The sequence below is a fragment of the Orcinus orca genome, chromosome 3 (assembly GCF_937001465.1).
Source record: "Orcinus orca chromosome 3, mOrcOrc1.1, whole genome shotgun sequence".
Taxonomy (NCBI): domain Eukaryota; kingdom Metazoa; phylum Chordata; class Mammalia; order Artiodactyla; family Delphinidae; genus Orcinus; species Orcinus orca.
This window is the reverse complement of record NC_064561.1, coordinates 58966638-59102589: the sequence shown is the minus strand read 5'-3', so window position 1 is coordinate 59102589 and position 135952 is coordinate 58966638. Positions and strand designations below refer to the sequence as shown.

The window sequence follows — 135952 nt, the reverse complement described above, 5'->3', positions numbered from 1 at the left end:
TCAACCGTCATTTCCTCGGATCAGAACGTGTCTCTAGTCACAGACTCCTGACCAAGGGCATCATTTTAAAAGGACATAGAGTTGGGTTGTGTTACCCTGCCGCCATTACTGTACACATGGGGAATCGGAGTCCCAGAGAGGGGAAGAAAAGTGTTCCAGGTCACACAGGTAGAGCCTGACTCTGCCCAGAGCTCCTTCCATCCTGCCCTCTGTCTACACCCTTTTCCTCCTGGGCCTCACCCCAGGTTCCTGTTCATGGGTGGAAAGAGGTTGGGATTTCATGCCAACCACGGTAACCTATCTTGCACTCATTTCTCGGTCTTGTCCCAGTGGGGACTGCCCAGCGGAGCATCTGGCTGGACCACACAGAGGGAGAAGGGTTCTCAGATGAGCTCCAGGCAATGTGCTGGGGGCCGTGAGAGCCTCCCAAGAGAGGGGGCCTGGTCCAGCTTGGTGGCAATGGAGTCACAGGGGAATACGGGGGACTCCAAAGACCACAGGGTCAGGCCTTCCTGCCCAAAGATTCCATTAGTCTTTACAACTTCCCTCCAGGCATTTGCCTTGGCCATTCACCTCTAAAGCCTTGGCCCAACTTCTCGGACCAGGTCAGTGGGGGAGAACAAGGAGGCATTTCAACTCCCAGTACCCAAAATAGATAGTCTGGGAGTCAGGAGACCCAGCTGTGCACTTCTTGTGTGGCCTTGGGTAGTTACCATGGCCTAGCTGAGCCTCAGTTTCCCCATCTGTTCATAACACGGGTGGACTCTCTGTGCTGGAGGGCCCTTGGGATGCTTTGTCTGCAAGTGTCTTAGAGTTGGACTCTAGCTAGGGAGAGGAGGCTGGTGGACCCCAGGGCAAGGGGACAGCTGGGGGCCAGAGATGCAGCACAGAGGGGAGGGGGCGGCCGCTGGTGGCTCCCCTGGGAAGCTGGCGGCTGCCGGTTTCCGGCCAGCCCAGGCATCCGGTTGGCCCATCTGGAATCACTTAGCCCCTACCACCATTAACCCTTGGCAGGCACCAGGACTGTTATGCCTCCTCATAGCTGAGATGGGGTTGGGGGATGCAGAACCCCATGGAACACCACAGGGCACTCACTGAGGGCTGGACAGTTGAGGAAGAAGGGTCATGATTGACAGGGCAGGCTCTGGAGCCGGAGACAGAGCTGGTTTCAAATCCCGGCTTCTGCAGTTCCAAGCTACATGATCTCGGGCAAGGCACTTAAACTTCTCAGCCTCGGTTTCCTCCTCTGAAAAATGAAGATAATTCAAGGAATGACTCGAAAGACTGCTGTGATTTGTAATGCACGCCTCAAGGGCTAAGTACAGTGCCTGAAGTGTTCTTGAAATAGTGTGTCTCCCTCATTCCAGCTGCAGCCCACCACTGTGTACCCCTAGGCTGAGCTCTCCGCTTGCTGGGCCTCAGTTTCCCCCGTGTACTCTGAAGGAGTGGGCAGTGGGCAGTGCAGTGCCGTCACGCCGGGGTGGTCAGCGTGGCCCCCAGCCCCACTGGAGACAGGATGAGCCACGAGCAGCCTCCCACCTGCCCAGATGCTGGGAGCCTGGTCCAGCCTCCGACAATCCTGTCTTGGGAGAGGCTAGGTTGAGAGTGGGTGGGTGGAGCGTGGAGCGTGGGGAGCACTGCCTGAGGTGAAGTGGAATGGGGTACAGAGGGAGAGAGGAGCCGCAGGCCTTGGGGTTCAGCACGTCCCCTCCCCACTGCACAGTGTCATGCTCGGGGATTAAGAACCTGGGCTCTGATATGGGTAGTTCCAATCCAACTCTGCCACTTCCTAGCTGTGTGACCCTAGACGAATTACATGATCTGAGCTCAAAGAGCCTCAGTGTTTTGAGCTGTAAAAGGGGGCTGTTGAGAGGCCTGAATAACACCTGCACCGAAGGTGTTTTGTTCCAGGACTAGGGCAGAGTGAGAAAGCTCCACAGGAGGTGCCTGATTCTCAGGTGTCGCTGGGAGCTGCTGCCGCAGAAGTCCACCATCAGGGGTGGAGGGAAGCTGGTCCCACCGCTGCTTGTACAGTCAGGACGCCTGAGGCCCAGTGATGGAAAGTGACTGTGATATGAGACCAGGACGGACACCCAGGTTCCGGTCTAGACTCTCAGGCCCATGTTCTTCTCTGAAGGAGGGAACTGGGCTGAACTGAACCCCCTCCTCAGCCCCCCAACCCACGCTGCTTAGAGCCGGAAGCCAGAGCTCTCCGTGGGGTGGGGGAGGGGGCCCGGAAAGGGCGCCTGAGTGGGAGAATTCCCAGTAGGCCAGCTCAGTGCTCACTCAGGCAGCACCAGCAGCCACCACATCTGGCTCTCCCACGCTCCCGGCGCCGCCCCCCCGCAGGCTCCCCCGGCCTGGGGTGAGGATGCAGCACACATGTTGCAGGCATTGGCACAGTCATCTTGGATGTCAGGGCCTGAGGAGTCCTAAGAGCGACAGGCATGGAAACTGAGGCCCAGAGAGCAGAGAGGACTCGCCTGAGGTTAGCAGAGACAGAAGGGGCCTGGAATGCAGGACTCCTGACCCCCAGCACCGTGTCTTTCCTCCCTGCACACCCTGAGCTGGTAGGTCCCTGTACCTACAGGTGGGGGAGTGAAAAGAGGCACACAGTGGAAACTGCCCCTTCCCCTCCTGGACACTCAGCACAGTGGCTGGCTGGTGGGGCAGAGGGACCGGTGGCGGCTTCAGGCCACACTCCCAACCTAGATTCCTAGAACCGCTTATGCTGGCCCAGGCTGTCACCACCAAGGCCTAACAAGGGCTTCAAGACCCTGCCCGCCTCAGCCTCTCCCCAGCCTCCAGCTGGCATTGGTCTCACTGCCCCAGGGAACAAGAGTGTGTCCTTCTGGTGCACAGATGGCTCAAGGATCATCAGAACCCCAGGGCCCTCAGAGGCCACATATCTCCCCCTCACTGGCTAAACTGGGCCTCAGAGAAGGCCAGAACCCTCTTGAGGGCACACAGCGGGTCTGGAATGGGGCCCCTGACTCCCAGGCCCTTCTGTTTCTCCCACCGCTTATCCATGCAATTCAAGTTAACTGAACACCTGCCATGTGCCCTGCCCTCATAGAGCTCATAAGCAAACACCAAGGAAACCACAAATTAATATAAAAATTGTGACAAATGTGATAAAAGAGTCAGAATAACAGGCTGGGTAGGTGGGGTTCTTGTTTAGGTAGATTAAGGCTCCTCTGGGGAAGACATATTTCAACTGAGATCTGAGGTTAAGAGGCCACCTACAATGCAGGGGCAGGAACAGTGTTCTGGACAGGAGGAACAGCATGCGCAAAAGCTTGGAGGCCGGAAAGAGCCTGGTGTGTTTGAACAGGAAGGAAAGAATGGTTGAGGCACAGAGAGGAGACGTGGTGGGGAATAGGCTGCAGAGGCAGTAAGGGGCCTTGTGGGCCCGACAGGAGTCTGGCTTTTGTCCTGAGGGTCAGGAGGGGCCAGTGTGGGATTTTAAACAGGGCACCGATGAGATCATGGTGGTACGCTGTGGAGGACTGGCTAACAGGGGCAAGAGGCGAGGCAAGGCAGGGGGCTAGTAGGGAGGCTACGGTAGTCGACTGTGGGCTGACCGCCCCCACCCTGACTCTCTCCATCCCAGAGGCTGCGGGAACGCGTTCAACTGGGAGTTGGGATTTCTGGGCCATGCTTGACCACTGACTCACAGTGTGACCTTCCTGTCCCGGCCTCTGTATCTCCTCTGGACAATGGGTCAGACACAGTGCTCCTTCAGATGTGCACATTCTGCCCCTGGGTCTCTGGCTCTAACGTCCTTTCCGCTCCCTAAGTGGCTGTGTACTGAGGGACTGCCCCCCGCAGGCCACGCCTCTGTTTCTTCACTGGGAGGGGGAGGGGAATCAGCACATCTTGCGTCAAGATTGAGACTAGGCAGCCAGTGAGCCTTCCAGTAGTACCTCAAAGGGACAGCAGGTGGCGCCCCAGCCTCTGAAGGGGGCAGGAGGAGGAGAGGACCGTAATGGGAGGGGAGAGGGGAGGGGGGAGGGGCTCCCAGCAGCTCCAGCACTCACCCGTGAGCCTCACAGCTGCCCCTTGAAGGTGGGCAGAGATCACCCATCCTCACTTCCACCTCAGGAACAGCTCAGAGAGGGAGAGTTCCTTGCCCAAGGTCACAGAGTGAGGTCGAAGCCTGGCTGGGAATGGGGGGGCAGTCTAGGTAAGCCTAATGCTGGCCGTGGTGCCCACCAGCTTCTCTTAAGCAAATCACTTCCAACAGGAAGCTAAGCCCAGAGCCTCTTTCTTTCAGGGCCATAAACCTGATTTAAAAACCAAGTTATCACCAAGATCTTTATGAGGCCATCGTCTCTGAGCCCCACCCCAGAAGGCCCTGGTTGGGTGTGTGAGAGCAGCCCAGAGGGAGGACTTCCAGAGGGAAGAGGGGCCCACCCGGGGAGCCAGAGGGAAGGAGGGCTCCAATAAACGGCCGCTCCCAGAGATAAGGGGCTGTCAGAGAGGAAGAGGCTGCAACACAGTCAAGGAAGGGCTTCTCCACCCACACTTGGTCACAGCGCCACAGCTGGACGGCTGTCCAAAGCAACAAGTCCCCAGTGGGCACCTGGGGACACTGAGGCCCAGGGAGGCAAGGACTCAAGGTCACATGGCGAGTCAGAGGCCAAGGTGGGGGAAGACCTGCGATTTCAGACGCCTAGCTTGAAATTTTTAAACAAGGTTACAGTGTCCTCAGAGGTGTCACATGAGGGGTAGTTCAGGTCTCTGACTGAGGGGTCCATCTAAAGGTGAGGGTGAGGGGGGAGCTGAGGCTCTTTTGCCTGAGGAAGCTAAAGGACGAAGAGGAATCAGGTATTTGTTTAAGAAAAACCCTGGGGTGAGGGGAGAGGCACATCCAGGCTCACTATCCTTCCAGGTGGCTCAGCTGGAGAGGAAAGAAAAACTTCCATACAGGCCACTCACCGGCTGTGTGGCCTCAGGCAGGTAACTTCACTTCTCTGAGCTCTAGCAGCTTCACCTGCAAAACAGGGATAACAATGACCCGACCTCACCTAGCTGAGGATGAAATGAGATTAACACATGCAAACAACTTGGCATGATGCCTGGCACTTAGTAAATGCTCAATAAATAATGGTGCTCTTGTTATTATTTCAGCACAGGTAAAAGGGCAAACCCTGCAATCTCAGAGAGATGCAGTGAAAGGGCGCCGAGCTGGACATCAGAAGACCTGGGTCTGATTCCAGTACAGAACTGACCTGCTGTGGGAACTTGGAAAAAAATCCTTTCTTTCTTGAGGCTTCTGGCCCTCAGTTTCCCTACCTGTAAAATGAGTGGGTTGACTCTCTAAGGGTCTTGTATGATCAGGATGCTACGAAATGTATGATAGCCTTGCACTCCTACACTACATGGACCAGGGGTGCCGTTTGGAGGATCAGCAGGGCTGGCTGAGGACCCCTTGGGCGCTCTGGCTGGGCAGCGAGAAAGGCCAGTGGGGTCAGGACACCTAGCTTCTGTGCCCAGCTCTGTGCCTCTGTGACCTTGGCCAGGCACCTAGACCTCTCTGTGCTTCCTGCTTCCTTTCCTCATCCAGCAAATGGGGCCAGTTTGTCCCACCTTTCCCAGTACCCAAGGCTCAGGAAAGAGCAGGCCCAAGGTGGGGTGGGGGTGGGTGGAGGCCGGCCCCAGGAGGTGTCTGTGGAGCGGCAGGCGCCTCCTGCCTCCACCCTGGGAGAGGACAGCACTGAGGGTACCACGGAGCAGCTGGGATGGGCCCCCAGGCCTTAGGCCTCCCTAACTCTGCTCTCTCCCTGGCTAGGGAAAGAGTCCCTGCTTTGCCTGGAAAGTCCCCCATCCCTCAGCCACCACCCAAGCTCTGGACACTGTCTTCATCACTCCTGGACCCCTGCCCAGCTTCCTTGCAGCTTTCAGGCTTCCCACCTCTCCTCTGGCTCATCCTCCACACACCAGCCACAGCCCCCTTCCCACCACGCAAAACCCTTGATAACAACCTCCCATACCCCTCATCAGGTCTGTCCTGCCAGGCCTTGCTCTGTCTCTCTCCACACTCCTCTCCTGCCCCCGTCTTGTGCGCCCCCCATCACTAAACTCCAAATTGGTCTTTCAGTTCTGGAGGACCACGTGTCCCCTCCAGCCTCAACCCCTCTGTTCACACTGTCCCTCTGCCCACAGTGTCCCTCCCTGCTCCCCAGGGCCTTGATTCATATGTCACTTCCTCTTGCAAGACGTCCATGTCTCCTCCCTTTGGGAAAACTCTCCGGATTCCCGGCCCTCACCGAGATGTAATTTTGCCCCTATTTGTGATCATTTGATTCGTACCTGCTTCTCCCCCTTCCCCTTCTGTAAGCACCCCAAGTGCAGAGCCTCGCTCAGTACCTGACACAGGGTCAGCACAAAGGAGGAATGTTAATACACGTTTGTCAAACATATGAACACATGAACAAATGAATTCCTATACCTAGTCCCAAACTTTAAGCCTTCCATCTAGGTCTGATGTAGCATATTCTTGGAATCAGGGGGCACCTAGAGGGCCCCAACTTTCTCACTCCCTGGGATAGGCATCCTTTCAGCAGCATCCCTGACTGGGGACCTCCAGCAGTCACCTGCATACCTTCTGTGATGGTGAGCTCACTCTCTCTTTCACGACCGCCCTCTAGAGAGCACTTCACTATGGGTGGGTTGGAATCCATTTCTGTGCCTGCAGCTTTCTCTCTCAGGTCTTAGGTCTGCCCTGTCCCCTGCCCCAAACTCAGACCTTCAAGTCACTCTCCAGGTCCTTTCTTCCTCCATTCTGAGCAGTCCTGGTTACATCAACTCAGAGAGTAGAGCCCAGTTCTCTTGGGTCTCTCCTCCCTTCTCTGTATACTTCCCAGTTTCTCACTGACCCCTTGAAAAATTGGGTCCTGGGCAGAGCCCAGCACTCCAGAGGACTTGCTGAGCAAACTTTCACCAACACATCCACTTCCTGACCTTCCCTGCTAAGGCAGTCATGAGCTCATTCACGTCAGCCACAACCCAGGCAGCCCTCTTTCCCTCCTCCCATGAACAACCTTCATTTTGCTGCATAAACTCGGATATAACCCCTTTCCTTTCGGGGTCTTACTGCTTCCATCTGTGCAATGAAAAGAGTTCCTCCAAGCAGGAAGGGGCACCCTGGGCAAAATGTCCCTCACTCTGCTATAGTAGCTGTCAGAGCTGCAGAAGAACAAGATTCTGACCAAGACCAGCTTCATGGGTGAGTCAGCTGTGCAGTCACACAGGGCCCAGTGTTTAGAAGGGCCCCATGCTTGGTTGAATGCTCTACCGGTTGCCATCTTGAAATTTATAATAATTTTTGAAGGGATCTCACGTTGTCATTTTGCATTTGGCCCTGTAAATTGTGTCCTGATCCTGACACATCTGTCTAGCCCTGAGATGATGCTGACCTGCCCTAGCCAAGGTGGTGACCCAAGGGACGGACAGCTTAAATAGATAAGACCCTGATTCTGCCCAACTTCTGGGGGCCACATGTCCCTGAACATTTAGGGGGCTCCCAGGAAACGCTGGAGGATCAAATCCCATAGGGGGCTTCTGTGCAGCTCCTTGGCCCTGAACCTCCTGTGGGGAGGGAACGCATCTCCCACAGGCCTTCTGATCCAAAGCCCTGTCCTTCATGAATCCTTCCCCAAATCCCTCTACTATGCTCGCCACTCCCGGTTCACTGATGGTCTCTCAACTATTTAACACCCCCCAACCCCAGTAGCTGTGAAATGTTTGGCAGTCTTTAATTGGGCAAGGTGCGGGGAGATGCATGATACATTTAAAATACAAGAGCGCCCCAACGATAATAGATAGATCAGGGCTTTCGGATAAGCCAGCTATTAAAAAGACATCTTTGAATCAAATGAAACACTTTGAATATGAACTGGGTATTAGATAATACCCAGGACTTTGTGTTAATTTTTTTGGAATTTTATTTATTTTTTTATAGAACAGTTTCTTATTAGTTATCTGTTTTATACCTATTAGTGTATACATGTCAATCCCAATCTTCCAATTCATCACACCAACACCAACACCACTTTCCCCCCTTGGTGTCCATACATCTGTTCTCTACTTCCGTGTCTCTATTTCTGCCCTGCAAACCGGTTCATCTGTACCATTTTTCTAGGTTCCACATATATGCGTTAATATACGATATTTGCTTTTCTCTTTCTGACTTAACTTCACTCCATATGACAGTCTCTAGATCCAGGAATCTGTGTTAATTTTGTTAGGTGTGATAATGGCATATTATGTAAGAAAATGTCCATGTGTTTTAGAGATGCATGCTGAAGTAAGTAGGGGTAAAATGACATGATGTTTGAAATTTCTTTTTAAATACTTTAGCAAAAAAAAAGGGAAGCGAGTCAGTTAAATAAGTGGCAAAATCTTGATAACGGTTGAAACTGGTGATGGGTATATAGTGATTCACTCTACAATTCTACTTTTGTGTATGTTTGAAACATCTCATTAAAATAAAGGTGGGAGTGAGGGCGCGGGTAGGGGGGTTGCCAAGAGAATTGTGAGAAGTTCGCTAGAATGTCTCTAAAAGAATGTCGCTATGCCACCTCTCTAAGAACTTTCTCTAGAGAGCCAACTCAGGTGAACTCCCCAATTGTTTGCAGACTCGTGTATGTGCATATGTGCATTTTCCCCCCGGGGAAAAAACATCCACAGCTTTCATGAGACACTCAGAGGGGTCGTGACCCCTCCTCTCCCCCCTGCCCCCGCAAAAGATTAAGGACCCGCTACCTTAAAGACGGGAACCCGGTTTGAAGTCAGCGTTTCCTCCTCTTCACCTCCAACTGGTCCCTGCGGACTGCGCCACAGGCCCGGTGTGGCTGCGTGACGCTGGCCTGGCGCCCCTGAACCCCACGGATCCCTTCTCTCCACCTGTAAAAGGGGGTTGCGGGGCGGTCGAGGTGTTCGGGCGGTTAGGCTGGGGCCTCGCAGGAGACTCCCACACCTAGCGATGCCTCGATGCTCGCTCAGGATGCGCCCTCCGCGCCCCCCACCCCCCTTGGCCCCGGCGTCCACCTCCCGCTTGGGGCGGCAATTTGTCTCCTTTTGAACCCCCCGCCCCCGACGGGTTTCCCCCTTTGATTCGCGGCCTGGAGTCTCCCCCCGCTTTGAAATGCAAACCCGCCTCGGCTGGGGCCGTGGCGGCCCGGAGCTATAAAAGGCCTGGGTGGGGCGGCGGCGGCAGGGCTGGGAGTTCAGGTGAGCAGTTGCTCGTCGGGGCGGCCGGCTGCGGCGGCTCCAGGGCCCAGCATGCGCGGGGGGCCCCGCGGCCACCATGTACGTGGGCTATGTGCTGGACAAGGAATCCCCCGTGTACCCCGGCCCCGCCAGGCCCGCCAGTCTCGGCCTGGGCCCGCAAGCCTACGGTCCCCCGCCGCCTCCGCAGTACCCCGACTTCACCGGCTACTCTCACGTGGAGCCGGGCCCCGTGCCCCCTGCGGCCTGGAGCACGCCCTTCTCTGCGCCCAAGGACGAATGGGCCGCCGCCTACAGTCCGGGCCCCGCGGCCTCCACCGCCAGCCCGGCCCCGCTGGCATTCGGGCCCCCTCCGGACTTTAGCGCGGTGCCCGCGCCCCCGGGGCCTGGGCCGGGTCTCCTGGCGCAGCCCCTCAGCGGCCCAGGCGCACCGTCCTCGCCCGGAGCGCAAAGGCGGACGCCCTACGAGTGGATGCGGCGCAGCGTGGCGGCCGGAGGCGGCGGTGGCAGCGGTAAGCACCCCTCCCTCACCCTGCGCCTCTGGACGGTTCCCCTGGGCGCCGGCAGGTGCTAGAGCGAGGCCCCGGCCGCCCCCTGTCTGACCTCTGCCCCGGCCCTGCTTGGGTTCCAGAGTGTGCCCGCCACCCCCGACTCTGTCCCTGCGGGCTGTTCTCTCAGCTTCCCCCTTCTGAATCCTGGAGCCTTGGGAAGCACACGCTGTCTTTCCCTGTAGACAGGGAGACTGAGACCCCAGCCATGAAGAACGATGCCTTGTGGTTGCGTGGCAAGGCCGGAACTAGACACAGGTCCCCAGACCTTTATCCCAGGGTAAACTTTTAGCAACACTGGCCCTGGTGGTCATCTGTTTCATGCACCCCTATCCCAGCCCCAAAGAGGGGCTGCAAACCCCCAAAGGACATGCACCGATTATGTGAACACCCGTAAGTCACTTTCCTTTCCAGGTCTCAGTCCCCCATCCATACAACGAAGAGATCGGTGGGTCATATCATTTGGACTAAAAAAGAGCCCTCTTTGGTTAGATTGGTGGTGGTGAAGGGTCCCTACCTTACCATCCCAGGGCCCGCCCTGAACTCTTGACCCTGGGGGAGGGGAAAGTAGGAGCAGTTGGGAAGGTGGCTACTGTTTGGCTCCTGAGCCTGTGAACCTTCTGCCCCCAGGCAGGCCTCTTGGATCCACCCTCTTCAAAGGCAGGGGAGGGGGCAGGACAAAGGCTCAGCTTTAATGAGGGGCGGCCTGACCTCCTTCATAGGTCCCCCCTTTGTCATGTAACAGGCTGGGCCTTGGCTCGGTAGTGACTCCTGTCGGCCAGAAAGTGAACATGATACCCATTGTCCCGACTGCGTCCGGCCTGTCCTGACAAAGGCCACCTGGCCTTAGGGGCGGGAAGTTGGCCTGCCCACCCTTTGATGTCCAGCCCCTCCTCCCTTTCCCCCAGCTGGGAGCGAGCCTAGGACATCCCCCACCTCCTCTCTCTCTTCACCTCCATGTCCCCACACACTCCCAGCAGATGCTGGGGAGGGCTGATCAGCAGCTACGGGTTTGGCTGTATTTGTACCACCTCCTTGGGAGTCCCAGGGACACAGAACCTCCTGTCTGCCTCCGGAGGCCTCAGAGGACTGGGGTTTCTGTCCCAGCTGTGCCACTTGTCTCTGGCCTTGGCTAAATAATAACAGCTAATGTTTATGGAACACTTACTAACGGAGCGAGCACTGACCTGATATCTTTTAATTCTTATAACTTTATCATAGGTGCTATTATCACCCCCGTCTTCAAGAGGAAGAAACTATGGCATAGAGAGGTTACAGAGTTGCGCAAGTATAGTTATACCTACATGAGCAGTAAATGGTGGGGCTGGGATATGACCAAGCCTGTGCTCTACTCCTCTGAACAGCGTCTCTTAAACCAGCCATCTTTTCTGAGTGTCAGTTTCACCATCCCATGAGAGGGAAGGGTCTTGTACCTTTGTTTGAGTTACAAAAGGACCCCTTTGTGAAATCTGATGGGAAGTATAAATGTTCTCCCTAGAAAAACAAAGTGTTTCCTAATCAGGCAAACAATTTCAGGGGTTCTAAAGGCCCCCAGAAGCTTTACCCATAAACCTCGGTTGAGAATTTTCATTAGATTATATGAGAGGAAGTGTCTGGGGCCACTGACCCTCAGGGTCCTGCAGTTCTGTGTCTGTTCCCTGAAGAAGGAAGCCCACTTTTCCTGCTCCTTTATTCTGGTTGTTACTTCCTGCTGATCAGGCGACTTTGGAGATGGATGGGGAGGTTCCCCAGGGGCGGGGACTTGGAGAGAGGCCAGCACTATGTGAGGGGGAGAGAGTGGGTCAGTGGGTGGGGGTCAGAGGACTGGCAGGAACCCTGGGGAGCTTCCAGGCTGTGTGATGTCAGGCAAGTCACGTCCCTCTGGGCACTGGAGCTGCCGAACTCAGTTCACCTCTGGTCTCGGAAGTCATTTGGAAACACTTGTCCCTGGGCACATAGGGGGCCTAGGAGTAACTCTGCCCAAAGGCAAAAGTCCTTTCCACCTTCACTCCCAGAAACTAAAATGAAGGGCCAAGGGAAGTTTGGGAGCTCCGGAGGAAAGCGGCCACCCCAGGAGCCAGGTGAGAGCCGTTCTGCCTTTTCGAAGGTAGAAGCTGCTACCTGTCCACTCAGGCAGCATCTGACTCTGACTCTGGAGGTGGGGTCAGAATTGGGGTGGGGTTACAGACCCTCCGTGAGAGAGAGGCCAAGCCCCTCTCCTCTTTGGCCTCAGTTTCTCCTTCTGGGCAATGAAGATACAGGGTCTCTGGGGGTGTTTCCCGGGTAAGGCTGTTGTCTGGGACAGCAGAGGGAAGGTCAGTGCATGCCATCTCCCCAGATGTTGCTGGTCACCTGTTCTTATTGGACCCTTCTTGCCCCTTCTTCCCTCTTCTGTGCCTCTAGCATTCTAGAATATCTGAACTGGACAGTTAGAGAACAGACATACAGATGGGAAACTGAAGCCTGGAGGTTTTAAGGCATGTTCCAGGTTCACACAAGTGGAGGCAGGGCTGGGATATATGTTGGATGAGTGAGTTTAAAATTTTCCAGTGGCTTCCCATTATATTTAGGGCAAAATCTACACTCCTTCCTGAGGTCTACAAAGCTGTATGTGCTACTGCAGGCAGGTCTTGTACACATACTGTTCCCTCTCCCTGGAAAACTCTTTCCCCAGACTCTTTGCAGGCTCTTTCTCACCATTCAGGTCTTAGCTTAATGGCCACCTCCTCAGAGAGGTCCTCCATGATGTTCCAAAGTAGGCAACCCCCACCAATACCCATTGATCATCTTTGCCATGTTTCCTTCAGAGCACTAACTTACTTATTTGTGAGTTTGTGTGTTGTCTATTCCCGCACCCACTGACAAGGTAAACTCCTATGAAGTCCAGAACCATGTCTGTTTGACCCATGGCTACATTCCAGGCACCCAGCTCAGTGTGTGGCATTTAGTAGGTGCTCAATACGTTTTGTTGAATGAATGAACAGGGCAAGTGTGAGGAACAGTAAGACAGCTCTGGGAGAAGAGGGGAGAGATGAGATCTCAACCTGGAGATGGGACCCATGACTGTCCAGCCGAGCAGCTCATGCCAGTGGTGGAAGCCTGGTTGCCCCCTTCTCCCTACTCCATGGATGGGACAGTACTCCATCCTCACCTGGGGAATTGGCGTTGCTGAGGCTGGGACTAAGATGCCAGCTTTCCCTAAGGAGGGGGCAGGGAAGATGTGGGAGAGGCTGTTATGTTGTCCATTAACCAGTTCTGAGTGATGACTTTCACTTGACTGAGGCCAGGATAGGAAATGACTACAAGGGGCTCTATTTTTTTTTTTTTTTTCTGTCTTCCCCGTTTGCATCTATAAATATCAGCATTTTCCTTAGGAAGGTTCTAAATTATCCTTCTGCTGAAGGCTCAGCCTCCAATTCCTTGTGAATAGTTTTTCACAGGTTAATGGCCCATTGGGGTGGCTGAGGTCTCATACAAGTCGGGAGATGTCCGCTCAGATGATGAGACTCTTGCAGCAGGGTTTAGATCTTGGTCCATCCCCATCAGCTTTCAGATAGAGAAACTGAGGCCCGTGGAGGGGATGAACCCTCCTCTCCCCACCACATCCTAGACCCTCTCCCTTGGCCCATTGCCACAGTCACCAACCTGGCCTCTCACCTTCAGCCTCTCTCCGATGCCCTAGCCGCCCTCTAAACCATGGCTTCCCACTGCCATGGAATTGCCACTTCATTTTATGCCGTTTCATTGCTGTAAAATCCAGGTCCATTTCAGAGCCCTCTTGAGAACTGGCCCCAACCCACTCTTGAAGCCACTCTCCCGTTAGTTTGCCGAGATACAGAAATGCTTACCTGGGACAGTTAAGAGTCCGGCTTGGGAGCCTCAGGCCTGGGATTGCATTTCTGTCAGAAGCTGCATTAGCCACAGGCGAGTTAATTTGGATCATTTCTCTGAGTCTCAGCTTCTTCCACTGTAACATTAATAAGATTACACCTTGAAGCAATGGTGCCAGTAGAGCATAGCCCTGACCCTGGCATATAGTAGGTGCTCAGTGCACTGGTGCCTGGGACCATCTCTACCAGTCCTTAGCAGGTGCACGCGAGCACACACCTCGCACTCCCTGCCTCTCTATTATGGGTCCCTTGACCTGAACTGCCCTCCCTTCCCTCTCCTACCTGTTTACCAGGTCAAATGCTGCGTTTTCTCCAAGGCCACCTCCTCTAGGAAGCCCTCCTTGGTTCCCTCCCCTACACACACTGTACCAGGCCCTTGTTTTGAACAACATTTATCACTGACTGTCTTGTTGATCCCTGCCATCTACCATCTGTTATCCCCTCAAGGAGCAGTGCTAATCAGTCCTGTCCTTCTCACCATACCTTGCACATTGTAGGAGCTCACAATAAAGCTAATAACTGTGGCATCAGCTGAGTATTTACCATGTGCCAGGCACTGTGCCAAGAAGTTTGCATGGATGATCTCAGTTACGTCTCATAACAACTCTAAGAGGTGTGAGGAGCTATTATTAGCTTCATTTTACAGATAAAGTTAATGAAGCTCAGAGAGGGTGAGGTGGCTTGCCCAAGCTCACACAGCTGGGATGCTGCTGCACAGGGTTCAAACCTAGACTCTACGGCCTAATGAGCATCTATCAAATAAAGCAACGCACTCAGAATGGGAGCCCAAGACCCCTCCCCATGTGCATTCCCGTCTAGGTGGGGAAAAGGAGGCCAGTCAGAGACGAGCTATAAGAGGCTGGAGGGGGAGGATGGGCACAGCAGGTGCCGGGCTGTTTAAAACTGGTTCTCAAGGCAGAAACTCCATTTGACACCTCATCTCTCAGATGTACCTGGGAAGCGGGGAGTGACCCAGTTAGAAGGTGGCAGAAGGCTTTTTTCGGTTGGGTGTTCCCCCACACGCACACTTAGGCACGTATTGCTGCAGAGAGCTTGGGGAGCTGTTCTGAAGGTCCAAAACAGCTTTGTTAGCAGCAAGCCTGGCTTGTCAATGAGGAATTATCTTAATGAGATGACCCCTCAAGGTTCTGTCCTGGAGCTCTTGGGATTTGGACACATTTACATCTGGAGTCAGGTCCGGCACCCTGTTCACATGCTAAGCCCTCCCCCCCTGCCATACTTGCCCATCAACCTTATAGGGATGTGCCACATAGATCCCTCAGCATCACCAGAGAGAGGGAGCAGGCGTTGGTGAAAGCCGAGACTGACACTCCAGGCTCAACCCCCTCTGATGTCTTCCCATTTCTCTCGAAGTCAAATCCAAACCCCTCACCCCAGGGCTCAAAGCCCTGCTAGCCTCTCCAGGCTCATCACATGCCTCTTTCATTCAGTCACGTAGGCAGGCAGGCGGTAATAGTCTCTGAGTCTCTCTTCTGTGCCAAACATTCTGCTAGGTGTTAGAGATTCCTGCCAGAACAAGCAGACAGGGTCCCTCACAGAGCTGGTCCTCTGTTGCTGCTCTCTGCCTCAGGGCATTTGCACATGCTGTTCTGTCTTCCTGGGATATTGTTCCCCATTGGTGACATGGAAACCTCCTGCTCAACCATCATATCTTGGCTTAAATGTCACCTCCTCCAGGAGGTGACATTTACCTGCCCCAAGCTAAATAAAGTAGGTTCCCTCCCCCACCGCCTCCCGCCACCTAATCTAGCTCTCAGCTCCATTGCTTTCCTTCACACTAATCACAGTTCGTAATTATTTCATTTGTTTGTTTTTAATCTACCCCCCCACCCATGAAAAACAGGAATGAACTGTTTAACAAATAAGTACCGAGCAACTCCCACAGTAATAATAAAATGAACTAGCATCTATTGAGTACTCGCTATTTTTTCAAGTGCAGGTATTTTCGACCCCAGAACAGCACATTTCTCCATTAGATTAGTGACGTTGACTAAGGCTGTGGGAGCAGTGGAGCTGGACAGAAGGATGTCCTTTAGAGGTTGAGCCACCAGCTGATGGATTGGATGTGGGAAGCGGGGGAAGGGCCACCTAGGCTTTTGGCCTGAGTGGCCTGAGGATGGGGGCCATTTACTGCGAGAAGACCAGGAAGCGGTAGGTCTGTGTTAGGTTTAACAAGGATTCATCAAGCACTCGCTGTGTGTGTCTGGCACTGTTGTGGAACCAAATGAGCAAGGTGGCATGGTCTCTACCCTCGCAGAGCATTCAGGGAGCCAGGAACCAAGGGGAGGGGATTTGCCAAGGTTCCTCAATGAGCTAGAAAAGGGCTGGAGTCCAGAGCCCCGTCCTGCACCTCCGCCCCAAATGTGACTCTTCACGTCCCACGCCTGTGGATGATTAGTCAGGAACTTCAACTCCAGACCAGAGGAGGATGGCCAGGGTAGGGCAGAGGCCTGGGAACTCCACCAGGAAACAGCTGGTGGCCTCAAGTTGTTCAACCCGGAAGAAGATGTGAAGGGATGCAGTTGCTGCTTGCAACTCTTAGAAGGGCTGTTCTAGGCCAAGGGTGCCCCTTATTTCTGGTGCCCCTTGTGGAAAATCCTGGGAAGAATATAGATGGGTGACGGATGCAAGAACAGGCTGCTTTGTAGATAGTCCAAGCAGTCTGGTTACGTATGCTGTGCGGGTGTGAGCATCTGGCCCTGGCTGGGAGTTTGGTCCAGCCGTGTTGTCCAACAGAACTTTCTATAGCTCTATATCTATGCTGTTCAGTGTGCTAGCCACTAGCTACACGTGTCTATTGAGCCCTTGCTATATGGTTAGTGTGACTAAAGAGCTGAATTTTTAATTCCATTTAATTAATTTTAATTTAAATAGCCACACGTGGCTAGTAGCTGTCATACAGGACAGTGCAGGAAAATCCCTCTCGAGAGTTTCTAGAATGTAATCCATTCCAGATGGGCTCCTTATTCTCCACTGAGGAATCTCTCTTGCCTCTTTTGTCTCTGCAGTCATCATCTTCTCCTTCTTCTTCCTCCTCCTCTTCCTTTTTCTTCATCATTGTCACAGATAGCTTTTATTACTAACTACCTTGTTAAGGAAATGATCACATCTCATCTCCACAGCTACCATGTCTAAAGGAGGCATTCCTGTCCTCATTTGACAGATGAGTAAACTGGGATTCAGAGAGGTTCAGTGACTTGCCTGGGTTCCCACTGCTGGCACCTGGCCTGACTGGGTTAGAACCACTGCGTCTATCTGACTCTGAAGTTTCTGTCCTCTTCACTGCTTCTCGTAGCCAAGTCAGATCGTGGACCTTCTTGAGAAGACAGGAGAGGGGTAGAGGCCTGGGAGGAGGAGGGGGCGGTGCTGACTGAGTGCTGTGACTAGGAAGGAGGGTGACAGTGGGGTGGAGAAACTTGCCTAAGGCTACAGGGCCCGAGTGTGGCTGGCCTGCCTATCCTCCTCTCATCGCACCCCTGCCCCCATGCCAGCCTCGCCCCTGCTCCAGGAATGAGCAGGGGTGAATGAGGAACTGTGCTAGAGCAGCCTGGGACTGGCAAACCAGCCAGAACAAGGACCAGTCATGGGCCCAGTAGAGAGCCTCATTGCCCAGGGAGGATATCCGTCCACCATTGAACTGGGTGGGTCAGGGCTGCTGCAGCAGAAGTCCCACCCACTGGTAGTACAGTTGAGGAAATGGGTCCAAGCTGAACATCACATGTCCGGCTGGTGGCCTGGCCAGACCTCCCCACCCCTAGGCCTATGTTCTTTGCCCTGCGGCTCCCCATCAGGCAGCATTCCTACCTCTCCCAAGGGATCCCTCCCACATGCACTTGTGCAAATAGCTCAGTTTTCCTTGTCGTGTCCATAGCTCTTTGCCCTTTGCAAACTGCTTTCACACCCATTCTGTTCCCTGAGGGAAGGAAAGCCCAGAGAAATGCAATCACTTGTCGAGTCCTTTAGCTAAGGATGCAGACCTGGGCCCAGGTCCTTAAGGGAGGACTCAGAGCTACACAGAAGTTCAGAATCTACAGGGCCCTTGGAGCTGACACCAAACCTTCTTCTGATGCACAGGAGAAACTGAGGCCCAGAGAGGAGAAGGGACTTATTTAAGGCCACACAGATGGCACAGAACTGGGAGCTGGTGGTTCAGAATCCCCTCTGGTAGGCTCGTTAAAGATGGCAGGGAGACCAGGATGCAATAGATCTGAGAGCTTGGGAATATGTATTTTTAACAAGCATCTATGCATGCATATGTGCATTCCTTTGTGTGTGTGTGTGTGTGTGTGTGTGTGTGTGTGTGTGTGTGTGTGTCGGTCGGGGTTGTGGGGATTTTGATTTACAGCCAGTGGGGCTGGACCACACAGAGAGGGGTCGTGGATCTGTGTTCCAAGCCCTAGGGCCAGAGCTGGCAGTGTCATCCCTCAGGGCCACAAACCCAGCAGGAAGAGGTCAAAGGAAATGCTGACCCAGAGGCCACTCAATTTTCCTGGAGCCACCTAACCCGCCCTGGGGGCAGAGGCTGAACTCTGGTCCAGGATAGATGGGGAGGCCCCACTGCAGACCGCCAGGCTCCTGCCCTCTATCCTCCAGCTGGGCAGGCCCAGTTTCTAGACTCTCAGACAGGGAAATCAGTCTTAGACTTCTTTCAGCAATAATAACAAATATAATCAGAGCATCAACAAACATTGGCAACTTCGTGTTTCCAAGTTGGAAGGGACCTTATAAATAAACAGTCTCATCCAACACACAGCCCATTGCTCAGATCCGTTTCCCAGGATCCCTGTCCTGTGGTTATCCCACCATGGAAATGAATAAGATCTACCTTGCCCTGTGTACCTACTGTGTGCCAGGTACTGTGCCAGGCATCATTTATCCATCCATCTCAAGTGATCCCCTGTACACCCGAGGGTTGGAGATCATTATGGGAGACCTTACACTGGGCCATAGGTTCTAATGCTGTTTCTGAGTCTAGACAGACCTGGGCTAAATCCCACCTTCCAGATGTGCAGACCTTGCTGAAAATCAGTTTTCTCATCTGTAAACTAGGGATAACAGTCGCACAGCTTCGTAGGTTGTTGAGAGATGGATGCAAAGTGCCTGACACATGGACATATTGACCATTATTAGAATAATAATTAGCCCCATTTCATAGATACAGAATTTGAGGCTCAGAGAGGTGAGGTGTCCTAGATCACCCAGCCATTGAGAAGCTGCCTGGCGCAGCCCTGGAGGTCTACTTGCCCAAACAACCACATGTCAGGGTCACCTGGAGAGCTATTCAAGTATCAAATCCCAGAGGCCCACTTCAGTCCCATTGAGTCTGAACTTCTGGGCCAGAATCTGTGCTTTTAAAAAGCTTCCCAGGCAATTCTGAGGCTACTGGTCAGGTATTTAGAACCATCAGCCTGGCGCTTCCCAGGACCTCTGCTGTGCGTGCTTTAGGGATGGGAAGTTTGCTACCTCCATGGCAGCCTGAGCATATGGACGGGCCATTCCTCACAACCCACAGCCAGAGCAGAGAGAAAGCCTCTCATCTGCACAGTTATCCAAGGCTCTTCTCTCCCCATGCTTCACCCCTAAGAGCTGCTAGGGGGGCTCCCACCCTCCCTCCCACCTACTCGCACTGGCATCTGGCCCAGAGGGTTATTCATTAGGTGGCTGGGAGTGGCCTGGCTCCCATCAGACACCTGTTACAGGAGCCCGGACTTCCCTCTTAGGCCCAGTGTCCCAAGGGCCTGTAAATCATTCATCCTGGGCGCTCTCCCTGCCCCACCACTGTCACGCACCTCCCTGCCCCCTCTCTCCTGGGTCCCCAGGGTGGCACAGGTGTTCGCAGGAGGGGAAAGGAGGTTTGCTCATGGCAGTGGGGAGTTCTGGCCCAGAGCTGGGACTGGAGCCCAGGGCTCCTGACTGTCATTAAAAATACAAATTCACATCCGCACATGGTAAAAATTTAAACATCCCAAAGACTCCCTCCTACCTATGGCTCCCCAGCCTCTAGTCCCCTCTCCAAGGCACGCCAACCCCCATTACTGGTTTCTTGTGTATTCTTTCAGAAAGAACTTGGGCCACAAACATGTTTGAATGTGTGTGTGTGTGTGTGTGTGTGTGTGTATTCCATTTTTATACAAAAATAGCAACATACTATTTACAACATTTTACCTTTTTTTAAACTTAACAATATATTTTTAGAAATTGCTCCATATTGGCACCTACAGAGCTTTAGAATTTCTTTTTAGTGACTGTGTAGTGCTCCTCTCCATGGATGTACCATCTCTTATCTTATTAACCAGTCCTGACTCATAGACATGTACATTGCCCTTAGTTCTGTGCTATTTGAAACAGCTACCTCTTTGGGCATTTTTCTGTGGGATTGATCCCTAGAAGTGGGATTAATGAGTCAAAGGGCATGTGCATGTTAAATGAGGCTGAGATCACCAAGTTGGGCCCCAAGGAGGATGTTCCCATTATCACCTTCTGGACGGCAGGTGGGACTCCCTGGACCACACAGTGCGATATCAAACATTTTGGTTTTGGGCAGAGCCATTTTCTTAGCAATAAAATTGTGTGCTTTGAGCAACTCCACCAGATGGAAGTGGCCGATGTGTTCCTGAGCCCACCAGCCCTTCTCTTGGGTCCAGGGAAGGGGTGACAGGGCCTGTAGGCTGGGTCTTCACTGGTAGCCTTGCTAGAGTCTGCAACTATGCAGAGAGGAGTAACTATGCAGCTGGAGTCCCATCTCTCATCTAATTCCCTCCATCCCCCGACCCAAAAGAGCCTGGCTGGAGGTCAGGAAACCTGAGCCCAGGTTTGTACCACCACCAGAAAGGATGGCCCTCCGCAAGTGCCCTTTTCTGAGCCTCAATTTCTCCCAACTATGAAACGGGTGCAGTGGGTCCCCATTTGCTCGTCAGGAAGGATGGGACCGAGGGTTGGGTGCCTGAAGGAAGGGGGGGGTGTCTTTATAATCTCTCAGGCTGAGGTTTGGGTGGGCAGGGAGCCTCCTCCCCCTACCTCAGGCTGTGAATCTTCTAGGCATTTTCAACCTGTGGACCATCCAGCCCCAGCCCAGGGCTTTCAGGAATCTGCCCTCACCATGGTCTGAACCCACTCTTCCCAGAATTACAAGTAGATGGGTGGTCTGTTGTTTGAGCTTCTGCTGCCAATGCTTAGAGGGCCCTATAGCAGTCTCTGTGGACCCTGAATCTGGTGGGGTGAGGAGCTGTGCACTAGAGCAGGAGGGAGACCTGCAGGCCTGGTGAAATGGCCTTGGGCAAGTCCACAGCACCCTGGGGCTTCAATGACCCTGACTGTACGGGGAGGTTGGACTAGAAGGACTCACAAGGCCTCTCTTATTTGGACCTCTGGACGCTGTATAACCATCCTGAACGTCAGTCTCTTCATCTATAAAGTGGGAGGAGACTAAACTCCCATGACCCCTTCTGGCTTCAGCCCAGTGAACCCAGTGGGGCTGTGGGTTCAGAGCTCTGCTGGGTTTCAGTGGTGGTGCATTAGGCAGAACAGTTTTTGAGCCGGCGTTGAATTTTCTAGGTCAAGGAGGGGCCCCATCTGGAGCCAAGGCCTCGGCAGCCACCCCCTTGTCCCTTTCCTGGGCTAGGCCTGGCCAAGGGCCGAGGCTGTCCTGTGCTGCGTCGGGCAGTGGGCTGAGGTCAGTGGTTGTGGAAGAGTCCAGTGTGGTTCTGCTGCTCTGGCAGGAAGCCCAGGGAAAAGAGCCGAGAAACATGTGCTGTCTCCTGTTCTCCACAACCCCTTTGGCTCTGAGGAGCCCAGCACTAGCCTGCCAAGCTGTGTGGGCCGGACCGGCACTGGTGGGGGGGGGGGGTGGTTAGCGCAGGGGTGCCGAGGAGCGGGCAGGCCCAGAGCTGGGGCCAGGGAGGTGAAGGCCAGGTTGCTGCGGGGGCCCTTGGCTGAAGTGGGATGGGTTCGATGGTCATGCAGACCTGCCATGCCCTGGTGGGACACATGGGTGGGTCTAAAAAGTGCTTGCGCCTGCCTCCTGTTTATAGCCGCAGGCTCAGCTTCTTACAAGGAAACTGGTGTTGAGTCCGGCCCCCACAGCAGCCCAGGCCAAGCATGACTCTTAATATTCTCTCCAGACGGACCTCTGATCCCAGCCCGAAAGAGATCCCTGACATTAACCCAGTCGGTCCTCAAATCCACTTCCGGGCCCCAGGCTGAGCCTCGTGTGGAAGTCAAGCCAACCCTGCCTGGGTTATGGCAGGTCTCCCCACACGTCCCCCTTCTCACCAATCTGTTCTCCATGCAACAGCCAGAGTAATCTTAAATCCTCCATCAGACCTCTTGTCTCCTCTGCTCAGAAGCCTGCAATGGCTCCTGTCCCAGACGGACTAAAACCCAGAGTCCCTCCCGGGGATCGTAGGCCCAGCTCGACCTGTCCGCTCCCTTGGCTCACGGCACCCCGGGCGCACCAGCCTCCTCACTGTTCCTTACTCTTCATGCGGCAGGCATGCGCCCCATCAGGGCCTTTGCACCTACTGTTCCCTCCGCCTGGGAACTTCTTCCCCAGACAGCTGCATTGCTCTTTCCCTCACCTCCTTTAGATCTTTGCTTAAGTTCCCCTTCAAGGTAAGGCCTTCATGGACCACTGTATTTAAAATCACAGCCTCACTCCTCCCTCAATTCCCAGTCCTTCTTTGTCTCTGAAATACTTATCATCAATCAACATATCAACTAATTTCCATATTTATTTTATTTTTGCCCATCTCCCTCCACTAGAACCTAAGCTTCACGAGGGCAGGGACTTTTTGTTTTGCTCACTGCTGCACCCAGCACTTGGCCACAGCAGGAACTCAGTAAATATTTGTGGGCTGATCTGAGTACTCCTGCTCTGTGCCTGGGCACAGGCTGGAGTGTAGATGGCTCCGGGCAGAGCGGTCCCCAGCCCCTGGTGCAGCCCCAGCTCAGGGCTTGGAGCCTAGAACCAGGGCCTTCTGAGGAGCCTGACAGGTCCTGGGGAGCCACCGGCAGCCCCAGTCCTTTCTGTTTGATTGTGCGGCCACCAACCACCAGGCACTTGACAGGAATTGAGGAGCAGATACCCCAGGGCGGTTCCTGCAAGCTTCCTGCTTCGGCCTCCGGCTGTGGCGGCCCTTCCTGCTCTCCTTGCGCACAGGAGAGAGGAGCAGCTGACGTCTCGTTATCTCAAGCTACCCTTGCTGCCAGGTGTTCCTTCCTCCAAGTCTCTAGTGCTCAGACCTGCGGTCTGAGGAGCCCCAAATTGGAACCACCTGGGAGCTTGTGAAAATGGAGACTCCACGCCAAGGCTTTCTACTTCACGTTCTCGGTGACACGCCGGAAGCTGTGTTTTTCACAAGCTCCCCGCATGTCTGTTCTGCAGCCACACCTGGGAACTGTTGCACGAAAGCGGGTGGGCCTGGCAGTCAGAGTAGGGCTCTGGGTCAGGAGACTTGGGCTGAAACCCCCAACTCCACCCGCTGCTTGCTGGGTAACCCTGGGCAAGTTGCTTCCCCTCTCTGAGCCTTAGGGCCCCCCAGATGGGCATGAGAACAGTGCTTGCCTCCTAGGTCGAGAGTCTCGAAGCCTGAGCCTGGGAGAATGACTGTTACTCCCTCAAGGTCCTTCTTCAGCGGCCCTGGATTGTTCTTCCCCCAGGAGCCCTGCCTTGGCCTTTTGCAAGCTCCCCTCCCCACTCACCTCTCCTCCTGGCACCTCTGCTTCTTAGGTAAGACCCGGACCAAGGACAAATACCGCGTGGTCTACACCGACCACCAGCGCCTGGAGCTGGAGAAGGAATTCCACTACAGCCGTTACATCACCATACGGCGGAAGTCAGAGCTGGCCGCCAATCTGGGACTCACTGAACGTCAGGTGTGTGGGGCTCCCACCTCAGCCACAGGAGCAGTCCCGGGAGTCTGGCCTCCAGGCTGCCAGGCAGATTATGGAGCTCAGTCGAGGGAGGAGAACAGAGAGGTTGTCTCCCAGCCATGGTCATACAACACAATAGAAACTGAGCTACTGCCAATCCCCCGGCCAATTAAACCCAATATCCCTGACCACCAAAAGGAGCATGGGGGCCTGATTAGCTATAGGCTACAGCGGGCTTTGATCAGTGCTGTTTAAATCCAGAGGAGGGAACGGTCACAGGGAGAACAGGGAAGGCTTCCTGGAGGAGGGGTGTTAGAGCATGGCTTTGGAAGATGGAGAGGAAGAGGGTTACAGAGGAAGTTGTCTTAAGAGTAGGGGAGCAAGTTCCAGAGGGGGAGAACGTGTTCAGGGTCCATGAACAGTTGGGGTAGCCGGAGCAAGTGGGAAGCCCCAAGCACCACATCGAAAAACAAGAGCTCCACTGCCCTTCCTCTTGTTCTGACATTCGGTCTCCCCACCGCCCACCCCATCTCTCTTCTCTGACCCCACAGGTAAAGATCTGGTTCCAAAACCGGCGGGCAAAGGAGCGCAAAGTGAACAAGAAGAAGCAACAGCAGCAGCCTTCACAGCCACCCCCGCCCGCCCACGATGTCACCGCCACTCCAGCTGGGCCACCTCTGGGGGGCCTGTGCCCCAGCTCCGCCAGCCTCCTGGGCACCTCCTCCCCAATGCCTGTCAAGGAGGAGTACCTACCGTAGCCCCCCGACCAGCCTTGTGGGCTGGGGGCCTTGAGGACTCAGGGGCTAGGAATGTGGCTCCTGTGGGGGCCCAGGAGGCCTAGTCTGAGTCCCAAGCCCTGCCACTGACCTGCTGAGTAACCTTGGACCAACCACCCACGCAGCCCCTGCGTCCCCTGGGCCCATCTGTGCAGCGAGCCTGCTGGATGAGGACCTTTTCCAGCTCTGGTGATCTAGGCCTCAGGCGGACAAGGGAGCCTGGGGTGGGAGGTCTTAATCCCCAGGGGGCTAGGTGAGGGGGCCACCCAGCTCCTCCTCCAGAGGGTCAAAGGTGGGAGGCTGCTGTAGGGACTAGACTCCTGGAGAAAGGAGATGGAACCGAGAGAAGATGGAAGGCTTGCAGACCGTGACCTGAGGCGGGGAGGGGGGAGGGTGTCAGCTCACACCTGCCTGTTCCTGCAGCCTCACCTCTACCTGCCCCCCCACCCCCCGCCCTGGCGTAACATGCACCAAACCCTCTCCAGGCTGGATGCAAAGCGCAAAGCCCACAGGATTGGGCCTGAGCAAGAGGTTCTGGGCTACAGAGCCATATTCCCTCACTCAGATTCTCAGTGGAGATCCCAGGTTGTGGGGAAGGCCTCTGAACGGGGACAGAGGGGCAGAGTCCATCCTGCCGAGTCTCTACCACCCCACCAGGCTGTCCCTCAGGGCCCAGCAAGGAGCCCCCAGAGAACTTTCTCTGGACCAAGCAGACTCACAGCTGGGCAAGGGGCTGCCCAGAGAGTGGAATCTCTTGAATGCAGCTTCAAGAATAAAATTTTTTTTCTCTTTTTAAAAATGTATGAAAATCATTATACATAGCATGAAAGGAAAATGTTAAAGGAGTGTAAATCATCCTTGCCCTTGTCAGCAACTGCATAGTCTCTCCTAGTCTCTGTAGGCCTACCACAAGGTCACCTTTAAAATACTTCTGAAAGATCAAAACAGGACCTCATTAGAGTAAGGCTATGAGACTGTTGAATTTTAAGTCCATTTTGTAAGCAGAATCATCAGATTCAATATTTCAGTCTTTTGAATTTTTCAAATACTTTCAACTCAGGGTTTTCTTTCAACAGATGACATTCGTTGGGCACCCCGTATGCCAGGCATGGCTGGGCCCAGGGAATGTACAGTCCTTGCCACCCAGAAGTTCCCAGTCTGATCTATGCTCTAGGTATCAGGGTAGCAGAGCATCCAGGGAGTCCAGAGCGAGCTCCCAGCTTATCCTGGAGGGTCTGGAAGGCTTCCTGGAGGAGGTGATTTTAAACTGAGGCCTACCCAAAGGACTAGTAGGTGCTGTCAGGCCAAGAAGGAGGAATAGTAAAAAAAGATTAAGAGGAATGTGAACTTGAAGTACACTTTTTTAAAACTCCTGAGAAAAGCTGCTATTTTGAACTCCCTTCCAGAGGTGGGCAGGAGTCTGCGCCCTGGGGCCTTCACTCCCTAGAGGGCTCTGGTGCCAGCTGCCTGCCCCTCTGTTTACTGTTCTGGGAGGTGGCCTAGCCATAAAAAGTGTATGCAGCCTGCCTGCCTGCCCTTTGCTCCTGGGGCACATGACCACAATGCACGAGGTGGATCCAGTCCCCACGTGAGCCCCTGAAGAGCAGAGGCACTTCTCTCTCCTCCTCCTGCTGTTGGCCTGGGAGACATCATGGCTTCACTGAGGATGGTGGACATCTAAGGCATGGGAACCAGGTGGTACCAGGGGAGAGGACCAGGGTTCCAGGAGCAGAGGAAGAGGGTTGGTGGCAGGGTGGCTAGCGGTGAGTGAATATAGGCTTCTGATCGTCAAAAGCGTTTGCTGTGTGACCCTGGGGTAATTGCTTCCCCCCTCTGAGCCTCATTTCCCCATCTGTAAGACTGGGGAGCTTGTTTACCAAGAAGAGATGACTCTGGTCAAATCAGTTTGAGAAGTCCTGCAGACTCAACCCTTCTGGGAGAGTCACACTGGTGCCTTAACACATCAAAGGCTCTGACAAGTCCCACAGCAAAGAAAACCCTTGAATTTTCTTTTATCCAGCATTCCCCATGCTTCACTACCCAGGAGCCCGCTACCAGCACCTACCAGCACCCCAGTGAACACCGCTCTGGAGTGTGGGAACGCTGTGGGCTGGAGGGCCACACTTCAGCTGTGACTCGGTCAGTGTTTAGTAGCAGATTTTGTTGTCACATGGCCTGGATTCCAGCTTGACTACTTCCAAGCTGTGAGACTTCAGGCAAGTTACTTAGCTTCTCTGAGCCTCAGCCTCCCCATTTGTCAAATGGAAATAAAATACTCTAAGCTATCTAAGCTATCTCAGAATTATGTTTCGCACAGGGCCCGGCACACAGTAAGTTCTGGGTTTTAGCCACCTGCTCCCTGGGCTGCTCCATCCCAGTGTGATGCTGGCAGGCCTGACTGATGTTCTAACTACCCCCACCCCCAGTGCTGAGGACAGATGGTGGCTGGGAAGATCTGAGGCAGGACAAGGCCGCCCCCAGCCACAGGGAGACCTCTGCCTGGTTGGAGGTCAGTCGCCAGGCCAAGCAGGCTGGGTGAGCTGCAGTTGCTGTCTACGTGGGCGGTCAGGGCCTTGGGTGGGCCCCACAGGTTGGACTGGCCATCACCTGTCAACTGGTGTTTGAGCTCCGTGGAAAAGGAAACTTTTATCTAAGACAACTTCCAAGCAGTGTCTTGAGCTGCGGTGTGAAGTAATGCATTCCCTGCCACCCAGAGAGTTCCACCAGAGGCAGGGGTGTTGTAATGGCTCAGGGAAAAGGACCCGTTACGTCCTGTCAGACCCGGCGGCCATCCCAGTGCTAAGAGGTGTTCCAGCTTCCCTATCAGGAATGGCCGATGCTGCTTCTGCTTTGCATATAGTGATTTTATGCTTCCCCCCTGCTGGGTGGCAGGCCCTGAGCTGATGCTAGAGATGGGGGATGGAAGGTGGGAGGGGGGCATCCAGGCAAAAATATCTGGCCTGGCCTGGCTGTGAAGGCCCAGGGCCTGGTCGTGACCTCTAGCAAATCAGAAACGTGTGCGTCAGCGCTACGTTTCTATAGACCCCTGACACCATATTGAGAATCTGAGTTTTGTGGATAAGACTCCCAACACGGACCGCCAAGAGACTGGTGTGGGCTGAGTGGAGAGGGCCACAGCTCAAGACTAGGGAAGGCGTCAGGGTTGGGAGTAGAGTGGCCTCACAGAGGAGGTCTCCAGCAAGGAAAGCAGCCTGGCCCAGGGTGGATGAGATGCCCAGCCAGTGGGACACAGAAGCTGGGAGCAGAGCAGGTGTAGGACAGGGCGGCTTGGGAGGGCAAGCCTGTCCCCGCACGGCTGCTCCAGAACCGCTTTCTCACCAGATGGATTAGCGGTCTGGATCCTCATCTTTCACAGTCGCCACGCTGGTGTAACAAAACACATGCTCTTCGGCGATAAAGTTGGAACGTTTAAGCAAATTAAAAATGTTCATTTATATGCATTTAAAAATATCTCCCTATATAATAAAAGGAAGTACATTTTCATCTCACATTTTCTTTAAATCAGCACGCATCCCCATTCTTCTGGTTTGTTGTGAGACCAAGAGAAATAGAGAGGGAGGGGAGAGGGAAAGGGAAATCGATTATTTACTAGGTTTGAATTCCTAACTAGTTATTTTGCCAAGTGGTACCCAAACTTCCTCTGGGATTTTTGTATGATCATAAAACTGGGGTTTCAGAGGGTAGACTGACTCATGTGGACAATGTGTTCTAAAAAATGGTGGGGGGTTGTTTATTGTATGAAGTATAGAGTTTTCCAACAAGTGCTGTGGTGATGGGGGAGGGGATGGCAGAAGGTGTGATATGGAGGGCAGGGCCTAGGTGGGGTCAGACTCCTAGATTCCAGGCGTCACCCTGCCTCTACTTCACAGGGTGATTTTCCAAGTCCTGCCTCCTCTGGGCCTCAGTTTCCCCTTCTGAAAGGCATGGACCTAGACCCATTTGTATTCAGAGCCCCAGTGACTGCTGCTGATGTTCAGTGGTCACCCCATGACGTGTCTGAGAAAGGCTAAAGTCCCAGCCCTGCTCCCTTCCCTTTGCCTAGGGTTGGCTCCCTCCAGGGCTGGATCTCGGGGAGCAGGTGCTGCTGGGAAGAGGCCACAAGGAGGCTAGTCTTCCAGGGCTCCTGAGCCAATGCCTCACCTCTACTCCCTGTTCCCATGGTTCTCTCTTCCTTCCTTAGCATCTAATGAAACCCACAAGCCAACGAGAGGGAGTGGTTCAGCACAGCTGCCTGTAAGAAGTGTGGTGACACGCCCTCGGGGAGAGGAGAGGTGGGTCCTGCCTGGGCCTCTTAGTTTTTGCCTCTCCCCAGGCACGGCCCTGAGGCCCTCCTCACTTTATCTCCAAAGTTCAGAGATTCAGTGATTTGTGACCTTGGGCACACAACTTCACTCCTTCAAGACAGTTTCCTTAGGTACAAAATGGGGATGCACAAACTTGTCTTTCCAGGCTGCTGGAAAGAGCTAAAACTTAGATACTGGATATGAGCTCATCTAATGCACACAGTAGGGCTCAATGAACGCCCCTTCCGTTTACATTCATGGCCAAGGGGCTCCTTCCTCCTGGGTCTGGAGAGTCCCTGCCTGCCCTGTGAGGCCAGGCTTAAAGGAAGGAGCAGCTAGGTGGGACCTGGGGAGGAGAGGTGGGCCTGGGACCCAGCCAGGCCCTTTATCCAAGCCTGTGCTCTGATTTAGAGCCTTCCTGCCTCCTGCTCCAGGGATGGGAGGGGCAGCAGACACTTAATCACATTCTCCCCAAAGGCCTCCCCATGTTGGCTGCTGGTAGGGCAATGCTATGAGTGTCTGAACTGGGACACTTCTGAGAGTGAAAGGAGCATGATTTGTAATGTATATGCTGGGCCCACTAGCAAATACTCGTTCAGTTCCACAAACCAACGCATATGATCACTCTAGCTAATAATTTCCCATCCTAGCTGCGGGCTCACTGTACCCTTACAACACTCTGGCCCCAACTGGCGGATGGCCCACTTTACAGACAGGAAACCGTTAATATTCCCAAGGTCATACTGCGGGTGGACAGGATCTAAGTCACAAACCATCACAACCATACAGTGGCACTTGCCCTGTCCCTCCTCCTCACCCCAAATTCCCTGTTTCACTTTCATCCCAAGGAAACAGGCCTGTTCGGCACCACTGCTGGCCCGGAAGGTCCATGAGCCTGACTCTGTCACTAGTGTCACTCGCTAGCTCTGTGACCTTGAGTGAGTGACTCAACCTCTCTGTGCTTTGGTTTCCTCTTCTGTAAAACAGGGATAATAACATCTTCTCCAGGTCACTGTGTTGAGAAAAATAAGACCTAGCCCAGGATCCACACTTTAGGTGCTCAGTAAGTATTGGTAGATTGGATGATTTAATAAATATCTGACTATCGGCTGTTCATTTGTTGGCAAGAGTGGACAACACACAGTGGGTCCATAAATGTTAACTGAGCTCTTATGATGTGCCAGGCTCTGTGCTAAATGTTTTCTATGCACAATCTTCCTGGATTCCTCACATCCTTATAAGGGAGGTAAGATTCTTGTCCCCACTTTCTAGACAGAGAATGGCAGCACAGGGAGTTTAAGTAACGTGGGCAGGGTCACAGAACAAAGAAGAGGTACAGAGATGCTGGAACCCAAGGCAGGGCTGTTACTGTCCATGTGCATGGCCTGCCTCCCTCATTGCCCAGCTAGGGAAAGGGAGGCCCAGAGAGGGCAGGTTACTTGCCCAAGGTCACGCAGGGGACGGTGGCGGAGGCCTGGAGACCTCTGAGGGTTTCCGTTGCGGACCCCCCTCCCCACGCGCTCGGGCCCCTCCAATCGGCAGCTCTGCGTGCAGGGGCGCGCATCCCCCTGCTGTCAGTCAGTCAGCCCGTCTGTCTACGCGGACGCAGCGGTGCACCCCTCCCCAGCCTAGGGCGCTGCGCAGGGAGAGGCAGCGCCCGGCAGCCCACGGACGGCAGCGCCTGCGCCCGCGGCTCCCCAGCCGGTGCGCGGGAGTCGCGGAGGACAGGGCGCGGCAGCCGGCCGGCGGCGAGATCTCTTGCTCCCTCGCTCGCTCTCTGCGCTCAGGAAAAGCCCAGCCGGGAAGCCCCAGAGACCCGCCCTCCAAGATGAAGAAGCTCCCGGGAGCTCACCTCAGCAAGGTAGGGCACGAGGGCAGGGGCGCACCTGAGGGAGGGGTGCGGAGGCCCGCCCCCTCTCGAGCCCCCTGGGAGGGTGGGAGAGGGCACCTGCAACCGGCTCAGGGCTCCGGAGGAGGCCGGCAGAGCTGGATTGCAGGGAGGGGAGGGGTCACAGCCTGCACGGGGTGGAGAGTGGCCTTCCCCTTCTGGGGATCCGGATGCAGTGTGATGGGGCCTGGGGTTCACTGGGCCAGGTCCTGCGAACAGGTGTCTCAAGCCACAGGAGGCACGAGGTAGGGGTGCTGGGGCCAGGCACCCGCCCCTCCCCAGTACCCGGGTCCATTTCCCCCAGGGGCTGATTTGGGGGGGTGGGAGATGTTAGAATAGCTGAGACAGCCTTGAGCAGGACTGGTCCGGGGTGGGGGCTTGGAGCAGGTCCTCACCTGTGCACTCTGTGCTGAAGCAGCCTCCGTGAGCCAGCAGCTGCGCCCTGGTTTCCTACCAGTGCTCCTGCCCTGCAGTGCCCACCTCCTGCTTCCTCCCCACCCCCTTCATTCTCCTGGCAGCTTTGGCTTCCCTGATAAGACCCCAGGCTGCCCCTCAGCAGGGCAAGAGGGAGGCAAAGACAAGCAGGGAGGAAATGGGAGACCCAAGGGCTGTGGAGGTGGGGTGGAAGCTGGCATGAGAGAGAAAGCCAAGTCTACGTGTTCCTGGAGCCCTGGGCCCAGACCTCAGCCCCGCCCCACCTTGTCCTGTGGGATTGGACCTGCCAGCCAAGTCACATGTATGTGGGGAGGGAGAGTCTCAGGGGAAGTTTTCTAGCTTTTGGCTTGAGAGTACCAGTCTTAGCCAAGGAGTCAGAACGCCTGGGTACTGTTTCTACAGATGCCGCTTACCCTGTGACTTGGGGCAAGTCTGTGTTCTAGCCTGGACCATCAGTGGTCCATCCCCAGCGTGCGGCACCAAAGCAGGCCCCACAGTCCTGGGGGGTGGATACTGCGAACTCCCAGCTGCTGGTGTGGTGGACGGTCCCCTCTCCCCCAAGACCCACCGCCACCATACACTCGTTCAAGCTCTCTGCCCTTGGGCAGCTGAGCGTGGAACCACTGCGATAAGTGGGTCCTTTTTGTTTCCTGACATAAGTGACTTGCTGGGGTCATTTGTGGGTCTTTTGGGCCTTCTTGAGTCCAGCCCCTGTTCTTTTCCATCCTACTCTCTCCTCCTTCCTCTCTCTTCTCACAAGAGCCCCCGCCCCTCACTGGCACAGGGCTACTCATTATGTAAATAGCCATGTTGTATGAAGCCTGATCTCAAGTAATCCTCCAACAATCCTGGTCCTAAGTCTTATTATCCCCAATTTATAGACAAGGAAACTGAGGGGTGCAGGTTACTGCTTTCCTGAAGGTGGGCTGAGCCACCTAGGGCCAGCAGGGTAGGGGTGGGACCCCTGGCCTCAGTGTCCCCTCCCTTGGTCTCCAGGAGAAGGGGGTCGGGGAGTGAGGGAGTGCCAGCTATGGCAGCGTTATTCAGAGATGAGCACGGGACTGAGGGTCAGGGGTCTGAGTCCTGGCTTTGCTCTGCCCTTAACTTGCTGTTTGACCTTGGGCTCGCCCCTTCTCCTCTGAAACTCACTTTCCTGATCTGCACAATAATGAAGTCAGACTCCAGATTCCTACTGTCTCTCTCATCCTGAAGGAGGTATGAAAGCCTTGGCTTGGGAAGTCGTACCTCTCTCAGCCCCAACACTGCTGGTGACCTACCTCTGTTGGCCCCTAAAAGAGGGGGTGTGGTCTGGCAAACTCAGATGTGTGTGCCTGTGTGACTCTGGGTGGAGAGTGGGGGGATCAGGGGTGGGAGCCTCACACCCAGGCAGAAGTGTGAAGCAACTCATCCAGCTCCCAGCCCTACCCCGCTGATCTTGTTGCTTTTCTCGGTCTCTCAGTTAGTTCTGTCCTCTCTGTGCCAGCCTCCTGGGATTTACCGCGTGGTGGGGTTGGAGGCTCCACGTGGGCTTTGGACTGGCTCAGCTTTGGAGGACCCCATCCCCTGTTCCTGCAGGAGCAGGCTTCCCTCCGATTGGGGGAGGAGGGGACGGAAGAGCTGGCAGCATCCTGCTCTTGGAACTCTTGTCACCATGGAAACAGAGAGCCAGGACTGCTCTGTGAACGTAGAAAGGGCAGCAACTTCTCAGGAGGGATCAGAGGAACCTCATTATCAGGGCCTCCTGCCAGCTGGCCTGAGGTGGGGGGGTCACAGGGTGACAGGTCTGCCTCCTCACCCAATACTAGGGGCCAGTGTCAACTGGCTGCTACCCCGTCCCTCTTGGAGTTCACCTGGGAGGGAGTGGTTCCAGAGGGCTGATGCTCACGCAGCTGGAGAGGAAGACTTGGGGAAAGGGGCACCCGAGGGAAGGGGTGGGTTTCATACAGATCGAGGAGCTGCTGCTATCCTCACCCCAGCATGTTTGAGGTCACAGCTAAAGAACCACCAGCAACATAATTGTTTCAACCCCTGGAGCCCAGTTACTTGAAAAGCAGCTTTTTCATGCTCTTCATCATTGTCAACATCACCCATAATCATGCCAGGCTGCCCCCATCACCACTGCCCCTCTGGCCAATAGCCAGCCTCAGGCGGGATCACCACCATGGCTGTCACTATCACTGAGAGCCCAATGCCGTTACCACATTTCTGCCACCTGAGCCCGTTGCCCTAACCGTGTCATTGCAGCCAGGCACCTCCAGTCCTGTGACACTCGGACTCTCCTTTCACCATCCTCATCCCAGCAAGGTTTCCTCTGTCACCTGATTTGTGTGTAGACACCTACTTGAGCTGGTGCCAGGAAGGGCAATTTTAGGGGATAAAGCAAATTGGGTAGTAGCTATTTGCTGAGTCCCTGTGCTGGGATCTGATCTGGTCCTCGACCACTGTGGTGAAGTCTCCTTGATGAATCTTGCCTCACAGATCATCAGAGCCAGAAGACTATTAGCTAAAGATTATCTAGACTTGTATTTCTGCCAAGTATATCCTGACATGCTAGCACCTTGAGACCCTTTTCTTGAGTAGAATTGGAGAATACTGTCTGTTCTAGTCTCTACTTGGAGAGCCACAGTGCATATTGGTCCATTAAAGGATCTGACAAGTCCTGCAGCAAAGCAACCTGTTTTACCTTGTGATAACCCAGCTTTCCCCAAACTTTTAAATTCAAGAATCCTTTGTTCCACCCAACATCTACAAACATTTCAAGTGATGTGTTTTTGGAATTAGTGATCTATCCAATCCCCTCAGTGTCCATATGGGGAAACCAAGGCTCAAAAGAGTCTTTCCTAAAGTTGCACAGTGAATTGGCATAGACCTGGGATGAGAATCGTGGTCTCCTGACGCCCAGTCCAGTGGAATCACTGTTTCCCCACGGTTGTTCCTCAGCAGGAAGCAGGAGGGTCCTTTCTCCTCTCTGAAAACCATGAACATTATTTGATAATGGGCCTTCTTTGCAGCTCCGTCCTCCTCTGCTATGGGGCATGGCTTTCAGAGGCAAGCAGAAAAGGTGTAGCTGCCCCTTTCTCCTGCCCCATTCCTGGAGTCACTTCTGGGAACTGCTGTCTGAATTTTAGATAGTCATCCTGGTAACGTTGGGCTTCCTTCCTGGCCCTAAGCCTGGACAGCTCATGGACACACTAACTCATCTCTCGGGCCAGGGTTCCAAGCACCTGGAGGAAGGCCTCTGTCGCCCAGCCCCAGCCTGAAGGGGAGAATGCCCAGTGGGCTTCCCTGCCCTCCTTAAATCACAGGAGGGGACTTTAGGGACAGCTGGTTGCCATTCCCCTCTGTGCGTGCATCCTTCCTCCAGAGACAGGGGCTGAGGCAGACTGGGGCTTCAGTAGCTTCTTCCTGCTTGTGAGCTAAAATTCACAGTCCTCAGTAGGCCTTCTTGAGCCACACAGCATAAATCTAAGCCCAGGGCAGCCCACATTCTCTCCATGCCCCGTCCTTTCTATGCTAAGGGGCCCCAATTCTTCCTCTTGTCCTCCTGTAACTGCCTTTCCTGAATACACTCCAATCTAGTCAGCTGCACATGCTCCAAACTGCCACTGTCTTTCTTAAAATATGGTGCCCAGAATGGAGTAGCAGAACCCCAGCACTGGGTGGTTGAAGACCTGGGCTCCAGCATCAGGAAGCTCTGGGCCGGAAACCTAGTTCTCCCACTAGCCAGCCTTGCAAAAACTGTGGGTGTGTCATCATACCTCTTTGAGCCTCAGTTTCCCTCAGATGAGTACTTAGCTCATAGAGTTGTTCTGAGAATGAAATCAGGTAATGTGAGTGAAATGTTTAGTGCAGCGAGTGCGTGGTAAGTGCTCACATATGGTGACTGTTATTAAGATCGTCATCGTCGTCGTCATCAAAATAGGACCATCCCTTCATTGGACCCCTGTGTTAGCCAAACTAAGATCAAGGTGGCTTTCTTAGTGCCTGAGCCACCCTGCTAGTCTCAAAAGTCCGTAGTCCCCCGAAACCCCAAGGAGCTCCTGCCTACTAACCTGTCAGCCCAGGTGAGAGCGGTTGATTATCTGAACCAATAGAGTTCTTGGCACTTAGCCCTGTTTGATTCCATATTCTTATTTTGGGGGTTCCAGTTCAACCTGGCCTCACCTTCTCCCTCACCCCTTTGGTCTCTCTTACTGGCAGCCCATCACCCCAGACCTGCTGATGACCCCCAGTGACCAGGGCAATGTAGACCTGGACGTGGACTTTGCCGCAGACCGGGGGAACTGGACAGGCAAGCTGGACTTCCTGCTGTCCTGCATCGGCTACTGTGTAGGCCTGGGGAACGTCTGGCGTTTCCCCTATCGAGCCTACACCAACGGAGGAGGTATGGGCCTGATGCCTGCATGAGGGGCATCTAGTCCGATGGGCCAAGGCTCAGGGTGGAGTGAGGTGTTAAGTGGCCTTGGCCACTGTCTCCTATGTGACCTTGGGCTGAATTAGTTGAAAGCGGTGACCTGGGGCTGGAAGGGGGAGCTCACCCTGCCGTGTCCCTTTTCCTCTCCCAGTCCCCTCCTTCCTGTCTCATCCCCAGCATGGATACACACTCGGTTCTCTTGACAAGCCCTGGCGCTTCCTGGGCCGTGAGTGATGGGCAGAGGGGGCTGCCTCTACTTGGTGAGGAAGGGCTGTGTGTGCCTGGCAGTGATCACTGTGCTCTGTCTTCTCCTCGACACTCCTCTCCCACCTCACCCCCTCCGGAACCTCGCTCCTTCGATCAGTCATTCCTGCTCTTGAATCCTCGATCTAGCCTCCTCTCTTGTTCCTTCCATTCACGCTGCAAACCCAGCATCTCTTTCATCTTAAACAAATTCTCTGTCCCTGCCTCTCCATCAAGTGGCTGTTCTAAGTCTCATTAACAATAGCTGGGGTTAGCACTCACCCTCCGCCAGGCCCCAGGCTCAGTGCTCTCCAGGCCTGTCTCATTTAACCCTGATGACAACCACCTGGGTGGGCACCGTCTTGATGAGGCCGCGGTGCTTGGAGAGGCCAAGTTCCTTGCCCAAGGTCACACGATGGGGATCCAACATTCCACCCCAGGGCTATCGTCTCCAGAGCCAATGTGCTCCCACCAGCACTGTGTCTCCTCCCAACTCTACCAAACTCCTTAAAGAAGCGCATATTGGCAGAGCGACAGAAATCCAAGTAGAACTAGATGAAGCAAGGACGAGATGCACTGGGATGACTGGGAAGTGTGGGACGAGTGCCGACCTCCAAAGCTCCAGGAACTCAGGGATGTCCATAGTTGTCTCTGTCCTCCCTCTCCCTGGTTCTGATGCTTCTTCCCTCTCTGTGTGCTGACCTCCTTTTTCCCTGGACCAGGCTTCCTCCTTACAGGTGGGTCGGGGGTGGCCACAGACAGCTCTGGAATGACTTCCTTCCCAGCACTGCTCTCTCTGAATGAATCTATATAGAATTGCAGGGAAGGTATCTAATTGGCCTGCCTTGGGATATGTGCCCAGGAAGGGGTGGGCAGGGGTTGGCTGGTGTAACTGGCAGCACTTCCAGAGCCATATGGTGGTGGGCAGTCCTGTAAAGGAGCTGGCTGCTGACATGAGAAGAAAAGGGGAAGGGATGCTGGGCACACGGGACCGCAGGAGGCAGCCACAAGCCTCGGAGGTGGCGCTGGGGAGAGGGGAGGGGCAGTAGACTGGAGCCTTGTTCTGCAGGGCATCGATTTCTGTACTGAGGGGTTTGTACTTCCTCTGGCGGGGAAGGCACTTATTCATTCACTCATTTGTTCATTCATTCACTCAATGTCTGCTCTGAGCCCAGTCCTGGCCTGGGCGCTGGGGCTACAGAGGTGAGTAAATACCGCCCCCCCGCCCCCCCCCCACCCCGACCCCTTGGCCCTCAGTGATCTCCTAGCATAAGAGAAGACAGTCTTGTAGTGCCCAGCCCTAATCCACGTGAGAAGTGGTGGTGTCTGCCAGTCAGGGGAGGGGTGGGGCGGGGCTAGAGCTGGGCTTTAGGGGAGCCCAGCCCCAGACCCTCCCCACCCTCCCTTCTCCTCCTCGCAGGCGCCTTCCTTGTGCCCTACTTCCTCATGCTGGCCATCTGCGGCATCCCCCTCTTCTTCCTTGAGCTCTCTCTGGGCCAGTTCTCCAGCCTGGGACCCCTGGCTGTCTGGAAAATCAGCCCCCTCTTCAAAGGTGAGGCTTCAGTGGGGTGCTCTGAGCCTGAGGGAGGCGGGGAGGTTCCCGCCACAACCTGTAGGCAGAGAGGGAGGTGAAACCCAGAAAGGGGACGGCTTCCTCGGCCTGAAGGCCGCCCGCTCCCCCGCCCAGGTGCCGGCGCGGCCATGCTGCTCATCGTGGGCCTGGTGGCCATCTACTACAACATGATCATCGCCTACGTCCTCTTCTACCTCTTCGCCTCCCTCACCAGCAACCTGCCCTGGGAGCACTGTGGCAACTGGTGGAACACGGACCTCTGCCTCGAGCACAGAGGCTCCAAGGACGGCAACGGGGCCCTGCCCCTCAACCTCACCAGCACCGTCAGCCCCAGCGAGGAGTACTGGAGGTCAGGCCCCCGCCGGCCCAGCAACGGTCAGGGAGGGACAGAAGGCATCAGTGTGCCCGTGTCCCCAAGGGGCTCAGCATATGCACCTCAGAGGCCAAGCTCAGGTGCTCGTGTTAGGTGGACTCTGGGTTCTAATCCCAGCTCTTCACCTGGCCAGCTGTGTGACCGTGAACAGTTTCTTTTGCTTTATCTTGGAAGTGGGTGTGCTAATAGTATTGGAAGGTTACTGTGAGGATTCAAGGAAAGAAAGCTTATAAATTGTGCTGCCCAGCCTGGTGGACTGTGAGTGCCCAGTAAGTGCTAGCTGATGGCAATGACGCCGACGGTAACAGTACTCGTCAACTTTTGCAGCCTCAGTTTCCTCCTCTGCTCAAGGGGGTAATAAGAGTCCCTGCTTCATAGGATGGTATCAGTCAGTCACTCGCTCATTCGTTCTTTCAGTCTGTATTTATTGAGTACCGACTGTACTAGTGGGTAAGGCACTTAGCAGAGGCCATGATCCTACAGGACCATCTCAGGTTAGTCTAACAGGAGAAAGACGACTGTAGGAGAGAGTAAGGGGTTGCTATGCGAATTATGCAGGTAATGCAGGTAAAACCCTTAACACAGTGCCCGGCACATTGCAAGCCCCTGTGAATGGTGGGTATCAAAAGGGCATCGCTGCCCATTCGCCTGTCCCAAAGTCCCACTTTATAGCTGAGAAAACAAGGCCCAGAGGCTTGCTCAGTACTTACTGGCAGAGGCAGTACTGGAACCAAGGCCTCCTGATCCCTGATCTTGTTCTGGAACATTCCAGAGTAGCCTTGTTCCTAGGTAGGGACCATTGGTTAACCAGAGGACACGGACCAGATACCCCCAACCCTTTACCTAGTAGCAAAAGGCTACTCTTAGGAATCTTCCCCCAAATGAGCCGCATGTCTTGAAATGTTTTAATCTCCAACCCACACATATTACATGGTCCATCCGTTTATCCATTTAAAGTCCATCCAAAGTGTCTGCACCTGCTGGGGAGTATGTCTGACCAGTGGGGAAGGGCTTGGGTCTGCAGCTAAAAGCCAAAGAACATGACATGGTCACTGGCAGCGGTCAGGGGTCTCCATGGCAACGCCACGGCCCACTGCATCAGTTGCGGGGAGCAGGCAGGAAGCCGATTGGCACTCTCACAGGGCTGAAGGGAGCTGAGTGAGTGGAGGGACTTTACAGAGGGGATCCACATGGAAAGGTGAGGCACCAGCAAGAGGGACAGCCGTACCACCCCTGAGGCAAGGAGGCAGTGTTACCGGAACCAGGGAAAATTTGAAGCCTTGGAAGAAGGGCTGCCCAACAAAAGCTGTGCTATAGAAGAAGGCAGTCACAGCCAGACCCTCTGATGGTGTGCGTGCATGTATGCGTGTACGTGTGTACACATGTGTGTGCAAATACCCCAACCCATCATCCAGTCTCCTGCTGTTGCCTCCCATTAGCCAGACCCAGATGGAAATGGAAGAGGAAAGCAGCCTGCGTGATGGGGTCTGTAGAGGCCCACCTCGTGGCTGCTGAGCTGGTCAGAGAAGGATGGAGAGGAATCAAATAGAAAAAAGCCAGGATAGTCTCGCAGGCCGGCCACAGCTTTACTCCGTGTCTGTGGAATGTGGTAGGGTCACCAGAGGACATTCAGACCTTGTCTCCCACAGCCGCTACGTCCTCCACATCCAAGGCAGCCGGGGCATCGGAAGTCCTGGGCAGATCCGCTGGAACCTCTGCCTTTGCCTGCTGCTTGCCTGGGTCGTCGTGTTCCTCTGTATCCTCAAGGGTGTGAAGTCCTCAGGCAAGGTGAAGCGGGGAGGCCCCGGAGGCTTGAGAGGCTGGGAAGGGTGAGGTCTTCCTGAGGAGGCAGGGTGTGGACTGAGCCTGAGAGGATGGATGGACTTCAACTGGGAAGAGGGGGAGGGAGAGTGCATTGAGACTGGGGGAGGGAGGCACTGCCTGAAGAAAGATGTGGGGGTGAGCCTGGATGGTGGCTAGGCTGGCTCGCTAGACTAGAAACACGCCAAGAGCGGGACCTATCTGTTATTCAAGCTTCTTTCCTAACCTAGTGCTTGGCGCTTTGAAGAACCTCAGCAAGTGTTCATTGAGTGCTTGGAGGGTGGGTATGAGTGACGGCTCTTTGAAATGCAAGCACTAGAACACCCAGTTGTCACACTCAATTGGAAAGTCTAGAGGGTCTGCTTCAGGCATGGCTGGATCTAGAGGTTCAGTTGGAGTTATCAGGAATGTCGTTCTCTTGGTGTCTCAGCAGTACTTTCCTCCAGATTGGCTTCCTTCTCAGGCTACGTTTTTCATGAGGTTGCCCCTAGCAGCTCTAGGCTTACATCTTACCTGCTTAGTATTCTCCCTTGTCCCAAGTTTCAAAAATCCTAGAACTGAGTCTCACTGGATACATAGGTCTGATACCCATCCCTGAACCAGTCACCGTGGGCAGAAGGGTGGAGTGTTCAGCTTGGCTGGGGCTGGGAATGGAGTCAGCGCCAGGTGGGAAAGTCAGGCGACTGGTATCTGAAGAAGGCCAGCTAGATGCTGGGAAGACAAAGCCGCAGATGCCCGTTTTAGGTAATAAAGGGAAGGAAGGACCATAAAGCTGTTTCAGAAGGACTTGGAAACCTTCTGAGCGGTTTAATCAATCATTTATAAATTAGAACTTGTCCCTCTGCAAAGGGCTGGGAGACGTTGTCCACGAGGAAGAGAACCACTAAAAGAAAGATTAGAAAGAGTGTAGAGACCGTTAGAAAGCCAGGAGAGGTCATCGTGGTGCAAGCCGAGGCAGCGAGGGGCTGGAGACTTGATAGTGTTTGCTGAGGGCAAGGCTGGAGGTTTGGGAACAGGCACAGACGGGGCAGAGGGGAGTTTGGGCATGTCCAGCGTCTGATGACCACGCAGGCTGGGTTTGCAGGGGGCCTGGATCAGGGTGCAGTGGAGCTAGAGAGAGTGGACGGTTGGGAACAGCCTTGGAAAGCAGTGATGTGTGGAGGGAGTGAGGGACTGCTCCCAGCTTAGGCTGCATAGGTGAGTTAGTAAGATGGGGATTTATTTATTTATTTATTTTGCGGTACGTGGGCCTCTCACTGCTGTGGCCTCTCCCATTGCGGAGCACAAGCTCTGGACACGCAGGCTCAGTGGCCATGGCTCACGGGCCCAGCCGCTCCGCGGCATGTGGGATCTTCCCGGACCGGGGCACGAACCCGTGTCCCCTGCATCGGCAGGCGGACTCTCAACCACTGCGCCACCAGGGAAGCCCAGATGGGGATTTCTGAGAGGAGCAAAGGAGAGAGAAGGTCAACCCCCTTACTGTCTCTCAGGTGGTGTATTTCACGGCCACGTTCCCCTACCTCATCCTGCTCATGCTGCTGGTCCGTGGAGTCACCCTCCCAGGGGCCTGGAAGGGCATCCAGTTCTATCTCACCCCTCAGTTCCACCACCTGTTGTCTTCCAAGGTGAGGCCCTCAAAGCCTGCGTGCAGAGGGAAGAGTCAGGCTGGGGAGAGGAAAGAGGGCTCCCTGGGAAAAGAGGGGGTGGGGGGAAGAATCTTCCACATGGGGAGCCCCGTGTACCAGGCGCTGTGCTTGGCACTTTCCTTGATTATTATTCACAATCCTATGCAGTAGGCATTATTCTCTCATTTTACAGATGAAGAAGCTGAGGCGCAAAAGTGTTGGTGATACGCTTAAGGTCACACGACTAGGGAGTGGCAGAGTTAGGATTTCCACCCTGATCTGTCTGACTCCAAACCCCAAGGAGGGCACTGTAATAATAATAGAAACAGCAACGGTCCTGACACCTAACGTTTCTTATGTGTTGGATGACTGTGCCTGACCCTGCTCTAGCACTTTGCATGTACGTAGTTACAGAATCCTTACCACCACCCTACGAGGGAGGTCCTGTTCCTATCCCCTCAGCACAGACGAGGGCCCTGAGGCCTGGAGAGGTGATGTGGCCTGGCCAGGTTACACAGATAAAAAATGGTAGAGCTGGGATTCCAATTCAGGTCCCTCCAACTCTAGGGAGGAAGTAAAGGGGTTCCAGGGGCTTATTGTCAGTAGGCATCTACTGAAAATTTACACGAGGCACTACTTCCTTCAAAACCGGACCAAGCTTAGAGAGTATCTCCTAGATCCTGGATGGGGAAACTGAGGCCCAGAGAGGGGAAGGGATTTGCCCAGGTCCTGCAGTGTAAGTGTTGGAGCAGGGCTTACTTCCTGCCGGTGTCACTCGTGAGCCAGGCTCTTCACCACAGCATCCCTGGACCTGTCGACTGGCTCTTGCCTCACCTCCTTCCTCCTCTGGACACCCTGGTGTGCCAGCCCCTTCTCTCTGCCCTCCATCTGCATCCTTTCCTGCCACAGGTGTGGATCGAAGCTGCTCTTCAGATCTTCTACTCCCTGGGTGTGGGCTTCGGGGGGCTCCTCACCTTTGCGTCCTACAACACGTTTCACCAGAACATCTATAGGTCAGGGCTGCCTCCCAGATCCCAGGGGCTGGAGTGGGGAGGAGAGTGGCTGGCTGGGGAGGGCCTCGTGGGTGAAGGCGTGGCCCGCTCACCCTGGCCTGTGCCTGGACTTCTCCCGGCAGAGACACCTTCATCGTCACCCTGGGCAACGCCATCACCAGCATCCTGGCTGGCTTTGCCATCTTCTCCGTGCTGGGCTACATGTCTCAGGAGCTGGGTGTGCCTGTGGACCAAGTAGCCAAAGCAGGTGAGCAGGCTGCCCAGCCCTGGTGGGTGGAGGGTGTGTCGGGGACAGCTGGGCTGGGCAAGTTAACATACATGTGGCCCAGCAAGGTTGTGGATGGGTATGTTGTGTGCGTGTGCGTGCACACGAATGAATGTGTCTTAGCTGCTCTCTGGGTGTCCTAGAGCAAAGGGATGAATGTATAAATGAGTATGTGTCAACCTGTGTCTGGAGATAAGTGACTTTCTGTAGGAGATTGTCTTGTTTTGCCGCATCTTAGGAACTTGCCTTGCTTGTCCAGATGAGTCACAACCTGCGTGCAGATGGCTGTGCAAGTTAACTGAGGCTTTGAATGATGTGAATCAGTGTCTTGTGCCAATGGGAGTGTCTGGGTATGTGTGTTCATGGAACTGTTTGTGCAAATGATTGTGTACATAAGTGTATTCAAATGAGATTTTCTATTTGGTCTTGTGTTTTCTCGTGTACTCATTATTAATTCATTTATTTTATCAACCTGTGTTTATGGAGCACTGACAGTGTGCTGGCCTGTATCCTAAAAATTAAGAAAGCGTTGGAAATGTGCAGTGAGTGTACGTCTCTGGGTCTGGCTGAACCAAGTGTGCCCAAGTGGGTGTGAGCGACCATGTGCGTCTGAGTACGTATGTGGGACCCCCGCATTCCCCAGACTGCTGACGCCGTGTGCCCTTGGCCCAGGCCCTGGCCTGGCCTTTGTCGTCTATCCACAGGCCATGACCATGCTGCCTCTATCGCCTTTCTGGTCCTTCCTCTTCTTCTTCATGCTGCTGACTCTTGGCTTGGACAGCCAGGTGAGCTGCTCCACGCCAGTGGGTGCACCTTGTGGTGTGTGTGTGTGTCTCCGTGCGTGTGTATGTGTGTGTGATGTGTGTATCTCTATGTGTGTCTGTGTGAGATGCATGACTGTGTATGTCTTCATGTATTGTGTCTGTGTGTATGGCATGTGTGTGACGTGGATCTGTGTGATGTGTCTGTGTATATCTATGTGTGTACCTGTGTGTGTATGTGCGGCGTGTGTGTATCTGTGCCTGTGAGATGTGTATCTGTGTGTGTTTGTATGTGTGTGGGGGGGAAAGAACTCTGACCCCCCCCCCATTCTCCCCCCCCAGTTTGCCTTCCTGGAGACCATTGTGACAGCTGTTACAGATGAGTTCCCGTATTACCTGCGGCCCAAGAAGGCTGTGTTCTCAGGGCTCATCTGTGTGGCCATGTACCTGATGGGGCTGGTCCTCACCACGGATGTGAGTGGCACTGCGGGGTGGGCGGGCAGCTGGTGGGCAAGGCTGGGGCAGACACCTGCGGCACTGTCTGCGGCCAGGCCAAGCACTCCCTGAACTACCTGCTTCTTCCTCCTTGGGAGGAACCTGGTCCACCCCAGGCCCTCTCTCCCAGGGGCAGCTTGGCCTGTGACCCAGAGTCCTGACTTTGGAGTCTGAAAGACCTGGGTTCAAGCCTCGCTCCTGCATTTGCTAAGCGACCTCAGGACAAGTGGTTTCACCCCCCTGAGGCTGTTTTCCCGCTGATAAAATGGGGTCTACATCTAGGCTTGCTGTGAGACTCAAATCAGATGATGTGTATAAAGGGCTCGGGAGGCAGACAGCAGTCACGCTGTCATCGTCTTGCCCTCCCCGCCGGTCTGGCTGCTTCCTGCTCACTTCCTGCCTGGGGAAGGGGTGGCATCAGGGAGAGAGGCTGGGATAAGGGACCCCAGAGCTGCGACTTGTGTTCCAGGGGGGCATGTACTGGCTGGTCCTTCTGGACGACTACAGCGCCAGCTTCGGGCTAATGGTGGCGGTGATCACCACGTGCCTCGCTGTCACCCGGGTGTATGGTGAGAGGGGCCATGGGAGGTGGAGTCAGGCTCCCCACCGTGGGAGAGCGGGAGTCTACCCTGGAGCCCCCCTGCACTGGGTTCCTGGTCCCGAGGGCCAGGGTTTCCGGTGGGGGCAGCTGGAATGGAGGAGGGGCTGCTGGCGCTTGTGGGGCTGCGGGTGGGACCACGCTCTTCCCTCCCCTGTGCAGGCATCCAGAGGTTCTGCCGGGATATCCACATGATGCTGGGCTTCAAGCCGGGCCTCTACTTCAGGGCCTGCTGGCTGTTCCTGTCCCCGGCCACGCTCCTGGTAACCGGGGGTGGGAGGGAGGGCTGCTGGCTGGGGACTCAGGGCTGAGAGCAGGGCCCCTCTGGGCGTTCAGTCTGGTAGGACTGCCCTGGCCCACAGTGGGCCTCTGTCAGGGCTGAGAGGTGGGGCGGGCACCGGGATCCTGGTCTACTCCCCTCCCCCTTGATGCCCCCAGCTTTTGTAGCTGTGCTGAGGCTGGTCCTGCGTTTGGTTGGCAAAATGAGCGGGGCTTTCTCAGGCCTCAGAGCCTTAAGGCTGGGGTCAGAGCAGCTCAGGGGTAGGCCGTCTCAGGAGTTAGGGCGCCTCAGAGCTGGGCTGTCTCAGGTCTTGGCGTTGGGTCAGCTTGGGGCAGGGCTGTCTGAGGACTTGCAAAGGCTCCAAAGATGGACCATCTAGGTTCTGGTACAGCTTAGGACTGGGCTGTCTCAGAAACTGGGTGGTTCTGGGCTGAGCTATCTCAGGCTTTAAGGTAGCTCAGACCTGGGCTATCCCAAGCCCTGGGCCATGCCCGAGGCCCACGTTGATGCTGGGAGCCCCCCACCTGCAGGCCCTGCTGGTGTATAGCATCGTCAAGTACCAGCCCTCAGAATATGGTAGCTACCGCTTCCCAGCCTGGGCGGAGCTGCTGGGCATCCTGATGGGCCTGCTGTCCTGCCTCATGATCCCAGCCGGCATGCTGGTGGCTGTGCTTCGAGAGGAGGGCTCGCTCTGGGAGGTGAGTCTGCCCCACCCCTGCCTGCTCCCAGCCCCCTGACCTGTGGCCCTGCCCTGGGCCCAACCTCCAGAAGAGAAAACGTCTGCTCCAACACCTTTTCCAGAGCCTGCAGGATTCTTTTAACCGGGAAGAGCATTTTTTTCTAACCAGTAGCCTGGGCTATGAATCAGCTCAGATCTGCTTGGTCTGTGGCAGGCTCTGGGGCCAGAGTCCTATCCTGTGGCCCCTCCCACCACCTGGGGCCCCTGGCAAGGGAGGGGCACAGACCACGGATACTGGCCACTGCCCACGTGTCTTGGGGGAACCTGAAAGGGCAAGGGTCTTATCCAAGGTCCATGGTGAGTTGGGCAGGGGTCAGGACTTGAACTCAGGTTGCTAGCTTCCCTGTGGAACTCAGGGTCAGAGGCAACATTGAAGGACCCCAGGGGTGGGCTGTCACCCTCCTCCGGTGACGGGGAGCCCTGCCCATGGCCAGGGCTTTGTGGAGAGACCCAGAAAGCATACAGAGTGCAAGCTGTTTGGTATGGGATTCTGCAGGCTCGGAAGAGGGGAATAGGGACCCTTTGTGGGCCAGTGGACATGCTGGGTTGCTGTGCAGCTGCTGGAGATCCCGCCCCTCTCTGAGCCTCAGGTGCCCTCTGCACACTGAGCCCTCCACTTCTTTTTTTTTAAATTTTTTAATCTAATTTTATTTATTTTTTATAGAGCAGGTTCTTATTAGTTATCTATTTTATACCTATTAGCGTATATACGTCAATCCCAATCTCCCAATTCATCCCACTACCACCACCCCCCGCCCCCCACTTTCCCTCCTTGGTGTCCATACATTTGTTCTCTACATCCGTGTCTGAGCCCTCCACTTCTGAGGCCGTGGGTGTGGAGTCCTCTGGTGGCAAGAGGCTGTCATAGTGAGTGGAGCTGAGTGAGCCTGCCAGGGCCCAGAGACAGCCTTGGGACACACACACACACCATCAGAGGTGTGCTGGAGCCACTAGTACTGCTTCATGAGAGCTAATTGTTAAATATTCAGGAATACGCTGACCCAGTTGTTAAACCATTGAGAGCTTGAAATTGACAAGTGTGGGGATAATTACAACAGTGAGATTGGCTACAAATCAGGGCTCCTGTGCCCCTCCACCCCTCCCCAGCCTGCTAACCAGCTCACTACTGCCCACCCCCCTACCTCATATACCTCCACTGTTCCTTGGCTGTCCCTTGCCCCATCTTCCAGCTTCTGGAGGGAGGCTCAGAGCCCTTCCCTGGCAGAAGTGGGCTGTGGTCACACTGCGCAGATCACAGGGGAGTCCTGGAGTCCAGCCACTGCTCTGCCTCCAACTGCTGTATGACTTTGAGGCAAACCCCTTTCCTTTTCTGAACGTCAGGAGCCCCACCTGTGCTGCTAAAGGAAAATTGTCTCCTTGTTGAGAGCCAGGGTGTCTGCGAAGGGAAGGAGGAGGGCTCCAGCTCCCAGGAAGCTCATGGTTCCCAAGCCTTGCTTTGCCTCCCTCCTGTCCTGCCCACAGCGAGGCGGAGGGGACAGGTTGTTGGGGGATCGGAGAGCCCCACAGAGAAGTCATTGCCCCGCTCAGGGGTGCCACCTTCAGAGACCAAGCTTCCCAGCACTGACCCACTAGGATCGGAATCCTGGGTCTGCCACTTGCCAGCTTTGTGACCCTAAGCAAGTGAACGCACCTCTCTGAACCTTGCTTTCTCAGTCCTTAAAATTAGGACAGTGATCCTTACCTGTCAGGGGAGATACCGTGATCACAAAGGTGGTTCTGCAGTGCACGGCTCATCCATTGCACTCCGGATGTGCTGATCCCTGCGATTTCCCCAAACGTGGGAAACTCGACTGCAGAATTTGTAGCAGTGGGGGACTGCGTTTGTGCTTTCCCCTAAAAAAATAAAAAATAAAAAATAAGTATAGTGATAACTGCCCATACGGTTGCTGTGAGAAGAAAAAAAGCTCATCAATGAAGTCAGTACTGTGACAGGCAGAAAAGCAGGGTATTTTTAAAGTTCAGGATGGGGTCAAGACTGCCTGGGTTCAAATGCCACACCACCGCTTCCCACCGGTGTGACCTTGGCCAACTTAACTAATGTCTCTGAACCGTACTTCCAGACAGTATCTGTGGGCGGGGGGGGGGGGGGGCTGGAGGTAATAATAATACTCCTCTCATAGGGATAGTGTGAGGATTAAATAAGCCCATACTCAGCACAGAGCTGGGACCCGGTGAGTGCTCAGTTCTAAGCTGGGGGCTCCTCACCTCAAAATCAGGGGTGATTTTGCCCTCAGGGGACCCTTGGCAATGTCTGGAGACATTTTTGATTGTCCTGAGAGGGTGGGATTGGAGGGGGAATGCTACTGGCATCTAGAGGTCAGGGATCCTGCTACACAGGGTTCAATGTGCAGAACAGCTCCTAGGCCACGATGTCAGTGGTGCTCTCAGGTGGAGAAACCTTGGTTTAGGCACTAGTGTGCAGCTGGAAACAAATCTAAGTCCTTAAACTCAGGGAGCTTGTATTTTAATGCGGGAGACGGACAATAAACAAACAAACACATGAAGGCAGTGGTAAGTGCAATACTTAAAAACAAAACCAAACCTAACAAAGCCAGAGTACAGGAACAGAGAGTGATGGAGGACGGTATTCTGGCCAGGGTGACCAGGGGAGACCTCTCTGAGGAGGTGACAGAGACCTGACGAAATCGCCAAGGTGATTGGTTTAGATGTCTAAGGGGAGAGCATTCCAGGCAGAAGGACAGTCAGTGCAAAGGCCCTGAGGCAGGAGGGGCCGGCACGTTTGAGGTCAGCGAGACTGGATCAGAGGAGGTGGAGAGAGAGTGGCGGGAACCAAGATCACGAAGGTAGACAGGGGTCAGGACGTGGCGGCCATGAGAGCACTTTGGATTTCATTCCAAGTGAGATGACAAGCCTTTGGCAGGTTCCTGAGTGGTGGGGTAACGTTACTGTCAATGCATTTTAATGGGCATCACTGTGCTTTGCGTATAGAGCTGTGCTAGGCCCCACGCTAAGGGCATGGCACACATTATCTCCCTTGGAATCTACACCCAGTAGGCTCCACTTAATGTTGGTTGTCTCCCTTCATTGAAGAGTCTGGGGCTCTTCTCCCCGACAGGGCAGGCAGAGGGCTTTGGGAATCTGGTCTGAGGAAGACAGAACCCTAGAATGTCCAGGCTTAGTCATCACCTTAGCTCCCTCCTTCCATGGAAACTGGAGCTTGGAGAGGGAAAGGTCAGACATCTGAGTCAGACTGACCATGGCCACTCTGTCTCCATCTTCCCAGTGCATGGCTCTCTCCCCAAAGCTCCCAGCTCTTCAGGACTCAGCATTTAGGGGAGGGACCCAGAGTGGACTCCCGGACTGCCTGCCATGTAACCAGAACAACAGCCACCATTTACTGGGCCTTACTCTGTTCCCAGCACCCTGCTCAGCAGTGCCTTCCTAACCACCCTTTGAAGGCATCATGTTTCCCAAGTTACAGATGCTGGAAGCAGAGCTTAAATTCCATGCCCAAAGGCCACCCAACTTGTGAGTGGCAGAATCCTCCCCAGGCATGTGACTCACTCCCTTGGGGAGCGGCAGTGCCCCCGCCCTTTCCCCGGGTTGTTGCACAGACTAATCCAGGTGACGTGGTAAGTGTTTTGCCGGTGACCCTGGAAGCAGTCCCTGAGCCCTGGTTCTCAGCCCTGTGGTTGCTCTGCTGCAGCGGCTCCAGCAGGCCAGCCGGCCAGCCCTAGATTGGGGCCCGTCACTGGAGGAGAACCGGACAGGCATGTACGTGGCCACGCTGGCCGGGAGCCAGTCCCCCAAGCCACTGATGGTGCACATGCGCAAGTACGGGGGCATCACCAGCTTCGAGAACACAGCCATCGAGGTGGACCGAGAGATTGCAGAGGAGGAGGAATCCATGATGTGAGATGGGAAGCAGGCAGACAGGAGGCCCTGCCGGCTCCCAAGGGTTGCCACACACCCTCTGGGGTTCTGAGAGGCCTGAGGCTGCGGGAGGTTGCCATGGTGATGCCGGTCCCCAGAGCGAGTCCCTTTTTGTGGCCTCTGCCTCTCCTAAAACCTCTGTCTACTCCCAACGCACACGCACACGCACACGCAAACGCACACGCACACACTCAAAGCTGAAAATGAGCCAGCTCAGCCCTTACTTCACAGATGGACAGACTGAGGCCCAAGGTCACACGACAGAAGGGACTGGACCCCAGGCCTCCTGACTGGCCAGCTCCCTTTCTCATGTGGCAGCTGGGACCACCCTCTCATCTCTGTTCAGGGCCCAGTCCCTTCTCTTCTCTTGGGGAGCCTGCCCCATACACTTCAACGAATCAGATTCTTGAGCTGGGCAAGGACACTCAGGTTGTCTCGAGGCCCACGAGGCCCCGGGCATCAAGGGTTATCAAGTCAAGTGGGAGAAAGATCCCTGTGGGTTCACGTGTGCAGGCCAGGTTTCCTGAAGGAGGTGGGACCTGAGGGCCCTGGAGGATGGGCAAGTTTGGAGAGAGAGAGAGGAAGAGGACGGCAGGGTGAGGAGGGCCTCTGGCCAAGGCGTTGATCCAGCCAAGGTGTGGGGGTCAGAATATAGCCCCCTTCTCCTCCCCTGGGGCCAGGAGGTGGCCTAGGGAGAGACCAAGGGTGAGGGAGCGAGGAGAGCGGGAGAGTGGTGGGAGAAGCAGGTGTGACCGGCTTACAACAGGATTCAAGTGGGAATGCAGATTGTTGGAGAGGGTGAGCCAGGGACGCGGGCGGGCAGGGGATTTGCAGGATCATGTGCTTTCGATAGAATATCCTTCTGGCTCAGCGTGCAAGGTGGAATAGAGGGGATGGGGTAGAGGCGGGAAGCCTGCAGAGGAGGGACCAGAGGGGCTAGTGCCTGAGCTTGGGTATTAGGAGGGTGGAGGGAGGGAAAGAAGGAGGACCCCAGAGCTTCCCTCTCTGCACCCCATGCCCTCTAGTGTGGGGAGCCCTGGGCATGATTAGAACCGGGGAAGGGAGGGAGGTGCCTGACCTGCACTGTGGAGGTGGGAACGAGGGGCCCCTCTCTTCCCTTCTCCCTTGTCCTGGCGGCCCTCACTGTTTCCTCTAGCTCCAGGCACTGCTGGGGAATGGGCCTTGGCTGTGGACGACCAGGCCACTAAGAGCCTTGGGAGGTGGTCCACACATATGGCTGTCTGGTCCCAGTGCTGCCGACTCTGCCTCAGCACACGGGTCCCTGGGCACGGACACCCGAGTGGAGGCAGAGAGCAGAGGGCGGGCGGCACCCCAGGCCTGTAGCCAGAGACCTTGGCATCTTCAATCCCCAGGCTTGGGAGGGGCTGCCCTGGGGTCCCTCCTTCCCTGAGAGATGAGGGTGGGGTGAGAAAACGCCTGATCAGGTCCCTTGCACATGGCATCCTCCAGTGGGCAGGGTGGCCTGGTGCATCTGTGCCAACCCCTGTGCCCTCTCTGCTGGTGTTTCCCCAACCCATCTGTGTTCTGTTAATAAACACCAATGAAGTCATCTTCCTTACCCTGTCTCCTTACTGCTGAGAGCCACGAGGTGGACAGCACAGAACTTTCTGGTTCCCATCAGACAGAGAAGGGAACTGAGGCTCAGCTGCCTCCTTTCCTGGCCCACCTGGCTTCTGACCCTAGCTTTGCCATTTCTCCGTGGCAGTGGTCGGTGGGTGGGGCTTAGGAAGGATGATGAAGATGAGGAAGGCCCTTAAAGACCACCTAGTCTCCCATTATACATACGGACAAACCGAGGCCCACCGAGGGGAAGAGACCTGCTCAAGGTTACCCAGCAGAGACAGGCAAGAGCTGGGGACAAACCAGGGCCTGTCAGCCATCTCCTTTCCCTGGCCAGCTGCCCTCCTTCCCTCCCCAGCTCTTTCCCAGCCTTACCTGCAGTTGCAGCTGGAGCTCCAAGAGTAGAATTGGGAGGAGCCACGACTTTCCCAGGCCGGAAGAATTTCCTGGTTCTACCCACCCCCACCTGGCAGGACCTTGCCAATATAAAAGGGCCCCAGTGCCTTTCAAATGCGAGGCCCAGGTGTTTGCAAAGGCTTTGAATGCGGGTGGAGAGGAAGGGCTGCTGCATACTTCGGATATTAATAAATTTCCCCTAACAAAGGGCCAGGGCCCCCTCCTGCCCCCTCTTTGTTTGGGGCTCTGGGTGGGGGAAGAGAGATGGGTTTGCTAATTTGCAGAGGATGCAGGAATGGCCTTCACAGTTCACAATGCTTCTTCTCACACCCTGGGGGCGGGCTCCAGCCTTGCTCACAAAGCCCCTGGCGCTCGGCCCTCTCAGCACCCCCACAGCCACCTCTGGCCCGGAAGGAGGCGCTCTCCGGGCTTGCTCCAGGACGGAGCCTGAGCTCTAGGACTGAGCGTGGCTCGTGAGTACTCCTCACCCAGCCCCTTGGCTGTAGCCCTGCATCTTGGAAGTCAGGAGTGGAGGGTCCTAGGCGTCTAGGCTTTTCTTTTCCCAGATTCCCGAGTCTGCAGTTGGAGGATTCTAGGCATCTACGGACTCCACCAGCCTCAGCTCCTCCAGCCTCACCTCCCTTGCCCTGCTTTCCTCCTGCCTCCGCTCTTCCTGGTCACCGCCCTGCCGCTGCGGTTCCTGGACTATCCTCCCTGGCCCAGTCTTCCAGTCTGTCCTGCTTTTCCCATTTCCGCTGCTCCAACAGCCTTTCCAGCTGCCCCAGGCTTCTGCTTCCTCTGCTGCCCATGCCATCTCCCTACTGCTCCCGTCCTGATCTCCATATTGACTTCAGATCTCCCTGCCTCATACCAGATGCCAGCCAGGCCCCGATCGCAGTGGGAGCTGGTTAAGGACCAGGGACCCACAGCTGGAGGCATCCCTGACAGCACAGTACACATCGGACAGGAGACATCAGCCCTGTCTGGAGTAGAAGCCCAGCCTGGAATCCTAGAATGTCCCAGCAGGTGCCAAACCCAAGTGCCTACCGGGCCAGGCAGGGAACCCCGGCGAGCAAAGCTGTGGGTGTAAGTGGGAGAGTAAGTGGCATCTGACCCTTAGTGACTATTGGAGAGACAAGAGGGCCTGGTGGGGACTGTGATGAACTGGAGAAGAAGGTATGATGCCTCTCTTAAGGGGGAGCTACCTCAGAAGTGTGGGCCCAGGTCTCCAGATAGCCTGGCTTTTTAAGAGAAGAGGGAAATCTGGATTTTCATGAGACATTTCCCATTTTTAAATGTGGGAAACTGATTCAGAACGTGTAAAAGAGCACAGCTCAGTTAGGGCCTCCTGTCAGCCTCTCAGTGCACGCCGACAGCTCAGCAGAATTAGGGCCTTAGCAGTCGGAGAGGCAGGTCTTGCCTGGGGATCCACGGTGAGAGTGGCCTAGAGCTGAAGCCAGGCCCAGGGCTCCCCACCCCTGCTCAGTGCTCTGCTTCCTGTCTTCGCTAATCTCTGTGTCCATGGACCCCTGACCCTGGGAGGCTGATGGGGGGCCCCGGGAGGCAGTGGATGTGCCTGGCTGGGGTGTGGTGGAGGGGTGACCTGGGGCCCTCCATTCCTGTTCTGGGAGTCATCAGAGACCGAGAGGCACTGAGATGGGGCCGTGGACCATCTGCCGTGACTTCCAGCCTATGATCTGTGAGAGCAAATGGGGGTGGGGGTGGGGCAGAGGAGAGAGAGGCCACACCATTAGGGCAGCCATATTCCCAAGGTCAAGTTAGGGTCAACAGATAACACCGGGGGTCCGCTGGTTATCTTGCTGTTTGGTCCTCAGTAGGCCCTGCCCCCTCCACCACCCCCGCCAAGTTCATCTCTGCATGGTTCCCTGAATAGGCCCAGGTTCCCTGACCCAGTGCCTTCTCCATCTACCCATTGGAATCCTGTCCATCCTTTCAGGTCCCACCTCCATACAGTCTTTATCACCCCCAGGTATGGACTCCTGGGGTCTTCAGGGGGGCTGGCTCAGCCCTACATCTGGTGAGCCCTGCCCAGCCCAGCCTGCACAGAGCGCTCACGGTGTTCTGAGACAACCCACTTAATTTCCGTGCAGTTAAGACCCTTACATCACGCTCTTTGGACCCCAGAGTACTTGGGGCAGCAGTAGGGCACCATGGGGGGGGCGGGTGTGCTTCTCAGCCACACAGACCTGGGGTCGTTCCCTGCTCTGCCCCTCCTGGCTGTGTGGCCTTGGGGACCCACAGTGCCAGTTCACAGCTTTGCACGATGGATGCAGCATCAATCTAAAAGCAGTTTCTTGGTGGCTCTGGGGACAGCGAGCGAAGAGTTAAGACAGTCCCAGCCCCTCCGAATTCCACGTGACCCGGGTTGCAGAGCCTCCGGGTCTGCGGTGGACACCGTTCTCCAGACTCATTTTTTGCTAATGGCTCATGGAAAGTTTGGCTCCTTGAGCTCCAGACCACTCCCTCTGGGGCCTGAGGCCTCGCTGACGCTGGTCTTGCCCTGGAAGGGCATCCAGAGCCGCCTCCCACCCGCGGAGTCTTGGTCAGCACCCCTACAGCACGTCTGCCTGACTTCCTGCTGCCTGACCTTCTCCCCCAGGACTGAGCAGCAGCCCGCCCCCTCTGGCCACATGGAGGCCTCCTCCCGGCACCCCCATCCAGGATCACTTTTCATTTGGGGGAATTTTCCCACTAAAGCCCACAGCATCTGTGAGCTGTATCCCTCCGAGTATTGGAGTGGGTAGCAGCCCAGGAGGACTCGGACATCCGCTGGTCAGAGCCCAATCTCGACTCCATTGCTCACTGGCTGTGTGACCAGCTGAATCTACTGCCCTTCTCTGAACCCAGGTGTCCTCAGATGTCAAATGGGGAGAATAACTTTCCCCTGGCAGGGGATCAAATAAGGTAATATAGCTGCTTGATGCCTATTAAAAAAAAAAAAAAAGATCAGAATGCTTAACCTAAAACGTGGCATGTAGAAATTCTCTCCGGGTGTCATGGTTCTCAAGAGCCTGCTCTCCCTTGCACAAATAAAGAAACAGGCCTAGCTCGCTCCTTCAACCAACCAACCTGGGGGAAGGAGGGCGGGGGTGGTGTGCTTGGAGCCAGAGACAGGCCAAGACGGAGCCCATGGCTTGCACCTTCCAGCTCCATGGCAAGTGCCTTGGAGGCTAGACCAGCGTCCCCATCAGTAAGATGAATGGGTTGGACAGGAAACATGTTGTGCCCCACAGAGGTGGCTGGAGGGAGAGCTGTGGGCAGAGGGGAGCTCTGTGCCCCTGCCTGCTCAATTCAGGCTTTTGCCAGTGACCGTGCGGTGGAGAGCTACAGGGGGAGCACCACCTCTCTGGAGCCAGATTCGGGCTTGTCCCCTCTTGCAGGATGGAGTTGTGAGTAGGAGCCCTGATGGTTTCTGCAGTGAGCTAGGATGCCCTGCCTGCCACCCCAGTCAGAGGCGGAGGATGTGGTGTGGGGCTGGGGGGAGTGGGGCAGGAATAAAATCCTCCGGGCCAAAAGCCTTGCTTTGACCTTGATTCTGCTGAGCGGGTTCAGGGTCTCAGAGTTTGGGGGCTTGGGGTGACGGGAGCCAGAGCCAGGGGAGGGGCCGATGGTCAATATTGATCTAGCTGAGTCAGGGGAGCAGGATGGGGAAGCGGGAAGGCTGGGGTGGGGCCTGCCGATAACTGGATCTTCCAGCTGCCAGTGTGACTGTGGGAACCGGGGAAGGGGGTGCTCAGCACAGAATTCCCAAACTGGGTTCTTGCTAAGACTACAGCCGCCTGGAGCCCTGCCCAGTCCAGCGTTTCCTAATCCCTGCGGGTGGAGCCTGAAGTATCTGTATTTTTAGCAAACTTCCCGGGTGATTCTGAGCAGCCAGCCGAGTTCCCATATATATTTGGGGCCCACGGGTTCACCCCTGTTGCTGTAATGATGAGGAAACTGAGGTCCAGAGAGGGAAAGTAACACGCCCAAGGTCACACCGGGAGAGAATGATGATAATCCCCTCCTTTTTCTTGCTGGACGAGATAGTCCACTTCTAGATAACTCCATTCACCATCTGCTGTGGCCCAAGGCCCTGGAAGGGATGGCCGCCCAGAGGGAAGTGGCCTCTGAGACCTTTGCGGGGCCCAGGTGGAGAAGGGAGGGTGGGGCTCATCCCAGGAGGAAGGACAAGGAGGGCGTCCATTTCCACAGGACTGGACCTGCCCCACCTTGCCCTCTGCAAACACTCCCAGCACCTGCTGGGGGATGTTCCCTAGAAGGTATACTATGGTCCTGGTCTGGGAAAGGCCATTTCCATTGCTGGGGACCCACCCATGCCCTGGAAAGGCACACCTCCAGCACGGTAGGTTCGGGGCCCTCTCGGCCTTCTGACACCTCTGACCCCCTTCTCCCCGCTACCTGACCCACTGTTCTGGGCTCTCAGCCTGGCTCTTGCCTGCATTCTTCCGCCACATCTCAATCTGCCGATCATCCCCTCAAATCCCCTCCAGAACCCCCAGTCACTGCCACGCCCCTCCTACTCTTTCTTCTAGAGCTCCCACAACCTTCACACCAGGGCCAGCCCTCATCCCAGCCCACCCTGAATGCCGGTTCTCACTTTCTGGGGTGGCATCAGGGATTCCTGGGGACAGGAGACAAGCTAGCTCATCTCTGGGTCCCCCTCAGAGCCCAGCCTGTCTGCCGCATGCCCTAGCAGTTGTTCAGAGTGGTTCCTATTCCGAGTCTCACCTCCCTCCCTCCCTGGGCCATTTTGGGCAAGTGCTGCCTTCACTTTCTGCACCACCGCGTCCCCTTGTTCGTGGAATGAAGAAAATAGTAGTGCCCAGCAGGGGGGTGAACTGAGGGTTGTGAGAGCACATATAAAGGAGGTCAGGTGTGCACACATTCCAGCAGCACACATTTGTCAGGGGTCTACCCCGGGGCAAGGATGATGATACCTGCTGCGTGCATCCTGAGCGTGGACCAAGCGCTGACCGCCTTCAAGGAGCACACGTTACGTAGACACTTGCTCAGGTGACTTCAAACCAGCATGCTCTGGCGAGGTGGGTAGAGGAGGTCGCGGAGCTCATGGAGGGACCTAACACAGTGCATGCTGGGAAGGAGGCGGGGCCTTCCCGGAGAAGGTACCGCAGCTGTGTCCTGAAGGGTGCGGAGGCATTGCTATGCACCGAGCAAGGAATAAGAGGGAAACCAGCCCTCTGCAGTGAGTTCTGGCGTAAATGGGCAGTGAACAGGTGGAGACTACAGGTGTAGACCACTAAGAGATGAGGCAGCAGGTGGAAGGGATAGGGGTCAAAGAGATGGGGTTCCTGAGAATCCCAGCCACTGTTTGCTGGCCATCCACAGATGGAGAAACACAGACCAGGGGCCTGGAGAGAACAGAGCTCTGCGTGTTTGAGTCCCGGCTCTCTGTCTTGCAAGAAGCCTCTTTGCCTCTGAGCCTCATTTTCTTCATCTTCAAAATAGGGCTGTTGTAACTGGGACAAGAGGTGTGAAAGCACTTTGTGAACTGTAAAGGATCATGCCTCTGTAGATAATAATAGTGCTTTAAGTGGAGCTGGTACTTTGCGAGGTAAAGGATACTTCCTGAGGTCTACTGGAAGCTCCCAGAGCTTCGCAGGCACACAGAGCCCCGGACCTCCTGTAACCTGCTCCTAGGCTGCCACCTGCCGGCAAGTGCCTGCAATGGCAGCCCAAGCTCTCAAGTCCTTCCTGCTGCCCAGGCGGGAGATCCAAGGCGCCTGAAGGCTCAGGTCCAAGCAGTCCTGGCGCTGCCGTGCCAGGCTCCAGGGCAAGAGTGCAAATGAAAGCCTTAGATCCCCCTGCGGCCCTCTTCCTTGTGCTTTTCAGCCTTACTGCCAAGGTCCTCACGTGTGTGAGGGGCACATGCCCCATAGACACGCCCCCCTGGCCGCCTCACAGGCCAGCAGGCAGGACAGACCCAGAAAGCAGCTGGCGTGGGAATTCTGGAGCCCAGACACCCGTAGCGTGGTCTAGAGAGGACCATAGGCTCCAAAAGTCACAACCCCCCAATCTTGTGGAATCAGGCCTCTTAGGTAGGCGGGGGCATGGCTTACAGTGAGCAACTCATCTGTTTTGCCTGGGACTTCGGGTTTCGCACTGAAAATTCCATGTCAGCAAACGGGATGGTTGGTCACCCTGTAATGGCCTGAGGGGGCCAAAGCCTCTGCATCACCACCCTGGCCCAGCCTGAGCAGCTTGGGCTCAGGGAACCACACTGGCCTCTAATGCAGCAGTGGCCTCCCTTCTTCCAGTAAAGCCAGCCCACCACCCCTCGCAACAGCCCCAGCACAGGTGAAACTGCCCCCGACACTAGTTTCACAGATAGTTTGTGGGTAAAGAGACCCTTCCTCCCCCTCTGACATTCTCCAAACCCCTCTCCAGGGGCTCTGAGGCCTGGGGGCTTGCCTGTGAGGTTGGGCGGGAGGAAAAGGAATGGGTGGGGAGGGACTTCTTCTGGAACAACCTCCTCATTATACAAGGAAACCAAGGCCCAGAGGAGAAGAGCCTGGCCCCAGGCTCCCCGAGGGAGACTCTGCTGTTGGCCACTGGAGGCAACTCACGCCTACCCATTGCTCTTGTTAAGGGCACTCCACGTGCCTGAGAGGGAGCCAACCCCATCCCAGGCTCTAAGGCTGGGGCACGTGGTCCAGGCATAATCCCACAGTGATTGGCTCAGACTTAAGCACGTGACCACGTTAGTCCAATCAGAATGAAGACCTGGGCCTTCATTTTGCAAATGCCAAGAACTAGAACCGGAAACTGACAAACTCTCCCAGTGCCCTGCTTGACCAAGACAGAGACAGCCAGTGCACAGAAGTTTGTAGCTATTTATTGCACTGAAAACACCAAGAATAAAACAGACACCCCTTCTTCCCCCCAACCCCACAATAGCAGAAAGTTTGAGCAGTGGTCATTCAAGTTCACAGCCACATATTTTAAAAAAGGAAGAACGGAAACAAAACCCCAAACAAATAGTAACAAAGAAACCAGCACAGGGAGTCTGGCAAATACATCCCCAAAAAGGTCTCCCTTTGACGGGAGACAGGAGGCCAGGGGTCAGGATCAGCGCTTGCTGGGCGCACGCGCGGGAGAATGCTTTCCCGTTAACGTGTTTGCATGCTGGAGCCTAGGACTTGTCTTCGGTGTGGATTTTTTGCATCTGCAGGACGTTTGACTGTCCGGTGGGGTTGGGCTCTGGGCCGCGCTTTGTCTGCCAGTCTCCCCTTTGGGATCACACCGGTGCCCTGTGGTCCACACCGGCTGGCTGCGCACCCACAGGCTTGGCCTTCGCAGTGGGGCCATCTTGGCCTGGGGTAGGGACCGGCCTCCACTTCTCTGGCACCCAGAGAGGGGCACAGTGGACAGGAGGTGCGTCAGCAGATGAAAGGCAGGACATTGGTGTCCTCCAGCTCAGCTCCCTCTGGTGGGGAACCGAGGGGAGAGAGGGGAAAGGACTTTCCCAAGGTCACACAGCAAGTCTGGTCAGAGCTGGGAATGGAATTCTAATCACCCCCAAACTGTGGCTCTTTCCCCCGCAGTCCCCTGCTGATTAGCAGAGGACAGGCACCAAAGAGGGGGATGAGGGGCAGGCGGGGGAGGGAGGAGGGACTGGCCAGGCCCAGAAAAGAACAGGAGTCCAGCCAGTGACTCACACTGTCAATTCTCATGGGCGTATTGGGCTTCACCTCACCATCCTGTTTGATCCCGCATCAGCCCTGCCACATAGGCTGGGCGGGAATATTTAACGCCTTTAACAGAGGGGGAAACTGAGGCTGAAGGAAGGACCAGACTTTGCCTTGGTAATGGCAGCAACCGCTCACCTTTGGCTTGGGGATGGCTGTGGGAGCTGGCAGACAGCAAGGGAGGCAGGCGGTTTGGCTGCTGGAGCGCTGGGCTCATTGGGCCTTACTGGGAAGCCTTCTGGACCTGGGGCAGGCCAAATGCCCGCCCGGGCCTTGGCAGCAGGGTCGCTGCCAAGGACAGAGTCCAGTGATCGACCAGTTTGGAGACCAGGAGGGCTGGGCAGCCTCTCTCCTGGCCTACGGCCCCCACCCAGCCTGCCTCACCTGTCCCGAGGGCAGGAACTCTTGAGAATGGGCCCAGTGGACAGCTCATGATAGGGGAAAACTCAGAAAGTCCTGGGTCACATCCCCACCAGTCCGGCTCCACTCAACACCCAGGATTCCCCAGAGGTTTGGGGGAATCAGAGACTCCCCCAAATCTTTGGGGATGTGGCTCTTCCTCCCCTAAAATCCTCCAGAGGGGAAAGTATCTCATCCTGGCAAAACACGGCCACACAGAGGCCAAAAGCACAGAGAGGCAGCAACATAATTCCGAGTTGGACACTGAGAATACAACCTCTATTTTTTTTTTGTCCAAAACATGTAGGTTGGTTTTGCTGAGTGTTTTTTCTTCTTTTCTTTTTTTTTTTTCAACATACTTACTGCATATAAAGTCATGCAAAGAAAAACAGTGCAGACAGTAGATCCTGGTGGAGGTACCAAGGCATTCCACATCAGAGTCAATCCCAAGGGAAGAGGGAAAGAGAAAGGAAGAAAGAGATGCAAACCCACAGCTGCAGGAGGAGGTGTGAAGAGGAGAAATCCCAGCGCTCTTTTTGGACCCGCATGAAGACACATGCTCGTGAACCCCCCAGAGCTGGGTGGGGGGCGCTGAGGGGGGGTGTGCAGACGTGGGGGATGAAATCCTGGGAAGCACGGTAGTAAGGACCCCAGTTTGGGAGGCAAGCAAGGTAAAGTCCAGGTACTGCCACCCTGACAGCTTCCCCCACTCTCTCTGCCCTGATTTGCTGTTTCTAACACCTGATGCTTCTCCAGTCCGCAAGGGAAGCTGGGGACTGAAATGTCAGAGAGATCCTTCCCCCGGGGGCTGAGTCCATCTCAGCCCCAGATAACCACAAGTGACAAAGTCCATCTCAGCGATGACCAAAAAAAAAAAAAAAAGACCAAGAACAGAAAAAAATACCCCTCAGCCCTCTTCCCACCTCCCTTCCCAACCCAGACCTTCTCACCAATTTGAGAGGTCTAGTTATTACATAAATATCCATTAACGCAAAATCCATTTACGAAACACACAGAAGTTTGGCTATAAAAAGGCATGCGGTCCAAGTAGAAGTGATACCTAAACGCTGTTTTCTTTCGCCCCCCAAAAGCAATCAGATTCTCTCCCTTGGATGTGATGAAGCTGGAATTCTCCGGGCCTGATGGAAGGGTGGAATGCGCCGTTAGTGTTGGAAGTAAATGTCAGCAGGAGGAGGAAGGAAAGAAGTGGGGGCACCCTGAGAGGATTGCGCTCCCCACACTGAGGGAGGAGGGTCGGCTGGAGAGCAGGAGAGCAGGACAGGATGGGAGAAGAGTTAGGAAGGCAGTTTGAGGCGGGAGGCTCCTGGCATCTGCTCCTCTCTCCCCCTCTCCCCCGGGGGAGGTTGGCTCGGGGGACTGGGCGTTCTTCTGCCCTTCCCTAGAGGAGCCCAGGAGAGGAGAGCTCAGGGAGAGGATCTGGAGGATGCCACACTCCTCCCAGCTCCGCCCCTCCTCCCCAGCCCCTGGATGAATACACAGCTGGGCACTGTGGCTTCCGGCCAAGGCAAGACCAGGCCAATGACAGCTGAGGGGGGAGGGGGGTCCTCGGGTCCAGCACCCAGGGCACGTGGGCCTGAGGAAGCCCTGCCCTGGCAGGGGACGGGTGGTGACGGGGAGATGTCGCCATTTGCTCTGAAGTCATGATGGCTTTTGTGAACAGGCAGGTTTTCTTGACACAGGTATGAAGGTGACGGTGATGGTGGTGGTGATGGGATGATGTGATTGGGGGAATTCCAGCTAAATCCAAGTGGGAGAACCAGCAGCCACGTTCCACGGACGAACGGTGGATCTCTGCTGTACAGTGCCCCCAGCCTGGTCCTTCAGCTGTAAGACATGGTATGTGTGGTGCGTAACGTGGGTGCTTCCGAGGGCACCCAGCCTGCCCACCTCCTTGGGTGGAGTTCAAGCTGCCTCCTGTGGGTCCCCCCAGCTCTTCCCCCTCACCCCCTGGGGCCTCCAGGCCTGATCGCCTCCCTGTGGTCTTCCCAGCCGCCGGGTTCCCCAATGTGTACCGTCTCCAGACAGGCACCACCCCGTTCCTTTAGATTATCCTGAATAACAGATGGCAGGAAGGAGGGGCTCTTACTGGGGCAGGACGGAGGGCGCCCCAGATCTGTGGAAGTGGATGATCTGCCATTTGCCATCCCGGCGGTGCCAGACGCGGGTCTCTTCCGACTGGGCCGTGCGGGGGATGCCGCCCGCATCCAGGTACTGCGTGATGCGGATGTAGGCGATGCAGGCCGCCTCGTCACCCATCAGGTGAATGTGGGGATTCAGGATGGTGGTGTGCACAGGCTTGCTGTTCCGGGACCACACTGCAGGCGGGGATGGGAGGGGGCAGAGGGGTCGCACCTGGGGGCCTCCTGCCTCGCTTCCTTCACTTCCCCAATTCTCAGCAACCCTCTCGGCAGAGGCACCTCTGCCTGCCTCGCTTCCCGAAGAGTGGGGCTCTGTGACAGGGCTCAGCTCCCTGGGAGTCAAGCTCATATCCCAGCTGAGATACAGTGGACTTCAAAACAAGCTGAATTCTTCAAATGCAGGGGAATGGAATTTTCAAATCATAGTGTCTCAGACACGCAGGTGAATGGGGAACCAGGTGAGCTTACACCAGAGTCTCAACCCAGATCCCTGTAGAGGCCAGGAGAGTACATGAACAAGGAGGCTGAACTGGATATAAGATGCTAAATGACAACGGACCCTTCGTCTCTGGGCCGGGGGGACAATAGGGAGTGGTGGAGACTGTGGTGAATAGGGCACCATGTCCCTTCTATGGAGGTGCCCTGCACACAGCTTCCCTGGTGTTTGCTATGTAAGTGGGACCCGTGTTGCCACACCTGATTTTTCAAGAGAATCTAGAAATCTGGATTTTTATGTCGAATGCCTCATTTTTAATTATTGGCATCAAATTCAAATTTAAAACATCATACAGGCCACATGAAACATGTGTAGTCCAGCTATGGCTTGTGGGTCCCTCATTTGCCACCTCTATTCTCAACATGTAGAATGATGGAAACTTGAAGAATATTAAAATTGTATAATCTTAGAATCTTGGAATTATAAGGATGGTGTTGGTGGTGATGGGGTGAAGTCGTGGAACTTTTCAGCGTTAGAGGGCAATGCATAATTCTTGTAATCATGGCAGAACTGACAAAAGTACCAGAAACCAGCTCTCTCTATGTGAAATATTACTATTATTATTATCATCATCACACTATCATCATCATCATCATCTTGGTTCTAGGAACTCTCAATGTTTTCAGCAAGATAGAAAACAAAAGCACAGAAAGACGATGACCTAGGGAGGGGCTGGACAGGGATCACCAGGATCTTGGCTTCAGAGGAACCCTCATGCCTTTTCTTAGTGCAGCCCAAATGTATCCGAATCCATGGAGAGCTGATTTAAAATATAGACTGCCCAGCCCCACCCTTCAAGATGCCAGTTCAGGAATCTATAATATTAAAAAGCTCCCTCTCCCTGCCCCCTCCCCCATCCTCTGATTCTGATGCCCAGACAGGTTTGTGAGCCACTGATTTCCTGAAAAATGTTAAAAAAAAATTTTTTTTTTCCAGGACTTCAGAAAGCATCCAATAGTATCCACCCCTAAATATTCCAATCACACTATACCCAGGCTTTGGATAAATGACTCAAAATCACTGAGTCTTACATATGTAGACTAAGAGACTTTTACAGTTCTGGGACCTTGGACAGAGAGAGTGCAGAGCTTTTGTGTTATATAGGCTTGGGGGTGACCTCAAGGTCAGAGGTCAGAGGTCACCCCATGGCCCTCCCACAAAATGCAAGGAGGCCTCCATAAGCAGCCTTGACAGCATCTGGGGCTGGAGGCACTCAACACCGTCTAGTTCAATGCATCCATTTAGCAGACCTGGAAACTGAGGTCCAGAGAAGCAATCGGACTTGTCCAAAGCTAGGCCAGTTTCTGAAAGAAATGCAGTAGAACCTAAAAGAAGTCGGTCTCGAGGTGGGTCTAAATTAGGACAATCTAGAACAATCTCCAAAGGGACAAACAGAGCTTAGTATTGTTGAGGGCACTGGGCCTTACTGTTGTCTGCCAGGGCGAGGGTCCTGAGGGTCATTTGTAGAGCAATGGCCACCCTCATGTGGTATCTTCTGAACAGACTCTAGGCTTCCATTTTCTATCCTCATGGATAGAATGGGAGAAAGGGCCAGGTCCTCCCGCAGGATAAAGCAGGCAGGAGGGTGGGACTTGCCCCAGGGCAGGCAGTTACTCTGGGTCTTGGTCTTGTGGGTCCTTTGATGTGACCAGGTGTCCAAGCCCAGAGTCCAGGGGTCTGGTGCTGTGATGGGGCTCGCTGCCAGGATGCAGATCAAGGGCTAGCACAGCCGTCTGTGTTTTTTTTCCCTTTTGCCATCCCTCAGTCTTCAGAGCCGGTTCAGCCTGGTCTCTGCTCTGCTCTGTGGGGATTGTGGAATTCTCTGGGGAACCAGTGCCCCCCACCCCCCAGGACAGACGAGTATAGAGGTGGCCATGGTGATCAGCTAGGGAACTCCAGGGTGATGGGGACGGTGGGGTCCAGCCACCTCTCCTCACATTCTATCTCCATTGCTAGCCTTAGAAAATCAGAGTTTGATGTGTCAAAGGAAAATGCAACTTCCTTCTTCACGGCTTTTTGGGGATGCCCTTAAGCCCTCATACTCTACAAGATTCCATTAGACTACGTGCAGGCAGGAGAGGAGTGTTCATCTAGGGGACACTAACGCCCGGGTGAGGGGGGAGCACAGGGAAGGAAGGAGGCGCTGGAGAGAATCAGGACCGGGTTCTGCCGCCAACTTTCTGGGTTCCTTTGGACAAGTCATTCCCTTCTCTGGACCTCTGTACAATGAAGAGTTGGACTAGATCCAACTTCAGTTGCTTAGGTATCACCTTTATTTTTACCATCTACCTGTACTTACTTTATGAAAATATTTCCTTAAATTGATTCACTTTATTAATTTATATGAATTTATTTTAAAAGAAAACTTTCTAGTACAATCATTAATGAATAACCAGTCTCATAGAATACAATTTTAATAATAAGTCCAGTTAAAATAAAACCAAGTTATGTAATCCTAGCTCCATGCTCTTGCCTGCAAGGGACCTGAGCCTGAGACCACTCTCTTTTTGATAATGAGGTGAGTTAGAAAGCATTAGGTGCTTAGGACAGACTAGCGTTAAACTGACCCTTTCCTCTTGGCGGAGCCGGATGTACCGAAAGAGAATTTAGATAGGGACAAACTTTCTCACTGTGTGAACCAATGCTGTTTCAACTGGTGTCCACATGCACCGGAAGTCACCTAGCATAGCCTTGGTGGTACGTGCCTTCCCTCTGGGGGACCCTGGATGTGCCACTTCTCAGGGCCTCCCTCCAGGTCCTGAGCTGCAGGAGTCTAACCTGCATGTGCTTTGGTTCGTCCCCGTCTGACCCCTGGCCAAGGTGAGACACAGACACAGGCAGAAAGCGCCCTAGGTCAGGCCCAGCCTCAGCCCCCTGACAGCCCCGGGTTGCAAAGCTGCCAGGGTCTCTCCTGCAAAGGAGAGGCCCGGGAAGGACAGACATGCGGACAGAGACCTAGACAAATAGGCAGGGCACAGCAGTGTGAGCTTTGTCCTCTCCTTCCCCAGACTGCCCACCTACGGGGGCACCTGCACAACAACAGCCCATGTGCCAGCTTGCGATCAGCTGGGCAGCTGGGGTGGCTGCAGGCATTCAGGTGACTGTAACTTGGGGGTGTGCCCTGGTGGGAAGGCTCCCTTATCTGTAGAAAGGGAAGAAAGGTCTTCCCCAGGCCCTACCAGGGTCATGGGCAGGCGAGGGCTGGGAGGGCTTGTCACGCTCGTCCCAAGTCCCCATCCGCAGCCACTGGCGTCGGACGGTCCAGGGTTCGGAGAGGGAGCCAAGATGGTACCAACCCCTGTCCACACAGGACCTTCCTCTTCGCTGCCTCCTGAGCTGCCCCGGGGGGCCCTGCCCGTCACCCTGCTGTGCCATCTGGCAGGACACGGAAAAGAGCAGACAACAGGCAGCCCAGAGGGAAGGGATTGCTCACGGTTTTCAAAATAGAATCGATGGAAGTCCAGGCCCTCGACCAGGTTCCCTAGGGCCTCGGGTTCGAAGGCTGTCATCCCAGGGTCACACATCTTCCTGGGGGGAGGAAGTCAGAGGAAAGATGGGCTAGGGTGGCCTCTCGGGTGCCCCCCTCTAAATTCCAGGGGCCTGGACCCCGGGAAGGCAAGCCTGTGAAATAAAAGTGACTGCACCCACCTCACAGGATCAGTGAGGTTGGTGGATGGGATAGGGCTGGTCCAGTTACGGTGTGGGGCATTGCTGACTGGCTAGTGCCACTGAGAACTGGGAAGCCTGGGTCCAGGTCGTGGCTCTGCCACTTACAGGTTATGAGACCCCCAGCAAGGGGCTTAACCTCTCTAAGCAAGAGCACCATGAATGTTGTGCATGGTACGCTGCCCCAAGGCGCCGGCGGGGATAATTCAGCCTGTACACCCCTCTCCAAATTACATCCCCCGCCCAGGGCAGCAGATCCATCCAGAGAGGGCTTTTCCTAAATGGTCTTCCTTGGGCGCGGAGACATTTTCCTTCACTAAAGTGAAGCAACTTCTGTTCACCAAGCAGGTGTGTCCCTGGAGGGAGTGCGTTCTGCTACTTTAAACAAAGTTGCCCTATTGTTGGCAGCAGCCCTCCTGGTGAGCCACACTTTCCTCTTCTGTAAGATGAGGAAAACAGCATTCCAAGAAGTGATGCCTGGGAGGAAGGAGCGCAGGGCATGGCCGAGGAGGCCCACTGCTCTGCATTTTCGGCTCGGTGCTCCCACCCAGGTCTGTTTTCTGGGAGACCCTGACAGCCAGACGGAGGAAGGAAAAAACTGTCTCCCCCACCCCTAGGTCTCTGGGATCTTCTGTAACACAACATGGACCGCTGTGATGATGACAATGAAGCCAGGGACAGGAAGCACCCCAGGCCAATCAAAGATCCTGACACGGGGAGGGACTGAAAACAGTGGAGGAGGGCACTGGTCCAGCATCGTCTGAGCTGGACGCCGTGGGGAGAGCAGGGCGCTCTGCCCTTGCTCTGCCCTGACTGCCCTGTCTCTGTGACTCCAGACAACTCGCTTCTCCGCTCAGGACCTCACATTCTCCAGATGGATTAGCCAGGAGCTGGGGGGTTGTGCTCAGACCATATGGGATGCTCAGGACCCTTCCAGATCCAGAATCCTCTAAGGCTGGGGGTCTGAGCCCTGACCGTCTGGAAGACTAAGCAGCCCCTGGCCAAGAGGAGCCCTTCTCCAGAGGGTCTCTGGGTGTCCCTGCCTCTGAAGGACCCTCTGCTCCAATTCCATTGTACGTGTAGGGAAACTGAGGCTCAGTGAGACGAAGGGGCTTATCCAGGGTGACACAGGGCCAGACTCGGCACCACAGGCCCCAGAGGTCACGGCAAGTGGTCAGAACCTAGATTGGGCTGCAGATGCCAGAGGAAGTGACATCACAGAGGTGGGAGGCTTGGGGTCCATAGGGACCACCTCTCTTTCCCTTTCTGCCTGGCTGTGCCCTTCCAGAGCCACTCTCGGGCTCTCCCATCGCTGACTTAATTCTTTCTAGGACCGGATGCAAAACCCGTTCAACAGCGCATTTCCATGCTTTTATGCAACCCGCAGGGGCACATGTGCACACACACCCGTGCACACCCCTTCTGCACGCAGTCACAAACGTGCATGTGTGGGCAACTGCATCACACTCACATGTACAAGCGGCCTCCGTCTCACACCTGCACCTTCCAAGATCCTTGTTCCTCCAGAGACAATCAGTAGATGGCTGGGGCTTTGCCACCCGCTGCTGCTGAAACCCTCCCACAGTTAGGATGTGCCTGGACTGCCAAGCCTTTGAGAGACAAACTTCAGCTCCTGGACATAGTGGTAACCAAGGTCAGGCTGCCCGAGGAGCAAAGCCCAGCCCAGTTATTCCCATCTCACCTGAACCCAATAAGCAAAGGTCATTCTGCCCTTAGTTGGCAGCTTTCATCCACCAAAAAGCATATGTGGGGTCTTCAGGCCCAGGCCTCGTTAGCTCTGGCCAAGATGTTGAGGCCTCAGCCCAGAATCCTGGCTCTCCTGGGGGCCAGCGGAAGGCCTGCTTCCAGGCCAGACCAGCAAGGCTGAGGGTGGCCACCAGGGGGCGCTCCAGCCCAGCCTTTGCACAGAGCTGCCCCTCCAACAGCTGATCAGGTGTGTAGAGGATGTCTCATACCACCTGTTTCATATCATGCTATTTTTGTGCACTCTGCCTTATCCCCAGAGGATGTAAGATTCCTTCTGGAGGTTCTTTTGCTCACCCCTACTCACTGGATGTACAAACGCTATGGGTTCCTGCCTGCTTCTTCTCATCTGAGGTCATAGGAGGTCCAGGGTGAGGCCCCAGGCCCATGTGGCAGGACCCAGCTCATCTCCTGAGGAGGTCCATGTTGTGGTGGAGACCCACCCACTCTGTCCTTGGGGAAGCAAAAGAGTTTTGTTGGAGTTCCTCCTGGGGAACAAGATAGGAGCAGGACTGAGATATAGACAAGTATTGTGAACAGAAAGCTTAATGAAAGCGTGAAGTCTGAAGGCAAACCAGAAACATGAGTTCAGCCTGATTCACACACATGCAGAGTGAGTAAATGAGGGTCAGAGACAAGGACCCCCAAAGGTAGCCATCAGCACCCCCTGATCAACAATCCAGGCGGGACATGCAGAATGGACCCAGCCGACTCACGTGTAGGACTCAAAATCTCCATTGCTTATGGCTTCAATCAGCTGTTCTGTCACTTTTATAATTTCTTGTTTCCGCACTGTAAGGCAGGAGGGAACACAGAGAAATAATAGCGATAGTGATTGGGATGCAGCGCCAACCACAGCTTCCTGAGCCCCTAACATGCGCCAGACCCTGTCCTGGCACCTGAGGGCCTCAGAGAGATTGTCTCGTTTATCCTCACACTGTCCCTGGGTATCATTACTCCCATTTCATGGAAGAAGAAACTGAGGCCCAGAAAGGTGGGAAAAAAAGTGTGAAAGTTCCCTCAACTACAATGGGCAGAGCCAGTGTCTTAGTTGGCAGCCTCTGCCTCGAAACAGCATGCATGATTCTGGCTCTAGGCCTGATTTGAACCCAGGTCTCGAGTCCAAAATATGCTTCTCCGTTACCTTGTTTTGCCACCTGAATCCAAGCAAGGTCACCTGTGGAGGTTGTCACCAGCAACCATAAACCAGGGGCTCCCCCATGGTCCAAACTGGGGCCACTAAGGGCGGGCTTAGGGCTTACTCATCCCTTAGGTCTGAGTCAGTTTTTGTTCCATTTGGGTGCCTATAGGAATCAGGCACTGAGCCTTCCAGAACTTTCTAGGCAGAATGAATCCCAGTTGCTGACACCTGGCCTCCCCTGTCCACCACTGAAACACCACGAACAGCTGCTGTCTTCCTGGTAGAGGATTAGACATCAGTTTTCTTATCAGGTGTGTGATGTTCTGAGCCCCAGTTTTCCCATCTGTAAAATGGGGACACCATCACCTCTCGTACGTTCAGTGCTGAACAAGTTGTGTAAAGAACCCAGGCTTCAGCACCAGACAGGCTTCTTCTAAATCCCAGCCCGGGTCTTTACAAGCTGTGCAGCCGTGGGGCACGAGGTTGTTTTCTGGTCCCTCGTATGGAGCTGACAATGCCCTCGTCCCGGAGTTGTTATGAGCATGGGATGAGATGATGTGCCTGAGGCACTTGGACCAGAGCCTGGCACACAGTAGGTATACACTGTAAGTGCTGCCTCCAGCATCTGCTCATTACTGCATCTGCTCCTCACAGCCCGGGGGGCAGGGGGAGGCGAGGCCAGTTTCCCCCCATCTGACACATGAGGAGACCGAGCCTCAGCAATGAAGGAGTTTGAAGCCAAGTGTTCTGGCTCCCAGCAGGGCTATCCACCCAGAAGCCTCAGGCGTGTTTCCCAGGGCCAGGCCTGCTTCCCTTCCTCCCACAGGCTCAAGCTTAACCTCCAAGCCTCAGTGAGCTGGCCTGCTGGAGCAGTCTCAGGTGAGATGGGTGGACATGTTGCCCATTTCTCAGGCTGGGAGCATGGGAGGGAGACGGCTCCTGGAGGAGGCCTTGTCCCTGCCCCTTTCCTCACCAATTACAGGTGCTATCCCGTCCCCCCTCACACTGGGGAGCTCACCTCAGGCCCAGAGGATAAAGAATCGCAGGACACCCAGGCCGCAAGAACGCTTGGGGACCAGGGACTCAGCCTGCTCATCCAACATTGGGGAAACAGAAGCTTGGTAAGGGGTGTGACTTGCCCAAGGACATAGAACATTTTGGGTGCAGAGTTTGGCTCCCAGCCCAGGGCCTTTTCCACAGGACCCAGGAGCTCCAACGCGTTCCGTGATGTGTTGGGCCCACATGCTTGTCTCTTCCCCAGCTCAAATATGAGCTCCATGGAGGCTCGCTGATCCCTGGAGCCTGGAGCAGGCCTGGCCAGGCATTCCTTATGGAGTGAGTGACTGCGCCAGTGCTTAAGCCGCGAATCTTTGAAGCCTCCCAGCACAATTTCATGCGGTTCTCTCCTCCCGGTCAGAGACAAGCTCCAGTCACCGTGGAGGCAACAGGTGAAATAGTCTGCTCCAGTGGACCAACCGCCCCGAGCAGACTGTGCAGCTCCAAAGCCCATCTCCCTCTCCCCCCGCACCTGCCCCCTCAGGGTAGGGCCCGGTGCCCAGCGCAGCTCTTAGCACGTGGTGGGTGCTCAGTAGACGTAACATCACTGAAGTTACTATCTCCAATGTCAGTCACCACAGTGGGCCGCTAATTCTTTATCCCCTGGCTCTGCAAAGAACCACCAGGGCTGGGAACGGGTCTGTCTTAGACCATGAGGTCAGCCGGGTGACTCTGGGGTCTTGCCTCGGGCTCAGGCGGAGGCAGCTTGAATGAATGAACGAGCAGATGGACCAAATCAGGGTCTGGGGCTGCTGGCCTTGCCCTGTTCCCTGGAATTGCCCAAGTTGCCTTGTGGCCTCTGTCCCTAGGAGCCCAACAGCCCGGCCTCCTGGTCAACTCTGACCTCCTTCGTGGAAGCTGGGGGATTGAGGATGGGGAGAAACCCACCTCCACCAGGAGACACCTCGTTCCAGCTGCTCCCACATGAAATCAGGGTGATGATGCAGAGCGAACCCACATGCTTTAAGAACCCTTCCCACGTGACATTCCACGAGCCCGTGCTTAATGCCCTGTCTCCCGTGGGCCGCTTCTCACCACCATCTCAGACAGGCTACTCAAGCGGTCAAGGGCATGGATTCTGGAGCCAGAGCCCCTGAGTTTGGATCCTGGCTCTGCTACTTAGTAACTGTGACCCCTTGGGCAAGATACTTCCTCCTACCTCAGTTTCCCATATGTATAATGGAGCTACTAATAGTACTTACCTCATAGGGTGGTTCTGAGGATTGAGTTAAGAATATATCAATAAAAATAACTAACACACATATGGTCCTCACTCAGAACCAGCTACTGTTCCAAGCCCTTTATATCGACTCACTTATGTAAATATGATGCATTATGTAAAGCACTGAGAGAACTGCCTGGCCCTCCATAAGCAAGCGCTGTGATCACCATCACTGGAAAGCTCTGAATTGGAAGTTCTCCCTGAGGACGGTCTCTAGCCTCTAACCCGGGCAGGGACACTTCCCAGCAGCCTGATATATGATGGTTCAGTTTCGGTTGGAACTTTGGGGCTTGCAGCCTGCCGGGCAGGCCACCGCACTGCTGAACGGCTTTTGCCATTTGCATCCACCTCCTTCTTTCAAGTTGCAATCTCCCCCTAAAATCCCCTAGTTATAGTTCTGGTCTGCCTTCCGGGATCCTTCAGTGTGTACCTGCTTCTCCAGGTGCCTTCCCCCACCAGTCTTTTCTTCTCAGGGCTGAAGGCCTCCCGCGTGTGGTTCGCAGGATCTGGCTCCAGCTGCCCATCTATTTTCGAGGGTACTTAAGCTGCTTAGTTGCCTCTCTGAGTGTGAGCACACTATCCCTGATGTGGCTTGAATGTTGCAGAATATCAGGTCTAGGGTAGCACTCTCTATTCCCTCCCCAATTCTGGACACTACACCTCTGTGAATGCAGCCTGAGACAGTGCCTAACTTGGCCTCCAGCCACTCAGGACACCAAGTTTGCCGACAATTGAAGCCTAGCAGGCAGGACTCTCCCTAGCTTCATTCTCTGGGACCAAAGATCTGGGGGTCTGGTGCTCCTTAAATCTGGAGGAATTCACTCTGGTTCTGAGCCCCTCCCATGCCCTTGGCAGACCTATTGCTCTACGAAAGATTCATCCAGCAGCTGCTCAGTGGCACCCTCTGGCATTTCTCATCTGCCAGGTGTTCACCCAGACAACCAGGAGGGCTCCGCTCTAGATGGGAAAGCTGAAGCTCCAGAGAGGTTAAGGCACTCTCTCAAGGTCACACAGGATGAGGAGGCTGAGACGGGATCAGCATTCCTGACTGATATTTCCTAGAATGTCTCTGCCCAGATTCTAAGGCAGCTCTTTGGGTTGGAGAGGAAATTGAATTTTCAAGGAGCTGACCAGGAGGAGATAGGGCGGTGGGGAGGATGTCTGGCAGAACCCCATGCAGCTCAGAGGGTGAGAGGCCTGTGTATGAAGCCTGAGGGGCTCTGAAATATTAATGTCCCTTTCTTTGCTGAGGGGAAAATGTTCCCTGGAGGATGACATTTCTAATTAACTTTAATGTTAGGTCAGAATCCACCCCACCAGCTGCTATTCTCACTTAGTAAGAAGACTTAACAAATTAACACCAGAAAATGGTTCTCTGGAAACTTTCTCTGAGGCCTGGAGAAGCTGGGGGAGGCACAGAGTTCCTCTCTCCTGCCAAACAGGGGGAGGAGCTCCTGGCTGAGCCAGCAACTCTTCCATCAGACATGGCCTTTTACATGTGTGGAAACTGAGGCAGGGAACGGGGTCCCAGTTTTACCATTAGTAACACTGACATGCCCTTTCTCTTCTCTAGGCCTCAGCCTCCCCTCTTTATTTTATTTTTAAATTAAATTTTATTTTTTTTGGCTATGCTGCACAGCATGTGGGATCTTAGTTCCCCGACCAGGGATCAAACCTGTGCCCCCTGCAGTGGAAGCGCAGAGTCTTAACCACTGGACCGCCATGGAAGTCCCATCCTCCCCTCTTTAAAAGGGGCATAAGTGAACTAAAATTCAAGACTTCGCAAATGTTCCCATCCTGATATCTCTAAAGCAGAGGATAATGATTGTAAATGTCAGGCCTCAGGGATGTAACCCAGAGCCGTTACCCCAGGTGGAAAATGTCTTTAACGGGTCACATTTTACATTAATAGCGCACACAAATTTTACATTCTATTCCAAACATTTCTCTGTCGAACATATAAATATTTGTCTTAAAATAATCTTTGAGTAAAACTGACCCTCCAAGAAAACGTCACATGGCTTCCTGTCATTCAACCATAAGCTCCAGTTTGAAAGAAGAGAAATTAAGATTTATTAACCAGTGGCCATATGCCAAACACTGTGTAGGCACTTTAGACACAGCCTGTCATCTCATCTGCACAGCAATCCTCTGAGCTTGATACTATTATCATCTCTTTACTGTTAAGGAAACTGAGGCTCAGAGAGGTTCAGTAAGTTGTCTAAGGTCACCCAGCAGATGGACTCCAATGAAGAAATACAGAGCCAGTTTGCCTCCACAGACCCTGTCTGCTCTGAGACCAGGATTATGAGGCCACAACAAGTCTCCTCAAAAATCCCAGCACCTTACAATGAGCCTCAGATATGGTGAATGTCTCAGAAACAACCTATCTCGGCCCACCACAAACCTATGGAATCAGATTCCACTGGAGCAGGGCCAGGAATATGGTTAAAAATCATACTTGAGGGACTTAGAATGCTGACCTGATCCCAAGGGAATTCTTCGAGATAATGCATTTTGAAGGTTGTCCCTGGTGCTTTCATAGACGCTTGATTTGCTCTAGCACCAGGCTATGGTGATGGAGTGACCATCTCCTGCCCCTGCTTTGCCCCAGCTGGGAATGACCGCAGAGGGACACACATAGGGTGGGGCTGGTCTTCCAAACATCGTGGCAGAGTCAGGAGGCAGTCAACGGCGTTTAGTGTGTCAAAACTGCCTTAAATAAGCCTGAACGGCAACTGTGCAAAAATATTTATTACATAACAAAATGCTCTTGTCCCCATCATTGTATATTCTTTTAGAAGCAAATCATCTAAACTCCTGAAAATATCTCAACTGGCACAGCTGTGATCTCTCCAGGTCAATGCTGTTTTTCTAGATTTCAGAGACTCCCCAGGCATCTCTGACACACACCGGAGTGTGAGAACCCCCTCCCTTGCCGATCTCCCTGTCCTGGGGAAAAAAGAAGGGCTGGGTACAGGCAGAACAGCAGGATGTCACTAACTCGTCCAAGGATCTGGTGTCCCCTGGGCGGAAGCCAGCGCTCCATCCTCCCTCCTCCAAGCTCCAAGCATCCTTCCACATGCCAAGGCCTCCTCAGCTGAGCCAGGCCCTGGAGCCACACTGCCTGGGTTCATATCCTAACTGTCCCCTTTACGAGCTCTGGGACCTTGGGCCAATTGACTCAACCCCTGAGTTTCTGGGCTGTCGGATGGGGTTAATCACAGTACCTACTTCTTAGCTTGTTGTAAAGCTCAGGTGAGTACCAAGCACTTGGAACAGGTCTAGCATGCAGCAAGTACCCCATAAAAGGCAGCCATTATTCCCATCCTATTATTTCCTCTCTTACTATCAGATCACCGTTATCTGGGGTCTTGCTCCCCCTTTCATCCGAGGGCTTGTGAAGACTATTAGCCACTGGCTACAGTAGCCCCCGCAGTTTGGGTCGGTCTTAGGCAGTGTTTCCCATATTCCAGTTTGTTGAATTTCCTATTGATACATTTTTGCTTTCCCTTCCCTTACTATAATTACTTCAAGTTTTTAAAATCAACTTGTGTTTTTTTTTTAAAATCCAAAAACACTGCCAAAGGAAAATGTATACTACTATGATACATTTATAACTTGACTATGTTAATTTTTTCTAATACGTGTTAAAGTCAACACATAACTGCTACCATGAGAAAAGTCCATCCAGGCACCTCACACAGGGAAATGGCACCCCGCTGTGTACCCAGCCTATAAGGAGCCAAAGCGAGGCTCTCTGTAGAGAAACAGGACACAAAGCTGGCCTTGCGGTCCCTTCAGGCCGGAGGCTGTCGGCGAAGGGGGCCTGCCAGGAGGCCCGGGGGCCCAGATGCTGAAGGCAAGACCCCTCCTACCTTTGGTGTCTTCATCCTCAATGGTGGTGTTGGTGCTCTCTGAAGATTCCTGCCAAAGAGAACACGGGAGGTGGTGAGGCCCGCTTGCCAAGCGGGAAGAGGTGTGGTCTGCCTGATGCTGCGGCCCCGTTGCCGTAAGCCTCATGGGCTCTGCCATCCAGATGCTGCACCGAAAACCCTGTCAGACTTCCAAGCCTAAGGAGGGGACGGGCCCAACTAAGCAGGTGGCTGGTGGCTGGTGGCGGGGACGGGGCTGTAAATGAAGGGGTGGATGTGTGGAGAGCCCTGGCCTTTCTGGAAGGGGGTCCTGAGCCCTGTCTGCTTGAGGGAGCAGAGAGGGGGTGTGGAGGGCAGAGAGGCACATGGTGGCCACAGGACGGGGAAGGAGTACACACACTGGCAGGAGAGGAAGAGAGAGACGGGGGGAGGCCCAGTGTGACAGAGGCTGGGCTTTCCAGGGGGAGAAAAACCACACAACTGAGGGAGACAGCAATGGAATCAGAAGAAGAGGGACGTGGGCCACCATACCACCACAGGAACCCCTAGACGGTGGCAGGGGCTGGTGGCTCCTCTGCCACCGGCAGGCCCTGGGTAGCCTCACAGAAGCTCAAGACGGGCCTCTACGGCGCCTGCTACTTCGGCCAAACCAAGCCCCCCAGTGGCCACAACTGACACAAACCAAGTCCTGAGCTGAGCTCCAGAGCAGAGGGCAAGGCGAAGCGAGAAGCCACGGGCTGGATGTGGGATGGGCTTCAAGTCAACCTTCACAGCTGAGGGAGTTCTCAGGTCTACCAGCAGGCTGCTGGCCTGGGTCATGGAGTTGGAGGTGTCAACAGAAACACGCCAACAACACGCACACACAACACACATATTGTCACACGAGGCACACGTACCAAGCACACCCTGAGCACCCTCTCCCCGCCCGGGTTCCCAGTGTAGCCTGCAGGAGCGAGGCAGGAGCGAGGGTTCGAGGCCCAGGATTTACCGGCGTTTGGGAGACGGCAGACACTCACCATTAACTGAACGCTGGAACTGGACTTTCTTTTCTGGAAAAACAAGGAGAAGAGATGGGACAGGAAAAGACACAGCGTGAAAACGGCAGGGAGCCGAGGAACGAACAACAGGGGAGGGGTGGAAGGAGGATGGGCCTCGGGGTCATCCTCTGTGGTCCCTTGCCGGCAATGGCATTGGGACAAGGAGTCAGGGCCACCAGCAGCAGCTGACCTGGCAGGGCCAGGCCTCTCTCAGCCTAGCGTTCTGGGGCCTCGTGCACAGCTGCCTGGGTCTCAACAATCCAACCATCGAGCTGCGGGCTAAGCCTCTCCTGGATCAGGGCTCCCCCTATGCCAAGTTCAGATGGAGGAGGCAAATCCTGGGTCTCAGATACCCGGCGCCTAAGGCCTCCAGAATCCTAAGCTCTTGAAGGACAACAAGGTGCTCGGGTCTGGAGATGAGGCCCAATGTCTCCTCCTAGACTCCTCCTGTGTCTCTGCTGGAAAGACCCCACTCCTAGTTTGGTTGAGTGTCACAGTCACTCAGGAAACTTGTCCAAAATATACATAACCAGACCCCCTGTAAGGAGTCTGATAACTAGGTCTGGGCTGGGGCCTGGGCGTCTTTATTTTAAACACTATCCCCAGGTGATTCCAAAGCAGAGACAGGTGTGGGAACCACTCCTCTAAGTGGCCTCAGAAGTCCTGGTTGTGCCCACAGCTTCCCAGTGACTGGCCTATTCGGCTCCTTTATGCTGATAGAGAGACTGCGGCAAAGGCAGACGCACAGCTGAGCCCAGAATTCGAGTCTTTGGGCCTTGCCATTCAGCCTATTCTAGCTTTGGGGGGATTTGTCATTTCCCCTGTATAATCAACTGTGGAACCAAGGGAAGGAGAGAGGAACATGTAGACTGTCTTCTCCTTCTTTCAGCTCTAAGCCTGGAGTCTTAAAGACTCACACTCATAGAAGGTTACAGGCCAAGACCGACACCTGCATTGAGCAGACAAGAACCTGGGGTCCAGAGACGGGCAGCGATCCACCCAAGGTCGCTCAGCTAGCTACTAGCAAAGAAGAGGCTGGAACCCCCAGTGCAGGCCCTCTCCTCTGTCCAGGTACCCACAGCCTGACGGCTCTTCAAAGGCTTATCCTGGAAGCACTTACATCTGAGAGGCCAGGAGGCTCTCCCCTTGCTGCTCTGTGTGGGGAGCAGAGGGGAGACCTGAGATGCCTCCGGGCAGGCCTTTGCCAGTGGGAGGCACTGGATATTCTCCAAGTGTCCTCAGGTCTAAGTCTGGGCTTTCTGACTCCAAGATCCAGGAGCCTCTGAGCGCCAGGAGCCTTAGATCCTATCCTGTCCTCTCCATCCAGGGCCTCTGCATGGAGGTGGCTCACTGGGCATTTCCAGTGTAAGTGCTCACAGCCCCTGCCTCTGCCCCAGCTGGCCCGGGCAGTGTGACTCCGGCAAGGCAGCAGCCTGCAGCCAGCCCCTCCTTCCCTGCCCTGTCCTCCTAGCGTTGGCCTCACTCCTGGCTGGAGCCGGGCCAGGCACAGTGTGTGTTGGAGGGGACAGGCCCACACAGCTCGGCTGTCAGCGGAAACCTGAGGAGCAGCGTGAGGGCCAGGAGTTTCCAGGCGGGACACGAGGAGACAACACAGAGCAGAGACTGCATCAAATTCGGACGCACAGTGACAGGATGGGACATGGGGGAGAGGGGTCAGGACGCACGGATGGGACACCAACAGGGGGCAGTGAGTGGGGTTGAGGGGTGGGAGCGGTCAGCCCCTCTTCATGAAAGTAGAGGCCTAGGAGTGGCTGGGACCGGGGGCATCGCTTCTTGGTAATAGAAAGACTCGATTTTCCTGAATCACAAAATGATGATGATACTAATAAGAACCCTACACCGACCAGCGTGTTAGTTTCATTTAGAAAGTGAACTGTCACCAAAAGGAGAGTCACATCTCTTAGAACCACGTGAAGAGCATGGTTCTAAGGTGGGCAGGGACGGTAGAAACAGAGGATGGTCAAAGTTAGCCTTGAAAAGCCCTTAAAAGCCCATACAGTACAGTATTGTGTCATATCTTGAACTCCAACCCGCCAGTTTTTCCTCCAGCGTTGGAACCGATCACTGCTTCTTCAGTCAAGCCCCAGGTGGAATCAGTGGTCTGTCTCTAGGGACCAAGCTGTAGTTCCTGCTTTGGCCGAGCACATGTTGGCTACGGGAGCATCACGGTGCGACTCCACCAGGCCCACCCAGGCGGGAGACTCTCACCAGCCTCCCTGAACACAGCGCTTCTCCTCTTGCACAGATGACGGAACTGATGGCCCAGATCCCCAAGGGAGGGAACAGTGGGGCCCAGGCTCAAACCCCTGGCTTCTTGACTTGAGGTCCAGTTTCAGTCATAGTAAAAACATGAATGGACCTCCCTCCTCTTGCAGGCCGGGCTCCCCAAATCCTGGGCAAATCCCCCTGGGTTACTCCCGTCCTCCGGCTGGATGTCCCCGCTCCTCCATCCCAAGGAAGGGGAGGAGGTTGAGCTGCAGAGAAAGGGTCGGGCCAGGAATAGCCTTTGAGTGTCTCTTCCTCCACACCCAGGCCACCCTGAGAAGTCACTCAGGGTCTGTCCTGTCCTACAGGAAGCAGCAGCAGTTTCTTCAGCTGTGCCCACTGGAAGGCCCTGCAGTGACCAGCCAGAGCCCCGCCACGCTACGAGATGCCCTTGCCCTCAGACAGCCTCCGCCTCCTGGCCTTGCCCAGAGAGGAGCCAGACAAGAGCTTCGTCCCACGACCCAGCCTGAGGGAGGCCCTGACCAGGGCTTTGCCAGGGCTACACCCGAGCGCCAAGCAGACGGCGGCAGCCCTCCCGCAGCCCCTCCTCCTCCACCTACCTGGGCCCCAGCCCACTAGCACCTGTGACCTCTGCCCCATATCCCCCAAATATGATTCTCCCCAGGGGACCCAGTACCCCCAGTGTCTACACACTAGGGCCAGATTGAGCCCCAGCTGCTCCAAGCCTACCCCCCTCCCCCGCAAGTTGCACATCCCTCCATCACCCTTACAAATTGGGAGGGGAGGGGGGTGACTCATGGGTAACCCAAAACAGCAGGTAAGCCAAAACTCAATTCTGGATTCCATTACAGCACTGGGGATGGATGTGTGTCAACTGCATAAACTGGGCTGGCTTTAGATCTGTGTTTTCCAAGTATTTTCTCGAGCAAACTTCAAGAGAAATCTTACCCGAAAGTCCAACACATAAAGCAGAAAAGATACTACTACTGACTAGCATCTCATGAGCATGTATCGCACGCCAGCACCATGCTAAGTCCTCAATGCACAGTATCTTAGTTCATCCTCACAGACAGCCCTGGGAGGTGGGAAACCCGGCTCACCCGTTGCTTGAATGAGGAAACACAGGCTCAGGAGATTCAAATAATGGGCTGAAAGCTCACCCAGGCTCTCTCAACCACTGCGATGGCTGGTCCATGGAGCTGTTCAGGCTGAAGTGGGTGTGAGAAGCCCCCAATCCTCTCTGCTTGGCCTCCCCCTTCCAATCCCTCCCCATCTGCTGCCAGAGGTACCTCCCCAGAACCTTTGGGCTCCAAGGAGTTCCATTTGTAAACCACAGGCTTTGACTGATAACCAAATAATTACATATTCCTCAAGCACCCAAGATGAGAAGGGAAAATGATTTTTTCTTGTTTGTTTGTTTTTAAAGTGGAAATCTTGGAAATCATGGAGTTCACAGCCCTCCCCCCTCCCACTGTACCTATGGGGAAACTCAAGCCCCCAGAGGGCCAAGGGCAGAGAGGAGGGCCATATCCTGGCCTCAGGCAGACAGCACAGATCCCCTCCCATACCACCCCCCCACCGGCAGACCAAAGCCAGGGGCCTGAGACCCTAAATGCCACTACAAACCAAGCCACGAAGCCACCAGCCCACCTGGGTGTCTGTGTTTGGAAAGCATCCCACACCTTCCAGCGTCCTGGGCACAGCCCAGCCCTGGGGCCCTGGCCAGGCAGGGCTCTGAGCCCAGAAAAAGGCAGGGTCTCGAGAGAGGAGAGTCCGCAAGGCGAGCCAGTGGCAGGGGAGGAGGGAGCTGCAGAGAGTAGGGGACCAGGCAGAAAGTAGGGGACAAGGCCCCAGAGAGCAGAGGGAGAAGAGAGAGGAGGGAGGGAGGGGTCGGTGGGGTGTGGAGGAAAGCAGCTCGGGCGTCAGGGGTGGGGACAGGGCAGGCCTGGGCCGGGCAGAGGAGGGGATTCTTAGCACTGAACCGCAGGCCTCGATGGGGCTGGGTACCTCTGGGTGTCAAAGCCGAGAGGATTGGCTGTCCATCCCCTGCAGGCTTTGTAGGCTGGACTGGGGCGTGCACCGGGTCAGGGGCCCATTCCAGCCAGCCTACACTCGGGAAGGAGGAGGTCACCCCTCATGACATCTCTGTCCCTTCTTTGCACCCACTCACTCACCAGTCCTCCAGAACCGCAGAAATCTCCTTTGACCGGCCCTCATGCCCACCCCAACCCCAGGCCACCTGCCTCTCCCACCCTCTTTCAACCCTCCCCTCCCCCGCCTGCCCCCCGCCAATCCTGGTGGGAGGGTGGGCACCGTAGCCCAGGTCCGGGTCTGGGGATGCCAGGCTGCACGGGTGAGCACATCTGCCCAGAACACCATCGGCAAGGCCTGGCCTCTTGTCCCAGCCCTGCAAGTCGGGCCCTGTGGGCGGAAACGCTGTCAGAGGCAGACCCTGCCGTGCTGGCCGGGACTTACCTTCACACCATCGTTCTTCTTGTTTCCTCCACTCTTCCCGCCTGCAGAGGAGAAAAAGTAGAGGGTTACCAACACCAGGCAGGGCACCAGGGCCCACAGGGCGAGGAAGAGCAACATCCACGGGCAGCGGAGGGCACAGAGCCGGAGCAGCGACGTGGGGAGACCTCCTCCCCTCCCTCCTCTTCCTTCCTGGGCGGCCCTGGGTCTGCCGGTGGCCCGCTGGGTGGGAGTGGGCCTGGGTTCTCAGCAGTCTCAAGTGTGACCCTCTGGCTCCATGGGTTGAGGGAGGTGCCCGATGTGTCCCAGGACCGTGGGATTGCTGTTTCAGTCTGGGGATTCCCTCCAGATCCTGGTCACCACCCGTGCTAGTAGTGGCCAACCTGGAGGCCCGGCTGCCCAGCCCGGGGCTGGACGCTCCCTCCCCGCCCCGGCCGGCTCTAATTTTAGCCCCATGCTGCCGCGGAGGTCATGTGTCAGCCCTGCCTACTCACTCTGGACAGCTGCGAAGCTGCATTTTGCTGGTGATAAGAAGCAGATGCCCCCGCTCTGGGGCCCACCCCTACCAGAGCACCCATCCCCTGCAGAGGCCTCCCTACCCTCAAACACCAGAGCCCCACACTGGGGCTGGCTGTGTCCCTGGTGGCTGGGAAAAGCAGAGCAACAGCTCTCAGGGAGGCCCCACCTGTCATTTCCCATTCCCTTCCTTCTCACCTCTTGGTCAGAGCCCTTGGAGAGGGCATCCGTCAGGAAGTGGGATCGATGACCAGCCCTGTGCAGCCTGACACCTGGCTGCTTCAAACCTCAAGCAAATGGCCTTAAGTTAAAGCAGACAGTATCTATAAAGTGCTTAGCACAGCACTTGACGGGTATGCAGTAGATGCTCAGTAAACGGTAGCCACTGTAAGTCCTTTTCCTGGTGGCCTGGAGAGAGCGAGCTGGGGAGGAGGGGTGGTACTGGACATTGATGCCCCAGAGGCTTGGAGGGTTGGGGCTCACGGCTGCTCCAGCTCCCCAGTCATCCTCACATTTCCACGCATGACCCCTCTCAGGCTCTCATGCAACTTTTCCCTCTTGCAAAATTTCCCTCTTGCAAAGCCAGGCAGGGGTGGGGTTGGGGGAGTACCTCTGGATCCCAAAGCCGAGACGAACGGCTAGCCATCATCATGGGCTTTGTGAGCTAGACCAGGATGCACAGCAGCAGGGAGAGGACTTGCCCCCCAAGCCTCCAAGGAGGCCCCTCTCAGCTCCAGCCCACTATTACGGGACTGTGGGTCCCGTGAAGCCACATATTCTGATTTTCAAGAGAAGTCAGTAATCTGGGATTTGCTATGAAATCTCCTGGTTTTTAAGTGCTGGAAACTCTTGCCAGAAAAAATTTGTTAAACACCACTGGTGCCCCCAAGCACATCGAGAGAGAGAGAGAGAGAGAGAGAGAGAGAGAGAGACAGAGAGACAGAGAGACAGAGAGACAGAGAGAGAGAGAGAGAGAGAGAGAGAGAGAGAGAGAGGGAGAGAGAGAGACTAAGCCATGGGCTCCGTTTTGTGAGCTCTAGAGTGCCCTAGGGGCACTTCAGTTGTTAAAAAAAGACTCTGACTGCCTGGGTGGCTCAGCTTTCAGTTTAAGGAATCCTTAAACTGCAGGATCCTTGTCTGGGGAGAGCGTGGGAAGGCAGTCCGGTGTGGTAGGGAAAGCCCGAATCTGAAGTTGCAGGGTCTTCCCAGCCCTGGGTCTCATTCTCCCAGCTGGTTAAATGTGCAGGTGGACCCTCTCAGCAATGCCAGGGCTGTAGCTTCCCAGAGCCGACCCCTTGCGGTGGAGCCAGCCACGTGCCGCAGCAGCTCTAGCTGCCCCAACCAGAGGGTCCCTCGGGTGAGCCTTGCTGTATCTGCTCAACTGCCCCATCCGCCGCCCCGGGCTCCCCAGAGAGCAGCCTCTGGCGGACGCTGGCCGTGGCACTCTCTAACATGCCCAGGGGAGCTTCTTGCTAAGCCCTGATGCTAATCCCCTCCCCTCCTGTCTTCGGGGCCACATGCCACAGGTCACTGGGCATTTCCCGCCTGAACCAGCCCAGGCCGAGGCCAAAGCCTCCTACCCTGGACTCCTTGGTGACCCAGCCTGGTAAGGCACTTGCTCTGGGTCTGGTCACAACTGCACTGAAGGCCTCCCTCTAACAGTGTGACCTGGGGCAAGTCAGAGTGTACCTTCCTGATCCTCTGTTTCCTCACTCAGAAAACAGGGATGGCGATCACCTTGTCACAAAGACCACGTGAGTGAAAGCAGGGCGCTGCTTCATAACTGTGGGGAACAGGAATACTGCTACTCCCTGGGCCTGGGCCAGTCCCTCCTGGACCTGGACCCTGACATCTGTGAGGCCCTCCCCTCTGGCCGGCCCAGCCTGAGAACCCCAGCACTGCTGTGAGGTGGGGGAGCCAGACTTAACCTCTAACCCTTCCTGGTGGGCCCTTGGCTTGATGACCTTTGACCTTTACTTCTGCAGGTTTGCATCAGGTGAGCTAAGTCCCCAGTCACGGGGTCCCCTACAGCCCCCCTCTCTCCAGGCCCTCTGGCCTGAGGGCACCAGATACCCCATACGGCAATGCCCCTACCTCCTGCAGGATGTATTTGGAAATCTGAGGTCCTAGCACCTACCGGAGAAGTTCCTGGTGGCCAGCATAGTGGTGAGGATAGCTCCCTGCAACAGATAAGAGGAGGGGGTTTGGGGGAGAGGAGGCCGGAGGTGAGGGCAGAGAGGAGAGACAGAGAGATGGAAGGGGAGTGGGGAAGGAGAGGCAGGTGTTCCATTCAGACACAAAGCCAAAGCCTTCTGCCCCTTGCCGTCCATTCCTCCGTTTCTCTCACCCCACAGCCCCGAGACCACCCCCAACTCCCTGGAGAAGGGTGAGGCAGGGGTGAGCTAGGCCTTAGCTGGCACTGCTCTGGGTACACGGCCATCCTAGGAGTAGATATTAATAGATTCCACCGGCCTGGCCAGAGCTGGTGGCTGTGTCCGGGACACCTGTCCGTGGGGCTCCTAAAGGCCAAGGAAGTTTCCTGACGGGGCAAGGACAGTAGACTCTGCAACCCTTGGTCCCCCCCCTCGGTCCCCCCCCTCTCTCCACCCTCTGCCTAGGGCACTCAGCTCCTCACTCCAGTACTAGCTCGCCCCTCTGTGGCTCCTGGGTTAATGAGGAAAAACCCTCCTCTGTCAATGGAGGGGCTGGGGACCAGTGGCCCTCCTGGTTCTAATTGCTGTCTGATTTGAACACTCTCTGGGTCTGACAGTCCATGATTTTAAGACTCCCTGACTCTGACATTTTGAGACTTCTTCTGCGACAGCTCCCACTGCGGGGTTGGGGGTGAGACGCAATTCTCCTGGCATCATGCTGGCCAGCACCCCGTTGGCCCCTGTCCCCGTCCTGAGCCACCACGCCAGGCCTGGGAGCAGTTGGTGAGGAGGTTCCGAAGCAGCCAGGGCCTCAGCATCTGTCACTCAGCATGTGAATGGCTTTTCTGTCCCGACCAGCTGGGGACCTCTTGGTTGCCCTTCCTACCTGCTCACGGGGTCCCTGGCAAGGTCTAGGCCAGGAGGTGTCACGGCCCTGAGAACGCACAGACCTGCTGGGAGGCTGGCAGCTTAGGGCCCACCTGGGCCACAATGTGGCCTCCTTGGAGCCACAGCCCCTGTCTAGTCCCTCGGCCACTCCTCTCCAGTGCTTGGCAGCTGGGTCTCTCACCCCCACCACGGTCTCCTGCCCAGTCCCATGTCACCCCCGGAAACCTCTCCCAGCCACGCCGAAGCACTTGCAGTCCCCCTAAGGGGTCATGCTCACGCCTCCAGACTTCTGCACAGGCCTTTCTCTGTGTCTGGAACATCTGCCCAATCTGTCTCTATACTGTTAATACCTGCTTATCCTTCGGGATCTCAGCTGAAATGACACTTGCCCAGGAAGGCTTCTGGGATCCTTCCCATGGCCTGCTCCATGGCCCTGCTATGCACTCCCACAGCCTCAGGGCATGTGGTCACAGCACTCACCACTGCCCCATAACGTCTCCATCACTCGTCTGTCCTCACCGCTGCTCACTGCCCAGCCCAGGCAGCCGGCGTTCAATAACTCTTGTTGACTCAACAAAGGAAAGAACTAGTGAGCGGGTCTCTTGGCCACTGCAGAGACCCAGGCCAAGCTACTCCCACAGCCGGGGGGCATGGAGGGTGAGGACCTGCTGTTACCTTCAGTTTTCTCCTGGCGTTGAACTTCTTCAGGCAGTCCACGGTCTCCTGTCTGTGCATGCAGGAGGCCACGGTGGACCGGTGCTGAAGGGAGTGGGGGAGAGGTCTGTGAGCGGAAGGCAAGCCCTCCCTCCCCCTCCAGAGTATCCTATGGATGTGGTTGCCATCTTGGGGGGATGATTTTTTTGTTCTAGGGGATGGTATAAACATCCTGGCGGGGCTTCCCTGGTGGCGCAGTGGTTGAGAGTCCGCCTGCCGATGCAGGGGACGCGGATTTGTGCCCCGGTACGGGAGGATCCCACGTGCCGCACAGCGGCTGAGCCCGTGAGCCATGGCCGCTGAGCCTGCGCGTCCGGAGCCTTTGCTCCGCCACGGGAGAGGCCACAGCAGTAAGAGGCCCGCGTACCGCAAAAAAAAAAAAAAAAAAAAAAAAAAATCCTGGCAATGGACATTCAAAGCCAGTAACACCCCCAGTCATTGTGCCAACCCAAAAGACCTCCCACTTGCCACTCTGCCCCTGAGAACAACAGTGGGGCCGGTGTCTCTTGGATTAAGCTCCGTCGGCCCCGTGCTGGGCCCTCAGGCCCAGAGGCAGGGGCCAGGCCTTCACAGGGGCCTTATTCCTGAGGTCTGGAGGGGCTCCCAGGAGGGGCCTTGCTGAGGAAGCTCACCGAGATCCAGGGGTGCTTGAGGGCCTCGGCGGCCGTGATGCGTTTGGATGGGTTGATGGTCAGCATCTTGTTGATCAGATCCTTGGCTTCCGGGGTGACGGTGTCCCATTCTGGTGACGGGAACTGGAAGGGGCAGAGGGGCCAGGTTTGCCCAGCCTACCCCAGGCCACCCCTGCGATCCCCCAGCCCCTGACTGGCAGGGGAGCAGGCAGGGGTCCTAGTGTCCTTCTACTCGGGCGTCCACAACCAGGAAATGGCGCAGGGTCCCCTGACCCCAGGACAAATCAGAACAACGGCCGGGGAAAGGAGGCCTCCCTCTGCCCTTCTGGAGCTGTGCCTTCTGTGCAAAGCAGCCAGACAGTGGTTAGAGCCCAGACTTCAAAATCAGAAGTTTGGGTTCAAGTCCTGGCTCTGCCTCCTGGGCTGTGTGAGCTTGGGCAAGTCATGTGACCCCGAGAGATGTTGTGAGGATTGAATACGATATAGAACACGTAGCATATAGCTCAATAGACATCAGCCATGCAGAAAAGCAGTACAGCTGGGTTGTTAGAAGCATGGACACTAGAGCCAGACTGCCCGGGTTTAAATCCCAGCTCTACTGTTTCTTAGCTAAGTGGTCTGGGCATTTATTTAACCTCTTTGTGCCTCAGTTTCCCTATCCGTAAAATGGGGGTAACAATAGTACCTGTGTCATGACTGGTGTGAGGATTAACTGGAGTAATACATAGAAAGCATTTAGAAGACTGCTATATGTGTTAGTTATTATTACTATTTGTATATACAATATATAATATGTGTGTATGTGTGTGTACATATATCTATATATGTATGTATGTATGTATCTATCTATACATAGAGAGAGAACCTGGCTCCTGGGGCCTGCCCCCTGACCTCTCACACCACGTTGGTGCTGCTTCTGCTCTCTGGGGCCCCATGGACTAAATCCCATCCCTTAGATGCCCAAGTCATTAGGCACTGCCAGCTCATGGCCTGGCCCCAGTCAGCCCTCAGGTCCACCTGCTGTTCACCCCATCCCCACCCCGTAGCTAGAGAGTGGCAGGAGGCCTAAATGGGCTGGGAGGGTGGGACAGGGTCATCCTCGGGTCTCTGGCCTCACTGGACATTGGCTCTCACTGGATGGGGCCCAGGGGATGACAGGGAGGCTGGAGACAGGAGCAACACTCACATCATAGGCGCCAGCTTTGATCTGCTGGTACAGGCGGTGCTGGTCCTCATCCCAGAACGGGGGATACCCAACCAGCAGGATGTACAGGATGACCCCTGAGGAGAGAACCAGTAGACCTTCAGCCTCATGAGGAGTAGTGATGGGGGCGGGCGGTGGGGAGGAGAACGATGGGAAAGGAGAGACAGGGCACCAGAGGGTCAGGCAGCCAGGAGGACTAAGGGGCCTTTGGATGGACTCACCACAGGCCCACAGATCCACAGGCTTCCCGTACGGGTCCTTCCGCAGCACTTCTGGGGAGAGGTATCCGGGTGTTCCTGCGAACCCTGCTCCCCAGACACACAGACAGGCAGACATACACAGAGAGGTTGGCAAGTAAGTAACCCGGAACAAGATCCTGCTGGAAGAGGGATGAGGTTGCCCTGGAGATGGGGAAAATGGCCCCTGCCCCCAGAGCCAGCCAAAGGCTGGGAGCCCTGGCCTGGTAAGATACCAACGACTCTAGACCAAGGTGGACGAGGACGGAGTATACCTGTCACCACGCACCCCCAGCACCGAGAGCCTCACGGCAGAGTCATTGATCCATCCCAGGGTCCTGCCTCAGAGTCACAAACGTCTAGCACAACGCTCCTGGCAACCACTACCAATCAATTGCTGGTGGCTCTAGAGGTGAAATGTCCTTGCCTGTCAGGTCCAGGCTGAGCTGAACCCTCATGCACTCCCCACCCCTTCCAGGAGCTGGTCCTGGGATGGCAGAAGGCCTGTCCCCAACATTGGCTTTGCCCTAAGTCACTTAAGTAGGTCTCTTTTTCTTTTGAGCCTCAGTTTCCTCATCCATGAATAACGGATTAGGGATTCCTATCTTAAACACCTCCCAGCACTGTTGGGAGGATTCGTTGAAATCATGGACACCCAAAATGCTTTAACGAGTCATTGTGAGAATAGTTCCTATTTAATGAGTGTGTGTGCTCAGCAGGGCTGAGAACTTTCTACGCCTGATCTCATTTAATCCTCACACCACCCCAAGGAACATACTATTATTATCCCCATTTTATAGATAAAGAAACAAAGGCTCAGGGAGGTGAAATGACTCACCCAAAATCATATACCTTGTAAGTAACAGAGTCAGGATTTGAACCCAGAGCTCTGGCTCTTAACCACTGATCAACATTGCCCACTAAAAAGTAACCCCAGATAGCTGAAAGGACTCAATTATGCCAAAATCTCAGAGCACACTGGATCGTCTGAGCTTAAATCCTGGCTCTACCCCTTTTCATCTCCCTTGACAACTTTTCTTAGTTTCTTAGCCTCTGTTCCTCATCTGTAAAATCAGGATAATAATCTAGCCCCCAGGCTGTTAGGGGAACTCACGGAAGCCCCTAGCCAACAGTGCCGGATGTGCGTGTGAAGAAGTCACATACTGTTTTTTTTTTTTTTTTTTTTCACATACTGTTTTAATGACAACCATGTCCCTGCATCAGGCCCCCAGGGAGCTAGGGTGGGTGACCCCCACTGACTCAGAAGCTGCAGGGAGGGGGGCTCTGCTCCCTGAGCCCCAGATGGGGCAATAGCCACCTCCTCTGCTGGGGCAGAGGCTTCCTAGCGGCTGACGTGTCAACTCAAGGCTGGCCCCCAATACCCCTGACATCCCCTGCCCCTACTCACCAAACCATGCCTGCTGTTCCCCCTCCACCTCTATGGCCAGGCCAAAGTCCGCCAGCTTCACTGCAGCGCCCTTGAGCTTGGAGGCAAGCAACAGATTCTCCGGCTTCCCAGGACCAGAGAAAAGAGGGAAAGGGGGAGAGGAAAAAGCCAGAGGACAGTGAACAGATTCAGAACCTCACCTCTGCAGCTCTGGGCTTACAGGAGGAGCAGCTGAGCGACCCAGAGGCACACCACCCACCCCCCACCCCCCACCCCCCACCCCCAGCCCCAAACACAGAACCCTGAGCTTCCCAGAGAGGGGACTACCCCACTGTAGCCCTCCACCTTCTGCAATAGGAAGACCCTTCTTCAACCTGCCAACCCCTCCTTCCCCTTCCCTCAGAGTTTGGTTCTGGGGCTGAGGTGGGGGTGGGGCAGCGGGGAAACAGCCATCACCACAATAAGGAAAAAGAAGCAAAATTTATTGTGCTTCCACTATGTGCCAGCCCCTGGGCTCAGGGTTTTGCATACATCATTCCATTTATTATCTCAACAACCCTTTGGGGTAAGCATTATTATCTCCATTATCCACAGTGGCCTTCTTACATCCCCTGAAACAGCCACGCTTGTTCCCACCTCAGGGCCTTTGCACTTCCTGCTCCCCCTGCCTGATTTGCTCTCCCTCCGTGCGTCACAGGTTTGGTTCCTTCTCATCATCCAGCTCTCACCTTCATGTCACCCCCTCCAAGAAGCCCTCCATGACTACTCTATCTAAAGGAGGAGTCCCCAGGTATCTTCTGTCTTAGCTCCTTGTTGTTACCTTCATAGATCTCATCACAATTTCTAATGTGTTTTCCCATCTGTCTATGTGCTTGTTCATTATCCGTCACCTCTGTACAATATGAGTTTCTTATGTGTTCTGTCCACCAATGTATCACCAGCACCTAAAACAGTGGGCGGCACATAGCAGGCACTTAAGTATTTATCACATGTATAAAGATGAGGAAACTGAGGTTCAGAGAGGTTAAGTGACTTGACTGAGATCACACAGCTAGTAACCGATAGAACCAGATCGAGGCATAGTCTGGCTCCAGAGCCGTGCTCTGAACCACTCTAGGCTGAGAGATGTGGGGCCTCCTATGTGCCACCTGGCCTGTGGGGCATGAAGGCTGTCATCTTCTGCTGGGTCTGGAAGACAGGAAATCCCCCTCCTCAGGGCAGAGAGGTATTAAAAGTAGGAACTTTTCGGTTAGAAAGCCCTAGCTTCTGTTCCCAGTGCTGCCACTTCTATGCTGTGGAACTTAGGCAAATTCTTTCACCTCTCTGAGCTTGAGTCTCCTCTCCAAAAAGTGGGGATAATGCTTACCTCGTGGGGTGGCATATGGATTAACTACGATAGTCCCTGTAAAGCACTTCGCAGCGGACTACAAATGCTTGATAAGTATCAGTGCTCATATTTTTTGTTTGGGGAGGAAGAGCGGGGGCTCCGAGTCCCTGAAGACAACTAGTTTCTTCTGACCCCCTTCCCTACTGGGACTTCCGAGGAGTCCCACACCTGACCTTTCACTGCCCCAAACTAGGCAGGATGCAAACAAGTAGAGCTCCTTCTGCCCCTCGTTAAGGCCTCTTTGGTCCTCTGGGGACAGTGTTCCCAACACGTCCTGGGTCTCAGTAGCTGTCCTGCCCTGATTTGATGAATGCGCCACTAATTAATCTATCCGGAATGGCCTAAATTTGTGCTGCCTCTCCCTGTTCCTCCTCTCGTGCAGGGGCTATGGTTATAATGGGAACAGGCCCTCGGGGAAACCTGCCCTGCAGTCTGACCAGAGACTCTCTTTGCGTGCACACTTGCCTGCGGGTCTAGACTGAGACACTGGGAGCTCACCTGGGCTCAGGTGCAGAGCCACAGATGGCTCGTGACAGTCAGAGGTGAGCAGGGGTTCTGGTCAGAGCACTGCACCCCAAAGAGGGACCTGTACTGACTGCAGGATGCCCAGAGAGGGTACCCGGGATGAGGAAGGCCTGGAAATCCCATCCTAGGGGGGAATGGAGGAGAACAGCCCGCAGAAGCCTGAGGAGCTGCTACAAAGCCACTCACGTGCCTCCAGGGTGCTCTGAGCTGGAGGCCTGACCTCTGTGTGGCCCCAAAGGGTAGACCTGGGGTTCACAGGCGAAGCCCCACAGTGGGAAAGATTGAAGGAGCATTTCCTAGTAGTTCAAGGGGCTACCCCATAAGAAGTGAATTCATAGTCACTGAAAGTCAAAAAGCAGAGGTTTGATGGACACCTGGCAGAGTCACCTAGAAGGGTTAGGCAACCTGCAGAAGCAGGAGGTGCAGTGAGTGGCGTTTTGGTCCCAGCCCACCGGGAGCACGGGATCTGGGGTCAGAAGCCCAGGGCTCCAGCCCTAGCTCAGGCACAACTGAACTGCCTGTTCTCGGGCAAATCCCCTGGATTCTTTAGGCCTTAGTTTCCTGCTCTGCAAAATGGGGGTGGTGTTATGCAGCTACCACACACTGATGCCCTGAAGCCCAGCAGAGGAGCACCGTGAAGCATGTGCTGACCGGGCGAGGCCGTGAAGCTGGTGCCAAGCTTAGACTCCACATCTGCTTAGTCCAGTCCATCTCCTTCAAGTGGGAAGAGGTAGGACGTGGAGGGCCCCAAAGCCTGTTTTCCTACCTCACCACTCCCCTCAGAGGCCCAGAAGCAAGACTGATAACGTGTCTGTGTACCAGGCACTGTGCTGTCTCCTTTTTTTTTTTTTTTTTTTGGTGGTACGCGGGCCTCTCACTGTTGTGGCCTCTCCCGTTGTGAAGCACAGGCTTCGGCCATGGCTCACGGGCCCAGCCGCTCTGCGGCATGTGGGATCTTCCCGGACCAGGGCACAAACCCGTGTCCCCTGCATCGGCAGGTGGACTCTCAACCACTGCGCCACCAGGGAAGCCCTGTGCTGTCTCCTTTGACATCCTCAGCAACCCTGTAACGAGGTTGCTATGAAAACCCCCACCATAAGGAAGCTGAGGCAGTGCAGCTAGAAAGTGGCCCAGCTGGGATTTGGACTCCACCAGAGCCAGCCTTGGTGGCCTAGCTGCCTCTCACCTGGCACAAAGCACCTGAGGCTGGGAATCGGGAAACCTGGGTCCCCAGCCCAGATGCTCCACCTCCCTGAGCCCGGTTTCCTCATCTGAAGAGTGGGGGAGATATTCCCCACCCAGCCCAATTCAGGGAAGCTAACGGGGTTCTGATAGTACCCCTGGCTCTGCAGGTGGAGGGAAGGGCAGGGGATGGAGGGGCAGGCTCCCGGTGAGCCGCACCCTCAGGTGGGTCGCTCACCTTCAAGTCCCGGTGTACCACCCCCATCTGGTGGCAGTGCAGCACGGCCTCCAGGATCTGCTGGATACAGTGACTGAAGAGAGAGAGGAAGGGGGCAGGGCGTGAGGGCGGGCCTCCCCTGGGGAGCCAGCAGGAGGGAGTACCCTGCCCCCAGGCACCATTGCCAGGCTGCACCTGGCACTCACCTGGCATCTGCCTCACTGTAATACTCCCGGGCCACGATGTCTTCAAACAGCTCCCCGCCGGTGACGCTGCAGAGACAGGCACAGAGTCACTCACCCACAGAGGCCCCAGGTGCCACATCTTTTGGAAAAGTCTCCAGGAAGCTAAGAGTGGGGCCCAGGGACCTCAGAACCTCTGGCCCAAAGGGAGGGGCCCCAGAAGCCACAGGGGTGCTCCCCACTACAACCCCCTTCCTGACTTCCAGCCCACCCTTCCACTGACCTCTCTCCCATCCATCCTCGGGGAGAGCCAGGCTGAGGTTAGAACTGGGGGTGAGACACTCAGAACACGTCATTATGACTCATTAGGCTCTTGGAAACCCAATGACTGGAGCTTTTTTGTTTTTTAATAGACTAGTTTTTGGGGGAGGGGGTAGCTAAATTTTTGGTGAACGTGGTGAAATTTTTTGTGAACGAATTTTTTGGTTCACATCAAAATTGAGCAGTAGGTACAGAGATTTCCTATAGCCCCGCTGCACATCCCCCCACCCTGACATGCACAGACTCCCCCATTGTCTCAAGTATTGTCCTTTACCCATGAGACCGGGAGCCACTGAGACCTCTCAGTTCATGTTTGCTTTTCATTCAATTGACTGGCTTTAAAAACTTTAAATTTATTCCAAAAGGAAACTTTATATCACCACTAGAAATGGAAGACCAGCATCACTGGCCACAAATAGAAACGAAACTAAATATATGATGATGGAAGTTAAAAGTGTTTGTTGGTGTGTCAGGAAAACCAGCCTGCACTGCTCAGGTGGCAGGCCTACCGTGTTTTGGGAAACTCTGTATCAGAAGAGGTAATTCAGCCCAACCTAGGAGGCATGTGGACTCTTCAGGCCAAGAGACCCAGTGAGGTCATCCCTGCCAAGGCTGTCCCCATCCCCACTCTACATCCCAGGATGGGGCCAGACTCACAGGTCAAAGATCAGGTAATGGTGTCCCTCCTCGGAGATGCTGTCGTGGAGCCGGACTGTAGGAGGGGCCAAGGCAGCTGGTTACGCAGGACACAGGGCTTCCCACCCCCAGCCTCCCTCTCACCCCTCAAATAGCCAACATTTCAGTTTCTCCGAAAGTCACGGAGCACAAGCCAGTTGCCAGGTGCCTTGACAAATACATATGAACAAAGGGTCACTGACATCAGGCATCCCCAAAAGATGCCTGGGCTTAAAGACTAAAGACTCCTGCTTTGGTCAAAGTTTGGTCCCCTTCCCACTGCAACCTTCAGTTTCCCTGCTGGGAAGGCCAGTGTCATGGAAAGACCTGTGGCTCAAATCTCTGCCACTATGCTAGCTGTGTGAGTTTGGCCAAATTGCTATCCCTTTCTGAGCCTCTCTTTCCTTGCCTGGACAATGAGAGTGAAACCCCTGGACTCACAGCCTTCTTGTGAGAATTCCACGAGGCACACAATCGATGTTTACTCAGTGCTGGCCCTGTGCTAATGGCCCTGCTCTGCTTCCGGGTCTGAGGTGACAGCAGAGCTGGTGGAGGGGGGAATGACATTGGTCCCTCAGTTCTGGCTGCTGAGAAACTGACATCTCTTCATACCTCATTTACCAAGAACAAAGGCAGAGCTCCCAGGAGCCCAGAGCTTCCAAATTACCCCCTGAGCTTCTGGGGAAAAAAACGGGGGCCCAAGGCCTGGGGCTGACTCTGTGGTCAGGGTCCCACACCCTGCCAGCCAAGGACAAGTTCTCCCAGGACAAGTTCATGTCCTTCCCTGCACCACAACTTAAAAATGGCCGTGGAGGGGGGTGTGGGCTCAAAGAATTACGGTACATTGCACAATGGAAAATTACACAGCTGTTAAAATAATGCGGCAGTTACGTATCCGCTGGTGTGGAATCATCTCTAAATTATGCTGTTTGGTGAAAAAGCAAAGAGCAAAGCAGTATGCATAGTCCTTTTCTGAAAGGATGTATTTCAGCTTGCGTACGGCATAAGTCTCTCTGGAAGGATACAGAGATGTGGGCGCTGAGGGTGCCTTGAGGAGGGGAATTGGGACAGCTGGGGTTGTGGGTCGTTGTGACTTTTCTCTGTAAGCCCTAGTGCCATCTGAATTCCTGCCACGTACATGTATTTCTGACTCAATACTGAACCCCCTAAAGAGCTTATGGCCCTCATATTGGCACATAAAGTTTGGAGAAGCAGGCATTAAATACCCCAGAGTGTGTCTACAGAGAGGAGGATCAGAGATGGAGGATGAAGGGGATACAAATTTAAATAAAATGTCTTTTAAAAATCTTAAATGATATATATTTATAAATAATGACTGAAAGATGTTTTTAGTATATGTGCTGCCGAAGCGAGCGCCTGAAAAATGTTTTTAAACTACCTTAAAGCAAAACTAAAAAGTAGGTAGCCTGAGAGGACATATAATATAACCCTGCTTTCTTTATTTATCAACATTTTATTATAAAAAATTTCAAACAGGGCTTCCCTGGTGGCCCAGTGGTTCAGAGTCCGCCTGCCGATGCAGGGGACACGGGTTCGTGCCCCGGTCCGGGAGGATCTCACATGCCGCGGAGCGGCTGGGCCCATGAGCCATGGCCGCTGAGCCTGCGCGTCCGGAGCCTGTGCTCCGCGATGGGAGAGGCCACAACAGTGAGAGGCCCGCGTACGCAAAAAAAAAAAAAAAAAAAATTTCAAACAGAGTCAAGTGAATACCCAAGTACCCACCACCTGGGTTCTATCATTAATGTCTTATTATACTTACTTTATTATATTTCTATCTATCCCTTCACCCTTTAACCTATTTCAATTTGTTAATGCATTTCAAAGCAAAGATAGGCTTGACTTTTGAAATGTATGTGTCTTGAACTGAGCATCCTGTATTTTCTGAGTGCAGAATCTGACAACTGTACATTGGTGCCCTGCCCAGACCCCCTTTAGTAATGGTGCAGCCATCCTGCAGCTGCAGTGGGTTGGCTTACCACTCACAGCTGCACTCCTTCTCTGGAGAATAGCGCACTGCTGACAGAGCCACCTTGCCCACATGGTTACCTATAGCCTTCAGCCAATGATGGATTAATGTGGGGAGGCAGAGTCTGTGCAAAGGGCCAGTCTCCTTTCCTCAAGGAGGGACAACTCCAGATGTTTATGTTCCAGAGGCCTCCCCACTGCACCCTCCACCTGGGACCAGGTCAGAGTTAGACTTGACCTGAGGCCACGTTTCTGCTCAGTTCCCTCCCCTCCCTCCATCCTGCTTCACCCCATCCCTTACAGGCTTCCCCTGGGAGCACACCCTCAGTAAACCACACGCACCTGAATCCCTGCCTCAGGCTCTGCTTCTAAGAAACCTGACCTGAGGTAATATGTTTAGATGTACTTGAGAAGGTACAGATATCAGATATTACATGGAAGCCTATATCATCAATGTTAGCTCTAGATGCTGAGGTTATAGGAGATACATCTAAAATTATTAGTCTTCTCATTCATCTACCATTAACTTGCATTAACAGTGTATCAGGGCAAAGTTTTGAAAAACACCCTTTCCTCCAAGAGGATTCTTGGGCAGCAGACTCCTTCCCGTCTACTCTGCTCAGGTGTTTTAACTCCTCTTTCCTGAGTGTGAGAAGCTCTGAGAAGCCAAGCTACATCCAGAACCGTCTCAAAAAGAGCTTTTAGAACTGGGTCAACAGCCATTTCGGAGGAGCTCCAAGAAGACTGGGGTTCCAGATCTACCCTCTGGCCAGGAGCCTCAGCCCCTTTTAGAGAAGGTCCTCAGGGCTCAGGGAAATGGACAGAATGCGGGGGCGAGGGGCGTATCCAGAGCTGCCTGTAGCTCAGATGGTGCCTTTGTGCTGATTGTAAAAGGCTGGCCCTCTGCTCAGCCAGGCGAGGGGGATATGGGCTGGATTCCGGCCTCCACCTGCGGGATGATACTGGCGTTGGCTTCAATCCCCGAGAGATGGCTGCATCACGGCTCAGAGCTCAGGAGACAGGACTCCTCATTTCAGTGCTGTTTTCACACACAAAACCTCGCCTCCCGTGGATGGAAGCTGTCCTCAGGGAAAACTCAACCCAGAGCCCAAGAGAGGCAAGGATTCAAGGGCCATGGCCTATGTGACAGTCCCATCTCCTGGTGGGGAGACTGGCATGTGTGTGCTCATTGATTTATGCTGTCACTGCTTGTCAAAGAGCAAACAAATCTGTAACCTAGTTTTCATTTGTGTAGCTGGATTCATGAACTTCTGACACTCCTGTCCTATTTCCAAGTTACCATTGTTTTCTTTGAAACTGAAGGGTCTATTTGACCCCCTGGCCACTGCCCCGCCCCCCAACAGCACACTCCTGATAGTCACAGAAGGACTGAGAACATGGGCTCTGCAGTCAGACTCTCTGGGTTTGCCTTCCGGCTCCACCTCTTAGAAGTTGTGTAACTTTGGGCAAATTACATAACCTCTCTGAGCCTCCTCTTCTAGCAGCAGTGCTAATACCACTGCACTGGACTGGTGTGGGGAGTTAATGCAGTGATGTTCGTACAGCACTCAACACAGTGCCTGGCACTAGGAAGAACTTAATAAATGAAGACATCATCATCTTCATCACTGACTAACCTCACTTCCCTTGGCCACCCCAAATCACCTGCTAAACTCTCATGTTGTCTCCTGCTCCCTGGGGCGGCCTTTGGGGTTCAGGGGCGGGTCTGCCTCAACAGCAGGTGCTAATGGTACAGAGAATAGAGTATTGTCCTCCCCGAAGCAGGAGCTAGGAGGTAAATGCTTTGTGCGTAGCACAGCTGGACCCACCTGTGCTGAGCCAGGGACCTCCCTGACCTAGTGCCCTGTGTGTGGCTGGGCAGTGGCCATACACAGGCAGCAGCCAGTGACCTTGGCTGGACTCACCAAGCAGCCTGAATAGGACTCAGCCTAGTTTCTCTGGGCACGGCCCCACTTCTCAGGTTCTGCATCCACATCTGGACCTCTTTGCACTTCTTTGGGCAGATTCCAATCTACTTTGAACTGAGATGCTTGGAGGCTCAGGAAGCGGTACCCTCCAAGGACACTTCCAGCCCTAACAATAGCTTCAAGTTCCTCTGAGTGTCTTCCTGTTCTGGATCTCAGCTCTGCTCTCCACGTCCCTGTCCATCAGCCACCCCCACCCCCTCCCCACCATTTCTTTTTTTTTTTTTCCCTTTGGCTGCACCACACGGCTTGCAGGATCTTAGTTCCCTGACCAGGGATTGAACCCGGAACCCCTGCAGTGGAAGCAAGGAGTCCTAACCACTGGACCGCCAGGGCAATCGCCCCCATCCTCATTTCTTCCGCAGAGACTAGCAGAGGCCTTGGCACATGGTGGGGCCTCGGATGCCCTTGACATCAGGTGAACAAATGGAGTAAATGACTCAGTGACGATGATGAAGATGATAGCTGCCATTTCTGAGATTTTACCACCTGCCAGGCTTGTGCTAAGTGCTTGACTTACAATATCTCACTTAACCCTCACAACAGTTCTAGAAAGTGAGTAGCATGATTATCCTCATTTCACAGAGAAGGGTACTGAGTCTGAGAGCTTCATAGCCTGCCCAAATTCAAACACCATATAAAAGGTAGAGCTGAGGGACTTCCCTGGTGGTGCAGTGGTTAAGAATCCGCCTGCCAATGCAGGGGACACGGGTTCGAGCCCTGGTCCGGGAAGATCCCACATGCCACGGAGCAACGAAGTCTGTGCGCCACAACTACTGAGCCTGTGCTCTAGAGCCCGTGAGCCACAACTACTGAGCCCACGTGCTGCAACTACTGAAGCCCGTGTGCCTAGATCCCGTGCACTGCAACAAGAGAAGCCACTGCAATAAGAAGTCCGTGTATCACAACAAAGAGCGACCCCCGCTCACCACAACTAGAGAAAGCCCGCACACAGCAACGAAGACCCAACGCAGCCAAAAATAAATAAATAAAATAAATAAATTTTTTAAAAGGCAGAGCTGGGATTTGAATCCAGGTGTGTCTGACTACAAACTCCATTCTCTAAACCACTGTGTTATATATAATGCCCCAAACTGACGACTCAAAATCTTCATGGCTCAAAGGAATGAGAATCCTATGAAGATTTAGGCAGGAGGCAAGACTCCAGGTAAGGTTGCTCTGTGGGAGGGTATAGGCTGAGAAAAAGTGGAGCAGCTTAACGATAATAAAGCACTTACGGGGGGTTGTTATTGTACTATGCTCTATGTGATCATCATAATCCTACAAGCTATGTATCATTTCCATTTTCCAGATGAGAAAATTGAGCTTCAGAGCAGTTAAACAACATGTCATGGATCACACAGCAATTAAGCAGCAAACCCAGGATTTGAGCTGCAGTCTGTCAGCCCCAGAGCCCATAACTTACTCCTCCCCTTTAGAGCTGGGAATGAGCGGGCGAAGGAGGAGGCAGCGTTGACCTGAGACAGCTGCAACTGTGTAGTGGCGCACGCGTGCGCGCACACACACACACACTCCCCGCCTCCTTCCTCCAGGACTGATGGCCTTTCTAAGCACCATGGGATTATATAGTCAGAGACCACTCATGACCCCCTCCATTGTACAGTTGGGGAGCTGGAGGCCCAGAGAGGGTAGGAGCTGCCCACGGTCATAAACAGGTCAGGGGCCAGGATCCAACCAGGGTTGCTCCCCGCCAGCCACCTTGCCACCCCTTCTCCGATTCTAGCCCTGGAACCTCTAGCTGCTGTGTGTACAGCTCTGCTCCTTTTCCCAGGCACTGGGAAAGGGGAGGTGCCTTCTGGGTATAAATAGCAGATGGAGATGCTTCTCTTCATCAGGGAAGTTAACCCTTGGGGCCCTGGACATAGAGAGATGCTTGTCTCCTGAGGGAGAAGGCTTGGTAGCTGTCAGAGCTGGAATGCTCCTTACAGAGCACCTAGACCTTGTTCCTCAAGTGTGGTTGTAAGCCAGCAGCTGTGGCATCACCTTGCAGTGTGTTAGGAATGCAAAACCTCAGGCCCCATCCAGACCCACTCAACCAGAATCTACCTTTTAACAAGATGCCCAGCTGGTCCAGACAGTCCCCTCCTTGTGAAGATGGGAGAAGTGGCTCAGAGAGGGTAGTGCTCCTACCCAAAGTCACACAGCCATTCCCTGACAGAACTATATCTAGACTCTGCACTCCCTCCCCTCCATGACTCAGAACGCTGCCAGGCTGGGACGCAGCCCCCCAGTTGTGCAGGGGTGGGGGAGGGGAGGTCAGGTAGCGATGTGCTCTTTCAGCGCCATCCTGCCCGCCCTGGGCTCAGCCGCTCCATGCAGCCTGCGTTCAGTCCACCCTGGGCAGGAGCCGCGTTGGGCTGGCCTCAGAGAGGCTGGCGCTGCAGGTCTATGCAGGTGGGCAGGGCCACGGAGCCAGGCTGATTCAGCGTGGGGGTAGGTTTGGGGAGTGGGCTGCACCGGTCAAGGCCAAGCTTGGCCTATTTTCGTCTCTCTCAGAGCTTGGGGAGTTTTCCTGAAACAGCTTTTCTGAAGGAGGCTGCTGGCAGCGTGGGCTGGGAGGAAGGGCCCCTTCTTCACCTCCCCCCCCCAACCAAGCTGCTCTCCGAGGAGTGCGGAAACCAAGACACACCCTTTCCCACCTCTATCGCCTCAGTCCCCGAGAAGAGAGCAGCTACCAGCTCCCCTCAACAAACACCTACCAGGGCAGGCAGGGGAGCTGGGCCAGGCCCCACCTGTACCCCTCACCCATCCCCCATGCTCACCAATGTTGGGGTGCTTCAGCAGGCGGCAGATGCGGGCTTCACGCTCCAGCTTCTGGTGGTCTGAAACACAGATGCCCAGGTGAGTCCAGGTGAGGGAGGAGCCTCCACCCATCCCATCTCTCCCTCCTCACAGCCTCCACCTCCCAGGGCAGCACCTGGGCCCCGGGCAAGCTCGCCTGCCTTTTGGGCAGAGCCTCTGTGTCCTCCAGGAAGGCAGTGGGCTGCAGCGAAAGGGAGGGAGGCTGGGTTTGCAGTGACGCAGAAGTCCCTTCCCCTCCCTTGGCTTGCAGGGCTCTCAAACGAGGGGCATCTCTTTCCTGTATCAGAGCCAAGCTCCAGGCAGCCTGGAACATCCCCACTCCCACAACAGGCTCCAGCTGCCCCTCCTCCAGCCCTGCCCCTCACACTACACCCCAGACGGACTGAACTGCTGAACTTCACCTCTCCAGGCACGCGCTGCTCAGCCCTCCCACTCTGGAGCCTTCGCACACGCGGTTCTCTCAGCTTGGAAAGCTCCCTCTCGGCCTCCCACCTGTTCCTCACCGGCTGTCATTCACTCCTACCCATCCTTCGATGTTGCCCTTTCCTGGCAGCCTGCCCTGACTACCAGCTGGTAGGGGCTCCTCCTCTGTGCTCTCGGGGCCCCTGGACAGCACGTCCCATTCTGTCTCAGGGAGATCGCTGTCCTTGAGGACGAGGACTTGGTCTCTGTTATGCCTGTGGCATCTATCCAAATGCCTGGCCCATAGTAGGTGCTCAAGGAATAACTGAATGAAAGAACAAACGACTGAATGAACGAAACTTTCTAAGGGAGTGGGAATTCTCTGCAGGAGAAGGGCCATATTAATTCACAGAAGCCGCCTCCCGTGAGAGGAGCTGGGACCAGGGACACAGAGAGCCCCAAAGAATCTGCAGGTAGAACTTGGCCATGGCAGCCTCAGGGCTTACTCAGAGATCTCCCACCTGCTTCTCAGGACGTTTGTCCAAATCCCCTGGATTTCCCTGCCCACCTGGGAGAGAGGCCTTGCTTGGGGTCTGCACCTGTGGTCCCTGATACTGAGGCTGCTGAGAGCAAGCACACCCATGACCCCACTCAGTCCTCCCAACAGCCCTGGGCTATGGGCATCACTGTCCCCATTTTAAGCGTTTTGCAATTTCCTTTTTGGTGCTTTTCTCCAATTTGGTATTTAATGCCTTAATTTTAAAAAACAAAACAGTATATAAAAGGAGCCAGTCGCAAATGTAGACTATGTAAGCCCTCATGACAGTCCTCTGAGGATGGCGCTACCACTGTGCTGGCTTTACAGAGGAGGGAACAGAGGTTCAGAGAGATTAAGTATCTGGCCCAAGGCCACACGGTGGTGAGCAGGGGCCGCACGCTTTGTACTCAGGCAGTCAGGCTCCAGGCGTAAGCTTTAAAACCTTAAGTCAGGGAGTTCCCTGGCGGCCTGGTGGTTAGGATTCCGGGCCTTCACTGCCGTGGCCCAGGTTCAGTCCCTGGTCAGAGAACTGAGATCCCGCAAGCCGTGTGTCACGGCAAAAAACAAAACAAAACAACAACAAAAAACAACCCGGTGCTGTCCCATTTTCCACACCCTGACTCATCACCACCTCCTCCACCTGCCCCCTATTCCCGAATGGGAAAATTGAGGCCCAGAGGAGGGAACTCACACAGACACTCAGAAGCGGAGCCAGGACTAGAACCCCTGTCTCTGAATGGCCCCTCCAAAGCAGGTGGGCACCAGGGAGGATGATGAGGATGGAGAAAGTCCCAGCCCTGTCTCCAGGCAGCCAGCTTCCCTCTCCCCTTCCCCCTCCATTAGAGGAATCACCAGCCGTCCTCCAAGGGCTGCAGAAACCAAGATCAATACTAACATGTGGCTTTTCCATCAGCAAAGCAATTAAGACCAATCCTTCTTGCATAGAGTGGAAGCTCCACTCCCCAGCTAAAGGCGGCTACAGGCTAGGGAAGGGGAGGCTGGTCCAGGCTTAGGGGTATCCCCCGGTTCCTCTTCCCTCGCTGCATCCTTCCATATCCTCCAGGGCGGGGGGAGGAAAGCTGATTCCCAGGCAAAGGAGGGGGATCCCCATCCAGGGCTGGTCAAGGTCCATCCCTGAGCTGAGGAAGGCTGGACCCTTCCCAGCTCCAAACCCTGCCCCCCACCCACCCATCCCCAGCAGAACCAGAAACCAGGCAGCTCAAAGTGGGGCCTATCAGTGGGGGCTGGGGGCCTCCTGACCCAGGCTACACATTCAAGGGATAAAGGATCTAAATCCAGAATTCTGATGTTTTTCTCGATGCGAGGTCACCCGGGAGCAGAGCTACACTGACAGGATTGAAAGAAGAAAACGTTTGTCACACAGCTTCAAATGTGTGCCTGGGGACTTCCCTGGTGGCTCAGTGCTTAAGAATCCGCCTGCCAAAGCAGGGGACACGGGTTCGAGCCATGGCCTGGGAAGATCACACATGCCGTGGAGCAGCTAAGTCCGTGCGCCACAACTACTGAGCCTGTGCTCTGGAGCCCGCAAGCCACAACTACTGAAGCCCACGAGCCTAGAGCCCGTGCTCTGCAGCAAGAGAAGCCACTGCAATGAGAGGCCCGCGCACCGCATCGAAGAGTGGCCCCCGCTTGCCGCAACTAGAGAAAGCCCATGCACAGCAACGAAGACCCAATGCAGCCAAAAATAAATAAATAAATAAATTTATTTTTTAAAAAAAGAAAATGTGCCTGGTTACCAGACCTCACTGCTGGAAAAGCTAGGAACTAATTCTTTTTATAAATCTTGTAATCATCTTGTGCATAGTACAATTACACTGCATTGCAAATTTCAGCGCTAAAATCATTAATTTGTTGAATGTAAACATGTACTTTATACAATAACTTTTGTAACTCTGAAATGTTTTCATTTTCTAATATGTAGGGAACCTCAAGAAACGTAGGGACTGAGTTCCTCTTGACCTCTGAGGCCTTGCTCCATTAGGCAGATGGGGAAACTGAGGCCCAGTGCTAAAGGAGCAGTCTCTTTATCAAAATCAAGGTGGTCATCAAAGTGATCAAGCCTTATTACAACTCAGAGCTCTGAGAAACTACTCCTGAACACTCCCCCCAACCCCCAGCCAATAGTCCTGGGCAGCCACAGACCTCTTATTAAAATATAAATTAGATACTGACTTCAAACTTGCCAACAGCTTCCTAATGTACTTATAATACAATCCAAACTCCTCACCACATCCAGGAAGACTGCTGGGTGCTGGGTCCGACCTCATCTTGGCCTTGAAGCTCCAGCCACACTGGCCTCCTTTGCGGCCTCAGGCACTGCAAGCCCCTTCCCACCTCAGGGCCTTTGCACCTGATGCGCCCTCTGCCTGGAACACTCTTCTCCTGGGTCTTCTCATGGCTGCCTTCTTTTCAGGCAGGTCCCAGCACAATGTCACCTCCTCAGAGAGCTTCCCCGGCTGCCTTTTCTGAATGTCCCTCCAGCCCCATCACTTCCCCATTACCCTGTCTTATTTTCTTTGTAATACTCATTGCTACCTGAAATTACCCAGCTTACTTGTGTGTTTAATGTTCTTTTCAGTCTCCCTCCTGTAGAAAACAGGTGCAATGAGAGCAAGACCTTGTCTGTTGGTCTCTGCCTTGTTCCCAGGGCCTAGAGCCACACAGCAGCTTGTCCAAGTTCCCATAGGCAAGAAGTGGCAGAGCTGGGATTTCAACCCATGTTCATAATTACTGTACTATATTGCCTCCCATTCTCATAATTGATAAATTAATCCATCCAGCTCAGTAGAGGCCCATGACGGTGAGGGGTCTGAGAGAAGCTAGTCTGCAGCCTCCTGCCTGGGTACCAGGAAGACTTGCTCCCAATGCCCATTATGATAAATGCTTTGTGAAGCTTCTCCCTCTGTCCCTTGGGGCAGGCCTGGGGGCAAGATATTGGGGTTAAGGGGGCCAGCCCTGCCCAAAGCTCGGCAGGCAGCAGGTGGGTGGAAACTCTGGGGAGAGGTTCCTGGGGCCAGACAGTACCAGCAGGGCAGAGCGGGGCAAAGCAGAGCCCCGGGAAGTGCAGTCAGGCAGCCTGAGGGCTCTGCCTGCAGAGGGGGTGGGCTCTAGCAGGCAGGTGGGCAGCGGGATTCTGGCTAGAGGCACAGGAACCAGGGCAGAAAATAGACCTCTGAGTCTCGGAACAGAAAATGTCCCCTCCCCCCACAGGTCTTCAACAAGCCTCCCGATCCTAGGAGGTTGGAGAAATAATCCCGAGGGCCAGGAGTGCCGGGCAGGGGTGGGGAAGGAGATGAGAGAGACCGGAAAGACGTGTCTTACTGCCTCTTCGAAGGCTCCCTTGCATGGACCTGAAGCTCAGGGGCAGCCTGAATGATCTCACCCCGTGCTTCCCACCCAGCGTCCTGGGACTGATGGCCGGGGAGCCGAGGAAGTGACCCCTCAGCGCTCAGGTGGACAGTGGGGCTAACGGAGGTCGCTGTATGAGGGCCACTCACCTCTGGCGGCACCAGCCACATCCGCTTGCCCAGCGTGCCCTAAAACGTTGATGAATTCTGTGTGTGCCTGCCTGGCGAGGCTATGGCTAGGAAGCTTCCAGAGCCCCTGGCAGGGAGCTGGCGCTGAGCATGTACTGGCTGTTGTCACTGCTGACAGGACTTTTTAAATGCAAGAGCTTGGGCCTCACCTCCTGAATCCCACACCCTCAGGGGTGGAACTGGGGCAGCTGTATTTTTCAAAAGGCCCCCAGGGGGATTTGGCAGGGACTGGGACAGGAAAATATTTTTACCTTCATTTCATGTCTTTATGGCTTCCTCGAATTGTTTATACTATGAGCATTTTATATAAAAGAGTAGTTTAAAAATAGACACAAAAATTCTCTCCGGGGTTTGGGAAACGCTTTATAGAAGAGGCTGACCCCATGGAGAAGGGGAAGACACAGCTCCCTGGGGAGTGAACCGACACCCCACGGGGGCGTGCCCCCCCTCTGGGAACTGCCAAAGTCACGGGGGTGGGGGGGTGGGGGGAGTGCCAGCAGGAGAAGCTTGGAACGTGTTGGCAAATATTCAGCATCAAACCAGTCCCCACCCCAGGCACTGTGAGCGGCAAACAAAGAAACCTGCTAAAAGAAGCTCTGCCCCTCATCTCCTGCTGGGGAGAAACGCGTTGGCAGTTGGCAGACTTCTTCGGGAAGGTTCTCTCAGAAGCTCCCCACTCCCACCCTTCACATTCACCTAGGCCTGAGCGCCTTCCTCCCAGGAGCTCATAGGCCCCTCAGATCCAGAGAGGGGGCAGTTACTGCACAGCCCAGAGTCTACACTGTCCCTGGAACGCTTAGTCACCTTCCAGAAAATAGGCAATGCTCCCTCCATGCCCCCCATATGCATCTGTCTCCTTCTGTCATGTGCTTGTGTGGATGTGGCTCTGAGAATGTGGTGAACTGGCCCAAGATTCCCCAGAATCCAGGGAGGACCTTGATTTCTTTCTTTTTTTTTTTTTTTTGAGATGTTTTTGATGTGGACCATTTTTAAAGTCTGTATTGAATTTGTTACAATATTGCTTCTGTTTTATATTTTGGTTTTTTGGCCACAAGGCATGTGGGATCTTAGCTCCCCTACCAGGGATTGAACCTGCACCCCCTGCATTGGAAGGCAGGAGTGCCTTAACCACTGGACCACCAGGGAAGTCCCAAGACCTTGGTTTCTGACCCTCCCTCATTTTGGGGGCAACCCAACCAATCACCCCAAGCCGTGGCTCTAGTCCCGCCCCCTCTGTATCTCAGGGATTGGGACATCTCCCTTGATCAATAGTGATGTAAAGCACAGAGAGGGCACCAGACAGCCACTAGTCACACAGCAACGGCAAGGCAAGTCCCAGCAATTGGGTGAGGCAGCCCTCCTACTGGGCTTCCTGCCAGCCCTGGCTCCCTGCCCCCCGCTCTGGCCCTTGACCTTCCACAGGTCTCGCCCTTCCACGCCAGCGTTCATGTGGACTGTGTGGCACGGCGGGCCCTGGTCTTCAGAGCACCACCCCCACCCCCAGCCCAGCCTCTCCTCCCTGAAGGACACTGGTCTGCCTATGGGTGGGGGGGTTCAGTAACTAGGAGAAAGCACTGGGCTCCTAGCAACACTGAGCCAGAGAGATGAAAGGCAGCAGCACACAGTCCAACACGGAACATGCTGGGAGGCCTGCGGGGGACAATGGGCATCCTGTGCCAGCCTCTGTGAAATCCACACCTGCTGGGCCCTGGCCCAGACACAGCTGCCACTATGCCAGGCAAACACCTGGACACTTCACCAATCCCTCACACGATGTCTTCCACACTGCACAAGCCATAGGCTGCACAGACCGCACCTGTACCCGCCTCACCCAACAGAACGTCCTCCACCCACTGGGGGTCCCCAAGGCAGCAAAGACCCACCATTCAGAGCGGAAATCTTTTATCTCCGGTACGTGGGCCTCTCACCGTTGTGGCCTCTCCCGTTGCAGAGCACAGGCTCGGGACGCGCAGGCTCAGCGGCCATGGCTCACGGGCCCAGCCGCTCCGCGGCATGTGGGATCTTCCCGGACCGGAGCACGAACCCATGTCCCCTGCATCGGCAGGCGGACCCTCAACCACTGCGCCACCAGGGAAGCCCTAGCGCGGAGATCTTTGAAGATAATCCTCCCCAACGCGCTGACTATGGTCACCACCATTACCGCCCTAACCACATGCTAAGGGCAAGAAGCAAAGCTTCTGTGCAGGCGTTCCAAGTTTTAACGTCCATACAAATCACCAGTGTCTTGTTAAAATGCGGTTCTGGGGCTTCCCTGGTGGCGCAGTGGTTGGGAGTCCACCTGCCGATGCGGGGGACACGGGTTCGTGCCCCGGTCCGGGAGGATCCCACATGCCGCGGAGCGGCTGGGCCCGTGAGCCATGGCCACTGGGCCTGCATGTCCGGAGCCTGTGCTCCACAGCGGGGTGGGGTCCGTGGTGGTGAGAGGCCCGCATACCGCAAAAAAAACCAAACAAAAAACAAAACAAAGCAAAAAAAAATGCGGTTCTGATTCCTTATATCTGGAATGATGAATTTGCATTCCTAACAGTCTCCTGGTGATGCTGATATTACTGGTTTAGGACCACTTCCTAATTAGAATTACCTGGGGATCATTTCCAAAACCCAAGTCGCAGCCCAGACTAATTAAATCGCAACCTGCGGGATCCAGGCATCAGGAGTGCTTGAAGCTCTCCAGGGGATTCCAGGCTTGGAAGCCACTGTCCAAGGGAGTATATAGGGACCAGAGGGTGGACTGGTTTGGTTGAAGCCGAGGGCACTTGGAGTTCACGGGACACTGGTTGAGCCCCCAGACGCGTCGGGCGCCGTCCTAGGTGCTGGGCGTATGTAGGGAATGAGACCCACTCCCACCTTCTTGGTGCTCATGGTCATGAGGGAACATAGATATTAAACAAGGCACCAAGCCAGTCAATGGGATAGCTCCAGGTTGATAGAAAGCCACAAAGAGAGGAAACAGTAATGAGAGATATAAAATGGGGAAGTCCCCCTCAGGTCTGGGGGTCAGGGAAGTCTCTCAAAGGATGTGACATTGAACTGAGACCTGAAGGTTGAGAAAGAGCTATCCTTGTGAGGAGCCAGGTAAGAGCATCCAGGTAGAGAGAAAGGTAGGTACAGAGGTCTGGCGGTGAGAATGGAGGCAAGCGGCAGAAAAGCAGGGAAAGAAGGCCTACCTAGCACCTTAGTCTTTACCTGCACGGGTGGATGAGGGGCAGAGAGCCTGGCTTGTGGGAGAGGCTGTGGCCTCCAGCCCAGACCCTCTAAGGAAGGAATATGGAGGTGTCTATTCTCATCATACCCACAGGAAGAAGAGCCCCCACCTCTGACAGCAGCAACATCCAGGCGGACAGACCCAGATCCTGGTTCTAACCCAAGGGGTAGAGGGAGGGCTGAAGGGAGGAGAGCCCCGGAGGGCAGGCCAGGCACAGATCCACCGCCTACCTCTGGCCGAGAGCTTCTTAGTGTTGATGATCTTGGCAGCATATTCCTGGCCAGCCAGCACCTTCACACACCTGCGCACCACTGAGAAGGCTCCCCTAGGACAGAGAAGGCAAAGAGGGTGAGGGAGGGCCCAAGGGCTGTGTTCCCAAGAGACACCACAGTTCGTGCAGCTGCACCGTGCTGGGAGGGAGCCCTCACTCAGTGCTGCTTGGGCTCGTAGGGGCTGCTGGGGCCCGATTCAGGGACGGAGCAGGCCCGGAGACCCAGGCGAACCACTGGTAGTAAATCTTTAGGAGCTTGGCCTCATGAGACATGAGACTTGTAGAGTCCTAATAAGTTAGGTTCACCAAATTCTAAAACATTAGAATCATGCAGTGTTAGAATCACAGAATCTAGGTCCCTGGAAATTTTCAGTATTTTATTCTTTGAGTAGGTAACACATTGACGTGGTTCAAAGTTCAAAAGGTACAAAAGTGTAGATAGTTAAAAGAGTCCTCCCCATCCCTGTACACTAGTCTCCAAAGTCCCCTCCCAAGAGATGGCCAGTGTTACCAGAGCATCTTTCCACAGATACTCTCCCCAATACTGGATACTGGACCTTGCATGCTGTTCTACATTCTCCTCTTTTTCAGAAATTTTTTTTTTTTTTTTTTTTTTTTTTTTTGGCGGTACGTGGGCCTCTCACGGCCGTGACCTCTCCCGCCGCGGAGCACAGGCTCCGGACACGCAGGATGCGCAGGCTCAGCAGCCATTGTTCACGGGCCCAGCCGCAACGCGGCATGTGGGATCTTCCCGGACCAGGGCACAAACTCGTGTCCCCTGCATCGGCAGGCAGACTCTCAACGACTGCGCCATCAGGGAAGCCCCAGAAATTTTTTAGAGATCCTCCTTCTGTATTATAACATAAAGAGTTCCTATTGTAAATCAACTCTACTCCAATAAAAATTTAAAAATAAATAAATGTTTTTTTAAAAAAGAGTTCCTCATTTAATCATGTGGCTGTCCTATAACTTACCTAGCCAGTCCCCTGTCGATGGGCAGTTAGGTTACTTCCGATCTATAGCTATTACAAACAGTGCTGCAATGACTAACCTCGTATGCGTGCATTACAATTACATTTCCCATGTGTACAAGTGTCTTCGACTAAACTTCTAGAACTGGTATTATTTGGTCAAAGGGTAGGTGTTGTGTGGTAATTCTGATAGATAATGAGAGATGATCCATCTTAGAGGTGTACCAACTTACTTTCGTACTAGGATGTGAGGGGACCATTTTCCTCCACCCTTGTCAACACGACGTGTTATCAAACTTTCATATCTTTGCTAGTGAGATGTGGAACGTGGTGACTCAGTGTAGATTTGATTTGGAATTTTCATATCAAGAGCGAAGCTGAGCAGTTTTTCATGTTTTAAGAGACTCCTGGGTTTTTATCTTCAACGTATTCATGGCTGGGAGAACTTGGAGCAAGGGCTGTGGGTTTCACTGCTCATAGAAGACATTGTTGCCATGTGGAATGCGGCCCATTTCCCAGATTGTTTGATTTTTCGAGAAAAACTGGAAGTCTGGGTATTTTCGTGACATTTCCCAATTTTTAAATACTGGTACCTTATTCCAAAAAATTTAAACACAGTATTTTGCCAAACAAAACTAGTTTGAGGGCTAGATCCGTCATCTAGGTGCCATGTTATACCCTCCACTACAAAGGTCAGCTGGTCCAACCCCTTCATATCACAGAGGAGGCCCCCTAAGGGGCCAGACACTACCTGTGGTCACCACCATTACCACCTTAACCACCGGCTAATGTCAAGAAGCAAGTCTCCTGGGCGGCCTTCCCCAGTTTTAATGTGCATAGGAATTACCCAGGCATCTTGTTTAAAAGGCAGATTCTGATTCCTTAAGTCTGAGGCGGAGCCCCAGATTTTGAGCTTCAGTGTAGCTCAGGGTAGATTGATTGCTCAAGGTCACACAGGCCAGGTCATGTCTAGAACTCAGGTATTTCCTCCCCCAGGTTTTTGGCTTCTCTTCCACCCAGGGAGCCTGCCGCTTGCCGGCCTGAATGCCCAGGTTCCTGAAATGGCCTCACCCCACCATATCCTCCAAACTTTGATCCCCTCTCCTAAGCACACAGGCAGGTCCAAGCCACAAAAATGAGGCTGATGGGAGCTGGGGCGGACGCTGGCAGGCACCGGGAAAGCCCGCAGGCTGGCGGAGATGCTTGCCCTACACACACCCCTGGGCGTTGTGTCACTGGCTTCTTCGTGTCCGGGCAGCATGAAGGGAATGGGTGGGAAACTGCGGCGAAGGATAAGTAAGAAAGATCTGGGAGGAGGGCTAGAGACCAGGAAATATGACCTCGTAGGAAAGCTGAGGAAGGCCAGAATTCATGGGCGCAGCAACAGACCGCCCGTGAGGTGTGCAGCCCTGCCTGTCCTCCACCTGGAGAGAGCAGCAGACCGGGTGCCCCTCCCTGAGAAGCCTCCTGGCGACATGTCCCGTTGTTTGTGCTCCCAGAGCACCCCACACCTCCCCATCTAGCCTAGGACTGGGCTTGCTCGTTCAGCTTGTCTGTCCACCAGACGGAGGGTTCCTGAGGGCCAGGACTGGAATGTTCTCCACACCCATGCACAGGTACCCAATGCTACCTAACAACAGGGCCTCCATAAATGTTACTCTAGGAACAGGAGGCAGATTTAGGTGAGAGGTTCTGAAATGAGACGGGGAGGAGATTTCAGTCTGGGGTTTTAGGAATAGGAACAGCCATCTGAGGAGGGTGCGCACACTGGTCTCTCAAAGGTGCCCACCCTACCCAAACAGGGAGGTTTCTGCCCAGCGGGAGGCCATGATTCTCAGAAGCCCCAGGAGAGAGAATGTTTCAAGGGGTCACTTCTGGGAAAGCTTTTGCGAACTCCAGGGAGAGGAGGAGCAGAGAAGGAGGGCTTGTCTCACTCACCAGCATCTAGCTCATGCTTGGGCCAGAGCTGGAGTTTAATTAACTTGGATGGAGGGATGGATGGATAGAGTGAGGGAGAAAGGGAGGATGTGAGGCAGGGAGGGAGAAATATAATTTCTCCACTAGAGAAACAAAACTCCATTCTAGATAAAGACATTAGATCGATGGTTATCAAACTGGCTGTTTCAGAATGCCTTGGGAATCTTTTTTTTTTTTTGCTGCATTGGGTCTTTGTGGCTGCGTGCGGGCTTTCTCTAGTTGCGGCGAGCAGGGGCTACTCTTCGTTGCGGTGCGTGGGCTTCTCATTGCGGTGGCTTCTCTTGCTGCAGAGCATGGGCTCTAGGCGTACGGGCTTCAGCAGTTGCTGAGCGTGGGCTCAGTAGCTGTGGCTCGCGGCCCTAGAGCGCAGGCTCGGTAGTTGTGGTGCACGGGCTTAGTTGCTCCGTGGCATGTGGGATCTTCCCGGACCAGGGCTCGAACTCGTGTCCCCTGCATTGGCAGGTGGATTCTTAACCAATGCGCCATCTCTTTTTAAAAGATTCCCGGACTTCCCTGGTGGTGCAGTGGTTAAGAATCCGCCTGCCAATGCAGGGGACACGGGTTCGAGCCCTGGTCCGGGAAGATCCCACATGCCATGGAGCAACTAAGCCCGTGAGCCACAACTACCGAGCCTGCGCTCTAGAGCCGTGAGCCACAGCTACTGAGCCCGCATGCCATAACTACTGAAGCCCACACGCCTAGAGCCCGTGCTCTGCAGCAAGAGAAGCCACCGCAATGAGAAGTCCACGCACCGCAACGAAGAGTAGTCCCCGCTCGCGGCAACTAGAGAAAGCCCGCACGCAGCCACGAAGACCCAATGCAGCCAAAAATAAATTTCAAAAAAACAAACAAAAAAACATATTCCAAGGCATCTCCCAGACCTACCAAATCAGAACCTTCAGATGCAGGCCCAGAAATCAGTATTTTCAGTTAACAGGCTGCCCAAGTGATTGTTCCCCAGCCAGCTTGGCACTGCCCTGCCCGCCTTCTGGGGAAGTCCTGCTAAATGCCCTGTCCCCCTAGAAATCAGCATTGATGGGCCATCACATGGGGCTCTGTGCAGAGAGGCTCAAGAGGCTCTATGACCCTGGGCTCTGCCCCAGGAGCTGAGGACCTAAGAGCCATGTCTATAAAACAAGAGAAGGCAGGCTTGCTGAACTTCCTCCTCAAAACACAGCACCAAGATTTGTGTAAATCCCAGGCTCTAACTAGGGGTCCAGGCCAAGGGCGGAGCAGCGGAGGAACCCTGTGTCTCTGAACGTAGGCATATGCATTTTTTTCTGGGGCAAGAATGCATAGCTTTTAGCAGATTCTCAGAGCAAGGAGTTTATCAAATCCAGTTCAGGGCTACTGATCCAGAGAACACCAGCCTCTCACATACCCAGAAGATGTCCTCCCTTCAAATGCGCATTCACCACTGAGCTCCTTGGCCCTCACAGCAACCCTGTGAAGTTGGAATTATGATCCCCTATTTCACAGATCAGGAAACTGAAGCCTTAAGGGAGCAGGCATAATCCTCTCGAGGCTGTGAAGAGAATCCAGGTCACCTGCCCTTGTTCTTCTGACTCCACCAAAGGCAAGAGAGTGTGACCCTAAAAAGCAGGGGCTCTGGGCTCACAAAGCCCTGTGATCCGATCGTGACTGAGCCCCGACTGTGTGATATTGAACTTGGCCCTTCAACTGTCTGTTTCCTCCTATAAAGTGCGGTCTATAATAATATCTCCTTCCTGGGTTTGTTGGGGAGGTTAAGGGAGGTAACACATGCAAAACACTGGGCACAGTGCCAGGTACACAAATGCCTGAATGGGGCGAGGAAAGGGTCTGGGCCAAGGAGCCCCTCTTTCTACCTACGCAGCCTCAGGTCTCCATCCACAAGTGGAAGGGCTCCTCCCTGCCTGTCCCGGTGCTGGGGATCAGGGAGAGGAGGGGCAGAGGAGAATCTGCAGCAAAATGAGAGTGTGGGCAGCAAGCTCGCAGCCCTAACTTCCTCTCTTTTTTATCTTTTGTTTAAAAAAGGCATGTTTCTGCATTCTCGTCCCGCATGAGCCAGTGGCCACAGCCCAGCAGCCTTGGCAAAAGGAAGAGCCAACCCACTCCTCCCACGGCCCTGAGCTGAGCAGGTGGCCAGTGGGTGGGTGGGTAGGAGCCTGGAAACAGGACAGGGTGGAAAAGGGGAGGAGGCCAAGGTGGGGAGGGCAGGGTGGGAGGGAGCGACCAGGGGTCCCAAGAGGAAGGGATGAGGCCTGCAAGCGAGGGCCCTACGTGAGTGGGGGATGTCCATGGGGGGGTACTGGGAGTGCCTGTGACAGCGTTCCTGGGTGCAAAGTGTTCGGGGGGGGGGTGTCTGCCCACAGGTGTGTGTCAGCAGCCCATCAGTGCCCTTGTGTATGTGATGTCAAGAGGCTCTGGGTGTGACAAAGCACACGTGCGTCACCCTGGGTAAGTACCCATGTTAGGAGAGGGTCACAGAATGTGGGCAGGGAGGGGTGTGTGTGTAAGATAGACACTGGAGGGACGAGACCTCAGCTCTCAGCCCTGCTGGGAGGTCTTGGGCAGGGGTCCGGCCCAGCGTGGGCATCAAATTCTTCATCTGCAACTTGGGGGGTGGGGTGGGCGTGGGGCTAAAAGGTACACAGGCCTTTCCACCTTCAATATTCTGTAGCGAGCTGTCCAACAGAACTTTCTGTGATGATGGAAATACTCTGTGTTGTCCATTGTGACAGGCACTAGCCTCATATGGCTATAGAGCATTTGAAGTGTGGCTAGTGGGACTGAAGGACTGAATTTTTAATTTTATTTCATTTAAATCATTATAAGTGACTAGTGAACACCATATTGGATAGTGAGGTTTTATGTGGATAAGAACAGGCGCTCCTGAACCAGGCAAACCAGAGTTCAAATCGTGGTTCAGCCTCTTACCAGCAAGTTATTTAACCTTGGTAAGACTATTTCCTCCCCTGTAAAATGTAAGTGAGAATAGTACCCACCCTGAGCAGCTGTTTCAAGGATCCAGTGAGAGAGTAAGGTATGCAGTGCGTTTAGCCCAGTCCCTGGAGTATAGTAAATGCTCAAGAAACAACACCTTTTATAGGCATCATGATCTCCGAAGCGATGAGAACAGCCAGCATCATCAGAGGCAAATTGGACCTTGTCTGCCAAGCTCGGGGAAGGAGCAAGCCAGGACAGGAGGTGTGGGGAGGCCATGGTGAGGGGGTGGGGTGCTCCCCAGGGCCCAGCAGCCTGTCCCTGGATATGAGCAGGCAGGGAGGCCGCACCTGGGTCTCCGACTGACGGATGGGGAGGTTGCCGTGATAGTGGGTCCAGTGTGGCTGAGAATGTGCGGACGTGCTAATGGGCCGTGAGAAGCAGGATTCACCCTGGGAGATTGCTTCTCAGCTGCCTGGTAAGCAGAGTGTCCTGGGAGCTGCTGGCTGCCACCCACAGCAGGCTCATCACCCTCTCTGGCCTAAAACACCCCAAAATGCTGACATGGCTGCAGAGGCGGCACCAGGAACATTAGACGGGGACTCAGGAGGCCTGGGTCCTTGGCTGCCAACTTGCTTATCCTTCCATTTGAAAAATGGAGATGAGGAGCCCCAGCCCCATTTCCTCCTGGGCCAGCTGTGAGAAGTGTCTGCTACATAGTGATAAGAAGAGGTTCCTGATACCCAAGACTGGTTACTGCCAACTTCCCCTAAAGGAACCCTCCCCTCCTTTATGCCGGAGCCTCCCAGAGCCCACGGCATTTGCCTGTGGGTGTCAGCAGACGGGGACACTGCTTACGGGGCTTCAGTCACCGAACCCCCTCTCCACTCTGCCCTCCTTGGGGGTCTGATGAGCAGGAGTCCTGACAATCTCTAGGGTCTTCCCTTCATTGGCTGCTTCCTCAAACACACCCAGGTCTCCCACATTCTGCAACAATAAACAACCTTCTTTCTCCCAAACTTAAAAAATTGAAGAAAAAGCAAGAGTGTTTCTCTCGACCCAGCAACCTGGGCCACTTCCTTCCTCCCTTTGTTGCTGCCAAACTTCCAGAACAAGTGTCTGACATCCACCGCCTCCTCTTCCCACCTCCCACACTCCATGAACCCACCACAATCTGGTTCCCACCTCCGGGCTCCCTGGAAGAAAAGTTGTGCCAGGCCCGTCCCCCCAGCCCCCTGCCAGCCCCGGCATCCCCCACTAGGTCTGATTGATCTGCCTTGATTGCCCCACTGACCACCCAGCTTTGAGACCTAGCTTCCCTCTTCTTTCTGCCACACTGTCCCCGGACCGCCCCCGCCACTTGCTGACAGTGCTTTCACTTCTTCATCCCTCCTCCCCACAGCATTGCTGCTCCCTGCTCGCTCTCCACCCATTCTTACCTCTTCCCCCTCCATCCCTTCTACCCAGGACCATTAGCTGGGATTTCTGGGGAGGCTCTGGGTGTTCATGAACACACCTAAAACGTTAACAAATTTATTCTATGTCTGTGCATTGTTCTGGGCAGAGGATGTATATTTTTCATTAGCTTGACAGAGGATTCTCTGACACCCGCCCCCCCAAAAATGATGAAAGCCACTGACTATCACCCAAGGTTGAAATCTGCTTCTATACCACCCCTCCTCTCTTCAAAATGCTAGTCCCAAATTTCTAGCTACTCACCATCTTGCCTGGATGCTATGTGATAGGCACCTCTTAATCAAAGTCCACTCTCCTCCCCCCACATCTCCCCACTCTGGGTTAATATACCTAAGCATTCTACCTCTCTGAGACAAGCTGGGGTGATTTCAGAAAGTTCCTGCTCGGGACTTCCCTGGTGGTCCGGTAGTAGGATTCTGTGCTCCTAATGCAGGGGGCACAGGTCCAATCCCTAGCTGTGGAACTAAGATCCCAAATGCCACATGGTGCATCACGTGGCCAAAAAAAAAAAAAAAAAAAGGAACGTTCCTGCTCAAATGTATACAGACCTGTTATCTCTGAGAGGATTAGCTTCCAATACCTCTTGGTGGTCAGTAATTTACAGCCCAGGTTAGCTGATCTGATCACTTGGCAAAGAGCAAGCCCTGGGGGCATGGAGCCCAGAGCAGATGGAGTTTGAATGGCTGGGGGAAGGGACAGAGCTGGGGTTGGCCACCAGAGAAGCTCCACCGCAGGGGTCAGAGTGTGGGCCACACGTGGCTACATCGGAAGCTGCAATAGTATCTTGCCATTGAGGTCCATTCTCTCCCCATTCTACAGATAAAAAAACTGAGGCCAAGACCTTGAACCCAGGACTCCTGACTCATCGTCTTTTGCTCTTTCCAATAACCCATACTCTCGGATCAGAGGGCCCTAACTTGGGGTCCACAGATGGGCGTTAGGGTGGGGGGATCTGTGGGAAATATTATACAACATTCTGTGAGTTGGAGTGAGTGTGTGTTTTCAGGGGTGACTGTGGCTCATATGAGATTCTCTGAGGGCTCCTAGATTCCTCAAGCAGTTAAAAATCTGGGATCAGATTTGTTCAGAAATGAAATGAACATCTTGGTTTCCAAAACACCCACCTCTACATACTTCAAGCAATTCCCTTCACTTTTGGGGGGACCTCAGTTTACCCATCTGTGAAATCAACTGTTGATCATTTTTAAGCCCTCTTTATTTTTTTTGTTTGAAGCAATAGTATCGTTTCTTTTTTTTTTTGGGGGGGGGTTCACAGGCCTCTCACTGCTGTGGTCTCTCCCGTTGCGGAGCACAGTCTCCGGATGCGCAGGCTCAGCGGCCATGGCTCACAGGCCCAGCCACTCCGCGGCATGTGGGATCTTCCCGGACCGGGGCACGAACCCGTGTCCCCTGCATCGGCAGGCGGACTCTCAACCACTGCACCACAAGGGAAGCCCAATAGTATCATTTCTTAATAACAAACAAACAAAACACAGCTATGCAGGTCGCCAGACGGCAAATAAAGCTGAGATGGTAGGGGCTGGCAGCTCAGGACCCCTTCCACTTCGTTTTCTCTCTCTTCTCCCCAGCTCAGCATGGCAGCTCTGCCCCAAACTCCGCAAACTAGCATTTGAGAGCCAGAAAATCCTAGGACCTTTTTCTGAAACCACACATCCCTCCCCAAGCCGCTGCAGCCGCCCACTTCCAGACTCCAAAAGATACTGCAGGGACAGAGTGTCTTCAAGCTATCCTGCACACCCCCCCAGGCCTGCCGTGCGCCAACCCAGCAGAAGTCTTGTGGGGGACACAGAAGGCCTGGGAACCAGAAGAGTCTCTTTGCTGCAGGGAACATTGAACCAGCAAAAATTCCAACATATTCCTTGTTTGGGCTATGCCTGGGTTTTCTTGAATGGGTTACAAAAAGAAAAAAAAAAAAAAATCCACAGGTGGTGGTGTGATGAATTGGGAGATTGGGATTGACATATATACACTAATATGTATAAAATGGATAACTAATAAGAACCTGCTGTGTAAATATATATATATATATATATATATATATATATATATATATATATATATCTCCACAGAGCTTGGTGACAGGATCAGAGCAGGCAAAGCAGGAAAAAGGCTGAGGGTCTGCTTTCTCCCCAGGCTCCAAGGGCCTCCTGGCCTGGCTCCATCGACACGTACACAGCAAAGACTTTCAGAGCTTCAGAGAGAGAGGCTCCCAGGGGTAAAAAGCCAAGCACTGGACTGGAAGGAGGCTGGAGCACCCAAACCTCATGTGTCACTGGCTGGTGTGACCTCAGGCAAGGCCCTGACCCTCTCTGGGCCTTATTTCCCCGTCCCTAAGACAAGGGAGCACTCTTCATTTTGGTATTCTGTGCAGAACTGAGGCTATTCTGGCCCCGAAACCGTCGCCCACTTCGTGCTTGCAGCACGGCATCTCACCAGGCGAGGACAGGGATGCAGGGCAGGAGGGAACTGGAGGCACGGGGTGAGAAGAGGGCTGTGGAAATGCATGCATATCTCTGCTAGCAGGGTGCTCACTATCTCCCAAGGCCATGTCCATCTGGGCGGTAGAAGGGCGGTTCTGACCATTGGAAAGTTCTTCCTTACGTTGAGCTGAAACCCACCTCCTTGTTACTCTACACATTTGGTCCTGCTCTGCCCTCCAGGGCCACACAGAGCAGCCTTGTCTCATCTCTGGGGCCACATGATGTCCCTGCAGAGATGAGGGGAGAGGACACACCCCCGAGGGGTCTTTTCTCCCTGCTAAATTCCCCCAGCTTCTCAGCCCTCTCTCACTTAATTTGGCTTCCAGACCTTGGCCACCCTGCCTAGGCCCCCTCTTCTAGACATTCTATAGGTTTTTAATATTCCTTTTAGTACCCAGGCATCCAAAAGTTGGAGGCAAGTTGAGCAGGCCTAAGAAGAGTAGGTCCACCAACCTCCCTGGGGCTGACATGCTCCATCAAAATATACACCTCAAAGCCTTTGCCTGTGCTGTTCCCACTCTGAGGAACACTATTCCACCCTCTTCCCTCTGACTGACTCTTATTCAGCTTCCAGCTCCCCAGTGTCACCTCCTCAGGGGAGCCTTTCCTGATACCTCCCTCATTCCAACTAGTTGAGGTCTCTTTGCAGCTCATAGCCCCATGTTTGTGCTCAGAGCCCTTAACCAGCTGCATTTAAATAATAATATCTGAAGTGATTTAATTAATGTCAGATTCTCACTAATCCATAAGCCCCAAAGGGGCAGAGATGACATAAGTCTGGCATGTGGTATCTGCTGGGCTCAGCCTGGGGCTGGGAGCAGAGTCTGTTGTCAGGAAATACTTGTTGAGTGGATGCAAGAGTCACAGAAGTGTTCCTCCTTTTATGTGATGCCAAGACACTAAGGCTGTCAGCGTTTTCCAGCACAGAAAGTCCCACCGGCCTTACAGGCCCACCTGACACCTTGGTGGGCAGCTAAGCCCCACGAGGACCTAGATCTAGTGCCTGGGCTGGATGTCAGCAGGCTGTGATATGCTTGGGGGGCTGCATCAGGCTGGCCTGGGGAGGGAGGCTTCCTACTGTGCCAGAGAGAGGCTCAGAAGAGACCGTGACACGGGGAACATGCATGCAGGAGGGGTGGACTGTGGCCAAGGGACCAGCACAAAAAAGAGGGAAGGGGAGAGAAAGAAACAGAGACCAGAGAGACACAGGGAAGGACGAGAGGCAAGGGCAGAGAGAGAGAGAAAGAGAGAGAGAGAGAGAGAGAGAGACAGCCCAGAAGCCTAGCCAGCATCATCTTGCTCTCCATGCACTGGGAGGTAAGACTCTTGCTCGATGCCCTGTTGGAGCCAGTGTGTTTGTGTACTTGCACGTCCACATGCACCCATGTGTGTGTGTGTGTGTGTGTGTGTGTGTGTGTTCGTGCACTAGCAACAGGATGCAGGCGCTGCATTCCAAGGCTCTGCCATCACCCCACTGAGAGGACCGGGGCCCAAGACTGCAGGGGTGCTGGCAGCAGTCACCGCGGGCTTGTGCAGGGAGGCAGGCAGGCGGGAGGGAAGCTCGGCAGTGTCAGTGTGTCTCAGGCTGTGTGGAGGCGGAGGCCTGCGGCATGCACCAGAACATGTGCGTGCCTTCCGCTCTGCTGGCTCGGAGGAGGAGGGAGGAAAGGCTGTCCCCTTCCCACCTGCCCCCCAACTTCCCATCCTTGGCCTCTGGCCCCTGCACACCATCTGGTCCCCTACCAGACCCTGCTTCTGCCTCTCCCTGTGGCCTTGGGCAAACCACCTCTCCCTGGGCGTTGGCTCCACCGTTGATGCTTGTGAGAGACAGTGTCTATGGTCCTCCCAGCTCTGGTGTTCTGGAAGCCCAAAATTCCTCAAGGGTGCCTTCCACAGACGGAGGCTAAAGAGGGTAGCAGCTCTAACGGCACATTTCAGCATCTGCAGAAGTGTTCTGATCCCCATTTCACAGATGGTAAAGCTGAGGTACACCAAGGACAAGGAATCCACCCAGGGTGGTGTCTCAAATTAGAAGGAGAATCATGATTGGACATATATAAGTGACAGTTCAGAGTTCCCTCACCCACAAGGCCACACCCCTCTTCCCTGGAAGTGTTCCCCAGACAGGGCACCAGAAGCAGCCCCTCTCATCAACCCTCCCCCCACACGCAGGGTGCTGGAGACCCAAACCCAAGCCTGAGAGCTGCCACCAGTCTGCTGAACTGGTCATTCCACCTTCTCAAGCCTCAGTCTCCTCATCTGTAAGATGGGCGAGTAAGTTCTCTGCCTCCCTCAGAGCTAATGGGTGGAGAAGTGTCACACCGGCCCCAAAATGCTGTGAAGGTGAGAGGTTATTAGAAGCAAAATAAAAGCACAATACCGGTCTTTGGTGGGGGGAGTACATCGATGCCCATGTATTTTCTCCCTCTCCAATATTACACCATCGATCCTCCTAACAGCTCTGCCAGGGAAGGGCGGGATTGCTGAACACATTTTGCAGATGTTAGAGCTTGTGTCCCAAGAGAGAACCTAAGCACCCAGGACCCTGGGCTCGCCCCCACCGACCCCCGCTCAGCGCAAGGAGCTGCTTCTGGTCCCCAGTGTCCCCCACGGATCATCCCAGCCTAAGCCCCATTCATGATACAAAGCCATGGAGGTAAGAGGGGTTGGGGGGGCTCTGGAGATAGCTCTCCCCACTCCTTTGGGCAAACTTGCTGGCGCCTGCAGCCCCTCCCCAGCCCCAACACCGCCCTTGAGTCAGTTTCAGGCCCCTGTTCCTAGAGAGGAAAGAGTGGGTTGCAAGCTCTCCAGCCTCCCTCCCTCCTCCCGCACCCCTTTCTCAAGTAAAATCCCCTCTGCGCCTCTTTCTGTGCAGCCCAGTGATTACACGGGCTGCAGGGTAGTTCTGCCTCTCTAACTCACCTCTCCTGGGAGTGGGATCCAAAGCCCAGAGCATGTCAAAGGCTGGTGGAGGCATCCTCCTTCTCCACCTCTTGGAACCCACCCCCTTCCCCTGATCTTGGTCTTCGAGCAGGCTGGGTCTGCAGGGAGCTCTGGTCCCACTGCCTGGGCCCACGCTGACCCTGCAGCTGGCGGCGCCGCAGCCTGCCTTTTGCCTCCAAACAGGCATCTGTGCTCCTAAGGTCTGGGCTTCCATTTCTCTCTCCCATGGGAGGAAGGAGGATTGGGGTCAAGGGAGGAGGGAGTGAGCTAGTCTCCGGGTCCCAAGAGACAGCGCCACCTCAACCCTCTAGGGAAACTGGAATCAAGATCCTGGCTTACGTGAATCATATGCTGCAGTGCGACCTTCGTCTAGTGGCATCGAGAGGCCCCAGGGCCCTGATTCCAGCCCACGCCCCCTCAACTGGCTGCCCACCAGGCGGGGGACGGACTGCCAGCCCTCCCACGAGCTGTTCAAAGGCCTGCAGGCAGGAGCCAGGCCTCACTGGGCAGGGTGCCAGGAAGCCCTCGAGAGGCACGTGTCCTCCTCTCCAGCTGGGCAGCCAGGGCCCTTCAGAAGGAGGTCCAAAGACCCCCATGTCCCCTTGGAGGGCCAGCCCAGCTGTCTCAGGCAGTCACCGTGCCAGTGATCTGACGTGGGCTCCCAGAATGGGGGCTCGGTTTCTGGGTGGTAACAGCAGTGTCCCGGCTGACAGGGACCTTGGGTCACCGATTGAAGGATGGGCCCTGCAGGCACCTTCGCTGCTTATCCCCACAGAACAGGAGCTGTTGCATATCCCTGCCAGCCGGGGGGCGGGGGTAGGGTGGGGGGCAGGGCTTGGCCAGCCCCTTCTGCCAAGCTGGGCAAACCCCAGACAAAAGGTAAAGACGTGGCAGGTCAGCTTCAGCCTGCGTCTGAGGGCAACAGTGACCCCAGAGTGCCAGGCTTGTCACTATGTCTTTATGAGAACCATCTCATTTCATCCTCCCAGCGCTTTTTTATCTCCAGGTTACAGGTGGGGGGAAAGAGGTGCTATAGCCCGCCCAGTGTCACAGCGCTATGGGTGGTGAGGTCCAGACCTTGTGGGCACTGCCACTTCCTGTCCCACTAGGCACTTGGACTGAAGCTGCACGCGGAGCACAAAAGCCCTGTCTCCTCCATGATGCACCCACAGGCCTTTTAGATCCAGGCATTAGAGGTGTAGAGCCTCATCTCCTTTTTTTTTCCGATACAAGCATCCTGAACCTCAGGCCCATCCTTAGCCTTTCCGATGTCCTGCAAGTCCCGACATTGCCTGGACCATTAAGTAAGTTTGTGTGTTTTTCTAGGGAAGGTAGACTTAGACTTTCATCATATACCTGGAGGAATATGTGACCTTAAAAAGGTTAAGAGCGCTGATGGTTGTGGAAGGAAAAGGTCTGAAATTGATCAGATTAGGCCTGGCCATGCCTGCCACCCTCAGTTTTCCTGCCATGGCCACGAAAGGGCTCCCTGTCCCCTGAAATTCTGCCCTTGCCCCAATCCCTCCAAGCGCCCCAGCAGACAGCGGGGCTGAGAAGGCTCACGCAGGCTCTCCCTGACAAGTCACCCCCACAGCACCCAGTCTGCATGATATCCATCTCCTCTTGGGGCAAAACATCACTTTTATTTTCACTTTGAGCGCCTGAGTCATGTCTCAACTCCATCTCACTGCACTCTGTGACGCAGTCCTCCCGAAACCGAGGCTTGCTCGCACCCTGAAAGGCAGCTCCCAGCTGATCAGGGAATCCTTGGTTCCGTGGGTGCCAGAACCCAGCTGAGAAGGGGTCCCTGCACAAGTGCAGCAGCCTCGGTCCTCCAGAGCAGCCCCAAACGTTTCGTTCCTGCTATCCAGCCCCCCACATCCCCAGCACAAAAACACACTCAGAAAGACAGGAAGTCTGCAGACAGGAGTGAGCACACATCTGCACATGGGTGTGTGTCTGTATGAGGGAGCTGGTGTGTGCCTGTAGGTATCAGGATAGCCTGGTGTGCAACTGTGTGAGTGTGTGTGTGTGTGAGTGCATGTGTGTGTGTGTGCGGGCAGCCTACTTGTACACAGCCACAGGCCCACCTCCCACATATATGCAGACACCAGCCTGAGCTCACACACGCCTTCAACCCCCACACTCCCACCCGAGCCCATGGGCCCAGGCCTCACACGCACACACATAAACCTTCCCGTGGACATGCCCCCCTGTTCCTCACAGACGTGCAGGTCCAGACCTCACAGGAACACCAGTGAGCCCCAGTCCCACGTGTGCATCCTTACACAGACATATATTTATGCACAGCTGATGTGCATACAGCTCTGACCGGCCATACATGTGTACACACAGTGACGCATGTACACACCTTCCTTCCCCTGCAAACCAGCCAATGGACCTGCTTGTGCCACTTGCATCCACCCACCCCTGCAGGGCACACTTGCATTTTTAGGCTTTACACATGAAGCACACACCAGCACCTCCCTTCCGGTACACACACATGTGAACACATGCACACCTTTTCAGTGCATGCAAGTGTACCCCAGAGTCAGTCCTCACGCAGCAACACACAACAAAGCACACCCCTGTGTGTGCACATCCAGACCTCACAGCAGCACATACCTGCTCACAAGGCCCCTCTCCCCTGCACTCCTGCTGCTACAGTGGGGACCACCCAGGGCACTGGAGCTGCTCTGCCCACGGGGAAAACTCTGCCTCTAAACTGTACCCCTACCATGGATCCAGACTTAGCTGGCGGCATCCGGGAACGCTTCCCTGACACTCCACAATCTATCGGGCTACCCCAAAGGGCTCTCCACCCCCCACATCCTCCCACCCTTCTCTCTACACCAGTCATCAGAGGCAGGAAACGAGCTCTGGGGCTGGACAACTTTGCCAAGAGACCAGAGCTGGTGCACCCTCACATCACTAGCCCCTGAAACAGCAGTGTCCCCCCACTGCTCGCCTAATTGTCCCTCCCCTCATCCCCTCCCCTCCTCCCAACACCTAGGAAGCCTCACCAGTGGCTCCGTTATTAACCCCTGCTGTATCGTTGCCCTCACCCCTGGCAGGAGCTGGCAGGGGGGAGGTGGGGAGGGGATGTGCTTACAGGGAGAAGTTGGCCACTCTGCACAGCTGCTGTAGGTGCCTAAAGGCAGGAGGAACTACCTGGGAGGTGGTGAGCTCTCTGTCACCAGAAGTAACCAAGTTGAGGGAGATGGCCACCTCAAGAGAAACTCAACAGGGGATTCCAGCCTTAGACTCAGCTGACTGGGAAGATCCTTTTTTAATCCTGTTTCTAAGAATCTGTGTGTGCCCAGCTCATGTGCATTTGTGTGTGTATGTGTGTGTGTGTGTACACGCACAGACACTGCCATGCACTGTCAACCCTTCACCTCTACGCACACACTCGCCGCGCTGGCCTTGGCTCATCTTGGCAAACATGCCCGCACCTGGCTCTAGGCACTCTGCACGTACAAGTGCCCCCAAACACATGCAGCCTTCCTCCCTGTGTGTGCACTGGAAGCACTGCAGGTGCACACCCCCACCCGTGACACTGACTCCCTGAGCCCTCCAGGACTCTCTGAGGTGCAACTCACTTTCCCAGTTCCTCGAAGAGCTGGTACTCTTCCGTGAAGCGGGTGCAGGTGATGGTGGCCATCCTGGCGCTGGGTGGGCAGGCGAGGCTTGGGGCTGGAGGACCAGGACTGGGATGCCGCTGCTCTGTTCCCGGAACTAGGGGCCACTCGCCTGCCCGTGCTGCCAAGTGCAAACTGAGAACCGGCTTGACTGACGAGCCCGGGGCTTCTGAGCAGAGCACTGTGGCTGCTCACAGCCTCGCGAGTCTTCGTCAGCATTCAGGTCCCCATGGCAACCACCTCCGAAACGCCCTGTTCCCGTTGCCCCGGTAACTGCCTCCCCAACACCTGCCTGCCTTCCACTTCAAAACCTGCTCCCTGGCGCCCTGGCCCTACTGCACACAGTACTGCAGGCCTGTGTGGACCCAGGGGTGGGCGGACCCAGCACCCCCGAGGTGATGGACCAAGGGAGGGGTTGGAGGAGGGGAAGGAGAACAAACTTAGTCCACAAGTAATCTTCAATCTTCCCACCTCCCCCACTTCCAACTGTGGGGCCCTTGTAACAGACAAGATGGGATTAAATGGGGCAAAAAGGCAGTTGCCATGGTAACGGCTGGTGGGTGCCACATTCTGGGATGGTCCCCCGGAAAGACAGGATGCGGTTACCCTGGCAACTTCATCTCCTCTGGAGAGACAGGTATTGCCCCGTTGCCCTGGCAACAGCCAGGTTCTAAGGTTTACAGGGAAACGATGGCTAATTCATTGGGATCTCTCTCTCTCAGTGGATCACCGTAACCTCTGTAACTATCTCTCTGCTCCCTTCTAATTTTTTTTTTTTTTGCCTCTTCCTCTGTCTTTCTTATTTTGCTTTCTCTCTCTCTCTTTCTCTCTCTGTTCTTTGCCACCTTGTCCATCACACTGGGACCCTAGCTAGGGGGAAGTGCACAGAAGCTATCAGGACTCTGGAGGGAATATCCCTGGCTGCCTGCTCACCCCAACCCCTCTCAGCCATGACCATTGGTCCCCTCCTGAGGTCTCTTCCATAACCACTCCGTTACCCCAGGCCGCCAGCGGGGCCATGGAGATCTGGTCTCCTGGGGCTCATGTCCCAGTTTCTGCTTGTGCTTCAAGTCAAGGTGAAAGAGGTGGAGGCGGCAGTGGGGAGGGGAGCATGGCCTGGCTTGGAGGGGAGTGGCAGTGGACCTGCCCTAAAATCCTCATTCCCAAATTCTGTGGGCACTTTCCTGGCCAACTTCAACTCTTCAGGGCAATACCCATATCTATGGCCCCAAGATCTCACCCCAAGGCCTGGGGGGTTAAGAAGGAAAAGGACTGGCGTTTAAAGATCTGAATTCAATTCCAGTCCTAACATATATTAACTGTGTGACGCTGAGAAAGTCACAGCCCCTCTCTGAGCCTCTAGCTCCTTTGCTACAAAACAGAACAAAGTTGCCACTGCAGAGGAAGGCTGTGAAGATAGAACAGGCTGAGGGCTGTAGAGGCCTTTGGGGAGTATGTACCTGTGAGGCCTCTTTTTAGTTTCTAGAAGAGGAGAAGGAAGGTCTAAAGTGAGACCATGACCACCCCATCGCTCTAGCTTGAACTCAGAATCTCAGACCCTCATACCCACCTCCTCCATTCAAGCTCACTTCACAGCCCACCAGGCTGAGGTCTCATGCCAGCACTTGCCCACAATGAGCACAGGATAAAAGGATCCAGGATCCAAACCCTCTGGGTTTCTAACCCACCTATTCTGAACCTCCAAATTGCCCTACTGGTCACCTCACTTGCTGGACACATTGTCTGCTTGTTGGTCATCCCCAACCCCAGCAGATCCCTGACTCACTACCCTAGGTCCAGGAGCCCCTGGAGAAATCTGGGTACACCCCCCCACAATTCTGCCCCTCTTCCTGAGAGCTGGGAGTGGGAGAGAAAGATGGAGTTGACTCTGATGCAGCCATTTCTTCCCAGGAGAGAAAGAGGAGGGAGGCAGAGGGGAAGGAGGGGAGGAGAGCCAGGGAGGAGGGAGTAATGGCTTAGCCACTAATTGCACCATTACCACCTTCACAAAAGGGAAAAACCACTCAGTTTTGTTTCTGCGCACAATATGCTTCCTGCTTCTGCCGCCAACGTTGCAATTCAGAGGCAGAGAAGAGAAGCCTTTGCTCGGGGGGCCGCACAGCCGGTGGGCAGCGGGCAGGGCACAGAATACCGCTAGAGGCCAGAGGCGAATGCGCACAACTGGAGGAAGGGCTGCACCGCCACCTCCGTGTCCCAGACCCTCTAGCCTGTCGCCAGGAGGGGATGGCTACCACACACGAAAGCACTAGAACAGTCCTCAGTCACCACTTGCATCATTGCCCAGAGGAGAGAAGAGGCAGCGTTCTGCAGTGGTTAGAGTGACTCCATGACCTATAGGCTGTGTGATTTGGGATGGGTATCCTAGCTTCCCTGTGTCTCAATTTCTTAATCAGCAAAATAGAGTAAAACATTCCCTAGCTCCAGGGCTGTTCTCAGGATTAAATGAGATGAGCACCGTGTCTGACACACTGTAAATGCTCAATAGATGGGAAATTATTCTTATTAAGGGACTGAAAAGTCCCTCCGTCTTCACACTGCTCTCTCTGAAGCATGCAAGTACACATCACTATCTTCAAGTCCCAGCACTTTGGGTACCATTCTCTGAGTCCCCACTGGAGTTGAGCTCATGGTTTGAACATCACCTTGCCCTGGCCTGGTTTGCAGAATTCCCATAGAACAAAGGACTGGGGCTAGAAGGCAGGGGTCACAAGGCCTCAGCTTGTCAGGTGTCAACCTAATGGTGCTTTAGAAATTAACACATAAGACAAAAGGCAACTGTGCCCTGAGGCTGTATTAATGGGAATCTAATGTTCTGAATAAAGGAGGTGATAGTTCTGCTTGGTTTGGAGCTGGCCTCATCCTCTCCCCTCTCCTCACCCCTCCTTTCCTTCCCTTGAGCTCTTCCTTCTCAGGTGTCCCTATCCTTCCTATTCCTTTTCATCCCCTTTCTTGTTTCTATCTCCCTTCCTCTCCTTCTCTCAGTCTCAGTCATCCTTCTCTCCCTTCCGGTGCTGGCCTGGATCCTGTGCACACGGTCCTGGGGGGATGGGCAGGACCCAGGCTGTAGGATCCTGATGGTGTCGAGATGCCCGGAGAGGATGGAGAGGGAGGAAGAGAAGGGATAAGAGGAAAAGGTCTCCTTGGCAACTCACACACACACACACACACACACACACACACACACACACACACCCCTCCGAACCTTCGAGAGCCTAGCACAGGGGTGTGGGCACTGCCTCAGACAGGCACCCCCAACCTGACTGTAACTGTTGCCCTGCCAAGGAGGCACAACCGCTAATTCACTGCCTCCCCTGAGCCCGAGAAGCTGGCAGCTGTGCCCGGTGGCAGCGGGCAGCAAGGAGCCAGCCCTGCCTCGGTGGCGCTGAGAGCACGAGCTGCTGATTGCAGCAGGGGGACTGTTTCTGCCAGACTCCCCACTTCCCAGGGATGTGGCAGCAGGAGAGCCAGCACGTGTGCCCCCAGCTTCAACTTGCGTGCCGTACTCAAGAGCAGGCCTGCCTGCCACTTGCTGGTGGCCAGGGGCGGGAGCCCTGGAGGGCACTGAGCTGGGCTCTGACACGCTAGGACAGGGAACCGGAACACAGGCTGTACCCCATGGAGCTGGAGAGGGACAAACGGGGACCAGGGCCAAGTTCCTGGGCCACAGCAGGGGGTGACACCCGACTCAAATCCCACCTTGCACAGCCTCCACATGTGCTCACACACACACGCCCGAGTGCCTCAGGGTCCTGCAGGGTCTGGGTAGGCACCACAGAACACGTGCCATCTGCGCGGTCCCCACGAGGCCTGTCCCATTAAGGGCAGTGAGCATGGGGGCAGAATCGGTGGAAAGTGGGCCAAGAGAGAAATGATTCTGCAGAGGGTCTAGGTGGAGAGTGATTTGGTTCATTACTTGCAGTAAGTCATGCCAGCCTCGCGCTCAGAAGGGAGAGGAGCCAGGGGTCAGGGAGCAGCTCAGTCCCCTGAGGTGTCCCACATACGTGGCACTCCTTGCAGGGGAGAGGGACACAGGGAGCCAAGGGACAGAGAACCACAGCTACTGGGCCCATGTCTGCACAGCACAATCTTCAGCTCAAGGACCCAAGTTCAAGTGCTGCCATTGGCTGTCAGTGTGTATGGCAGGTCTTTTTCCCAGCGGGGCCTCCATTCCTTCCTGAGAAATGTAAAGACAAGATGTTCCTTCACTGACTCCAAGGACGTGAAAAATAGTTCTTTCCACTTCAGAGCCAAGCCCTGTGCTAAGCACTTTACATATTGCACTATTTATACCTCATAACAAATGTCCGTGAGAGAGGTACAATCATCTCCCGTTTTGCAGAGATGTGGCGGGACTTAACCAATATAAGGTTTGTTTGACTGCAGCACCCTACCCTGTGTTCCTTGGACTCCACTTGGCCCAGGCCCCTTACAGACAGGGGACTGAGGCCCAGAGAGAGGAAGCTGCCCTCCTGCAGTCGCACAAGTCCGGGGCAGTCAGGATGACAAGCCGGAATGCCTGACTCCCCGAGCAGCGCTCCTTCCCTTCCCCTCCCTGCCCCGCTCTTTCCTGCACTCGGGGCTACTTGCCTAGGTCCCAAGGTACCCAAAGGCACCAACCAAGAAGAGGAAATAGTGCCAAGGCCCAGGGTGGGGCCCAGAGCCCTGCTCCTCCAGCCAGGTTAGGGCTCTCTCCTGGCTCCTAGGGGACTGGTCATCCCTGCCCAGGGCCCCACAGACAGGGCCCAACTCCGACAGGGCCGCCCCTGGCTCTAACCTATCTGCCTGGCAGATCAGCCAAGGGGGAAAGAGGGGGCCTGTCTGGCATCTCCAGGCTCCACTCCCCTAAGGGGCCAGAGCTGCCTCTGGCCTGCCCTTCCTTCCATCCCTCCTCACCATAGGCGGTGCAAGCATCTGCCTGGAGATGCCATTCAAGGGCCTGACACAGAGTCCAGACCCAGGTGCCCTGGCTGGGGGGAAGGCAGGAGCCAGAGGGGGGGGGAAGAAGGGGGGCGGGGGCCATGCTGATTGCTGGGCAGAGCAGACGCCACAGCAAGCAGGCTGAGCCTCTCGTCACCACGCCCTGAGCCCTGAGTTGCCCCTCATCCTGGGCAACGAATCCCAGGCCCCGGACAGCTGCCGGTGCCCCAGTTAGGCAGGCTTGGGGACTGCTGGGCTGTGGACAGGGTTACAGACTGAAGCTTGAGTGGGGCTCCTGGGCTGTTACCTGGGTTCTGGGTTAGGCAGGACTCAGGCAGATGAGCTCTAGGTTGGGTTTAAGATAAGATCAAGCCTCCTTCTCAGGGCATGGGGAGCAGGCACCAGCCCCTAGCCCCCAGCCCCAGCTGGACTCTCCATGTTGGGGGCCAGATCGGCCCCAGGGGGTAGGCCTTGGTGCCTAGGGAAGAGCGGAAATTGGCCTTTTATGGTCCTGCACTTGTGGCCCCAAAAGGCAGAGACCCAGGAAGAGAAGCAGGGCTGGAGCTGGAGGCTGGGCCACCTTGGGCAGGGCCAACTCAGCACACACGGGAGAGGCCTCCGCTCAACTGGTGTAAGCCTGGAGCGGCAGGGGAGCCCTGAATCCAAGCCACTCTGGAAGGGCAAGCCCACGCAGCTGGGACAGGGACCCGGCAGAGCTGGAATATCCTGGGTCATGTGCAGACCATGGATAACCCATCCCTGGGGTATGCCAGACCTGGGACTTCAGAGTTTCCCTCCAGAGCAGCCGGAAGAACTGAGGGTGGCCGGAACCCGGAGGCCCCAGCTGGTCCTGCCCCTGCCCCATCATGACCCAGGCATCAACATCCTGGAGACAGAGAAGGGTTCCAGTTGGGGGGAGGCCCTAAGAGGTAAAGAGAGCAGGGCCGGGAGGAAGGGCCCCAGGACATGGACGGTCACCTCCACCCCGCAGCCCCAGGCCGGCCCCTCCCTCCTGGGCTCAGCAACCTCTGCAGGAGGGATGCAGCTCTGTAACCAATTCTCGAAGCCCCCTCACTGCACCGCACCCACCCCACCCGTCCCGCTCATCCACATGCTGACGAGTCCTAACAGGCCTCCTTTGCCAGAGACAAAAATAACTATTTTCAAAATTCACAGCAGGGCTTTCGCCTACACACGCTGCACCGACTGGAAGCTGAAGGGAGATATGCAGAACGCAGTGTGCGGATAGAGGCCCGCTACACAGCCAGCGAGCCCCGAGACCCCCATGCCTCTTCTCCCCACCGCCCAGCCCGTGTCCCCCAACACTCACACACCTAGGGGCGCCCAGAACACCTAGGGGGAGGGCTCTCAGCTTGTCCACTGTACACAGGGACAGTGAGGCCCGGAGCGGGCCTGAGATTTGCCGAGGCCCCACAGTGGCTCTGGGACCAGGTCCCATACGTTCTGCCCCTGCCCACCTCCTCTCCCATTCCCTGGACCAACAGTGAGCTCACGCCTGGCCCAGGACGCACGTGCACACACCCACATGAGCTCGCAACCGCACTGCAGCCCTCGCTTCTGTGTTACTGCGCTTTAATCAAGTTCACGGGTTCCTCCACAACCATTACCTCGGCCAGTCCTCTACAGGCCTGTGAGGTAGGCAGAGCCAGGGCTAGCACTCCCATTGCAGGTGGGGAAATCAAGGCCCAGGGGAAAAGGACTGGGCCAAAGGTCAGAGTAGAACCCAGATGTCCTGAGTGTGGGTGCACGGCTCTTTTCATAGCTTGATCCTGCAGGAGCTAATAGCCATGCCCAGTCCTCCCCTTCCCTCCCAGGAAGACGAGCTCACCACCACTGCTCCCACCACGAGTCTGTTCCCAGGACTAGCCCAGGCCACATGAAGATCCAGGAAGGTCACCCCCGGGTCCCTTCAGAGAGCAGCCGCATCACCACGCCTCGGCTGGGGTCCAGGCCTGGAGCTGCCTCCAGGTGGCGCCTCACCCAAGAAGTACCACAGAGGTCCAGGGTTCAAGAGCAAGGCCTTAAGTGCGCTAGGAGGTGACAAAGTTGATGGGAACCCCACCACAGCCCCAGGCACCAGGTCCACACCACAGAGCGACAAAGCTCTTAGAGCTCATTCTCCAGATGAGGAAACTGAGGCCCAGAGAGCTCACGCAGGTCACTCGAGGTCACAGAGCAAGTCAACGGAGAGGTGGGACTGGGACCCAGGGATCCCAGTCTAGTTTCTTCTCTCCCGACTCCTAAACCAAGCTCCCCACCCTTCAACTGAGGGGCTCGACGCCCTCCATTTCCCTGCAGATGAGGACGTGACCTGGGGCCCCTCGCTGGTGAGGACCAGGGCCAGGCTTGCGCGGGGAAGGACCTCACCTCCCCCCATCAGATCCGGTGGGACATCAGTCTGGTGTTGAGTTTACGGAAAAAGGATCGCAGCTTGCAAATCTTGCATTTTTTCTTACGGTGCCCTCGGGAAAGGCTTCGAGCCCTGCTTTCCTCCTCTTCTTCATCTTCTTCCTCATCACTGGCCCAGGGCCCCCAAGCACCCCCATTAAAGTCAGGATGGGCTCGGGGATTCTCAGCTGGGTAGCGCACAGGGATGGCTGTGCGGTTATAGTCCGCCAAGCGGGCCAGCAGGGCTTGGACCACATCCGGCCGCTGGCCAGCGAGGTCTTCCCGTTCGTAGGGGTCAGCACTGATGTTGAAGAGCCACACAGCCTGGCGGGCGCTGGCCATCCGCTCCAGGTTCCACCAGCTGCCGGGGAAGGCAGCCAGCGTCTGGGGTGGGATCCAGTCGCCGTAGCCCGGGTCTCCCGTCAGCAGCTTCCACTCGCCCACGCGGATGGCGGCCTGCACGGCAGTGTTCCAGATGCCGAAGCCACCCTCCAGGGAGCCATGCCGGGCGTGGTTGTAGAGTGGGTCAATGTTGTGCAGGATCTCCGTGCGTGGCGAGGCCCGGCCCTCGCTGATGGCTGGCCACACATCATAGCCGTCCAGCCTGTCGGCTGCCGAGGCGGTGCCACCCGCCAGACCCACCAGGGTCGGGTACCAGTCAGTGATGTGCACCAGTGCTCGGCTTGTCCATCGCTTTCGCTTGAGCAGGGGGCTGTGGACGAAGCCCAGGCCCCGCACGCCCCCTTCCCAGTAAGTGCCCTTGCGTCCTCGCAGTGGCCAGTTGCTGCCCCCCGAGAAGGTCTGGCCACCATTGTCACTGGAGAAGATGATGACACTGTTGTTGTAGAAACCATAGCGCTTGAGGGCCCAGGTGATATTGCGCACGGCCTCATCCATGCAGGTCACCATGGCCGCATACTTCCGCCGGGCCACGTTGCCCATGGTGCGGTAGCGGTACAGGTACTCGCGAGGGGACTGCAGGGGTGTGTGGACCGCCTGGAAGGCCACATAGAGGAAGAGAGGCCGCCGGGGGCTGTGGCTGGCTAGGATGTGGCTGGCGCGCTGGGCATAGAGCAGAGTGGAGTACTGGCCGCTGAGCCCCCAGGCCACGCTCTCGCCCTCGTGCAGGTCAAAGCCGCACACCCCCGGGCCGTCGCAGTTGTCATAGGTGTAGTAGTCCACGTTGCCTGTGAGAGAGCCCAGAAAGGTGTCAAAGCCCCGGCGGGTGGGCAGGCACTCCTTCCGGTAGAAGCCCAGGTGCCACTTGCCCACCATGTGGGTAGAGTAACCCAGCTCCTGCAGCTTCTGGGGCAGTGTTACCTGGTCCAGGGGCAGGCAGTTGGGCTGCCGAGGGCGGATGATGGAATGCTGCAGTCCTGTGTGGATCTGGTATCTGGTGGGAAGAGGGGAGGACACAGAAGACACCAGTGAGCCAGAAACCACTGCTCTGGCCACCCAACCCCCAACACTCACCCTGAGGTAGGCTCTGATCCAAGCGCTACCAGTAAGCAAAGTAACAGTAACCAATAGGTGTTATCAAATGTGCCAAGCACTTCAAATGCATTATCTCATTGAATCCTCAAAATCAGCTGAAGCAGGTCTCATTGTCATCTTACAGATGAGGAGGAAAAAGCTCAGAATGGTTAAGCCACCCGTGCAGTATCACACAGCTAGGAAGTTGGGGAGTTAAGAGTTGAACCCGGGCTAATCATAACAACAATAATAAAAGCTGACACCAAGCACTTGCTGTATGCTCAGCATTGTGCCAAGCCCTTTATAGGAATTATCTCACTAAATCCTCACCGTAACCTAGGGGGTGTCTATCGTCATTATTATTCCCGTCTCCCAAATAAGAAAACTGAGGCTCAGTAAATTAAGTCATTTGTCCAGTGATTCACACAATTAGTAACTGGAGTTGGGATTTGTATCCCCAGCAGTCTGACTCCAGGTTTCAGAGTCCCTACACTCTAAGCCACTAACTTGCCATGGGGCCTAGAGCAAGTCTTACACTCCCAAGAAAACTCCTATTCACTCTTAAACGCCCAGCCCAAATGCTACCCTCACTGTAAAGTTTCTCACTCAAAGAATGAGTCACTTTTGCTTCTGGGTTCCCACAGCATTTAGTACAAATCTTCATTGGTCCAACTTGGCCGTAGGATTCTACTCAGTCATCTGTACATGCTCTTGGGCCCGATGATATTTAATGAGACTGTCCCTTACTCATCCTTGCATTCCTAGCATTCAGGTGATGTTTCAAGGACACTCAATTACGAAATGAATGAATCAAGAATGGCCCTCAAAGGATTTTAGAGCCAGAAGGGACCCAAGTCATTTTCTAGTTTATTCACCTCAACTTAAAAAGAAACTAAGGTCCAGAGGAGGGGAAAGACCTTGCCCAAGGTCACTCAGTGGTCAGGAGCAGAGCCAGGACTTGAACATAAATCCAATCAGAGTCCAAGCACAGACCCTCTTCTGGCAAACTAGGCTGCCACTTCTCTTCCCCCACTGAGGCCTCAGTTTGTCATGTGTAGGAGTGAGTTGGTTGGAATGGGACACCTCTAAAAACCTTCTAGTTCCCAAATTTTATGAGACCAGTTCTCATGTGTCTGCCCACAAGTTTACGTGGCCCCTAGATCCAGGTCACTCACACAGGCTAACACCCTGAGGCAGGAGCAAATGGTTAGCAGGACTCTGCATTCCTCGTTTATTCATTCATATCCCTTTCCTTCTGTGGTCAAGGCACCCATGTGATCTGCTTAGGGTGTCTTGCCTTTACTCAAGTCTTACAAGTCCCAAACTAAATAAGAAGCCTGGAACTTCACACGTGTATTAGAACCCCACACGTTTTCCTCACTCCCGGGCATCAAAGTCAAGCCCAGACCTAAATTCCTGACAACTTTAAGCCAGGCACTGGGATGGGTTTTTCTGTTTTGGTTTCCTTATTTTAAAGCTGTTTTGCTGGGCTTCCCTGGTGGCACAGTGGTTAAGAATCCGCCTGCCAACACAGGGGACATGGGTTTGAGCTCTGGTCCAGGAAGATCCCACATGCCGCGGGGCAACGAAGCCCGTGCGCCACAACTACTGAGCCTGTGCTCTAGAGCCCACGAGCCACAGCTACTGAAGCCCCCGCGCCACAACTACCGAAGACCCCGCGCCTAGAACCTGTGCTCCGCAACAAGAGAAGCCACCACAGTGAGAAGCCCGCGCACTGCAACGAAGAGTAGCCCTCGCTCGCCGCAACCAGAGAAAGCCCACGTGCAGCAGCGAAGAGCCAACGCAGCCAAAAAATAAAATAATAAAATAAATTAAAAAAAAAAAAAGTTGTAGCCTGTTGGCCCCGTTGCTTCACTGCTGGGGTGAGTTGAATTGTGCCCCTCTCCAAAAGTGACTGCAAAAAAAAAAGCTGTTTTGGTTGTTAGCTATCATTAGCTACTACTGCCATTTATTTATTTATTTATTTATTTATTTATGGCTGCGTTGGGTCTTCTTTGCTGCACATGGGCTTTTTCTAGTTATGGCGAGCGGGGGCTACTCTTTGTTGCGGTGCGTGGGCTTCTCGTTGCAGTGGCTTCTCTTGTTGCGGAGCACAGGCCCTAGGTGGGAGGGCGTCAGTAGTTGTGGCACACGGGCTCAGAAGTTGTGGCTCATGGGCTTAGTTGTGGAATCTTCCTGGACCACGGCTCGAACCCGTGTCCCCTGCATCGGCAGGCGGATTCTTAACCACTGCGCCACCAGGGAAGACCCACTACTGCCATTTTTAACACTATATGCCGCACACACTATTTCACTTACCTTGCATAAGAAACCTACAGTGAAGACTGCTATTAGCTCCATTCTACAGGTGACAAAACTGAGACTCCCAAAAGTGCAGCAACGGGCCCAAGTTCAGACAGCTGGCAAGCAGTGGAGCTGAGCCTTGAGCTCGGGTCTCTGAGACTCATGCTCAAAATCTCTCAGTGACGTGGCCTCTGCAGACCTCAGTCAAGCTAATGAACAATTAGATTTGATACAGGAAGTACCCTAGGCCCCTGAGTCACAGCGAGCCTCTCTTCATAGGGGCTGGGCGCCATGAACATTGGTTCATAAAGTGAGTGGGCCAGCTAAGTCACCACAGCCTGTCTGCAAGTGAGTAATGCAGGAAACGGTCTCTCCAGCTTTACCAAACACAACTGGACGCACTAACAAACACTAATGAGAGTAGTCAGCATCAGTCAGATGGGGCCAGCTGCAGGGGGCGGAGGGCAGACGCTGCCCAGCCACGCTCAGCTAACTTTGCAGATCCGGGGGGGTGGGGAAGTGCTGGGGGGGCTGGAACACTGCCCTGCATGCTGTTCATTCCCCTGCTTAAACCAAAAGTCATCTCTCGGAGAGAAATGCAAACATGTGCACAGCTCTCAGGAATGCAGATTCCTCCTCCCTCTTCTGGAGGCTGGTCAACACTTGGTCTTTACCATCAGCCCCCAACCCTCAACACTTACACTGGTGTCCCTTCCTCTTTCCTGTTCTCTTTCCCAGTTCCTAGAGCTCAATGCTGAGCAGCAGACGGAAGAAAGAAAAGGCATCCCTTTTGACTCCCAGCTCCAGGGCCCCTCTAAAGCACCTGGCCTCTCAGTCCTCTCTCCTACAGACCCCGATGTTTGGCACAGGCATCGAGTTTGGCCCTCCCTGATTCTGTGCCTCAGCTTCTCCCATCCAGGAAACAGGGAGACTATGGCTCTGGTTTCTGAGATCACACTAGAGGCTTTTGGGTAGAACTTGGGAGAAAGCATGCCCCATCCAAGGATTAGCTTCAGCCGTGCCAAAGGATTTTCTCCTAAGTGGCCAGCGTTTTGCCTTCTACAC

At 54.8% G+C, this 135952-nt stretch overlaps 4 protein-coding genes, 1 long non-coding RNA gene and 1 other non-coding gene across 11 annotated transcripts in view; 4 read left to right on the top strand and 2 right to left on the bottom strand.

Moving 5' to 3' along the window:
* Positions 1 to 9218: 9218 nt before the first annotated feature.
* CDX1 (caudal type homeobox 1) lies at positions 9219 to 25138 on the top strand. Of its 2 annotated transcripts, XM_004280356.3 has the most exons (3): positions 9232 to 9746; positions 23421 to 23566; positions 24115 to 25138. In XM_004280356.3, the coding sequence occupies exons 1-3, from the start codon at positions 9314 to 9316 to the stop codon at positions 24319 to 24321; spliced, it is 786 nt and encodes a 261-aa protein (XP_004280404.1). In that variant the 5' UTR covers positions 9232 to 9313; the 3' UTR covers positions 24322 to 25138. The 2 variants fall into 2 exon arrangements, with proteins under 2 accessions (XP_049563506.1, XP_004280404.1); XM_049707549.1 differs by lacking the exon at positions 24115 to 25138 and having other exon boundaries at positions 9219 to 9746; positions 23421 to 23960.
* Positions 25139 to 29668: 4530 nt separating this feature from the next.
* Positions 29669 to 50651, top strand: SLC6A7 (solute carrier family 6 member 7). 3 transcript variants are annotated; one of them, XM_033406760.2, is made up of 14 exons: positions 29669 to 30504; positions 35167 to 35350; positions 37044 to 37175; positions 37311 to 37545; positions 39219 to 39357; positions 40881 to 41015; positions 41925 to 42028; positions 42151 to 42275; positions 42966 to 43078; positions 43397 to 43528; positions 44019 to 44118; positions 44310 to 44410; positions 44958 to 45125; positions 48568 to 49019. In XM_033406760.2, the coding sequence occupies exons 1-14, from the start codon at positions 30472 to 30474 to the stop codon at positions 48883 to 48885; spliced, it is 2019 nt and encodes a 672-aa protein (XP_033262651.1). In that variant the 5' UTR covers positions 29669 to 30471; the 3' UTR covers positions 48886 to 49019. The 3 variants fall into 3 exon arrangements, with proteins under 3 accessions (XP_033262651.1, XP_004280403.1, XP_049563245.1); XM_004280355.3 differs by having other exon boundaries at positions 29903 to 30504; positions 48855 to 50651; XM_049707288.1 differs by lacking the exon at positions 29669 to 30504 and adding an exon at positions 35532 to 36826 and having other exon boundaries at positions 35212 to 35350.
* LOC117196820 (U1 spliceosomal RNA) lies at positions 46861 to 47023 on the top strand. The gene has a single exon (XR_004477207.1). It is a non-coding gene; the product is annotated as a U1 spliceosomal RNA (small nuclear RNA).
* An 8847-nt stretch (positions 50652 to 59498) lies between the features above and the next one.
* CAMK2A (calcium/calmodulin dependent protein kinase II alpha) lies at positions 59499 to 124103 on the bottom strand. Of its 3 annotated transcripts, XM_004280353.4 has the most exons (19): positions 123725 to 124103; positions 107289 to 107383; positions 99296 to 99355; positions 92524 to 92578; positions 91570 to 91635; positions 91385 to 91457; positions 88074 to 88176; positions 86651 to 86734; positions 86412 to 86506; positions 85226 to 85348; positions 84555 to 84638; positions 82976 to 83018; positions 80326 to 80366; positions 75583 to 75615; positions 74570 to 74618; positions 67989 to 68064; positions 65276 to 65370; positions 61295 to 61523; positions 59499 to 61032 (listed from the first exon to the last, which is right to left on the bottom strand). In XM_004280353.4, exons 1-19 carry the CDS (start codon positions 123784 to 123786, stop codon positions 61029 to 61031), a joined length of 1470 nt encoding a protein of 489 aa, XP_004280401.2. In that variant the 5' UTR covers positions 123787 to 124103; the 3' UTR covers positions 59499 to 61028. The 3 variants fall into 3 exon arrangements, with proteins under 3 accessions (XP_004280401.2, XP_004280402.1, XP_033262650.1); XM_004280354.4 differs by lacking the exon at positions 75583 to 75615 and having other exon boundaries at positions 123725 to 124089; XM_033406759.2 differs by lacking the exons at positions 107289 to 107383; positions 123725 to 124103 and adding an exon at positions 99451 to 99472.
* LOC117196799 (uncharacterized) lies at positions 109590 to 115480 on the top strand. The gene is made up of 4 exons (XR_007476224.1): positions 109590 to 109916; positions 112294 to 112408; positions 112632 to 112716; positions 113369 to 115480. It is a non-coding gene; the product is annotated as an uncharacterized LOC117196799 (long non-coding RNA).
* Positions 124104 to 130277: 6174 nt separating the features above from the next.
* ARSI (arylsulfatase family member I) overlaps positions 130278 to 135952 on the bottom strand; it is a 7437-nt gene continuing 1762 nt past the window's right edge. The window contains exon 2 of the mRNA XM_004280352.4: positions 130278 to 132503. Coding sequence (XP_004280400.1) covers positions 131099 to 132503 — 1405 coding nt within the window. The 3' untranslated portion in view covers positions 130278 to 131098. The remainder of the gene's footprint in view (positions 132504 to 135952) is intronic.

What these genes read in the sequence shown, in the direction of transcription:
- CDX1 (XM_049707549.1), top strand. Translation starts at nt 9,314, where the DNA reads ATGTACGTGGGCTATGTGCTGGACAAGGAATCCCCCGTGTACCCCGGC. An exon ending in CGGAGGCGGCGGTGGCAGCG is followed by an intron (nt 9,747 to 23,420) that starts GTAAGCACCCCT and finishes TCTGCTTCTTAG; the next exon opens with GTAAGACCCGGACCAAGGAC.
- SLC6A7 (XM_033406760.2), top strand. Translation starts at nt 30,472, where the DNA reads ATGAAGAAGCTCCCGGGAGCTCACCTCAGCAAG. An exon ending in CGGGAGCTCACCTCAGCAAG is followed by an intron (nt 30,505 to 35,166) that starts GTAGGGCACGAG and finishes TCTTACTGGCAG; the next exon opens with CCCATCACCCCAGACCTGCT. An exon ending in GTGTGAAGTCCTCAGGCAAG is followed by an intron (nt 39,358 to 40,880) that starts GTGAAGCGGGGA and finishes ACTGTCTCTCAG; the next exon opens with GTGGTGTATTTCACGGCCAC.
- CAMK2A (XM_004280353.4), bottom strand. Translation starts at nt 123,786, where the DNA reads ATGGCCACCATCACCTGCACCCGCTTCACGGAAGAGTACCAGCTCTTC. An exon ending in CATTACCTGATCTTTGACCT is followed by an intron (nt 91,636 to 92,523) that starts GTGAGTCTGGCC and finishes CTGTCTCTGCAG; the next exon opens with CGTCACCGGCGGGGAGCTGT. An exon ending in TCAAAGCTGGCGCCTATGAT is followed by an intron (nt 85,349 to 86,411) that starts GTGAGTGTTGCT and finishes TGCCCCTTCCAG; the next exon opens with TTCCCGTCACCAGAATGGGA.